Source organism: Sinohyriopsis cumingii, chromosome 6 (genome assembly GCF_028554795.1).
Source record: "Sinohyriopsis cumingii isolate HCF-2022 chromosome 6, ASM2855479v2, whole genome shotgun sequence".
Classification (NCBI taxonomy): domain Eukaryota; kingdom Metazoa; phylum Mollusca; class Bivalvia; order Unionida; family Unionidae; genus Sinohyriopsis; species Sinohyriopsis cumingii.
Genome location: NC_142966.1, coordinates 125,623,344 through 125,767,522, shown reverse-complemented (window position 1 = coordinate 125,767,522; position 144,179 = coordinate 125,623,344). Strand labels below are relative to the sequence as shown.

At 35.2% G+C, this 144,179-nt stretch overlaps 2 protein-coding genes and 1 long non-coding RNA gene across 11 annotated transcripts; 1 reads left to right on the top strand and 2 right to left on the bottom strand.

Annotated features, from left to right (window-relative positions):
- Window positions 1–10,787: 10,787 nt before the first annotated feature.
- On the bottom strand, window positions 10,788–13,710 carry LOC149797901 (uncharacterized). Its single transcript, XM_089960494.1, has one exon. The coding sequence runs from the start codon at window positions 13,233–13,235 to the stop codon at window positions 12,144–12,146; it is 1,092 nt and encodes a 363-aa protein (XP_089816620.1). The 5' UTR covers window positions 13,236–13,710; the 3' UTR covers window positions 10,788–12,143.
- A 27,092-nt stretch (window positions 13,711–40,802) lies between these two features.
- Window positions 40,803–137,658, bottom strand: LOC149797899 (transforming growth factor beta activator LRRC33-like). 9 transcript variants are annotated; one of them, XM_089962938.1, is made up of 3 exons: window positions 128,721–129,228; window positions 102,453–102,584; window positions 40,803–44,141 (listed from the first exon to the last, which is right to left on the bottom strand). In XM_089962938.1, the coding sequence occupies exon 3, from the start codon at window positions 44,133–44,135 to the stop codon at window positions 42,507–42,509; it is 1,629 nt and encodes a 542-aa protein (XP_089819064.1). In that variant the 5' UTR covers window positions 44,136–44,141; window positions 102,453–102,584; window positions 128,721–129,228; the 3' UTR covers window positions 40,803–42,506. The 9 variants fall into 9 exon arrangements, with proteins under 9 accessions (XP_089819064.1, XP_089819066.1, XP_089819065.1 ...); XM_089962940.1 differs by lacking the exon at window positions 102,453–102,584 and adding an exon at window positions 75,910–76,025; XM_089962939.1 differs by lacking the exon at window positions 102,453–102,584 and adding an exon at window positions 59,690–59,830.
- LOC149797900 (uncharacterized) lies at window positions 104,157–111,969 on the top strand. The gene is made up of 2 exons (XR_016421911.1): window positions 104,157–104,511; window positions 107,750–111,969. It is a non-coding gene; the product is annotated as an uncharacterized LOC149797900 (long non-coding RNA).
- Window positions 137,659–144,179: the final 6,521 nt, after the last annotated feature.

Here is a 144,179-nt window from a genome sequence, read left to right as displayed (position 1 = left end):
TTAATCAGTGAAAATTTGGTTTGTTAGTAATTAGTTAGCTAGTCCTTCAGTTATCTTGTCGCTCGACGGTCGATACTGATTTAGTTGGTAAATTAGTTACACACGAATGGAGAGATGCATGGATGATGAAAATAATTGAAAGTGGATAGTTAGTTATTTGTTGGGGGGGGGATCATGTTCAGGTAAATTAATAGGCATTATTTTAGTGGATGAGCAGGAGATAAGAGAATAAATAGGAAAGTGTGTAGACTTATTCCCTTTGCACTTAACAATCTACCGATAAAATCTCTATTCAGGAAACTCCATGCCTTCAACTGTACAACTTAAGCAAAAATATGCTTGCCAATAGTCCTTAATTCAGAAAACGTTATACATGCATAAACACACACACACACACACACACATATATATATATATATATATATATATATATATATATATATATATATATATATATATATATATATATATATATATATATATATATATATATATATATATATATATATATATATATATATATATATATAATAATAATAATAATAATAATAATAATAATAATAATGATATTAATAATGAGGACTTTGTAAAGCGCCTAATCTTTAGAAGCTCTAAGCGCTTTACAACATTAGACAATATCTATAAAATAAAAACATATAATGATATGATTACAAAAACAAACACCATGAAATTACAAAACATAAAAAAACATGCTGAGAATATTTAAGGTAGGAAACATAATTAGGTCTTTAAGTTTGTTCTTGCAGTCGAAATAAGTGAGATTTGAGAGCCCTCTTGAATGGGATCACTGTGTCTTTATGTCTAAGTTCAGTGGGCAATTCATTCCACGTTGCTGGGCCCTGGTATGCAAACGAACGCTGTCCATTTGACTTTGTTTTCATAGTGGGAATAATGAGTATACGATTGTCAGAAGAGGAGCGTAAGTATCTTGCTGGTGTGTACACATGGGTGAGGTCGGATAGGTATGTTGGACTAGAGTCCGAACGTGAAACGTAGCACATAGAACACATTTTTATTGTTTGATTCTGGATAGAATGGATAGCCATTGTAGGATACAGAGCAGCGGGGAGGTGTGCTCTGATCGTGGTACTCCAAGTATGATACGAGCAGCTGTGTTTTGAACTTTTTGAAGTTTCTGGAGCAGATATTGAGATGAACCAGACATAATTGAATTACAATAGTCCAGTATTGAAAGTACTAATGAACACACAAGTGTTTTAGTGGCATCAACTGAAAGATATTTGCGAACTGAGCTGATGCGTTTCAGCTCAAGATATGCAGCCTTGCATATGTTCATGACATGTTGGTGCAATGTGAGAGTACTGTCCAGAGTAACACCTAGGTTTCGTACTGATTGTGTGAATTTAATGTTGGTGTTGCTGGTATTTATTGTTTGAGGTAAAGGATGTGAATGAGAAATTCTTTGTGTTGTGATCAGAATGGCCTCAGTTTTATCATCATTCATCTGCAGCTTGCTACATGTCATCCATGATTTCACATCAGAAATGCACCTCTCTACACCTTGGACAGTAGCATCAACTTCAGTTGGGTGGCTAGATTTGTATATTTGGGTGTCATCAGCGTACAATTGGTGAGACACTGGATGACAATCTATGACACTTGAGAGCGACTGAGTGTATAGAATGAAGAGAACGGGTCCAAGAACAGACCCCTGTGGAGCACCACAACATAGATCAACTGGGCTGGAGTGTATTCCATTTGCAGATGCAATTTGTGTCCTGTTGACCAAGTAGGTCAAGGCTGTATCATGAATGCCAAATACATACTGGAGACGGTGAAGTAATATAGCATGGTCTGTTGTGTCAAATGCTGCAGACAAATCAAGGAGGGTGAGGACTGTAATCTTTCCACTATCCAACGCAGAGAGAATGTCATTAACTACTTTTAGAAGAGTAGTTTCAGTACTGTGCAAGGGCGATATGCAGATTGTACATTGCTAAAAAGACTGTTTGAATTCAGATGAGATACAAGCTGGGATAGAACAACCTTTTCTAAGATTTTTTATATGAATTGGAGATTAGAAACTGGGAGGTAGTTCTTTCAATCGTTTTGGTCTAGTGTTGGTTTCTTCAGTAGAGGCTTTACAGTGGCAGTTTTGAAAATTGATGGGAATTCCCCAGATGAGAGAGAGGTATTAATAACATCAGTTAGTGAAGGCAATACTGGATCTAAGTACTCAGTCAGCAGTGATGTTGGAATTGGATCAAGTTCACATGTGTGTACACACACACACACACACACACACACACACACACTGAGTCCCTTCCAATGTTTATCAAGTTCTCCAGTGTTTTACTTGTCAATCATTCCAGCGTTTGAACCGTTTTGAGTGCGATATATCAGATTTAAAACGAGCTACGCAATGATGTAAATAGATCAAACTTCATCTTTTTCTTTTCACGTTACTATTGAATTAGCTGCAGAAAGTAACCCGAGTCCAAATAGAATTTTATTGATCAAGGGAAATAACCCCCAAAAATGAGAAAGTTTAAAGTGTCTTAAAGTTATTTCCCTTCATAATAATGATGATGATGATTATTATTATTATTATTATTATTATTAAGGAACATTATGTTTAAACATTTCTTCTTTTCAGAGAACGATATAGCTAAAGTAATATAGCAATGTGATGATGATGATGATGATGATGATGATGATGCTGATGATGATGCTTATTGTTATTATTATTATTATTATTATTATTATTATTACTTCTAGGAAGGTACCTGTATTATTTCTTTTTTCTTTTGCCTTTCTTCTCTTTGTTTTATGTTTATGATAAATTTAATTCCACTGGAGAAAATATTTTACAATAAATCAAAAATAAATAGAAATCCTCATTCATCTGCAGTTTGTTACATGTCATCCATGAATCTTTACAATCTTTAGAAAATGACATTAAGACCTAAAAGCACATTATTTATCCTCAATGTGTAAAATAGTGACGTGACAGCAGTGTAAAATAGTGACAACAGTGTAAAATAGTGACGTGACAGCAGTGTAAAATAGTGACAACAGTGTAAAATAGTGACGTGACAGCAGTGTAAAATAGTAACGTGACAGCAGTGTAAAATAGTGACACCACTGTAAAATAGTGACAACAGTGTAAAATAGTGACAGCAGCATCTTTAAAAAACATTTTTCTTTCTCCTGATATCTGTGATCTTGATATTTTTAACCTTTGAACAATGTTTCATGCAGATCCTAATGGAAATAATTTCAAGGACTTGCCAGCTCAAGAAATGGGACTTATTTTATTTTCTGATCCTATACAAAGTGATAATAAAATATATGCAGTCTATGAACTGAAATCACAATCTATCTATCTATCTATTTATCTATCTATCTATCTCTCTATCTATCTATCTATCTGTCTGTCTGTCCGTCCATCCATCCATATATATATATATATATATATATATATATATATATATATATATATATATATATATATATATATATATATATATATATATATATACGTTGAGTTTGATAATGAAAACTACTGTTTTATAAAAATTTTATCACTGAGTTTCCTATGTTGTTCATTACGTTACCGTTGGGAAATATAATTGTTTATTCCCATAGTTTCGTTAGTTGTATGTGTGGATAAGATTTATTATATAAATGGGTTTGTATTATTGTTGTAGTTGTTTGTTTGTTTTAAAGAGTTTCCTTGAGAGTAATTGGATATACGATTCTCTTAACTGTTAGCTCTTGCAATATAGCAGGTTTGTGCGGAATTAGGATTGGTACTTCTGCATATGGTTATCAGAACGTTTCCTTTAAAAAATACTTTTTATATGATATTCTCAATTACTGTTTCCTCAGAAAATCTGGTATGTGCCTATTTCAGAATTTAATTTGATGACATTATGTTACTGCTTTAATATGGGTATTTGAATATCCCTTAAGGAAACAATTTGGTATGTAGTTCTCTATTACTATTTCCGCAGAATATATTTTAGACCTTTTAAATATATCACTGGAGTTTCTCTGCACGTTTTAATTATTACCTGTTGGTATATGAGACTTATCTTCCATAAAGAACTCTACGTGCCAGTTGTTACTATAAATACCAGCTGCTATTTGAAATACTAGTAGTAATTCGAAATCCTAGTACCGGTAGTTAGTCTAAATTCCAGTATTTACGAAAATACTAGTTGTTACCATCCATAACTACCAATTGTTAATCTAAATACCAGAAGCGTACTCGTTTACAATTTGGAAAGAAAAAACAAACGAGTTTTTCGTATTCAGTTTTTCTTTTTTTCCTTGTCATTTCTTTTGTTTAAATTACGCTGCGCGCACGGTTCAAATAATATGAGGGCGCCTGCATGTATTCATAGAAAGTAGATAGAGACCGACATCACGGTGGTTAAAATCATACACCGTATTTAAAGCTGTACTCGGCAATGAAACCCAGCTTACGTTGAGATTTATATATTATACAAAGGATAATTTCGTGTACACCATTCACTGACACAGCCTGCCAAACTATTTTCAGAGTTGACCGGTAACTATTGTATGACTCACGGTACTAATTCAGCTCCAATGGTAAACATATGGAAACACAATCATATTAAAAATTCAATAACTTAAAATTTGCGTTTGCTGATGATGAGACCTATATTTCTCCATGCATAACTAACCTTGGTGCAAGCTTCTGTGGGGAGAACACCATATGAGCCGCGGCATTTTGTTTAGCTACATGTGCATGAAAAACATGTTATTGATTCTGTAGCAAATGAATTAGGTGCCACTTTCATTATTGAGTACTGCTCATACGTGAAGTATGTAAAAATACTAAAATTGCAAAACTGGAATTTTGTCAATATTTAAAAAAAATACAGATAGGATAAGCTCTCAAAAGATATTTTTACTAAAATTTTACTTTTCATTATTGACCAATTATGGACCACCAAACCCGTATATACTCTGTTATTTGTTCACCCATTTGAATCCTGTAAAGGAGTTTGTTTCAGTAGTTTTTGTCCGAAGTCTAGACGATTATATAGGTATATGTCGGATTCTAGTTTTTTCGTCTTGTTTTCGTTGTTGTGCGTACATTGTGTGTGTGTGTGTGTGTGTGTGTGTGTGTGTGTGTGTGTGTGTGTGTGTGTGTGTGTGTGTGTGATGTTCTTGGTAATGCGTGCATTGCGTGATTAAAAAAATAATAATTTGGGAACTTGTTGCTTTATATTTTTAATTGTTCATCTTCACATAGGAGATAACAAAACTGTATCAATTTCGAAACTTTTTTGCATTCTTCACAATTTCATTAAATGTTTTGAATCAAATCATATTTTGTTTCTTTTTTAAGCTCCAGTGAATGTCGTTGAGGGAAATGAACCTGACAGTTAAGTCGATGTTAGTTGTGCTAAATTTGAAAAGAAAACATTTGTCATCAAATCTGTCTCACCACATGTTAAATAGATTTTTGAAAATGTTACATGCATTTAACGTTGAACTGTGTAAATTAAACAGAATAATCCTTCAGTTGAAATCGAAATGAATAATTAATAGAATGAAATAAACGACGAACTTTAGTGACGAGTATATTTGGTACGCATGGTTTTGAAGTTGTGACAGTTAATTTCATTGTGTGTCTATATCTGTGCACAATCATGAAAGAGAGAGACAGAGACATAATCCATATCATACATGAATACTGTGTAAATTCATCTGTATTCTATTCCTAATTAAGACAAGATTTCATTTCAGTATAATTGACTGCCTTGTATGCCATGGCTGATTAATGACAGAGCTGAGTAGATCATATGTAACAAAGAAATATTAAACAAACAAATAAAAAAAATCTATACTTTCTCCAGTTAAACGACTAGTACCGCCTTACATTTTTGCATATGACGACAAGTTTGCCGCATTATATAAGTATCACCGGAATTAATGATTGTCCAATGTTATACTTGTATCGCTGATAGAATAACTTGTCTAATGTTATACTTGTATCGCTGATATAATAACTTGTCCAATGTTATACTTGTATCGCTGATATAATAACTTGTCCAATGTTATACTTGTATCGCTGATAGATCCAATGTTATACTTGAATCGCTGATATAATAACTTGTCCAATGTTATACTTGTACCGCTGATAGAATAACTTGTTATGGCTCTAGATCTTATATAACAGAAAGAAAGTGAAATATAAAAAAATGAAGTAAAATTAACAGCAACTTATTTATCTAGAATACAAAGTGAAACTTCAAGACATGCTTAGATTATTATGAATTAAAACCCGGAAAATCATAAATGTCCAATCAAAAGTCGAAAACTTATATTTTTTCCCGATTAGAGTAAATAGTCTTGAATGTCACAATATAACACAATAATGCAATGCAGACTATCTTTGAATGCGTTTTCAATAATCCAAAGTAGTGTGTATAAATCCATTGATTGAGCCATTCAGATGAATATTTTAAATAAACAATTCCTCTCGTTTTATATCGGACAGACCGATCTAAAATAGGAATGATTTGTTGTTTAACCAATCCCTATTTAAACACGTTTTTACCTGACCTACAACGTAATAGATTGTGAAGATTTCCAACGGAAAAACATAGTCTAGCTGTAAATAAGACTGACCTTGAACTCTTGCTATGTAACAATTATGTTTACAACTTACAATCATGGACGCAAGTTAACAACACAATATGAATATATGCTGTCACAAAGTTGTGTTATAAAATAATGCATTGAAACAAGCAACCAAAAAATACTGTCACTGTCTGCGCAACTTTCTGAAGTTTGTAATATTTGCTACTGTTTCACAATATTATTCCATCATGAAATATGATCCTGATATACAGAAATGAACGTGAGAACCACACTATTTCCGGTTCAGCTTTCCAAAGCAGGACGACCAGTGTCTGCGCGCGCTCGTGCGTGCGTGCGTGTGTGTATGCGTGTGTTTGTGTGTGTGCTCGCGCGCGTGTTTTGGATTTTAAGGTCTTTATAACGATTGTAGTCATACTCTACGGTGTCTACAGGGTGGCAGTGCTAAAAAGATACCTAGCACTGGGGCATCACTCCACAGAAATGCATTATCATGTCCCAACCAGCCATAATATCATGACACCAGTCCTAGCACAAACATTTTAATACTGAGCGCCAAGGGCGAGGCTGCTAGTACCATTTTATAAGTCTTTGGTATGACTCAGCCGTGGTTCGAACCCTCGACCTCTCTCATCCAACGTTCCAACCACTTAGGCCAGCGGAGAGGTCATGGATGTCAGAAAGAATAAAAAGTGTAAGGGAAAAACCTATTGGTTAAGGAAGCTACATTTTACGCATGTATAATTTGATGACTGCATGGCTACTGTTTATTTTCACCAAGTTCCATAAGGAAACTAATTCATGCATTGCTCTTTGCTTTTGAAATATTGTTTAGTTTAAAATGCAGATATTGGTATTAGAACTAGTTCAAGTGATTTAGTAATGTTAAGCAATTGCTCTGTAGGTTTATTTCTTTTATCACATATAGTTATTACATAGTTGATAATTTAAGGTAATGACTATAATTTTTGGATTGTGGAGGTGGGATTGTTTTGTTTTCCTAGGAAATATAGCGACGGTCTGAAGCAATACGAGCAACTTGATTTTTATTGGAGTCTTGGACTAAAGCCATCAGTCCGATATTGGAGTATTGACTGATTCAGTGGATGGTAAAGTTAAAGTCATGTATTAACCTCTATGTAATATACACAACGTCCCAGATCGAAATTTTTCTTCGGTAAACTGTCAAAGATAAAATTTCTCTTCTCCATTATTTTATATTCCAAACAAGACAATGGCGAGGTCGGATGTCAACAAAAACGAGTCTGTCCTGTGCATTAAAATGTTTACACAGAATTTATTTGTTTATTTTCATGCTACAAGATACGAAACCTGAGCTACGATATTTGGAAATCCGACACTTACCCCATTATTGTAAATGACTTTTAACTTCGCCATAGTGCTGTGGTTGAATAGAACATATACTAAGAACCAAGAATTTGAGATACTAAGGTGTTAATATAGATAATAAGGACCAAAAACCCTGAGATACTACGGTATTAATATAAATACTAAGGACCAAAACGTTGAGATGCTACGTTATTAGTATGGATAATATGGGCCAAAACATCAATATTCTATGGTATTAATATAGATACTAAGGACCAAAACTCGAGATACAACGGTATCATTAGAGATAATAAGAGCCAAAAACTTGGTATTAGTATGGATACTAAGGACCAAAACATCAAGATTCTATGGTATTAATATAGATACTAAGGACCAAAACTCGAGATACAACGGTATCATTAGAGATAATAAGGACCAAAACCTTGGTATTAGTATGGATACTAAGGACCAAAACATCAAGATGGTACGGTATTAATATAGATCCTAAGGACCAAAACTCGAGATACAATGGTATCATTAGAAATAACAAGGACCAAAAACTTGAGACACTAAGGTTATATTAGAGATGATAAGGACCATAAACATTAGATACTACTGTATTATTAGAGATAATAGATACTACGGTATTATTAGAGATACTAAAGACCAGAACCTTGAGATACAACGGTATTAGTCTAGATAGTAAGGACCATAACATCGAGATACTACTGTGTTAATATAGGTACTATGGACCAAATCCTCGAAATAATATGGTATTCTCAGAGATAATAAGGAAACAACAACATGAGATACTACGGATTAATATAGATACAAAGGACAAAAACCTTGAGATACTACAGTATTAGTATTGATAGTAAGGACCACAACCTCGAAATACTGCGGTATTAGTATAGGTAGTAAGGACCACAACCTCGAGATACTGCGGTATTAGTATAGATAGTAAGGACCACAACCTCGAGATACTGCGGTATTAGTATAAATAGTAAGGACCACAACCTCGAGATACTGCGGTATTAGTATAGATAGTAAGGACCACAACCTCGAGATACTGCGGTATTATTAGAGATAGTAAGGACCACAACCTCGAGATACTGCGGTATTATTAGAGATACTAAGGACCAAAAACTAGAGATACTACGGTATTGCTAGAGATACTTTGAACCTGACACATGAGATGATATGGTCCTAAAACTATAGATATTATGGTCCTATACGATATACTAATGAGTTGAAACACTTCTAATTCATATGACCACATAAAATGATATATAGCTCCTAAGACGGTCAAGTCAAGGAACTGAAACACGTCTGATTCATCTGAAGGCATATATATATATATATATATATATATAGAGAGAGAGAGAGAGAGAGAGAGAGAGAGAGAGAGAGAGAGAGAGAGAGAGAGAGAGAGGGAGAGAGAGAGAGAGAGGGACAGACAGACAGACAGACAGATAGATAGATAGATAGACAGATAGATAGATAGATAGATAGATAGATAGATAGATAGGAATAAATATTACTCCTATAGGGGATTTGACGGTTATTATCTCCCCATGAAAACACCAGAGGGCATCACGGTGCAATTCACTTCCGGATTGTTCAATCAATTAAGATGGTAGATGTAGATCAAGAAAATGTGACAGACCGCTCACATTATGCAAACAGGATCGATATCTCACTATCTTAAAAAGAAAATCTATCAATATTTGATCAAATGTTTTTACATCTTTTATTTTTTTTTCACTAACTTGCGCTGCTCCCAGTTTCAAATAAATATTCTCTGCCCATTTCAGAACTTCGTTATCTTTTCATTACTACCTTATTCTCTAGTTTGTATTATTTGATTGTGCGAAAGTGTATTGCTGCGTAAAAAGTTCTTGCAATTTATCTCGCTTGAAGAATAATGAAAATATGTTTATTTTATACAGCTTCAATCATAGCAGCTAATGGAGGTTGAACGACAAACGAGAAAAAAATTATAACTTCTTAAGGTTCTTTTATTATTAATTAAGACTGTTGCTTTTCTAATAATGTTCATTATATTTTTCATGAAATAACTTGAGTTTTTTCAAAATGCACAAGTGTAAACCACTCTTGAACAGACAGGCGCACATACGAGTCTCCTTGATGATTATTTTAATTTTATTTCCTTGAACGTTGGAAATTTTAGAGTATAAAATTTGGAGAAATATCGATGTTAGACACACTGTGCATGTATATGACATGTGTGGCTCTCACCTATCTGCCTGTATGTTTGTCTGTCTGTCTCATTTCATCTGGTGCATGGGTATGTATATCCTCGAATGAATGTGTGTTCCCCATACGTATATTACATAAACATACTTCTGGTAAAAACGAGTATACAATGATGCTAAGATAGAAAGAGTGACTGATAGATAAAGACAACAAATATGAATATTTGTAAGCATCAATTTATTATTGACTTTTAGAGCATGTTCTTACAAGCAGTCTCTTTTTTAAAAATCATACTGTTTGCAATTTCACATCCGGTCACGTTAATCAATATTGATTTAAAAGGCAAACCAAAGTAATAGGACGGAATCTGTGAAATAATTGGATCCTTAAAACTTACATATTTGATACAAGGAAAGTTAAACAGAACTAAACTAATTTCAAGAAGGCTGTTCTATATGAATTTGCTGGTGGCAATCAGAAATGTTGTCTAAAGACCCCAGCAAATTTGAGAGATATTACGTGTCAGCATAAGCAAAGAAAAATCATGCTGAAAGTTATTGCATGTACCGTCCGATACGTGATGTTTCAAAAGACAAAAAGAAAATGAAACAAACAACACGTCATTGGCATGTTATTTAATCTGAATATTGTACGACATTTACACACAAATGTGAATAAATACCCCGTCTGCATTAATTACACTCCTTTATCGTTATGATAGCTAATGTAATTTTTGCTTTGTTAAGTTCCTCTGAATATATTAAAATACTGTGTTCCATTTTTAAAAAAATAATTTCTGGTTTAAAATATTCAGCATATCAAATCAGCTGACGTATCGAATTCGTGTTATAATTTTCTTATCGAACTTGTGTTATAACTTTCTTAACTCGTGCTATAATCGAACTATTAGCCTTGCGAAAGTAACTGAGAAAGAAGGATATATCAACATATGAAGAATTCAAATTGTTGAGATTGTTTTCGTTAAAGTTATATAGCCAAAAATGTGCAATAAATGTTTAAAATCGGAGGGAAAAGTGAAATGTTCCAACAAATGTATCTGAAATTATGGATAATGAATCTATATTATCAGGTATGGACAGTGTATTTAATTTAATTATTTGATATCATTTAAGTATGGAAAGTAAATATTATTTAATTATCTGATATAATGTAAGTATGGACTCTGAATCTAATTATCTGATTTAATATCTATAATTATTATCCTAGTATGAACAAAATATATTTGACATATATAATCGATTCATTGGTTTAACCATAATGATCTGTATGTAGTACAGCTAAGATTCCTTCTTTTCTTGACTTTATGTTTCGCTAACCAAGTGTAGAACGGTGAACCATCCGGAACTGGAAATTTTTTGTGGAGCGAAGGGAGGTAATTTTAGGCGCTACGATTAGAAACCCTCTATAGAGACTGACTTTAAGACTTGGCCTACTTCCGGTACACATGAATACAGAGAGTAAAAGTCGCTTACAAATTGTCAGATTAGTAAGGTGCCTAGAGGGATTATTCATTCTGTATGTAATTAATTAATATACGTTCCAGATTTTTCAATGACGCAATGTAGCTTAATGTAGTAATGTTTACATTTTTAAAGAGTTATTGTCAATTAAAGTTACGCTAAAAGTCCAATGCTATTTCTTGGGATAATTTACAACTATTTGATGGCAAGTGCATGTCATCACACACAATTAATTTTTAAAGTTATGTCCATCCTTGCAATGCATTCTTAAAAGAAACCACTCATCAAACATCCCCTTGACAAGTTAAATTGCTAATACATAAAAACTGTACCTGATATTTATACTTGTGCAAAATGTCACGTGTTATCAATTTAATTTAACAGGCGAAGACTTTGCCTCCGATTTGTCAGCACTGTGATATCACGTGGTTACATACACTAATGAGGTCATCGTATATGATTCTCATGATATCATATAAATGTATGTCAAACTCGTTAGTTATATAACACCAGCTTTGGAACAGTTAGACTCTTTACATTGATGTTTCCAATAGCGCGTCTGTGCTCTTCTTCTGGCGTTCCCGGAAGCGATACAAGTGGTTCTTGTCTCCTCTTTTCAAGGGAACTCTGAATTCGAATCGTGTAGTAATCTTTTACTAGTTTTTCTCCAGTGTCCAGTTGCTCAAGCTCTTCACAAAACGTTTTCACTTGATCGGCAAAATTTAAACTCCTAACCTTTGTTTCGTATAGACGCAATGCTATTATATCTATTGGCTTGGTGTCCTCGAAGAATGAAGAAGGTCGCCTTTGCATCTTCCGGGAAACTGACGTTCTATGTTGCTTCTCAGTAGAATCTTCTTTTGTAGAATGTTTTTCACCAGCTGTGTGTGTCTTCTTTGACGTGTCCGAAATATCTTTACCTAACTTTGCAATGTTTGCATCAGCCGATTTGCCTCGTTCTTGTAAATGAACCAGTTTTTTAGCCGAAGACCGTTTACTGATTCCAGCAGTTGTGACTGGACGAATTTCTTCTAAATGGGAAACAAATGGTGAACCTGCCTCTTGATAAACATCATCCAATTTTCCATAATCTATCGAATAACTTCGTCCTCTTGGTACTAAAACAGTATCTACTTTAGAAAGATCACCACCAATGGGTTCCACGTCACTATTTAAGATAGAAGCCCGCATCTTCGCACTATTTGGCATCTGTTCCATTGTTTTTCGTTCACCATGTGTGGCTGTGCATGGACGACGTTCCAATTTCTCCAAAAATCCGTAGTCTTCCTCAGAATCTAGACAACTAGAATTAAGACCTCCTATGTATTTTTGTCTTAATGCCCTTTCCTCCTCCTTGTTGCCCAGTAGTTTCGCATAAGACAATTTTGAACGGAAAAGTTTGTTTTGGAATCTTCTGAAGATAACCTTCTGTTCAACTTTAATCCTGTGGATGACACCTTTTTCAGATCGACTCAGGACCTGAAGTTTCTTCCTAAGTAGCATATCTTCCTTTAAATTAGCCGAGTACACAACCGGTGACCTCTCTGCTACACCTCCCAATTTTCCTACAGCAATCGTAGCTTCCATTTGTTTCCAGAGGTAAAGGTAGTTGCCCTGATTTGGACAGCTTGAGAAAACGTCTTAAGATCTACTTTTGTTAATAATCGACCACTGGTTGAATCGCAGACTTTTTGCCTCATGCTCTGAAGACCAGTTTCTAGGTATGGCTATCGTAATGATGGCCAGAGGTTGATCTTTAGCATATACTGCTCCGTTAAGGTTATTCATATCAATGTGTGAGCAAAGGTAATGGTGCCAAATCGAACCTATTTTTTTAAATCCAAGAACTTTCATTGTCTATTTAAAACAAGTATGCGCTACTAAGGCCGGCAACTGAATATTGCAATAGAAATATTCAGAGAATTCTTGCACTAGAATCAGGGCATATCAATAACTAGTTTCGAAATAGATTCCAGATTTCTCATACATTTCATCTGATTTCGCAAGAAAATGTAACTCATTCGTGAACCTCCGAATATATAATAGTTCAAGTACTAGGAGATAGTATTCAAGAACAAAATAATCGAGTCATGCGCGTTTACCTGATAAATACTGACTGGGCTATTGTAATTCAATTTGTAACTTTTTTATCACATGTTGCATATACATTTATACTGAACAGTCCATGTACAAACATTTTTATCATCATCAACATAATGGGGTGATTGACCTCCTGGAAGGTTTATCAACTATTCACGAAAAACAGGTTGGACAGAATCCGTTGATAAGTATTTGATAAATGATTGGTACCGATCCCGCAGCAAACTCTGCCCAATGTTGTTAGGAAGGTCGTTTCCATGCTGGAAAGATTGATTCACTGGGTTTGAAATCAAATCAAATAATCCAACAGGTATTTACACTCAGAAAAAAAAAGAGCGCACCTAACCAAAAGGAAATGGAAGTGGTTGTGATAAACCGGTTTTAGTAAATGTAAAATGTGTATTACAAAATATCGATACTTACAATAAACCGGTTTTTAGTAAATATAAAATGTGTATTACAAAAAATCGATACTTACAGAAGTTAGTTGTCTAATGCTCTTTTAAGGGATAGTGTCTTGATTTCATTTCCACAATAGTCGACTTGACCAACGCACACGATGTCGCAATTTATGTCAACTCGTTACCTGTGGACACAGTAATAGCTAGTTTTGGAGATGTTGCTTACTCCAGTTTAAACGAGAGCGGCACGGTCTTTGTTGGTTCAGTGAAACTCGAAGTTTTGGTAGATTTGAATACGTTTGTAGATAATTTAGATTTAATTTGATTTCATATTAAAAGTACTGGTCTTGTCGTTTTATTAAAATATCCTGACAAACGTTTTCGTTTATGTAACGAATCAGTCAGTAAGAGTTGTTTCCCTGTAGTGAAAACCTGTTCCTAGAGTAGGTTCTGCATGCTTGATAGCTTTATATACTATGAACTACTATTTCTCCATAATCTGATTTTATTTTGATTATTTGTTTTGTAGCTTACCATCGTTGCTCTGTGATTTTTGTTTTCAAAAATTAAAGAAGAATCTATTTTGCAATAGCGAATCGGTAGACCATTGTATTGGCGATTAGCTGAATATTGTTTAGTAACGATACATTGCGACTATGCCCGGCCTATCGACAAGAATTCTTAAAATTAACCGGTCATATCTTTTTAACGGCTCAGTAGATTTGTATAAACGTCTTGGTATATATTTCGATTTACGTATGATATTCGTTCGAGTCACATCTGCAAATTTGAATCTCTGTTCTTTTTAGATTAGTGGGCAGCCGGAAATAACTAAATATCGCACAACGTGAGAGTACTTGAAGCAAACTTCACAGAGCTGTTTGTCAGTAGAACGGGCTTTCAGTTTTACAAACATAGGTATGGACGAAGAAAGAAGACCACTTATTTACTTATACAGAGCCTCTCTTTAAAAATGTACCGATGTCTGTTTATTTTCTTTCACAGATCGTATAATGAATTATAAAAAGTTGCCTCCCTTGGCCAGAATGACAGCCGGCAAGTAAATAAGTAAGGCCAGATAGCGTCACTTGAAGCTGATGTGTTGTTTTGTATTTATCAGAGACAAGGTCAAACTCTTTTAAGTCATGTATCAACTCACAGGCCTTCAATATTTATTGTTAATTCACATCTTAATCGTCACTCTGTTATATCAATAATGAAGTCTAGGACTCCGGTACTACTTCAGTTCCCATAGTAAACCTACGCAAACACCATGATATTAAAAATTCAATAACTTAACATTTTTGAGTGCTCATGATCAAACCTATATTTATCAGTATAGATGAAACCTGGATGTCAGCTTCTGTGTAGAGGAAAGGATATGAGCCGCGACATTTTCTGGACCTGCATATGTGTGAAACATGTGCTTTCAATTCAGCACCAAAGAGCCAGGTGCTAGTTTTAGTAATGAGTGTTCCAAACTCAAGATTGTTAAAGGACTGAAATTCCATCAATAAAACAATGTCTCTATTTTTTTCACTTACAACTAGGATAAGCTCTCTTTTTCCTAAAACATAACTTATATTATTAACCAATCCTGGTCAGCCTAACAGATATATACTCTATTTTAGGTTCATCCATTTTCAGGCTGGTTCCCATTTTTCCATACCATTATTACCGTGTGTCCTGTAGACGTCACGAGCTTTGCCAGTAAGTACACTTTAGAATAATAAATTCCAATGCTCTCTTTTCCATTTCAAGTCTTCAGCAATCTTCTCAAAGCGAAGAAAGTATTTATCTACTTCTTTTCTTGATATCAAAACCTGAATTATTTTTGGGGGTGGGGGGCAGCGGTATGTTTTTCTTATATATAATTATTTTGCTTTTCAGTTCTAAATTTTTTACTATATATTGCATTTCCCTTTCTTCAAGCTGCCTTTTTATTTGTAAACCCTCTCTTCTTTTTTCTGCATCTTCATTTATATTTCCCCCCTCTGTCTGTCTGTCTGTCTGTATGTATGTATGTATGTATGTATGTATGTATGTATGTATGTATGCATGCATGCATGTATGTATGTATCTCTCTCTCTCTCTCTCTCTCTCTCTCTCTCTCTCTCTCTCTCTCTCTCTCTCTGTATTTCCTTAATTCCACCATGTTTCTGAAGCTGATGCTTTCCTAATTTCAGTTCCAGCTGGTTTTTAACTGTAATTATTTTAATTTCCTATAAATACTAGAGACAGACTTCTGAATCAATCCCAAAAAATTATCAACCAAAATTTCCTTTCTCACCAGCTCCTGAATCAAGATATTCTTATTTCTTGCTTTGAGAAATACGCTTTCGCTTCAAAAAGATCATAATCTTTGCCTGCTCGGGCAATTCATCCTTTTACATAGACTTCCTGGTGGTGCTTGAGACAAAGTTCAATACATTAGATGACATTCTGAACGCTTGCTGGTTTCACTAAAGATTTATAAAAGGTGCGAAATTTTATTCTTTACAAGGGACAAAGAAGTTATCGAAATAAAGTGTATTTAAATTTTAAAGACAATTTTAAATTTCTCCGAAATATTTTAAGGAAATTCAGATCCCAGACGAGTCCCCATTTCCTCTTATGACTCTAGGGCTTAAATTATGGAACAGAAATAAAGAGAAACGACAGATTCACAGTCTGAATTCCAATAGTCGTGAATGTCCTGATATATCAATAGTCTTAACTGCACTGGTGTATCAATGGTCTTGTATTTCCTAATGTACCATGATGTTGCAAACAAGAAAGTATTTGAATGAGTTTAATATAATCTCACATTAGTGTATTAGTCTAAAGTCAAGGAGCTCTTAGTAATTCCAGTGAATAATTTAAATAAAAACTTCCTCTCAATTTATATCTGAACACAAATGCAAATGATTCCAAATACTTATCTTAAAACAGTAATGCATTATTTTTTTATCAAGTGCCATATTTATATTTATTCTCACTTGACCTAGACATGAGTAATTCTGTGGAAAATTCCAGAATTATTGTAAATAAATTTCTTTCTAGAACATTCTAAACCCCAAAAGCTATATCAATATTTGTTAGCAAACGACAATTATTTTAAGTACATGTATGTATGTATGTATGCATGCATGTGTATGTATGTATGTATGTATGTATGTATGTATGTATGTATGTATGTATGTATATGTATGTATGTATGTATGTATGTATGTATGTATGTATGTATGTATGTATGTGTGTGTGTGTATGTATATATGTATGCATGTATGTGTATGTGTGTGTGTGCGTGAGTGCGTGCGTATGTATGTATATATATATATATATATATATATATATATATATATATATATATATATATATATATATATATATATATATATATATATATATATATATATATATATATATATATATATATATAATTCCTTCAATTATAACAATTTAAAAGGTAGACTTTAAGGATACTATACAAGGCAATGAAGTCTAGTTGAAGACATCGTTGAACTTACAAAGGATTCATCTCCCAGCTTTTTAAATACACGTGGCTGCCAAGTTTAATGTCTGACAAGATTCTATTAGTCGCATTTGTATGTCCTACACGTTACTAATGGTATGGAAAAATGGGAACCAGCCTGGAAATGGACGAACCTAAAATAGAGTATATATGGGTTAGGCTGACCAGGATTGGTTAATAATGTAAGTTATGTTGTAGGGAAAAGAATCTTTTGAGAGCTTATCCTAGATGTAAGTGGAAAAAAATAGAGACATTGTTTTATTGATGGAATTTGAGTCCTTTAACAGTCTTCAGTTTGGAACACTCATTACTAAAATTAGCTCCTGACTCTTTGGTGCGGAATTGAAAGCACGTGTTTCAAACACATGCTGGTCCAGAAATGTCGCGGCTCCTATCCTTTCCTTTAGAAAGAAGCTGGCATCCAGGTTTCATCTATACTGATAATTATAGGTTTAATCATGAGCACTCAAAAGTTTCTAAGTTACTGAAATTTTAATATCATGGTGTTTGCATAGGTTTACTACGGGAAATGAATTAGTACCGTGATTCCTATTCACCCCTCAGAATTTTGTTACGAGAGGTATTTCTCTAAGGCAAGAGTTGCATCGACAATCCTGAATCAAGTCAAAAACTTTCTACTGTCGTTGAAGTTCATGATTCTACTAGAGATATAAATTTATATTTTTCGTACAAGTAAACATTTATATGCAAAATTATTTCAGTACGTGATATTCGACGAAGGCAATGTAGCTAGATTTATCTAAATATACCTGCTCTCTCTCTATTACATAGCAAAACAGAACACAGGAGGTATCATAATAAGTTAGAATAACAAAACGAAACAAATTTTCATTTGATTACAAAAATGAGAAAGATATTTTCTTCCTTGTACTACGTTGATAACATCAGGCATTTACGAGAATATATGTCGTTTTAATGCAAGGGAGGCGACTCTTATGGGCTTATGTTTTTAGCCGTTAGAGAAGCTTGGATGTGGATTTTATTTTATACAAAATTCAATCATATCGCTACGATGTCTGCATTATCAGTTTATAGTGATGTGTAGCACTGGGGCATCACGCCGCAGATATGTCCCATCCATTCACATTATCCTGACACCAGGCCGACCAGTCCAAACACTAACATCTGAATGCCTAGCGCCTAGCGAGGCAGCTGTTAGTACCATTTTTATGTCTTCGGTATGACTCGGCCACCAGTAAGAAGAAAGCGTATTTCACAAAGCAAGAAATAAGAATATCTTGATTCAGGAGCTGGTGAGAAAGGAAATTTTGGTTGATAATTTTTTGGGATTGATTCAGAAGTCTGTCTCTAGTATTTATAGGAAATTAAAATAATTACAGTTAAAAATCAGATGGAACTGGAATTAGGAAAGCATCAGCTTCAGAAAAATGGTGGAATTAAGGAAATACAGAGACAGACAGACAGACAGACAGAGACATACATACATACAGACAGACAGACAGAGGGGGAACCCGCGACCTACCGCATCAGAGGCGGACGCTCTAACCACCCATCCACCGGAGCGGTCATGTTGCTAAGTATATCGTCCCAATTCATGTTACTCTGTACATAGTCCCAATTCATCTTACTCTGTACATAGTCCCAATTCATCTCACTCTGTACATTGTCCCAATTCATCTTACTCTGTACATAGTCCCAGTTCATCTTACTCTGTACATAGTCCCAATTCATCTTACTCTGTACAAAGTCCCAATTCATCTTACTCTGTACATAGTCCCAGTTCATCTTACTCTGTACATAGTCCCAATTCATCTTACTCTGTACATAGTCCCAATACATGTTACTCTGTACATAGACGCAATTCATCTTACTTTTTACTAGGGCTGTACCGGCTAGTGCAGAGGTGGGCAAACTTTCCAGTGCAAGTGCCGCATACACAAATTTACACCTTGTCGCGGGCCGCATAGATCATTAAGTAAAATAATTAATATTTGAAATAGCAAAAACTTAAGGTTTTTCTAAATAACATCATTGTGAAGTTCTATGTGACTCACTGTTATCCCAAATTTATTTGAATTACTGTGGAATTCCCACCCTGGCTCGTTTTTGTAGGAAGTGAAATTAGTGATAGAGAGAGGTAAAGCTCCCAGCCCCCCAGTCAGCAATACCGAGAATTAAATTATTAAGAACACAAAGGTGAAATCCAAAAGAATAACAATTTAATACAAATTAAACGATATTAAGTTCTCAACCAATCTGCTTCCTCTCGACCATGTGACAACCTATTTCATCACGTGATTTTAGTGTGAGATGGCTTTCCCCTGTATTTGGTTTCTACTCATCTGTGTTTACTACGCCAATTGCTTTCCTCCTTCCGGCGTTCTCCGATTCTTCCTGTCCTCTTCCCCTTTTGTCTTCTTTTCTCCTCCTCCTTTTCTTTCTCTCTTTCTCCTTCAACGAGGCTTGTTCCCCGCCTACTTCTATTCTCTATTTCTCCTTCAACGAAGCTTGTTCTCCGCCTACTTCTATCCTGTCTCTCTGAGACTCGGGACTTGACTATTCTGTCCCCAAAAGCTTCCTACGAAAAACACAAGGACGTTAGCATTTGTGTTAGCCATCTCGCTCACACTAAATCAACAAGCAATCAATCATCAGATCAAGGTTATCTACATCTTTGGTCACGCATTCGTGCACATCGAAAAACACACGTTCTTATAAAAATAACGTTGCAATAAGAGCGGTATCCTACTTATCATACAGAAATCACTAAATTGCGTCACATCAATATATATATATTTTCTTAATCTCATTATTCTCAACAATATCACAATAATCCGACGCATTTCTGTACATTACACTCCCACAAGTGTACACAAATATTCAAATATTCATATTATTTAAATTTACACACTGCAACCATTTCCAAAGTTACAATTTAATTCAACAATTGCAAAATCTAGAATATCACATTAATGAATACATTAGTTTACTACGAAGTAAATAAACGGCTAATTACAATATTAATTCTGACGAGCGAGCAATCTACATAATCATAGCTCATTTCTTAAGTACGCATGTAAATTAAACAATCAAGGGTAGTTCTATGTACTAACGATTCTAGTAAGTAAATATACATACTGCACTTAATTACAATTACAATGCCGTAACATTCTGCAACAATCGAGCAAATAACTCACTGATCTTTACGAAGCTTTCTGTCCTTAGAATGTACTAAGAGTTTTCCCGCCAAATCACGAGTGGCTCCCTCGGAGTGAGTATATTCTGCTTTACCAGTGCGACGGCTTACAAATCACTAATTCGTTATCAGTCCGACTGACTGTTAAGTTCTGGTTCGAATTGATGGCCCCACCCTTCCTCAGTTCTGATTGGATATCAATTCTACCCCCAGTCGGTGCAACTTAACAGACGAGCCTCAGGCCATCTGTCAAAGCGGGGAGATTTACAATGGCGTTGAGGGTCCTTTGTTCTTAGAACAAAGCTTCTAACATCTATATGCTAGTGTTAACACCTAACGGGGGGTTCTTGTACAAACAAAATCGCCGTAACAGTGCAGGGTCGACATACTCACTGCGCTAACCCATTCCTTTGTTCCTGACTTACGTAATCGCGGGCAGGCAAACGTGATAATCATACTTAATTTTCACTTGTTAATATGTTGTTAATATTTGAAAACTTAAACTTAAACTTCAAAAGAAGCACATTTATTTGATAAACAGAGTAACATAAACAGAGTCAGTGCGAATGATGACTTGTTCCTAGGCCGCATGAAAACCCTTGGCGGGCCGCATGCGGCCCGCGGGCTGTAGTTTGCCCACCCCTGGGCTAGTGATTTTAACTATTTGGCCAAGTACGAATAGAAACCCGTAACTATTCGGCCGAATACGAACAGGAATAGTGACAGAATACTCCAAAATAAATTATTTTTTCAGCAGGTCTAATGACATTTTAATTAATTATAAAGTAACTAACAACGAACCCGTGAAGGTTCAAAGTAACTAAGGCATTACCAAAATATCAAAGTGCTAGAGTTAAACGTCTTGATAATGCTTTATACGTCAAGTAACGTATAGCAAGAATAACAGTTTCAAAAGCAGTCCAACAGTCTACATAAAGAATATATTATTTTTTATTAAAACAATACTAGTCTCTCGACAATGTTTGCCAGTAGACAACATCTGTTGTCTGACAAGGTGTTGCCGGCAGCACTGAATAGACGTTCACTTGGGACGCTTGTTTGAGGTGCTTCTAATAACGTTGGACGCAAGAACGGAGTAAAGGAAACCTGTCAGCATTATCTGTCACCATGACACTGGATCAATATCCCTCGGGATACAAGGTTCATTCAGAAATTTGTTCAATTGGTTGTCGATACGAATTGACGTACTCAACTGTGATTACACTGAGTCTGCTGTTCACGAAGGTTTACCTCATTGTACTATTCGTATTCGGCTGCATCGTACTATTCGGCCGAATAAGAATACCTCATTTAATAAACTATTCGGGGCCGAAGCGAATACGACCAGTGCCGGATTATCTTAGTAGCAAAAGTAACATATGCTACGGAACCTGCACTTTCAAAGGACCCGCGCTAAATGCTTCCAAACTATCAATTACCTACATGCACATGAAATTTCAGACATATTTGTCGTATTATTTGGCTGTATAGCAAATTAAAAAATACAATTGTTTTACTATGCAAGTTAAAAATGTATGTGTTTGAATATTTATGTATGGTTTAATTTAGAGCCCCTTTATAACATATACTAAAGGCCCAACACTAGCTTAATCCGACACTGAATACGACACGTATATTCGGTACAGGCCTACTCCGTACATAGTCCCAATTCACGTTATTCTGTATATCGTCCAACATTCATGTAACTCTGTACATCGTCCCGATTCGTGTCAATTTACCAGTCTCTTTGATTTTCCTCATATAATGTCACTTTATTATATTGGCATCGTGGGTTGTCTTCTGCACATAAGGAGATTCATTGGCAAGTCGAGGTCAGAATCTATTTTAGTTTGTAAGGTCATGTTTTCAAGACACGAATCTGCTTTAACATACAACATATAAATGTGTCCCATCAATCCCAATTACCGATTACGTCATTGTTCCCATCAATCCCAGTGTCCCATTACCTTATTTTCCCCATCAAAGCCAACCAAGGAAACAACAATCTTTTTATTCAATAAAATAATTATTTTGATTATTTTAACGACAACGGATTAGATGTTTTCTTAAAGTCAAATTGTTGTTGCCAATGATGACGATGATGATGAAGAGGAGGAGGAGGATGTAGTTGAGCATAACGTGCTTAATACGTCACATAATTTCGATAGATTCTGCTAATGTCATATTAACAGTACTTTTAGCAGTGAAACATTAAGTAATTATGATACACAATGTGTAGATATCGTCATCATTTGTCTTACTTCACTAACTTGTACTTATTCTGTTAGGATACGTTCTAAATCAAACGCGACCCTGGACAACGTTCTTGTTTGACCTGTTACATGAAAGTGGCAACATTTATATATCGCCATTTATCATTTACGAAATCCAAGAATGAATATTACATGCAAGTATTTTTTTAAGATGAATAGAAAGAAAATATATTAAAAGTTATAGCTTAAGATTTTCGAACATATTGTTTTGTTGTTTAAGTTTCCAATAGCCGCAGTTCTAAAATTACCTTAAATATCTGAGTTTATTTGAATATCAGTTTTAACTTCATTCTTTAAATTCGCTATAGATGCGTTAAAAGTACTACTAGAAAACATATTTCAGATCATTTTCGTAATGGTGTCATATCCTGGGACTGTTAAACTATCTAAATCCTGTAATTGTGTCTCTTCAAAGCAGAAACTATGATGAGTATTAACAAATTGTACAATTGATGGGTGAAATATAACTTTTGCCGTAAACCACGAGTATTGGTATTGGCAACAGTTCGATTTACTGAATTATGGATACTGGTAGTTTCAATGTATAAAACTAGTACGTGTGAGCCCCCTATTATGTTATGTCGGCCACGATGCTTCGAACGAAACTGGGCTGTAATGTTAATTCCCATGACACGGAAGCCAAATGTAGTACCATCACGAGTTCTCTCACGAGAATTCAAACCGTCATTGGGCTGGTGTGCACATTTCCATGTGAGAGATTAAACAAATGTAGTAACATCACGAGTTCTCTCTAACTGATGTGGAATGCTGCTTCTGGTGCGCAACAATTATCGTACCAAACGTTGTCATCGCTATTTGGTGGTGTCTTTGTCCAACACATTGTCAGTTTGGGTCGGGCTCCAAAATGGACGGCGGCACTGTATGTTCATTTCTGATCGCCTACTCTTTCTCCAATTGCAGCTGCATTTATTTTTTTCTTTATCTTTCTGAAGTTCCAGCTTCCTTAACTCTAATTCTATCCTATATTTTAATTTTAATTCCTTTACTTTTATGTCAGAGTCTGATACAGACTAACTGATCGAAACCAAAACATTTTTATCCAAAACATTCTTTTCTACCAAGTACTGGACAACACTATTTCTTTTTTCTTGCTTCGTTAAGGAAGTCTTTACCTAAGAAAGATCATATTTTCTGGCAAGCTGAATTAATTCATCTTTTGTTAAAAGGTCTAATTGGTCCTGGGTATATTTGAAAGAACGATTTCCACTTTTGATGACATTTTAGAAAAAGCTTGTCGATTTAACTAAAGATTTCAAAAACTAGGGGAATTCAAATTTCAAAAAAAAATTCTGAATTATTTTAGCCAAAATTCATAAATCCGAGGACAAGCGCCCAATTCTTATGTTATGTGTTTAGGCTATAATAAACATTAACAAAAGAAAGACTGAAAACAACAAGCTTTGAAAGATTTAACAAATAATTTATTTCCCTGGAAAAACTCTGTAAAAATTTTAAAAAATAAGAACTTACGGTTTTAAGAATCAAATCCAAAAAATCCAAGAATAATCTACGAATTAAATTTTAGAAGTCCTAGTAATGAAATGTTCCAATGAATTCAAGTTCGAGTCCCGATGAAAAATCCAAAATGGAAGGCGATGACGTATACTGTAGTCAGTATAGAGCTGATGTGTACAGTCCATTGTAAACTACATAAAACAATATTCTAGTGTCTGAATTCTGAGTAAAATTTAAATAAATGTCTTTGTCAAAGAATTCTGTATGAGCATTCAGATATTTCCAGGAAAAAGAAATAATCATTTAGAATCTAAATACTTTGAATAAAAATTAAAATATAACTCCAAACTGCCACAATATACACTTTCCAGTGTAAAGAAAAATGACCAACTCAGAAATATCTCTCTAACCATCACTATTAAAACTAACTACAACGCAATTTCGGAAAACCAAGAATTGCGAAATAGAGGCTGTTTACATATATAACAAAATCACGTACCTTGATAAAAACCAATCATTTTACTCCAAGAGTAAAATAAGAATAAAACGTTTATTTGCCTCAGTGATTTCTGAATCAAGGTCGGAAGCTAAGTCAAAATGGAAACAGTGTTTCTATTATTCGGTATTTATGAAAAGATTCAGGTCAAACGGATTTTTCTGGAAAATATCAATTTTCTAGTAAATTGACATGTAATGAAATTAACAATAAAAAAATTAAAACGTACAAACAGACAATTTAATTATATCAAATATAGGTAACAGCATACATACATACATATATACATACATACATACATACATACATACATGCATACATACATACATACATACATACATACATACATACATGCATGCATGCATGCATGCATACATACATACATACATACATACATACATACATACATACTCACACACACACATATATATACATACATACCCACACATACATACATACATACATACATACATACATACATACATACATACATACATACATACATAAATGGGGCCCCGAGTGGCAAAGTGGTCTAAAGCGCTGTCTGTTATGGATCACTGCCATATCACCTCTGTCTGCGTGGGTTCGAGTCTCTGATTCAGTCCATTTTGTGGGTATGTGTGCACGCACGCACGCACGCACTCACGCACGCACGCACACACATACATAACATACATACATACATACATACATACAGAGAGAGAGAGAGAGAGAGAGAATTATACATATACACCAGACAAAACGGAAAGTACTATCCCTGGATTCTGTAAAAGAGTGCTTGATATTAATTAGGAGGCAGAATTAATATTTAATACAAATACTACAATCCTACAGGTTAGAGAATTCTATATAGATATATTACGTCCACAAGTAATCAACCACGCTTGTTTAAATCTGGATTTGCAGACCACTAAAATGGTAATAAAGCCTTCCGTTTATCTAATAAAATTGTGCTTTAACTCTTAGCAAAGTCAACTTTATTTATTGTCTTTCTTTTCCTTTTGATCTTTAAAATTACACAGATAAATCAATGCTCGCAACGTGTCCATAGCTAAAATCGTCTGCTAGTGATTTTACGTGAAAGAGGATTTTAGAACACATCAAGCGACATCGCATATATTAATTAGAAAGAGATAACAATAACTTCTTCTGTAAATTGATCCTCAGGCTTCGGCAGTTGAAACATACACAATGCAGTCAATTATTATAGGTCATTCTCAAGATTTTTCCCTCAAGCACTACTCTGAAATTGTCATGAAAGTGGCAGATACGAGCTGCGTCTCGAGATTTAAAGTAAACAAATCGTATTGAAAGCGAGATATAAAATGACTACATACACTTGGAAGACGGCTTCGGCAAATAACTAAAAGAGGCTATATATTAAATATATACGTTGGATTAGAATGATATCTGTCTGGAAGTAAAGATTCAGGCCAGATATGTATGCGACGGTTTGCCTCCTAAACTGTAGCTATGCCTTATCTTATAGAGAAAATGCCGTAAAACAGAAAGAAACGCAGGCAGCGTGTGTACTTCTCTGCAGATTGCTTTTTTTACGAGCCTTTATCTGCATTGCAAATGGACAGTAACACCTAAAGATGAAAAGTAATTCTAAAGACAAAATTTTGGACTAAGTAGCTAAGCGACAGGACTAACTATTTTTTTATACTACTTTATTCAGTTTCTTGCTGTTACTTTTTCTTACTTTGCAAAAGCGCATGATACGGTAAAACTATGCAGCCTTGATCTGTGCTGCAAACCTTGTTTTTAATGTGCTCATTAAGTCGTCCTTTCAAAGATGAAACATAACATAGCCTTCATAACCCAGGGCAAAAAATGTGTCAACGTCATCATGTCACAGTCGGATGTCTGAAGATAGGCAGTACTGTCAGTGCCTTGATTTTTCTTGCTATAGCCGTCGATTGTAAATTAAAGGATTTGTCCAGCTGTTCTTAATTTAAGACACTTCACCTTAAGCTCTTTCATGATTTCAATCATAGCTACCTTTACAACAACCACGAGCTTTTCAGGCTGAGGCCTTTCCAGGTCTCACTTTACAGATCTCACTCCGTTTCCTATCGTCCTCGTTTACTTGTGAACAGGACTGAAAGTTGTGTGCGTCATACCGGTCGCGCTTCCAGTCTTTTTGCAAGAAGGAAAGGCCTAGCAATGCGTTTTGCTGGAAAATTACTTCGACCTTAACAGTTGCTTGATGTCTAGTGATAAAGTACTATCCTCTCCAATATAAATAAAGTTGAATACAACACAATAGCGATAAAGTAATATCCTTTCAGTTCAACTAAAATTGAATACAACACAATTACATAACAAAGCCGACTCTCCTGGATCAAGTCTAGTTGTATGTTCTTTGCGATGAGATTTGCCCGTACAAAGTCTACTTGCAGCCAGTTTTAACCAGTTTGCAAGAAGAAAGTTTCCACTAATAAACTCTCTCTCTCTCTCTCTCTCTCTCTCTCTCTCTCACACACACACACAGAGAGAGAGAGAGAGAGAGAGAGAGAGAGAGAGAGCATTTATGATCGCATTTATGAGTGTGTTATCAAGCGATGAAACTGACACAAAGTTTATAAGTTATCTGCATTAAATAACACTATTAAAATTTATTTGAATGTTTAAAAACGTATATGATATATAAGATTATCTGCTTTAGGATATAATATCCAGAACGATATTTGAAATTAAGTAACAAAGCAATAAACTATAGACTAATTCAATGTTGACGTACAAGTAAGAGTGTCGTAAATTTTAATATAGTTGCTATATTGTTTCCTTTTGTTGTTGTTGTTTTGTTGTGGTATAAATTCTATATGGCCTTCTCAAAAAGAATAAGTCCATTTTATAAGAGAATTATCTTAATATTATACTGGTGACAGGCATTAAATTAAGTTTTAGGAGGAAAAAAATGTTTTCGTTAGATCACTGTAATGCGTATGTTACTGCATTTGTATGGGACAGTATGAACGAGTTTTTCTGTGTAATTAACCTTGAGAGTGCTTATCCCAGAAAACGAGTTCATATTTTCCCATACAAATGCAGTAACCTTTGTATTATATACTCGTTTTGTTTCCTAACCTAAGGCTTAATAACAAAAGAATACACTAAGGGAAACAAAGTAATGCTGTATTCCAAAATAAAACACAACTATTAATGTGCACATAGCACCGCACAGGGACCTTTAAACTTTATCTCGCGCTCGGCATTAGATTATTAAAAAAAATTCGTTTTGATCTACTTAAAATTGAAATTTAGAGTCATATTGTGAATGAATGCGCATTCAAACAATTTTTACAGTTGGTCTGGAATGGATGAATTTTGTTTTGCTGTCGATCGAACTCATTTCTGATTTTCTGCTTGTGATGGACTGAATTTGTTATCTGAGTCTATTCCGTGCGCTGTTCATCTGATCATAGCAGTAGTTGGACCCGCCTTGTTCTGTCATTGCTTGTTTGGGATCATAATGTGAGAAAAGTATTAACTCTTTTAATTGAAATTTTTAAAACGAAGCTATGGAATATCACATTTATTTCGTTTTGAGTAAAGCAAAAAGAATATGATTTCTGTTGGAAGTGAAGTCGAAATTACAGTACAATTTTAAACGTTTTGGAACCCTTGACGTGGGTTATGTAATTCACATTTGTAGAAATAATAAAGTATATTTTGAGGAAATTCAGGATGCATAAATTTAGTAAGGAGAATAAGATTATAGTTGTAAATGTAGTCAAAATTGCAGTACAATTTCGGTGTGTATCAGGTTTTCCATGACATGGGTAATGTGTTTTTGGATTTGCAGAACTAATAAAGTATATTTTGAGGAAATTCAGGATGCATAAATATAAGTATATTTATTACCATTCCTATATATGTTTATGCACTGTCACTTGCATGCTTACTGTTGGAGTGACCCCAGCTAGTTATATGAACTGTATGACTTCTATCGCAAGCCTTTTATGGGCCTAAATTCAGAACATTGTACCAACATGTATGGATACAGTCTATTAAAAGTAATCAAAAACACAATTAAAATTATATCAGCTAAACTTACCTCTCAATCAGTCGAACACACTGTCATTCTAAACGTCAAATATAATAAATCGTCACACAACTTCAGTTCTTTTATGGGCCCCGAGTAGCCGAGTGGTCTAAAGCGCTATCCGTTACGAATCACTGTCATCTCACCTCTGTCTGCGTGGGTTCGAGTCTAGGATTCGGCCAATGTGGGTATGTGAGAAAGCCTGCCAGTAGCTTCTCGTGGGTCGGTGGTTCTTTCCGAGGTTTTCCCAGGTTCTTCCTCCACCATTAATACTGGCCGCCATGCATAGCCTATCGTGTGTGCTGAAAAATGGCGTTAAACAAAACAATAACAATAACAGTTCCTTTTAAAAAATCATACTCACCTGTGTGGTATGACGTCATAAGGGTATTTTCGATGAAAAGCAATTACATTTATCGGAACAATTCTCGGGGAGAAATTGGAGGAAAGAAAAGAAACTTTAATCCCACATAGCTTTAGATTCATAAGGAAACGTCATCTTAAAAAGAAGGAAAAAAAACTGGGCAATATTTAGAGTCCTTTGACTACAGATAGTCTGAATCGTGTGGCTACAGATAATCCGAGTCCTGTGGCTCTAGGTAGTATGAGTCCTCTGGCTACAAATAATTTGATTCATGTGGCAACAGACCAGACCCAGTTTTGTAGATAATCAAAAGATGACCGAAATAATTTCTATTAAAAGCATATCAACTTTGAGAATGAAAATAATATATATATATATATATATATATATATATATATATATATATATATATATATATATATATATATATATATATATATATATATATATATATATATGACACGTATACAAAACAAGAAAAATATATAACACACATATCCAAAAGAAACAGTTAATTTTCATTGTATCTTGATCACGTTCTATCATACTTATTTCTGCTGATGCAAAACGCACGTGTACACAGTATCTTATTGCAATCTGGCATTATCTTCGATAATCACAGTTATAACATGCCATGAAATTAGGTGTTGAAATTAGGACGAAACTACCGTCATTACCAGATGAAGTTTTTCAATGCTTATCAGCCACATTGGGAAACGTACGTAAAAAGATCTGTTGAAAATTGCCCGACATTGTGATAAATGGACAACAAATTACCGACAGCATCTGATGGTTTTTAAGGTCCTTATCACTGACCTTGACTTGTTGCCCAAAGTAAGTCTACGTGACCTCTTACCATTTTCATATGAAAGGTATGAAGCAGCATTATTAATGTCGACGTCGAATCATTGCTAGTGAGAACCAGTCTGAAATTATTTAAAGAGACTAAAGGTTATGAATAAAACAAATATAAATACAAGCTTTTGTTTATTTGTTTCTTAACAGTATGTTAGAATATTTAAATAACAAAGAACAAAAAAAGGAATAAAATGTCCACTTGTAAGTCTCAATTTAAATTCGGATGCCTTCGTGTTACCCCTGAGGTGAATATCACTTACGCTAAGTACAAATACATTTTGTGACGACATGGCATTATATTACCTGTGCGAAATATCAGGAACACAATATTGGTTAGTGAGACAGCATTCAAAGGCATTATATTTCCTTGATCTCGCTTTTCCATGTATATCGTTCTGTAGGTAGGTAGGTAGATAGAGATAGATAGATAGAGAAATAGATAGATGTGTGTGTGTTTAGAAGACAAATATGAAAACATATGCAAAGCATCATCGGCAGCGAGTGGCAGACACGTGTCTTTGGGCATAATTTACTCTGTCTTTAATTTTCAAAAGGAGCGCAAGTTTGCTCATGCTTATCAGCATATCTGTACGACTGACAGTTGCCTTTCTCATTTTCGTTAATTTAGAGACTTATCAGCATATCTGTACAACTGACAGTTGCCTTTCCCATTTTCTTTCATTTAGAGGCTAATATGTGAGTTATTGTTAGATAATTTTGAAAGCTTTTATGTCTTTAGTAGTATGTTGACTGTCCTTATCGGACTCTGAGATTGTGGAAAATAGTTTTCCCAGTAAACTTCTATGCTAAGGAGTATTAAACAAAAGTTATGATATTATGGGCAAAATAAATTTGCATTATCGCATCCAGTGTTTTGATAAAACGTGCTCATGACAAGATACAAGTAATTTAATCATACGCCCGAGTCAGCGTAATGATGCAAAATAATTAGAGATAATTTCGCAGTATGTTCTGTCATGGTCAGCGTAACATGTAACCAATAATTATGACGTATGGGCTAAACACACAATATATTGCTGACAGCAAGGGATGCGATATGCGTTGTTTGGGGCATGGATTGAATTTTGATCCGATTGATAACGGTCGGACAGATATGTTTACGTAAAATCAATAGCGTAAAATGACAGAGTTGAGACAAAACAGATACATGTATATTGTAATAAATTTGGAGTATGCGCATCTGGTTATAGCGCCCCATTTTAAGGAATTCTTAGATTTTTGTGATTACTTGTCTGATTATTGGAATTCGGAGCAATGTTAATATTCCTTAGCCCGAAGTAATTAGCCAATTGCTAATAGCAAACGTCACGGAGTGAAGTGTTAGTGAGTTTCCATGATGCCATGGTTCACTTTTAGTGAATTCAGGTCAGGTCAAAAACCGCAAAAGAGTGTCCTTGGAGTATCATAGTCCCTATTAAAATATATTGGTGTACAATGGTAGTGTGACTGCAGTAACAGTATTTACGGTAGGAAACCGATAAATTACACAATGGAAAAGGGACTCGGCAGATACCGTTTATGTAACCATGGTGGAAAATGTGATGCAGCTGTACTGGCGAAATGTGATATGAATCCATGAAATGATTGGCTGAAAGTGGCGTAGTTAAAATAGTTCCCTGTATTAGGAGATAGTTGTATAGTTTCTACGGCATGAACTGCTGACGATACGGAGAGTTGATGAAGAGAAACCATGCAAATGTGCGGCTGATGTATATTTGGCAAGTTGTGAGATTTGTGGTCTTGCACTGATTAGAGTAAAAATTATGTATAGAATGGACACGTCGGGCTTTCTAATATACAACTGAAGTTTATAGAAGTCTTTGGAAATTTGGGGTAGACTTGTGACTTCTAGCGGAATCGTGCCAGGATTTGACACCGCTCGGTCAAATAAAGACCCCTGGTTTGTAACAATATATTGTTGAATTTTGAAAGCTTAATGTATCTTTAATTTATTGATTCCTCCCTGTTAAGGTGTATAAGTATAAAATCATGCGATTGAAAGAGCAGATTTATCGCAGTATGGTCCAATATCATCAAAGTTTTGCGTGTACGCATGCGCATCTTTTGTATGATCTTCATCTTTATCTTCTTAATGTTTAAAGTACGTTCCGCCACACTCCACCCCACTCTGCAATTTTACATTATTTTAATGTATCACAGCCAACATGAAAATAATTGGGTTTATCGGAAAATATAATTGAGGAGCATAAAACCTCTTTCGAGGAACAATTAATTACGAAGTCCACAAACAGGAATTCAGAATCAGCATACAAAAATGAACATACAAGGAAATAACTGGTTAACACACTTAACCGATAATGAGTTATACAATGGATTCCAAAAGAACTCAAGAAACTATTAAATTTTTGTAAATGCAAGATCAGCTAATATTTCAAAGTCCTTGTCATCTGTAATAGGAATGACATCATTGATCAATAAATTTCTTCCAATTGATAACTTAAAATGTATTATATAAATACCTTAAAGCAGTCTACTTTAAAAACAAGCTGAAATGAATACATTGATGAGTTTTTGTCTTCTATGTTTGCAATACCAATTTCAGTAGGAAGTGCCAACTGGATGACTCTGAAGCACATCACTCCTATTCAGGAAGACGAAAACCAGGACTAATGACATCACGACAGTAACGCTAGTTGCTTCAAAACTTCATGCAATCTTGATTCTAGACACTTAGAACGTTACTAACTATACATATAGTTAACTCTTAATGCATTTGATTACTTGATTAAAACCTTGCCTAAAACAGTACTCTTCAAAACGACTTGAGAAATTTATATACAACTTTAACAAAACTTTTGTTAAACTCTAATTTTATTGCAACAAAAATGGAAGGTACAGAAAGTAAATCGTAGAAATGCCTAAGCTTCTCAAATCACCAGACAAGGTAAATTTACAAAAGAAAAAGAGAATCTACAATTTTGTAACTTAACACAGCTTGGAAAACATTCCTATTAGTTTTAAAAAGTCAACGTAAAAAGTTTTAGACTATTGTGAGTATAGAGGGACTGAAGTCAAAGCCTGCACTTATGGTTTTATAGCATTAAACAATATTTCCATTTATTTCATTGAAAACAAGCGTAGTGATAGGTCTATGAGTATGAGTATATTTGCATTTTTTTAAAACCCCACCTAAAACGAACTAACACAGCTTACTTACGTGGCAAAGTACCAAACCTTAAGTATTTAATACATAAAATAAATCGATTTCCAGAAATGTTGCAGTTGAATTAGCTACTTGATGTCTGGCAAGAACAAAAATAATGTGATACATGTTGAGGCAAACGTCTACTACGATTAACACCATCATGCAGCCTTAAATTAATACATTTTAATTACAGTAAGTTACAATATGCTTTTGAGGAGGATGTTTAATTTTAAAATATATTAACCAGCTAGTATGGATATAGAAGACGTAATCAAACTGGTTATTCTTGTTTCTTTTCCACAGTTGACAATTAAGTATCTAATATCTCAAGGGAGACTACCAGACAAATTAAACTAAATAGATTAATACTTTTTTAATGTTTGCGATATTTCCGAATGACCAATGAATTAATTTTAGACTCATAAAAGTTAATGAAATTAAGAATGATAAATTTGTTGAAGTGATAGAACAGTACAGCGATGTTATAAAAAAAAGTATAAAATAACATATCTATTATTTTTGTTAACTGGGTTGATGTTAGTATGACAAGCGTATCTGGTGGAACAGGCGTTGCTGCTTGTTTTGAATGTAGGCCTAAATGGGCTTTTACCGTAACTCGAGCTACTACGGGGTTTCATGCAACGTAACTCGAGTTTTTTGAAAAGCTTTAAATATCTCCTAGTATTCTAGCCTTTAACACGAGATTTTAACCGCTGCCATAAGTATATTTAACAGTACTGAATGAAGACTTGGGGAATAAAGCAAAAAGAGATAACAAAAAAATTCACAAATATTTAATACGATTGTTACCTATATTTGATTTAATTTAATTGTTTGTAATATTTTTTTAAATTAATTTTATTTCAATATGTTATAATAATGTAATTTTCTTTACTAAGAATTTGATATTTTCCAGAAAGTAGTTGACCTTCGAGTTGATCGTAAACACCGAACTTTGTATCTTATGTTGACCTAGTTCCCAACCTTAATTCAAAATCACTGAAACATGTAAATAACTTTTTATTTTTATCTTAGTCTTAGAGGAAAATGATTGGTTTTTATCAAGGTCATACTGGGACTACGTGCTTTTAGACGTAAATACTTCTCGAAAAATCTGGAGAGTTGACCCTCATTCGGGAATCTGTTTTGCGTTTCAAGTTACTGTATAACCCTTGTTTATAGAGATATTTCTCAGATGGGGCTTTTTCTTTACACTGGAAAGTGTTTGTGTTTTTGGCCAGTTTGGAAATTGCATTTTAATTTTTATTCGAATTATTTGAATTCCAAAAGATTAATTCTTTTTCCTGGAAATATTTGAGTGCTCATACAGAATTATTGGACAAAGACATTTATTTAACTTTTATTCTGAAATTCAAACACCGGAATATTATTGACTGTGGAATAAAAAATGATACAACACCATACTGACTGCATTACACTTCATCGCTTTCCATTTTGGATTCTTCGTCGAGACTCGAACTTGAATTCATTAGAACATTTCATTACTAAGATTTCTAAAATTTAATTCGTTGATTATTCTTGGATTATTTTTGGAGTTGATCCTTAAAACCGTAAGTTCTTATTTTTTTTAAAGCCTTACGGTGTTTTTCCACGGAAATAATTTGTTAAATGTTTCAAAATTTGTTGTTTTCATTCTTTCTATTGTTAATGTTCATTCGTGCCTAAACACAGTAATATAAAAATGATAGTTACAGAATACAATAACTGGTTGACAGAATGTAGCTGCAAAGAGTAGTGCAATCATGGTTCAAAGGATCCCAGTTACTTAAAATGATGTCTGCTAGTATCTAAGAGTCCAGAAATTTAACTTACGCGGCAGGCGATGCATTGTAACAAAACAGCGCAAGAACAATTAAAAAAGTTAATATATTTTCAAATTCCCATTAATAACAGAGTTGGTAGATTATATACTTCTTTACAGAGAACATATTTTGTTGTTGGTTATTACAATGTTGTGAATGAATAAAAAAATATATAATGTTTTATAAACCAGATGAATGAAACCAAGACGACATACAAATACCTGTTGATTTCTATAATGTTGAACTGTGCATGACACAAGTCAAAGAAGTCATTACTGTTAATAGCGAAAATGAAGAAAACATAAATATTGAATGTCAGAAATTTAGCTCCATAGTTTTAATAAATATAGGTAATAAGTGTGCATAACAAACAAAAACTATAAATTGCTTGGATTTAATAGTGTGACCTTTATACGGACATTGACCGAATTAGATAGGTTTGTTGAATTTTTAAGTCTAAAATGAATATATTAACTGTAATGGTTACTACTCTATTAGACTCCTTAAGAATTGAAATTGTATTCAGATCCCCATGAAGGAATGATGTGTTGTATAAAAATGGTGCTAGTTTTGGTGACTTCAAATAAAATAAATATATTAAGACAAATGTTATAAAACAGTTGATTTATTGTTGAAAATATGTGGTTTCATCACGTACTTGATTTAAATCTTTTGGTAAATTTATGTACCATCATGTTTCTCTGAATTAAATGTTCACAGGATTGATAGGACCACAATACAATTTGCCTTGACATAATTACGAAACCTACACACTTATACAATTTTAAACTGGAAGAGAAAACTCCTGACATAAATAATCGCGATTTCTTCATCGGATTTCATGCAATGTTCAGAAGTATCTTTATCTCTATATGTAAGTCATGCAGTAAATCTTTACAATGTCAAAGAAGCACGTAGATGTTTTGAATATTAGTGAAAATTATGTTAGTGGATCTCCATAAAATAATCCCCATGTATTTCTACATATTTTCTCAGTCACATTATCCAATATTTTAAACGTCATTTGGTTTTGACATTTCTTTGGTACGTCCTTCATACACGGAGTAAAGCTGCATCTTCAATCAAATGGTGGTTTTTAATTGTTTGCCCCTCATCAAATTATTGATAAGACAATTTAACCAAAACTCACATGCATTTTAGTCTCAGATGTAGACTCGTACTTTATTCAGATCTTAAAAGTTCGCGATATTAGTATGCTGCACAACAAAGATATTTATTAGTCAACAGTACTTGGTGCTTCCCCTCAAACTATAAGAACTGTTCTGACGACCATCGAACCATGTTTCCCTCATAAAAAATTGTCCTCATAATGTTTTTACGACCACCGACACAGATGTTACGCGTATAAAGATTTCGGGAGGATTTGAGCCAGTTTTACTCTCATTAAAAGTGAAGACAAATAAGCCAGGTTTACTCATAAAATTGAGGACCGGTATGCCAGATTTACTTTCACTAAAATTGAAGACAAATAACCCAGGTTTACTCATAAAATTGAGGAGGAATAAGCCAGTTTTACTCTCATTAAAAGTGAAGACAAATATGCCAGGTTTACTCTCATAAAACTGAGGACCAATAAGCCAGTTTTACTCTCATTAAAACTGAGGACCAAAAACCGGGTTTACTCTGATAAAAACTGAGGACCAATGAGCCATATTACTCTCATTAAAACTGAGGACCAATATGCCGGGTTTACTCTCATAAAAACTGATCAAGAAGTTACACTCATACAAAATTGGGGCTTAATAAATCAGGATTCTCTAAGAAAAACTTTGACATCCACAAAGTCAGAAGATACGCTCATAAAATTTGAATATCTGTGATCTGCACTCTTCGGGTTTTTATGAAAAGTACTTTCAAATATTGCTTTATATGCTAGAGCATTTATATATATATATATATATATATATATATATATATATATATATATATATATATATATACTTCAAGATGAAAAAATGGACTATATGGGTCCAAAATTGATCATGTGACCCAAACGTTATATTGGCATGTATTACTAGTTGCATGGAACCTTAGGAAAATTGATCAAATAAGGAAAGTAAAAGTCATCCATATGTTATGCATATAAAGACAAATTTTCTTGACTTAAATATTATATAGTTACGTAGTAAAACATAGTCACAATACAAAACAGTTCCACATACATTGTAAGATAATTATTCTCGATATAATTAATAAATGAAACCAGATATTCGGCTATCTGGTATGGAAAAAGTTTGCTGAATTTTTTTCTTGCGCTTTTTTGTGGTTTTGTTTTTAAAATTCCTTTCCATACAATAAGCTCAATTGATAACCTTGTATCATTCTTCAAAATCAATACCTTACGTCATAACTTGTATGTTTTGCGCAGAAACAGAAGTAGTAGAGATTAATGTATTGTTTGGCACAGTAAGCAATTCAGCCACGAAGTTAGATAATTGTATTTTTTGTACCACAGAACGCAATTCAGACACGAAGTTAGGTAACAATATGTTTTGGGCACAGAAAGCAATTCGACCACGAAGTTAGCGGTATTTGTTGGCACAAAACAGAAAAGTATGCATAGTACAAAGTTAGCTTCCCAAAAAGGAAAAATGTGGCAAACATCTTGACAGAGTACGACAAAAAAAAACTGTTGCCTGATCCCATTTGGAGGCTGATGAGTGAGGGTGTAGTGAACTTTCTTTCATGTGAAATTTCATTATTGCTAATTATGCCACTGCTACTACTAACACTATTAATAGTTCTACTACAACGTTTTTATCATCATCATCATCATCATCATCATCATTATCATCATCTTCTTCTTCTTCTTAACCGATCCGGTGGGCCTAAGTGGTTGGAGCGTTCGCTCGGAGGCGGGTGGCGGGATCAAACTCCGGCCGAGTCATATCAAAGAGATAGATAGATAGATAGATAGATAGACCATCCGAGCAAGAGGAATAGCAATAACAAAGTTTTCATGGCGGACATACTGGGTGTCAGATCTGTACAGTTTTTATTTAGGACGAACTAAAAGTAATAGTAATCCTTTTAGTCGCCACGTCGCCATGTCGACACGGCCGCCCGTGGTTGAAGAGTAGTATATGGATATTTGAGGGACACCACTTTCATATGCAACCAATATGAGATAATAAATGTTTTAGTGAAAATCTCATGTCGATATGGCCATCCATTCAAGGGTTGCAGCAATACAATAATTTCAAGATGGCCGCCATGGTAGTCACAAAGAATGCTTGGTTGGCATCATTTTCGTTTAGGTCTTTTGGTCTTAGGTATTCTTCATTTAGGTCTTTTATGTCTACATTTAGGTCTTAGGTATTCTTCCTTCAGGTCTTTTAGGTCTACATTAAGGTCTATGTTGGCATCGTTTTCATTTAGGTCTTTCAATAGAATCCTATGTCAATGTGACTATCTAATCAAGATGGCTGTCATGGCAGCCGTATTGGATGTCTGAAGGTCACCATTTTCATTTAGAACCCAATAGACCTTGGGATGAATGTATCTGAAATAATTCATGGCAAGTTATACTAGTTTAGGAAGACTATTGATAACAAACTTGTGTGGTGTGACGTCAGGCACCAGACGGATGGATGTATCGCGTACGACGTGCGAAAGACCATTGCAAAAGTTATTACCAGCAGAGTTTACATTAACCCTTATGGAAAATTTTCAATATATGGATGCCAATCATTTGGAAAGAAGATTTGCTATGATTTTATCGAAGATCGTTTGTCCACCGATATACACTACATTGTTCTTCATCGTTCGAATGGAGGACAAAAAAACGGTGCATAATTTACTTGAAAATTTATAAACAAAATCCCAAGAAAACACAGTCCACTGTTTTATAGAACGTTTTCCTGTCATTTTTGAAGGGCGGGTACAAAGAGATTAAGGAGATCTGGTATGTCAAAATGTAAATTATTATCTCACAATTACTTCTTTGCAGGTACCAAATTTGTTTCATAAGAGCGCTTTAAATGCAGCCTGAATTAACAGTCACTAAAAATATCACATGTAGGGTGTGTGTGTGTGTGTGTGTGTATACATATATATATATATATATATATATATATATATATATATATATATATATATATATATATATATATATATATATATATATATATATATATATATATATATATATATATATATATATATATATATATATATATACACCCAATGCATGCCAATTAACATTTTGTTGATTAGAAAACAGAGGAAAAGGGTTATCAAATGGTCTAAAGCTCTCACGGTTACGGATTACTGCCGTCTGCGTGGGTTCGTGTCTTGGGCTCGGGTTCGGCCAATGTGGGTACGTGAGAAACCATCCCTTGGTTCGGTGGTTCTTATCTGTTTTTTCCAGTTATACTGGCCGCCAATTTAGTATACAAGTTCATATGTTGTGTCTTGTATACAATACTGCCTTACCTTTTAAAGCCTTCTTTGTGCAACTAATCCAAACAACAGAATGTGGGTACGTGAGAAACCATCCCTTGGTTCGGTGGTTCTTATCTGTTTTTTCCAGTTATACTGGCCGCCAATTTAGTATACAAGTTCATATGTTGTGTCTTGTATACAATACTGCCTTACCTTTTAAAGCCTTCTTTGTGCAACTAATCCAAACAACAGAATTGTACACAGACTACTCCAAGCAACATAATTGTTGAGAAACTACCCAAAAAAAATATCGCATAAGTGATTTGTGTGTGTGTGTGTGTGTGTGTGTGTGTGTGTGTGTGTGTGTGTGTGTGTGATTAGGAGTTTTAACATAGCTTTAAAAACGTTTCAGTCATATGGCTACGATGTCTGCAATGTAGCCGTTTATAGTGATGTCTAGCACTGGGGCATCATGCCACAGACATGTAGCATCATGTCCCATCCAGTTACATTATCATGACAACAGGCCGATCAGTCCTAACACTAATCTTTTAATACTGAGCGCCAAGCGAGGCAGATGCAATACCATATTATAAGGCTTTGGTATGATTCGGTAAGGGTTCGAACCCGAGACTCTCTAACCACTTAGGCTATCGGTGCGGTCAGCCGTAAGAGGTGACTCGTGCCATTAAGCACCAAATGTCAACAATACTTTTCTCTTCTTTTTAGTCTGAAAAAAACTACATTGCAAGGAACGTCACACAATTTTTAATTTAAAAAATGAAACATCATTTATAACGAACCTGTTGTAAGGAAATAGGTCATATTTACGAGGTACATCGCAAGGTCTAATCCATATTGGTCTTTTATATAGTTTGCCTCTCTTTGCCTGAAACAAAATTCGGAACGAAGGACATGATTGGCGGGTGGTCGTCGGGGGTTCCTTGGGTTGATGTACATAGCTAAACAAACGAAACTCTTTTAGCCAAAACACGTACTCTCATTAAAAATAATCATTTAATAAATCCATTTGAGTGTATTATTACTATATTTATTCACGAAAGATTGCTTGGCATCACGACATACTTTTACAACATTGGAACAAATAAAGCTACATACCAATTGCTAGTTAATAACTAGCGTAGCAATAAATGATGTTATTACACAAACATGTCATTACCGATATGAGGCTAACAAATATAGGACAATTAATTATGCTAAGAAAAGCATCATATTTATATATATTTACTTTGTGCAAATGGCATATGAATACAGATAAATAATTTTTTAAATGGAGCCTATCGAGTTCATTAGACTTTTTCTATATGCATATATTCTCTTGTGTGTGTGTGTGTGTGTGTGTACAATTCTTGACAGCACTCCATTTTTGTAATTATAAACAACGGACTTTCAGGCATATCAGTAACATCTCTGAATTGTGCATATCAGTAATATCTCTAAAATAAATCTTTCGCCACAGATGAACTGTGGCCGCCGATTCTTCGAAGCCATGCATACTTATTCTGGGAAGATGCTTAAGCGAAGATACATAGTGTGAAAAAGCTCTCTCACTCCAACCCACCCTACCCTAAAAGGAAACAAAATGAAACTTAAAAGAAAGAAAAATAAACATTTAAATAACTACGATAACTACGTCACTTCTTAACTACATCACTTCTTTGTTAGATTGGATCTTCTACAGGAATAAAAAAAGTTATTTTGCGGCGATACAGTTTCAAAATCATCCTGAGCATTATATCAGAAAATGTCCAAATTAGCATATGTAACATAATTCTTATAACCAAATGGAGGAAATTTTGTTCTTTATTGTTGTCTGTTTTTGTTTAAAATGCAAATTTGCATTTTCTCATCAACATAATGTTATGATGGGTTAAAGAATCAGTACCAATGGGAAGCCTACGTGTCGAACTGATGCAAGTTAACGATGGAGGGAAAAAGTATTTCTTCAAGAAGTTTGTGAGAGATTCATGGAAACAATGTCTACGCCGTGCTTGATCGATGGTACTATTAACATCATGATTTGTGCTTTCTTTTTAATGTTGTTACATCTGAGAATTCCGCAGGGTGATCCGGACACTGTCCGAAACTATATTTGGACCGTTTTATGTCCGTCCTGGACTCTGTTAAGCAATCACCTGTAATATAGTGTGTGTGTGTGTGTGTGTGTGTGAAGCGTACCAGCACTAGCAATTATTTCTAAAGATGCATTGAAAATAGCCGAAATACAACAAAGGACTTGTGATTCTAATTTTGATGTATAAAGATCGAACGATTAATGAAACACATTTTGCTAAAAAAGATAAACTTACGATGAGCATTTATAAAGCACATTTTAAATCTGAACATTTCATTTCATGCCTTTCACTGAGTGAACGATGTTCCTTATAGAACCATGTAACGTCATAAATCGTAACATTTCATCTCGTGTCTTTCACTGAGTGAACGATGTTCCTTATAGAACCATGTAACGTCATAAATCGGAACATTTCATCTCGTGTCTTTCACTGAGTGAACGATGTTCCTTATAGACCCATGTATCGTCATATTTCAGGAACCAGCTTTCAGGTTCGCTTTTTTATTATTAACAGCATACAGCGCTTCTAACGTTGTTTGCACATTTTTCAATTACTAATTCGTATTTTTGTGAGTTTTTTTGTTTAAATGACTGTATCCAAATAACACGTGGCTATACGTCGCATTGTCTATATTGTATCATACATGTGGCTGTAAGTAGGTGATTAAAGTCACAAGGGCTACAAGAACTTTCATCAAAGTAACTCGACTGGTACTTGAGTCTTGATATACTTCAGGCCAACAGAATGCATATTTTTGCGTCCTATTACATGACTCTACCAGTCTTTCCATTAATCGAGGACTATCGAACCTATATATTTTACTCTCGTCTTCTGGAAAAGAGCATTCTCCTTTGATAGGGAAGGCTACAATACCACTATTAAGTATTTCTTCTATGGAACAGTCACATATCACAGGGTTATTTGACACATCAACGTCTTCGAACGTGCATTCTTCAAGTTTCAGAATAAAAGATATATCAGTGAGAAGATTGTTGTACAAATCGAGAATTATCCCATTTGGAAGAGAATTAAATGCACTCGGATCAACTTTTGAAATCTTATTCCACATTAGGAAGATTTTAGATAGCTTTAGATTTCCAAAGAATAACCTGTCTATTTCAGTAATATGATTATCCGCAGCATCGAGGTGGGATAGACGCTTAAGTTTTCGTAAAGCACGTAAAGGAAGAGTCTTAAGTTTGTTTTCACGGATGAATAACGTTGTTAAGGAATCTTCAACCCCCGTGAACATATCCTCGTGGTATGTTAATGGGTTTTTGTCTAATTCGAGGATTTCTAGCTTGTACTCTCCTAAAAAGGTGCCGTTCTCTATTGTTTGAATGTTATTTGCAGCAAAACCCAACATTTTCAGTTTCCTAAGGTTGACAATTGCATCCACGGGAACTGACGTCAAAGCATTGTGATAAAAATTAAGCCGTTGTAAGGAGTCTTCGAGACCCGCGAAGGCACCTTCTTCAATAGTTACTATTTCATTAGCACCAAAATAAAGGCTCTCCAAATTCGTCAAGCCGTCAAATGAACCATTTTTTAGTATCATTATTTCATTGGAATACATGTTTAACACTTTTAGATTTTTCACATTTTTCAATTCGCTTGGTATCTCAGCCAGATAGTTAATAGATATATCTAACTCCTCCAAGTTCGGAAGTCCACGAAAAGCACCTTCTTTAAGTTTTGTCAATTTCAGCACTCTTAAAACCAACGTCTTCAAGGAATTTAGTGACAGTCCATCAAATATCCCCTCAGTCAATTCGCCATACTCGTTCTTCAGATGGTTGTGACCTAAGTCCAAGGCTGTAAGTTGATCCAAATTGCTAAGAAATACAAGCCCGTCATCAATGTTTAATTCAACGCCTTGTAATTCTAGCTTCTTTAAGGACTCTTTCAATGGTGCGAATAAATTTTGCCTGATAGTGTTGAGCGGATTTCGCGATAATACGAGTTCCTTCACAGTGAGATTTCTGAAAGCTTTTGGTGGAATATCTGTCAGGTTATTGTTGTTTAAAATCAGCATATCAATTTCGTGTCCTTCCAGACTTGAAAAGTTTGGAATCGATACCAGACCTGCAGAAGAACAATTCACAACAGCTAGGTCTTTCCATGCTCCTTCGTGCCATACCAATTTCATCCCACACGTACACACTGATCTCAGATCCGGGCAAGTGAGGTCAGTTGTCACGCTTGCTATTAAAAGCATCAAGCAAGAGATGAACCAGCACGCCATCCTGTTAGAGACCCAAGTCATTGTAATCTGAAATTAAAAACAACATGAACTTTTCAAAATGTACATGGACTACACAAGTTCATTCGATACATTGGCTAACATACGTTCAGGAAACTGTACAATATTAAGGTTTTAATGCTATCACAGCAATCCATTTGGATTTGAAATAATCTTTTATCTAAAAGCAATATTAGACTTATCTGACTTTAATTATATTTCTTTCCTCAGGTTTTAAAAGTGTTGTTGCAGAGTACCTTTTGGAGGGACGATCGTTGTTCATTATAGGCTCTAGCCTTTTGGGTTTGAAAACTGAATCGCAAAAGTACTACACAGTATATCACCAATGTGCTACTTTTTACATACATTACTAGATGATTACTGACTGACGTAAATAGAAAAAAAAACATTCGCTTAAAGACGACAAAGAACAAACAAACGTTAAAGAGACTAATGAAACAAAGATGGGTACCAGAAAGTAACGTTCCAAATAGATACATGCATGACTCATCATCATTACACACCTAGTCAAAGATTTATAAATACCATAAAACAAGTCCATAAAAATCATTGTCGAAAACAACAGTAAATGTCTTTTATGAATAGGTGGTCTGGCACATAATTATTTTACCTTATGTCGTAATAGGGCCTAATACACGTTTTCTTCTATACATAAACAAGGGTGCATGTGACCTCTTTCATAGGGCCCAATGCATCATCAGAAAAATTATTGCATACTTCTGATACCTGCATATTTATTTGTTTGTACTTACTTAGTCCGTTTCATGAAATCACACACATTACTATTATATTTGCCCGGGAGGGGGGTACATTAAAGTATTTGGGGACCACTTTATGTCTTCTAAATAAAAGAGATTACTTTCATGTTGGACTGTCTTCCTCAACTTCATCGTGATTTACCTAACTAGCAGACTGGTGTACTTGGTATGCAGGATACAAATAGAATGGTGTGCCCGACAATACTGGATTGTCTTTTCCAACTTCATCATGATTTACCTAACTAGCAGACTGGTGTACTTGGCATGCAGGATTCAAAAAGAATGGTGTGCCCGACAATACTGGACTGTCGTTTCCATCTCCACGAAAGACAAAAGTTATATTGTAATCGGGGAATGGTCAACCAAGTCTCGTGGAAAGTAAAATCAACGATCCTAGCACAATACTGTATGAAATGGTGCATGTACATTTTAACTTTCGTTCTCTTTGTAGATTATAATGTTTGTACTGGTGGATATCGTGAACGAGAGCAAAGTATAACGTAGCTAGCGTCAGATTCAACACTACAAATACTATAATATATATATATATATATATATATATATATATATATATATATATATATATATATATATATATATATATATATATATATATATATATATATATATATATATACCTGCTAAAAAAGTTTTTTATATAGATTTTATTTATTTCAGAATGAAAAAATGAAACTTGTTAAATGAAATGACTTTTTAATGAAGAATATCGTACACATATTTGAGATTGTTCCCTTTCGGCTTCCTGTGTATACATAGCGAGGACTATTGCCTTTTCGCTTCCTGTGCATGCAAAGTGGGGAGACGGGGGAATTAGCGGAAGCATAGAAAGCAGTAGTTTAAAGCGAAATACGTGTTCTAATGTGAAACTAGTAATCATCTGCATCAGTACAAAGATCTTATCTGTTCCGTGGACATATTTTATTTCAGCCAGATATGGATTTTATGGATTCGGCGCAAGCACATCAGACATCTTTTTTAGGGTCCGGTCCAACAATCTTTGTGCATATTTTCCTTATCAATGTTAGCAAGTAAAATAAAGGGTTATAAACGGTGTTGTATCTTTTGATTCAAAGTTTTGTTACGTCCCTTTCAATGTAAATTTAAGGAGTACTGCTCTGTACAATTTTCATTAATTTTACTTCAAATTTGTTTGTTCTTTGATTCAAAAAGTTGAACAATCATGAGTCAAAGATTGCGTTCAATGTAAAAAGGCCGAAAATCGCTTTTAACAAGGTCAAGCTCAGATGTACGAAAGCACTTCCCCATCTGAAAATAGAGTTCGACAGAACAGTAATGTGGTCACGTGGTACTTTAAAATGTAGCCACACGCTCAAATAGCAGGGAGACCTCGACAGAATATATATTTTGATGTCTTCATTTTTATTCAGTGGTACGAAAAGACTGTTTATTGCTGTCGCTGGTGGGATGGAATAGTTTTAATGCATAGTGATGCATGTTTTATAGGAGTAAAGCTGGTTTGAAACACTATTTTGGACGAATAGATAAATCAAGTTATTTATTGCATAATATGATCATGGGGGTCATCTCCAGGTGTTACTGAGAGAAAGTTTACTCTTTCTCTCTCTCAAACTGTAGCTAGGATATTTTTAAAAGGAAGTAAAAATCCTGGTTCAAAAAGTAAATACCAGTCTGACCCCACGAAGAATAAATGGTCTGCAACGTAGGTATCCAACGAATATAAATTGATTTGGTAACGTATGGCATGTTTATCGCTTGTAGCTCGGTATCTCAGACGCTCTTACGTGTATGGTCATTACAGTCATGCAATTTCATATGTGCATTCACAATTATCACTTATGTTAACAACCATGAAAGGTCAATGCAGATTGTAATGAACTTCTTTTTCTTGCTAGTCTGTGTATGCCAACTGTTTGGATCATGCACTGTACATGCGAAGCAAGCGAGAGATAACAGACAAGAACGTCCTGTTGGCTCATTTTTAGTACATACCTACATATTTAAATCAATTTATAAGCGTGAAAGAAGAGAAAAATCTTTTAATTTTGGACTGATTTTATAAGTGGGAAGTACTTGTAAAACTTAGTTCAGTCAAAACTTGAATCGGGTAGTCTTTATAGATTATAGTGCATCGAACTTTTGAATATTTATGGGCGAACTTGCGAACCTCGTGTACTCCGGCCGAGATCATATACCCTTCCCGCAAAAGAAAAACATTGCTATTTAAAAATTAAAAAGGAAACGTCTTGAAGGAAATGATGTTTAAATGATAAATATCGTACGAAAATAATATTTTACTGAAACGAATATGAATGCATGAAACGACGTCTTTAGCCGTTGCATACTGTTACGTCACATGGGTGAGAATTTACGAGATCTCGGCAATGAATACATGCTTAAGAGTAAGCACAGTAGAACATATCTTATACGAGTTTATTCAAAATTAAATTCGTTCTTAATCTGTACTAAAATGAATCATAAAATCGATTACTGAATGATGGAAAGTTATGTCATTAAAGATATAACAATAATAAAATGACCAATAAGGAATAAAGTGTAGGTCAGTTCTCAGCGTACACTGATTGCAGATCTTCACAAATCCATTATGAATTCCGGGCCAATGTATACAGGGTAGATGCTAATATTTAACACAGATACAGTGTGTTTCATCCAAGATACTTAGTTTTACTTATTTCTGAATTATATTGAAATTGCAGTTTCAATTACACATGGATCTCCGATTTGGATGTGGGACACGCTCTGGGTTGTCTCACCTGAGTTGACTTTGTCACCACGTTGTGTTAGCTGATTTTAATGGAGAAGGCGGCGCTTTTATTTATTGCAGTTGTTCAGACATTTGTCTTGCTGGAGGAACACAGTATATGACATGTTTCTCGGTTCATTCTCGTCCAAATATGTTCACAGTGGCTGACCAGTTACCTGCAGAATTGTATGGGTCGGCAAACCAGCTGCATCCTCGTCGTCAGGTCAAAGAGATTTTGACGCGCGATCTTTGCTTCGTAGACTCTTTATCTAATCCATTTTTTAAGTAAAATGTGTCGGCTCATTCGTGACACTTTTCCTCTCTAAGTGATGTTTGACAGCCTGCATATTTGAAAAAACTTTCTGAACAGAGTCTTATAGAATGAAACGTTGTTGGTCATACTCAGAAATGTCAGTTTTTTAATACAAACATTTTCTCAAGCAGTTCATTTGATTGCTCTGGAATCATGTTTTCTATTCATTTTGGCTCTCCTTTAATTTCGTAAGCAGCATTTATTAATTTTTCATATCTCTTGCCGTCATGAGCGTCTTGCAGGAAATTTTCCAAGGAAGGGGAGAGGGGTGCCAGCTAAAAACCTTGCCCACACCCTTCCACCGCGGATGCCCATGTTATCTACCTTTGCCACTTGTCTTTCAAAGAATTTGATGATGTCACTTTCTCCCTCCAGAACATCCCTGCTTTTAAAAATTGTTGGTAGAGCTGACCCAATTCATAAGTCGCATAATCACTTGGCCATTCATGCAAATTAGAAAAATAATATTGGATGTAGTTGTCGGAATAAACATAAATTTGATGGGTTTCGTGTTTCGGCTTCAGCGGAGTGCAACGTGAGAGAAAAGGCCGACAATGTTCTGACTGTGACATCGTCACCTTCCGCCGCCATATTATATCGTATGAATAAAAATGCTTCTAAATGGCAGCAAATTATATCATACGGTTTTTCTACTTGACGGAAAATGCTGAGGATGTTCCGATTGTTACATATGATAGGATTTAATGATTTGCCTCTGGCTGAGTGCACCACATCTTGCGATAGAAAAGACCGACAATGTTCCAATGGTTACCTTGTGTCCTTTGGCATTCATATTGTGCCGTATGAATAAATACAGTTCCCAGTATAATTCGCAATGGCGGCGAATTACATCAGAGGTTTCTTTCTTGACTTGACAGTTAAGGCCAAGGCTCAGATTGCCGACTCGCGTTCCCCAGATGCGAGTGACTGGTGGCACAACATCATTGATTCAATGTCTAAAAGGTCTGATTATATACATAAATATAAATAAATAAATAAATAAATATGTATGTATGTATGTATGTATGTATGTATGTATGTATCTATGTATGTATGTATCTGATGTTAAGTTTGATAGCCAGTCTATCAAATGATCGACATTGTCATCTGCATTTAACGCGGCTGCTATGTTTAATGCGTCTTCAAAAGTAGTTCCTTAACTACGTGAAATGCGTAAGATTACGTAATAATGCACTTATTGGGTACTGTGTCTGCTTGACTGTTTGCCACCACCCTATAAGTGGTTGACGACGTCATTGGGAATGTTGGTGTGGCATGGGTAGAGACTTTAAAACAAATAAACTTTTTTTATCTACTGCATACTTCTTGCTAATTCTAAATCTGCACGTGAATGACATTCCACTTTAATGTAACATTTGACAGTTCCCAGTTTCATAATATCAAGCACAAACATTGCACACATTGCAATCTCAACTACTTTTACAAAGAGCATAGTCTGTTCGTAAATTTGTGAATGTAAAGATAGGTATACATGTGGTTTCGGCATAAACGATGTACGACCAGTTAGTTAAACAAATACATGCTTAATTGCGCTATAATCGTGATAAGTCTGATATTTCACCCATTCATAACCTTATAAAGAATCTATTTGCGACAGGAATTATGGTCGACATGGTGATACCAGAAAACTTTACGTACCGACTGTATTGACTGATTATCTGCTATACTCCTTTATTTAACGAGGAGATTATTATAATCTGTACTCATTGTTTTTGCTGTGGTTTCTTTGAATCAATATTTTATTTTGTCTTAGATATTATATATTTTGCATCGGATGATATTAAGCATATGTAGTGCGCAGTAAGTTATTTTGTATTTTATATTATATACGTAGTGATATTTAATTTGTATTTTTATTCAGTGTGTAGTAATATTTATTTTGTATTTTCTATTATATACGTAGTGATATTTAATTTGTATTTTTATTCAGTGTGTAGTAATATTTATTTTGTATTTTATATTATATAAGTAGTGATATTTAATTTGTATTTTTATTCAATGTGTAGTAATATTTATTTTGTATTTTATATTATATACGTAGTGATATTTAATTTGTATTTTTATTCAGTGTGTAGTAATATTTATTTTGTATTTTCTATTATATGCGTAGTGATATTTAATTTGTATTTTTATTCAATGTGTAGTAATATTTATTTTGTATTTTCCATTCTATGTTTAGGAAACTTTTTTGTGTATTTTCTATTCGGTGTGTCAATATTTTTATTGTATTTTCTATTATATGTGAAGTAATATTTGTTTTGTATTTTCTATTATATGTGAAGTAATATTTGTTTTGTATTTTCTATTATATGTTTAGTATTATTTTTTTGGTACTGTGTGTGAAGTTATTTATTTTTGTATTTTCTATTCAATGTATAATAATATTTATTTTGTATTATACGTATAGTAATATTTATTTTCTTTTTTGTGATAAATGTAGTAATGTTATTTCTGTATTTTCTGTTCTATCAAATGGAAAGGCCAAAAGTAATTTTGTGTACGTTCTTCTTCTTGACCAGTCTACCAAAAGGCCTTCCTGACTTTTAAAATGCATTTACCGTTTTACCTATTCCTTATTTATCCTTCTCTGTCGTGAATGTTTGACGTTTATACAAAAAAAAAAGCAAATTCATAAACAGGTCCCAGAAAATGGGTGAAATTAGAAGATATACTACATTAAGGATTGTCATCCGTTTGCCTAATGCAGAAAATATGAACGTTTTGACAGACAAAATATATTATTGCTTCTTCAAGGGCTTCTGAAGAATGTTGTTATTTTCACGACGGTTCTTTTAGCAATCTGGTATAGGGTTGTTACCAAGAAAACCACCAACATGTTGGTTGAGCACGCGTCACTTGTACGTGCGGGCACTCGATATTTAACACAGAATTGCAGAGATTGTCTCCACAAATTTGAAGTCATGACCTTTAATTTCCAGAATTAAACAACACGCTGATTCTTAAAAAGACAAATAAGTATTAAAACAATGATAACTTTCAAATGATACCAAGAGCATCGTATGAAAAAATAAATATATTGAACAAAGACAACGGTTTGGGAATTTACCTATAAGTTCTAGTTACGGCGATAATTGTGTGTCCATTATTTTGAGCTTTATGTTCACCTGGGAGAGAGAGAGAGAGAGAGAGAGAGGGACAGACAGAAACAGAGACAGACAGACAGAGAGACAGACAGACAGACAGAGACAGAGAGAGAACTTATATAGAGAAAAAATATTATGCGTTTAGCTAAGAAAGCCCTCGCGCACAATAGATATATGTCTTTAAATATCCACAGTTTATATATTGTATAAGAGACAATATGCATACATACATACATACATACATACATACATACGTACGTACGTACGTAAATACAGACATACATACAGACATACATACATACATACATAGTACGTACAGATTTCCTTACCATTTATGTTAATATCCTGACCAGCACACCGTATGATAGAATGCTCTATCTGGAAGGCACTTAATATGAGAAAATCTTTTTTTTCACACATATCTTCAAACTCTACCTTCAATGCCTGTTTCTTGAACAATTGAAGTAAAAAAACATATTTCTAAATCGTGTTAAAACTCACCTACAGGCGGATACATAAACTCCTTGGTATCGCAAACAAACTGAAAGCTGATAGAACTCCGATTCTTGTGTACAGTATACATCCCTCACTTGAAGAATATAACTTATTCCCCATCCATTCGGAAGTCTTGCTACATATATCGCTCTTATTAACTCGCTTCAAACGCCTTCATTCATGCGGATTAGAGAGGAGAAAAAAGCGACTATCGTCGTACAGGATAGTAGAGCCATAGGTACTTAGCGAGAGAAGGTATAATAAAATCGTATTTTATGCCCTCCCAAATGCAGGCTTTATTATAATAGCCCGAGTTTTTGTGATCGCCCATGCAAAAACTATTTTGGTCAGGGGAGTTTCATAAAACACTAATACTGTTTGGTATGTGCATGCCAAATGAAGAGTAAACAAAGATAATAATCATCGCCACCCAGACGAAAAGGCCTGAGGTGTAAACCACCACATATATCCTTTAACAGGTCGGTGTATATGGGTGCATTTCTTCATGGATGGATAGATGGACGGACGAATGAAAGGATTCATATTTAAATCATTATATAGTGTTACGACTCTATGGTCTTAAACTCAGTAAAAGTAAAGAGCGAAAACCAACAAGTTTTGTAATTTATTTCCCTAGAATTCAAAGTGATTTTTTTTTTATATAAAAAATACAGTATTGTGAATTAAATCCCAAATAGACGTAAAGGTTATATCACAAGTCCAAATGTAGGAAGTTCCAATTTAATTCCAGTGATATTTAAAATAAAGTCCGATACTGAATGTGTTGAATGTGTTGCCTGTAGTCTCGAATATGCTAATGTGCCAATGGCCTGGATTGTGCAATGTGCTAATAGTCTTTTGATGTATCACAATAATAAAATCCAAGGTATTCTTGTCTGAATTCCTTATAATTCCAAATTAATGCTCCAATCCAAGAATATTAATGAGCACTTTTGTAATTCCAGTGAATAATAAGTTGAATAAATAAATCCACTCAAATGAAAATCTGAAAACATCAATGATACTGATTCTAATTCAGACGTTACAGAAAAAATGATTAAATTTTAGATAAACAATATCACATATCCCTCTACTTGACTAACGTCGCAATTACCATTTTCTAGAAATACTCTGTCAACTAATAGGAAACTTACATTCTGGACGTTTCTAAGGTTAGAATCATGACTATATCTTCAATTCAAATCGAAGTAAACATATTTTCTACAAATGATGAACTGAATATTTAATCCACCGTCATAGAGAAATATTTAGCTCTGTATTCTGTTGTCTACAAAATAAACGTTACTGGTCAGGTACACCATTAAAGTGGTTTAGGGCAAAGACAACTTATAATCATTGAGAAAAACCAAGAAAGAACACAAGTTAAATATACATAACAGTAGATATACATAGCTTGACTGTTACCGATGGATGTCGGTTGTTTATTTATTTACGTTCTATTTTCTTCTGTTAGAAAAAATACACCACCTATACAGTAAAGTCCATCAGATCTATCTGTGAATAGCGATAAAAGTAAACAAGTTAGTACTTAAGATGGTAGTTTCAATAGGTGCAACAGAGGGCAGTGCGTGTCCCTTTTTTGTACTTGATGAAATTTAGGCACGATGCTATAGTACAGAACCAAAATTCCGTATAACCTGTGCATCATGTTTATGGCCCATCCGCGACATAAACATGAAAATTGTGCATTCATGCGATCTCAGCTTTTGTTAAGGTCGAGTTAGTTGTCAACCAGACAATGACTTTATCAGATTTTTCGCACCACTTCAGCTATTTTTGCGAGGAAAAAATAATCGTTAGATGTATTTCGGAGCTGCAGTTTAAACAAACGTTATATATTTTGTTGGTCGGAAGTTTCTGACCAAAAAAGAAACTTTATATATTCGGACCGTTTCGGCTGTTTCTACGAATGGATTATCAAAAGGATTGACCGAGAAGTTTTGAATGAAAAACTAGTTCGACGTATTCGCAACTTCCCAATCTTTGTTTCGCAATACATTTGATGTATCTCCCGTTGGACTGACAGCGAAGTTGTGAATATTTATCTGCTTTTTGATAAACCTCGTTTTGACCTTGCAACACGCGTGTATAGATCTTTACAAGTGTCATTCAACCATGCTCTCTCGTGACTTAGAAATGTAGGAAACCTTGAGTCTCGTCGCTAATTATTGATACCGATAGATGTCGCTCGTTTATGTTTCCTTTCTTACTTTTTCTTTCTGTGCGAAAAAATCACAAACTATACCGTAAAGTCCTTCGGCAATATTTGTGCATAAGGAACAAATAAAAATGATTTATAATGTACTCTACAGACGGTACAATGCATCGGTTCTATAAAGTGTAATGCATGCCTCTTCTACGTAAATTGCGAGTAAGTGTTACTGTCTGACGATATGCAAGATGTTTATATATAAAAAATATCTTTATCACCTACATACATTTTGTAGTCAGTCCAAAGTATAAACAAAAACAAGAAAATTGTGCAATCATATGATCAAAGCTTTCATTACGAAAGCTGCCTAACCTTCCAAGCAATCATCGCATTTACCAGATTTTTTATAAGCCTCGTTTTAAGCATTATAATCAGTTATAATGAGGCATATCGATCATCAGCCATAGTCTAGTCACGGAATTTAAATCGTGTGGTCGATCTTTTGTGATCAAACCGGTATCTATTTATCCGCTTTAATCTGGCGTCGTCTTGGCAATTTTTTTTTTTTTTTTATCTCGCTGAGACAAAAAGTAACAGAATGTTTTGAAATACATGTTAATTCATGAAGCACGTGTGCTGCCTCCAGTTTTCAATTAACATTATCGGAAACAGGTGCTACTCACAGACATTTTACTGTGTATACTTCCTGGTGTAAAACAGGAATATTGGAATTAATTTCATTCTAGGTGCATTTGAATATCATCGTGTAACGTTCGGTACAAAAATGCAACGTATTACTTCCATATTTTCTCGTTGTTCTATAATATCTGGATTTAGTTTTATTTTAATTTTAACATTCATAGAGCCTCAAGAAACATTTTTCTCCCATCCGCCATATTGGAAACCAGAGGAACCACGCGGGTATCGATTTTAAGACCATTTAGTCTTAATGACGTCACTCAAGTTGATCTAGAGTGAGTTCGATCACACTCTAGTAAAACCTCGGATGTGATGGAACTGGCTGATTAACCTTTACCAGACCGGCAAGTAGAGACAATCTCACGGTGCAACGTGAGAAGTTTGGAAGAACGAGACTACGTATTCTAACGATCCGTAGCATTGTCCTGCAGAAGCGAAAATTTGTACTACTCTCTTGCATAGAGCATGTATTGTCAGGTGAAAACAAGAACAAAACAAAACTGTAGCATTTGATGATCTCAATCTTAAGGGAAGAGGATTGGCTAGGCTGTCAACCAATCAGATAATTGAGCCTCGTTTGGAATATTGCAGTACATACTTCTTGGATACTCTCGGCCAGTACACATGTCTCTAAATTACACCAGACGCTGGCTGAACGAGAGCACTGTTGCTCTATGCCGACTACTTTATGGCTCAGAGACGCAGAGTGAAATGATTGCAGCGGAGAACGAATGCAATAAAGTCATTCTATGGTTTCAATATGTTGGATAATATCCACACTGCAACGCATAACTCGTAGACAATCTACCGTTGACCCGAAATTATATCTACAGTTTATATGCATCAGCCCAAACCGTGACTGCTACATCTTTGATAGCTGAATAATACTGATTCCCAACGCATCACGAGACAGTGCGATAAAGAGTACTGTCAGCAACTGTGTGAAGGAATCCAGCGCAGAGCTGAATCTGGAAACATCAGGGTATATACAGTGTCATCAAGATGGCTTTAAGCCCTACAATGAAAGGGGTCGCCCGCCGCCCCCCCCCCCCCGACATCTCTGACGGGAGAGATCACAGACCGTGAGAAACAGATGGTCAGATGGGTGGATCATAACTCAGAGCTATACTATCGAGAAACTTTAGTCACTGATGCGGCCTTTAGCAGCATAAAGAATCTGCCCACCATGGAGGAGCTGGACAAAGTGCCCACCTTAGAGGAGCTCACCAAAGCAATCGACTCCCTCCCAAACGACAAAGCACCAGGTCTCGACAGCATCTCGCCTGAAGCTATCAAAACATGGGAAACCAACATTGTTTCAGCCGCTACATGAGCTACTCTGCTTCTGCTGGGAGGGAGGAGCGGTCCCCCGAGACATTTGCGATGCCATCATTGTGAACCTTTACAAAAACAAGGGCGACAGCAGCGACTGTAACAATTACGCTCCTGAGTATCCTTAGAAAAGTGTATGTCCGCATCCTTCTCAACAGGCTGCAGCTGCTTGCGTACCGTGTGTACTCGGAATCCCAGTGCAGTTTCAGAGCAGGCAGGTCGACAGCAGACATGATCTTCTTCCTCCGACGACTCCAAGAGAAGAGCAGAGAGCAAGATCTTCCACTCTACATGATATTCATTGACCTCACCAAAGACTTCGACCTGGTCAGCAGGATGGGCCTATTTGAACTCCTCAGTAAGATCGGCTGCTCCCCAAACCTCCGCAGCATAATAATCTCTTTCCATGCCGACATGAAGGGAACAGTCCTGTATGATGGATCCTCCTCAGACTCCTTCCCCACCAACAGCAGCGTGAAGCAGGTCTGCATGCTGGCGGAGGCCCTTTTCGGGATCTTCTTCTCCCTGCTCCAGTCCTACGCCTTCGACTCGTTCACTGATGGCGTATATCTGCACAACAGGCCCGACTGAAGGCTGTTCAACCTGGCACGACTACGCTCGAAGTCAAAAGTAAGGTCGGTGCTCATCAGGGAGATTCTCTTTGGGGATGACGCGGCTCTTGTGACCCACACAAAGGATGCCCTCCAGAGACTGGGAGACCGTTTAGCTGATGCCTGCAAGCAGTTCGGGCTCACCATCAGCCTGGAGAAGAAATAATTCAGCTGGCAAGATACCGCCATTGCCCCTTCCATCAGAATTGACGGTGTCACCCTGGTACAGTCAACAACTTTACTTACATGGGGTCAACCATCAGCAACACTCTCTTGCTGGAAAGGCAAACACCATCATGGTACGACCAACGAAGAGGGTATGGGAAAGCACCGTTCTGACAGAGAACACCAAGATCCAAATCTACCAAGCCTGCGTTCTCAGCACCCTCCTATATGGAAATGATATCTGGTGCACCTACATGAGGCAAGAGTCGGCCGCTCCTCACTCCGTTTCAAGAATGTGTGCAAGAGTGACACGAATGCATGCGACATTTCACCTGACGGCTGGGAAGTGCAGGCCAAGGACCATGGCACCTGGAGACTGACGGTCCACAATGGCATAGCAGTCGCTGCTGTGAGGGGAGGCCAGCTGACGGCAGGAAACATGAGAGAAAGAAGAGCGCGGCAGCATCCCCGAAACTCAGACTTCCCAGTACGTCTGTACCAACTGCAATAGGGACTGTCACTCGCGCAAATGCCTGCACATCCACAGCAGACGATGCCAAAACCCCAAAGTTAGACGACACTCTAAGGGCGCTATATGCATGGTCTCTTGAGACTGAGCCTCCAGTGATGATTGATTCCGTGAACGATAGAGGAAACGAAGTTACGTTTAAGTAATTGTTTGATAGCTGCATAATTTTGATACCGAACATGATAGATGCAACTAAATTCTATGTAATTGATAGAATAATAATACCTTTATTTGCATGTCCATACCACCTCGAAAATCATTCTTCATAGTAACAAGCGTTTCACACGTCTAATTTAAATACCGTACAACGGAAGAAAATGTACTTCAACTAAACGTATACACCGAAATATTCTGGTTAGAAGAAAGGTCATTTAAAATTGATTTGGAATTGAAATAGTCTGGTGCTTTTTCTGTTAACACTACTCTAGAACTTCATTTCCATGTACTACAAATATTCAATATATAGAAAACATTAAATATATCAGAGAACAAAGTTACATAATGTATCGTATGACGTTGTTGTCGCATGGCGGATTAATTTTGAAATGATTGGCACTGTCATATGACGCTTTTTCATCCATCGAAAAGCTAAAATATTACACCATAACGCAAATTAGATCGGCTTTTCACGTTTTCCACAGCATCTACTTAATGAAGACAAAAAAATGATTCTAGTCGTGAAGATGAATAATTGACGCAAATGGTGCTTTTGATAGATAACACGTCTCACATGATGTAGCTTTTAAAATGGAACCTTTTCCTGATTACTTATATAGATAATACGTGTCTCACATGATGTAGCTTTAAAATGGGATCTTTTCCTGATTACGTACATAGATAGCACATGTCTTACATGCTGTAACTTTAAAATGGGATCTTTCCCTGATTACGTACATAGATAACACATGTCTTACATGCTGTAACTTTAAAATGGGATCTTTTCCTGATTAAGTATATAGATAACACATGTCTTACATGCTGTAACTTTAAAATGGGATCTTTTCCTGATTACGTACATAGATAACACATGTCTTACATGATGCAGCTTTAAAATGGGACCATTTCCTGATTACGTACATAGATAACACATGACTTACATGATGTAGCTTTAAAATGGGACCATTTCCTGATTACGCACATAGATAACACATGTCTTACATGATGTAGCTTTAAAATGGGATCTTTCCCTGATTACGTACATAGATAACACATGTCTTACATGATGCAGCTTTAAAATGGGACCATTTCCTGATTACGTACATAGATAACACATGTCTTACATGATGTAGCTTTAAAATGGGACCATTTCCTGATTACGTACATAGATAACACATGTCTTACATGATGTAGCTTTAAAATGGGACCATTTCCTGATTACGCACATAGATAACACATGTCTTACATGATGTAGCTTTAAAATGGGACCTTTTCCTGATTACTTATATATATAACACATGTCTTACATAGTTTTAAAATGGGACCATTTCCTGATTACTTATATCACTACAGTCCTCAAGGTATGAGGTGGCATACTCCTTAGTGATTACCAAGTGTTTTCGGATTTACATCTCTCCTGAAAGTAAAATTTAAAAAAAAAATAAAAATTAATACTTCCAGTCGACCACACGCAGGAAGTAATTATCACACTGTATATCTAAAATACCCACACGTTTGATATTGGCGTCTTAATTAACGTGATTTTACTTAAATGTATTTGTGGTTTAGTCGCCGTTGTTTCCTATTTTTTGAAATGGTGACACAGTCCTTTTGCAAAGTGTGAACCCTATCGTTAACATAAATCTCAATGTAGTCAAGTGATGTCCTTGCTTTCCAAGTACATCTGTAAAATAGCAATAAGGTAACTAGTGCGTCAGTATGAGCATGCGATAAGAAATTAAATAAAATGGTCTGAATGATGGCATTATCTAGGTGAAGTCTTCATTCAAATAAAATATGATTAATGCTAACGATTAAGTAATATTTATTATTATTGATGAGACGAAAACGTGGATAAAATCAGTTTTAGCTTATCATTTTTTTTAATCACCCAATTATGTAAGTCACTGGAAATCTCTTAAGCTGACAACTGCATTATATTACTATCTTTTCAGATAAAACCGTTGTTATTCACGATGATTAAGGCATGGCTCTTGCTTTTCTAAACGCAAAAACACATCAGAGAAGAAGAAGAATCTACATACATTCAAATCTGCTTCTACTAGAAAAACACACGTTACTATGTCCTGGCTTTTTTGACTGCTTACATTACAGCAAGTACTGTGACGCAATTCACATCTTCTTTCATGCATCACCTTCTGGTTGTATACATTTTAAAATCTAAGGAAAACCAACACAACACATGACCCCCCACCCCAAGATTGGAATTGTAATCTGTGTTAAAACATACTCCAACACAGACGAACAAAGGTTAGTGCAGTTTAGATAACGAAAATGAAATCATAAAGACATGAAGTTTTCAGACCTTGCATATCTGCGTTGAGTTTCTGCTAATGGATTGACAAAACACCTAGTAATGGGTTGACAAAATAACTATTAATGGGTTTACAAAATACCTGATATGCAAGATACTTACAAAAACGTCAGCTGAAACGGAAAATATGTCGATTCGATTCGACACGGTTGATTAGTACATACATCAAGACGATCGGATGAAAGTGCCTAGAAGATGTCGGATAGATTCATTGTGAATTATGACCGGCGAAATATATAGCACCTGTAAATTAATGACAGATATTCACTCTAATATTCCAGCCATATTCCATCATAGTAATGTACTTATATATATATATATATATATATATATATATATATATATATATATATATATATATATATATATATATATATATATATATATATATATATTGACAAAATTTATTTATTTGACAAAATATATATATAATTATATATATATATATATATTGACAAAATTTATTTATTTGACAAAATATATATATAATTATATATATATATATATATATATATATATATATATATATATATATATATATATATATATATATATATATATATTGACAAAATTTATTTATTTGACAAAATATATATATAATTATATATATATATATATATATATATATATATATATATATATATATATATATATATATATATATATATATATATATATATATATATATATATATATATATATATATATATATATATATATATATATATATATATATATATAATTTAAAATTAATTATTGACAAAAGACTAATTTGACGCTAATGTTGTATCAAATCATTTATCAAAGGCATTGACACGCTAAGTACTGATGTGTCATTTGTGATAGATAACAACAAATAACTTGGGGGAAAATTTGAATATTTTCTCTCTTTTTATTATTTCATGCATGGCTTATCGCCACTATTAACTGCATCATTGTTAAACCTTGTCTAGCTTATTGTGGAATAATTAAAGATACCGACACGTCGTTGATGTTGTAAATAATATTGATTAGTTTGATCTATGTGCGAAATATATATGATTGGAATAAGAAGACCGATATTCAGTTATAAAAAAAGTGTGTGATTCATTAACCATCTCCCCTCTCTAAAAAGATGTAGAGATCAAACTTTTTTACACGGTAATACACTGAACCCTTTTCCTTCCTTTTATCTATCTATCTATCTATCTATCTATCTATCTATCTATCTGTCCGTCCGTCCTCCATCCATCCATCCAATCTATCTATCTATCCATCCATCCATCTATTTATCTATCTATCAATCCATCCATACATCTATATATCTACCCACTCACCCACCCATCCATTATATATATATATATATATATATATATATATATATATATATATATATATATATATATATATATATATATATATATATATATATATATATATATATATATATATATATCCATAAACCCACCCACCCACCCATCTATCTCTCTATCCATCTGTTTGTCTCTGTCTATCTATGTATCTATCCATCCACACATCATCTACATATCTATCTATTTATCTACCTGTCTTCTACATATCTATCGAACTGTCCATCTATCCATTCTTCTATCCATCCATCAATCCATCCATCCATCTATCAATACATCTATTTATCTACTCAGGTACCCAACCACCAATGCATTATCGATCCATCCATCCATCGTTCGATCCATTCATCCATCTCTCTCTCTGTATATATATATATATATATATATATATATATATATATATATATATATATATATATATATATATATATATATATATATATATATATATATATATATATATATATCCACCTATTATCTATCTATCCATCCACCCACCCACCCATCCATTATCTATCTATTCACCCACCCATTTATATATCGATCTAACTATCCATCCATCCATCAATTCATCCATCCTTCCGTCCGTCCGTTTATCCGTCTATCTATATATATATGCATATGTGTCTGTCTGTCCGTCAGTCAGTCAGTCAGTCCGTCCGTCTGTCCATCCATCGATCCATCCATCCATCTATCTTTCGTTCTTTAACATGTATTGATACTTTCATGGAAATTCTGAGCTGCTAAATAGAGCGATTGTTTAGGAGATACGATACTAAAATATTACACAATCATTTAAATTATTTGTCCAAGTTCCAAATCGTACTACATAATTCGCTGCGATCTTTCGGTGCACGGATGTGCAGGAATAAAATATGCACTTATTCTCCGCTCTATCTGCTTGCTTTGGCAAAGAAAAATTATTGAATATAGGAAATGCAGCGATCCTGCCATTCAGATTCAAAAGATTTATTTTTTTTATGACGGAACTACTTTAGAAAATCATTCGTCATAGTATAAACAGAAGCTTGAATATCTATTTTCTTGTGCCAGATTACATTCCGTCCTATCAAAAGTGCAACATGGAAATTTTCTGAATTAATTGCCTCGCTCTCTGGAGAACATACGTTCGTAAAGAATTATCACACAATTCATTCTCGATATCCACATGCCAAATACAGTTGTCTGATTTAAAACTCACTAATGTTATGTTTGTTATATATTTAAACTTAAAATAAAGAAAATTACTGGAAATTATTGGTAACATATTTTAATATATTGTGTTTTATATTTCTTCTTTTATTTCTTCTTTTTAACATTTGATCATATCCTTATATTTTCACACCTTTATTGGGCTAAGCGGTTTAAATCCAGAAGACACCATGTCTTCATAAACATTTCTCAAGTAATAAATGCATGTTTCATAAATACGTTTCAAAGGAATCAATATTTGACCCCAAAAGATCATTAATCCAAAATATGTTTTAAAAAATAAAACATTTGTAGATGAATTAATGAATTTATTTCTGTGTACTTTCCGAGGTAATATAATCTGTCAAGAGCAGAACATAACTGCCAAATGACAACTAAATCATTTCCATTTTGGAAATCCGTGACATGCATAATCAGACGTAATTGTATCTCTATCTATGTATCGAGTGGTTTAAATTTAGTTTTCTTTATGACTCATCGAATATACGTACTGCCACATCACAGAGAGAGAGAGAGAGAGAGAGAGGTGTCCTGCTAACGAGTCTCACGACTGCTCCGTATAATTCACGTTTTTATCTGTCCCTATACTTCATACAATTTGTTAAATTTGTACATGTCAGTGTTTAAACGTAAGCAAGCAGAATAAGCATCGAAACTGCTATATTATTTACTTACCAGCTATATATTATTTACTTACCAGCTATATATTATTTACTTACCAGCTATATATTATTTGCTTACCACCAGCTATATATTATTTACTTACCAGTTATATATTATTTACTTACCAGCTATATATTATTTACTTACCAGCTATATAGTATTTTTCTTACCATCTATATATTATTTGCTTACCAGCAAACATGTATGTCTTAAATGTAGAATTCAAGCTTTATGTTGTTATCTACGAACCTAAAAATGTATTTCCCACCACCACAAAAGATAACCTTTTGTCCTCTTGTCATCTAGGAAAAACGGCACACGTCTAATATTACACGAAAAAGTATAAGATGTCTTTCTACAGAAGTACAACTTCCTTTCCATGTTTTCTAGTCGTATTTGTGCCATATTGAAAACGATACACAAGTCATCATGGTTATTGACTGCACATGTCGACCTCAGGTCTCAGAGCTTTTCAACGCATATATTGTTACGAAGCCATGCACTGACACGAACTATGGCATCCATCAAAGATAATAATAACGTTTTGGTCATCATTTATATATGGTGAGATCATATGGATTGAAGATTTACAGTCATCAATACCTTACTGTTGACTAGGTTATTTTATCTTCTGGCAAGCAAACAATTATATATATATATATATATATATATATATATATATATATATATATATATATATATATATATATATATATACACGCGTCTTTGAAAATAATTTGTATTTGATACTGCGTCTCTGATAGCTCTTTTCTACTTGGGCGATATCAGTCCTTAACAAAGGCTAATGATTCCGTTTGGTCTGACGGCTTACAGTTGGGACTATAACAGCGTAAACCTATTATCTCCATTATCAAGTCTGCTCTAATACGCTCTGACCCCACCCCCATTTCTACACACCAGACTTGAGTGTCCTACTTTATCTATCCAGTCGAAGTACTATCAGTCGAGAAATCGGCACTTCGCATTGTTGTAATTTTTATCGTTTATTTATACTATTCCTGTAGAACTTCCAGTTCCTAATGCTAATTGTGGGCAGGTACATATACAAAAAATCCTTCAATTTTATCATATATAACCTTTGCTTGAAAAAAATTCAAATTTCGCAAGAATACATAGCAATGGGATATTTTAAACACATGGATATCCACTAAAGTCTACTACATGTATTGTTTTGCAACATACTTTTGGCATCAATGACAGGTAAACTTCTTATCTTTAGAGACAGATGTAATTATCGAGAGAGCATATATGATGTCATATCTTTTCATCCTTTGGAGTCTTCACGTAAGCGAAAGTGTGTGTGTGTGTGTGTGTGTGTGTGTGTGTGTGTGTGTGCGTGCGTTTGTGTGTTGTTTATAGTTGTAAAGATGCAAAACAATTTAGAGGTAATTTCGCAATACATTCTGTCTGGGTCAGCGTGATATTACGTTACACATATGGGTTTGACTCGCCATAAGTTGGTGACTGCGAGGGATGGAATCTGTTCTGTTTGGGGCGTGGATTGAATTCTAATTAGTATGGTTCGCTTGGCTAACGGTAAGAGCCAGATAAAAGTGCAATGTTACCAAAAGTTCAATAGCGGTAAAAATGACAAGAGTTGAAACGAACTATGTACCAAAGCCATATTTATTTAAAATATCTAATGACATTTGAAACTATTTACCAACTACATATGTTTGATGGATTAGAATTTATCTACTATTCATATTTAATTTAATATGGATTTTACTTTAGTATAAACTATTTACCATATACATATATTTGATCTGATGTGGTTTTAATTCAGTGTAATGTTACGAGTCTATGCTCTTAAAATAAGCAACAGAAAATAATGAAGGACAACAAGCTTTGTAAAATGTAAAAAAATATTTCCTTTGAATACAAAGTAAGAAAAGAAAAAAAAAAGAACTTACGGTATTGCGAATTAAATCCGAAAATAATCCAAGAATTACAGACAGAAGTCCTAATAATTTAAAGTCCTGAATAAAACTCAGCACAAGCCCCGAAAAAAAATCGAAAAACTAAAAGTGATGCCAGGTCGGTTATAGCTTATAGAATTTAAGATGTGTCAGCAGTCTTTTGTGGAATCACAGAAATATAATTCCAGGTTTGAATTCCGTATAGATTCCAGTGAATGTTTTTATCCTAGAATTTTATCAGAGCACTTTGTATTTCCAGAGAAAATAATCACTTGAATTCAATAGTTTGATCAAAAAACATTCCAGCCGAAAACTACTGGTAACAACATATAATATACAACTTGAAAGTGTTACGTTCTTTGGTTCATACAAACATAACAAGAAAAAGCAAAAACAACAAGCATTGTAAAATTGAACAAATAATTTATCTTCCTAGAAAAACAAGTTAAAAATGAGTAAAGAAACTTACGGTTTTACGAATCAAATCCAAAACTAGTCAAAGAATAATCCAAGAATTAAAAAATGGAAGTCCTAGTATTTAAATTCCTAATGAAACTGAGTTCGAAACCCGATGAAATTTAAATGGAAGTCGATGATGTATGCTGTGGTCGGCGTCGTACTGATATATCAACAGTTCTGTGTTGAATCACAGAAAATGATATTACAGTGTTGGAATTCAGTGTAAATTTCGGAAACTGTCCTTTTCTAGGAACTAATTTAGATCACAAGTATTTCCAGTGAAAGCAATCTTGAAATCCAAATAATGTGAAGGAAAAAAAATTAAACTCAAACTGATCACAACAAAACGTCTTTAAGTGTCAATGGTTTAAAGCCCGATTGTCCAAATGCTCTATAGAAAGCAGTTATACACTATTTTAAGACGCAAAACAGATTGAGGGTCACATGACCACCCTTCTAGAATAACATAGAAGCTATTTACATGCCTAACATTGGGTATTCCCAGTATGGCCTTGACTAAAACCAATGATTTTTACTCTGGGAAAGAATTTTTAAAATAATTAAATTGTGTTTACTTCAACTCTTACGGATTCTGAATCAATGTTAGGAACTATGTCACCATTAGATACAAAGTTTCTTCATTAGGTGTTCACGAAAAACAGTCAGGTCAAACTGAATTTCTGGAAAATGTCGACTCCAGTAAATAAAGTTACATTACAATAGCAAGTAATGGAATTAAAAAAAAATTAAAAGTACCAAACAATTAAATGAAATCAAATATACATAACAAAAGTGGTAGATGTTAAAGCCCTCGCAGTATATATATATATATATATATATATATATATATATATATATATATATATATATATATATATATATATATATATATATATATATATATATATATATTTCTCTACTTGCCCTCATGTCACAATTAGCATTTAAAAAAAACAAAATCATTACCTAATGGAAAATAACCTTCTAGAACAGTAGTTCCCAAACGTGGTTATTTTCAGCGCCTCTAACTTACCCCGTGAAAAGCACCACCACCCTCGGCAATCCGACCGCACACTTTGGGAACAATTGTTCTAGATTAGTCCTGGTGTTTTACAAAACAATAACCTGGATTATGTATAATTCACTTAAGAAATTCCGACTATTTGACTCAAATAAATATATTTACTTCTTATATTAATAATGATCCTGATATTACGCCCATACACAGAGAGAATAATTTCGTTATATATTAGTTATTTACGCTAAATGAAATATAAAAAAGACAACCAGGTCACGTAGAAATGAACTGAGTTTTGGATAAGGTCAAGTCCGGCATACAACGTTACATTACAAATGCATGCAATGAAAATATTTTTTTTAAACTAACAAACAAACAAATAAATTAAATATACATAACAATAAATAACTTAAAACCTACACATATTCGATTTGATATGGATTTTAGTTTAGTATAAACTATTTGCCAACTACACATAGTCGATTGAAACTGGAATATAATCTGGTATAAACTATTTACGAACTACACATATTGCAAGTCATATGGATTTCAATTTATTATTTATGGGTTACTGCATTTGTATTGGAAAATATGAACGAGTGTTTCGGATGTTAATACTGCACAACCTTGGGAGTGAAGTATATCCATCTGACAAAACGAGTTCATATTTTCCCATACAAATGCAGTAACCTTTTTATTATATGCTCATTTTCTTATTTTATCTAATGCTTAATTATATTAACGAAATACACTACAAGAAACAAGGTAACTGAATGTTTGCCGTATTTATTACTGCGCACATTACTCCGCCCAGATAAATATGAACTTAGTCGCGCGCTCGACATAACTTTGGAAAGAAAATGGCGTGTCTAGTTAAAATTGAAATTTGGAGTCATATTGTGAATGAAAGCGCATTGCAACAACTTTTCCATTTGATCTGGAATGAATAGATCTTGGGGGTTTTTTTATTCTTCGAAATTTCGTGATTATGAATCGGATTTGTATGTGACAATTCCACATGAAATACACCGGATTGAAGAAGCGAGGGAGAAGCGTGTTGACATCTGCAGATGTGCAAATATGAAGTCTTTCAATTGCAATTATCAAAAAGACGCTATGGAATTTAATGATTATTTCATTTTGAGTGCAGTAAGGAGGGTGTAATTGTACTTATATTCGAAATTACAGTACAATTTCGAAATGTGTAATTAATATTGAGAACCTATGAAATCGCTTATGTAATTCGGATTTGTAGAACTAAGGAAGTACATTTTGAATAAATTCAGGATGTAAAACTGTAAGTATGTTTTTTTGCCATTCTTATTACCAGCTAAAGAAGACAGTTTATCCCTTGCCAATTGTATGTTATTTGTATGGACCTTTTCTTGCGTCAACTGTACAGCTAAGCTAAATTCGAAACATTGTATCAAAACAGTTAACGTGGAATGTGCCAAAGCAGCTGGAATGTGGTAGTCCGCGAAACATCTGCTTTACTTCATTCAGAAACAAATTTATTCAACCAAAACGTAAAGCGCCTACTACGCGAATGTACATGATTTGTTTACCAATCAAAAGTGCTGGCGTCTGCGTCTATTGTTTGTTTACAACAGAAAGTAGTTCCTTTTTGCACGTGAATGCAATTTGAAGGTGTGCAATATCGTAAAATATCGAACGATTCTTACAATGTAAAGTTAACGAAGAATAAAATGAGCATATAACAATAATATTAAAAAAACTATTTACGAACTACTCATAATGAAAGTCATATGGATTTTAGTTTAGTGTAAACTATTTTGGAACTACACATATTACATTCACTATGGACTATAATTTGGAATAAACTATCTTCAATGTGTCAAAGCCATTTTTGTCCCAAACGTCTAGTAGTCCCTTAAAAGGGAAATGTTTTCCACTGCGTGTGCGTCTCAGTAACATAATTTGGTGTTGTAAATTACGTTCGTGTGTGCGTGAATTATTTTAAATGCACCGATCTGAACTTTTATTAATCCTTAACTCTCTCTCTCTCTCGCTTTATTATGAAATTTTATATATATATATATATATATATATATATATATATATATATATATATATATATATATATATATATATATATATATATATATATATATATATATATATATATAATAATAAAAATCATATGGCGAATAACAGTATTTTCAAGTGCACTGGATCCAGCAAGGGATCACGTATGTCAGGGATTGATTAAGATAAATACAATAAACTGACAACGAACAGGGCAAAACTAGTATCCAAGTAGCCTGAGCTCTTTCGACTCATTGAAAGCGCTACGGCTAGTTAGATACTAGTTTTGTACTGTTCGTTGTCAGTGTATTGCACACACACACAACACACACACACACACACACACACATATATATATATATATATATATATATATATATATATATATATATATATATATAGTTAGAGAGAGACAGAGAGAGTAAAAAATAGAGGAGGAGGGGATATTAAAATGTTTAAAAACAAATTTTAGGTACATTCATCGGTTCTATATTAAGTCGAGCAATGAAATGAACTCGTTTGATGTTGATACAAATATGTTTCAGCCTCACTGCATTATCGTTATTTACCATCTCTCGTTTAGGATCAAAACAAGTAAACATTTTTTTTCTTGTTTAAATAGGGCCTGCTTATTTTTACGGGATTTGAATGATCTTGACAAACATGGAAGTAAAACGTAGCAATTTTAATCGGATAAGTACAGCCCTAAAAAGACATCTCATTAACATTAATTGGTGTTTCGCTGTTCTTTAGAGTTCAGAGTCGAATATAGCAGAATAGTTAATTGGAAAATTGATCCAGGCTATATTGTAGGTATGCATGATTAATTCCCTTAGTGCCAGGGGGAATTTCATACAATTTATGTTTTGGGTTACTGACACAATTTACTGGATTCATATACGTTTCAGGTACTGAAAATAACCCAAACAATATTGATCCAAACATTCTCGACGCTTTAATTAATTCCCATTCCCGTATACAGTAAAATACATCCCCTGTGGAATTATTTAGTAATGCAATCTTACATACCTACATTTATCGTATAAGCAGACATCGTATTATCCCTCTGTCTAAACTACAGACAGAAAAAAGCAACAAGCGTACATTGTCATTGTTTTAATTATTATTGTTGTTTTAACGTCATATTTCAGACAGACTATACATGACGGCCAGTTTATCTGGTGGAGGAAGAACCAGGGTAAACACCGGGGAAAACCGCCGGCCCACGGTAAGTTAGAGATCAGACATGTGAGATTAACAATTGCTTGTAAGGTCAAGTTTAGGGTAAGACATTTTGTTATCGTGGGTCTTAAACACTGCTGGATATTTTCTGAACAAACCAAAGGACAATGAAGTAAGGTAGGTAAAGTTGCGAATGTCCTCGACGAGTGAAAAGCCGAACTGTTTAATTGATTACTCTGACATCTCTTTTGTGTTCTATACACTATTTTACCAGACCACACAAATGACACATATAGCAAGTTCTTTCTTTATTGTTATCGTATAGGCAAAATATTGTATGAAAGAAATAGAAGTTTGGCACACACATATCATATAATAAACGCAATAATATAACGGCGGATAGGGGCAAAACGTGGTGAAACAACAAGATAGATAACTAAATGACTGCGGAGGTAGGTAGGTAAAAAATGTTACTGGCTCAAAGGTACTAAATGTATCCTTTTGTCATGTTTATTTTAGGCATTGCAGCTTATGCCATTTTCCTGATATACTTCATAAGCGAATGGAAAATTTCACCTCCATCTACTAGTCGCTTTTGGGTATGTGAGAAAGCTTACCAGTAGCTTTTCGTGGGTCGGTGGTTCTTCCCGGGTTCTTCCTCCACCATTAATACTGGCCGCCGTGCATAGGCTATCATGTGTTGAAAAATGGCGTTAAACCCCACAACAACAAATAGTCGCTTTATCCCTTACACCATTAACAAGCGAGCATGACAAATTTCGACTTCCGGTAATGCCTCGACGTTTAGCTATGGTTGACTGTTCTTTTGCGATTAGCTGATTTAGCATACATGTCGGCCGCGCTGGAAGTATGCTGTAAGTATTCTTTGTGAAGACAACGGCCCAATTAAGCAAAGGCCTTCAAGCAGTTATGATCTAATTCCTTCAAATGAGCAGTACTCTCTTTCTCTCTCTCTCTCTCTCTCTCTCTCTCTCTCTACACAGAGTAATTCTTCTTGAATAACAGCATTGCAGTTATGGCCCCTGTGTATAATGGACCTACGCATATATAATCTTCAATGATAGCCCCAAATATATACATACGCGTTTTAGACATAGGAAAATATTCAATATCATAGCGCCCTTTTGATACAGTGTATGCATTTTCTACATTTAGAAAGCAAAACGTTCATCAGAAAACAAACACTGATAGAAACACGTTTCCCATTTTCTCTCGAATCATTCAGACTGTCATTATCGACCACCCAAAAAAGAAGGATTAATTTTGTCAAATATTGCCATAATCCTGAGTGGTTATAATCTTGTATTCCAAATTATATTAATGTGCAGTTTTCGTAGCATATTAATTTAGTGTTTTCTCAGTAAATGTAACTGATCAGAATATGGTCGTCAATGGTCGTATTCAGTCTCAGTGAAGCACATTTCGTTATTTATTAAGAAACAAATGCTTCCTATAGATAACTGTAGGTAATATCAGGACTCAGAGTACTAATTCAGTTCCTATAGTAAACCTATGCAAACACCATGATATGAAAAATTCAATAACTTTAAATTTCTGAGTGTTTATGATCAAACCTATATTTATCAGTATAGATGAAACCTGGATATGAGCTTCTGTGTGGAGGAAAGGATATGAGCTGTGGCATTTTCTGGACCTGCATGTGTCTGTAAAAAGTCGTTTCAATTCCGCATCAAAGAGTCAGGTGCTAATTTTAGTAATGAGTGTTCCAAACTCAAGACTGTTAAAGGACTGAAATTCCATCAATAAAACAATGTCTATTTTTTCACTTGCAACTTGGATAAGCTCTCAAAACATTCTTTTTCCAAAAACATAACTTGCATTATTAACCAATCCTGGCCAGCCTAACCCATATATACTCTATTTTATGTTCACCCATTTCCAGGTTGGTTCCCATGTTTCTATATAATTAGTACTATGTGTCCATCAGCGCCAAGGTGGCAGGGGACGGTTTCGTAAATTGACACCTGGCAAATTTCTTAACTTAAGGCTATGGTGTGGCTTTTCGAGCTCTTACTGTGGAATAATTAAATATATGGATCTGTGTGTGAATTTGGTCTTTCCGGCTTGTGTTGTTCTTGAAAGTGATGTGAGGCATATTCACCTCATGTAGTCACTGCACAGTATGTTGCCAGTGAAATACCAATAGTCGGCTAGGAAGCAGAGCTGGCCACTTATAGCAGCAGACAAGCTGGGTCATGGCAAGTAGAATATCACAAAAACTGCTTGAATAACACCTATTTTGAACTTCATCAATGTATTAAGTACAGAATGGTTTGCAAAACTATCACTCAGGAAATAGGCTTGTTTTGCATGGTTAGAATCACGTGCTCTCAAAAACGGACCTCGGATATGAGAAATGCATGTATAGATTTATGGTCGGGTGCATGAACTTTGTATTCTATGAATTTCCACTGACTTATCAGGTCAAGGGAATAATATTCGTGTATTACACTTTATTATAACTATTTACAAGTATTGACCTTTTTGACCTCACTTATGAATTTAAATTGTTAACGAATTTTTTATTATGCATGTGTATGTAACATTCAATTTGTGCATAGACCACTCCGGTGGCCTAGTGGTTAAAGCGTACGCCTTGGAAGCGGGAGGTCGTGGGTTCGAACCCCGGCCGAGTCATACCAAAGACTTACAAAAATGGTACTAACAGCTGTCTCGGTAGGCTCTAAGCATTAAGATGCTAGTGTTAGGACTGGTCGGCCTGGTGTCAGGATGATGTGACTGGGTGGGACATCATACTACATGTTTGCGGCATGATGCCCCAGTGCTAGACATCACTATAAACTGCCACACTGCAGACATCGTAGCGATATGACTGAAAAATTGTTAAAGCTACGTTAAAAATCCTAATCACACACACACACACACACACACACATAAAACGTTTCCCTTGCAGCCTTAAGAGGAAATTATTCAAGTACCTTGTCACGTTGTGTGAGAACATTTTATAACGATTGTTGCTTATGTTTATAAATATCTGATAGAATTCGTAATTCAAAATACTTTGGGTAATGTCAATACGTTTTATATAATATTACGACTTTAGTCCGATTCTGAAACAAAGAAAATACCTGTCCGTGAATTAGCCATTGCGTAACTTTAAATTCGCCGTTACTTTTTTTGAAGAAATTTGTCACGGGGCGAGAAACTCTGTTGATTGCAACAAGCAGTGATATCACCGGTCGGCTTAGGCTTGGCGGCCGGAAACTCGACATTGTAACACCTCAGTTATACAAACCCAGACCGTTTTCAAAGAGACTACCGGTATCCCATCAGAACAAAGATAGTAGAAATTTGGTTTCTCATTATTCTGTTTAGTCCATTGTGAAAGAATTAATGCACGTCTGGACATTGGCGAGAGCAGATCGTAGAAAGTTGGAGACACTGGACTGCGCTCCGAGTGTCGATGTTGTGCGGTCGTTAAAAGAGCGGGAAGTTAGTCAAGGAACTTCGGACGAGATTAGAACAAAGGCTTCTGAGGCAAAATATCTTCGCCCGAATCTGTCTCACTTCCTAACTAGGTGTCTACGATTTAAACGGTATTATGTGCATTTAATTTAGTAGAAATTCAGTCTTCCATGTATAACTGAATAACTACATGTCATAATGTAGTATATAAGGAATTAGTAATATTCAAGATTAATATATGTAATTATTAGTATAAAATCAAAGTGGATGGTGTAATCTGCTACGATGTTGCATCATTGTGCGGAGCTGAATTTAATAGTGAGTAGATAGACCATGTACTTGTTTGTATTTTAATATATAGTCGTGGGTTGTGCAGATTTAGGCCTAATTGGACTTGTGCATTTTTAATTTGGCATTTCTATTTGTATGTGTCTTTTATAATTTATAAGGTAGGGAATGCGTAGGAATATTGTTGATGTTGATAGTTACTATTTAGAGAATTAGGGGTATATATGTATGTATCAGAAGTCGTGATATTATTGTTGTTGTTATAACCTTTGTTATAGAACAAGCGTGTGTGCAATATTTAGATGTGAGTGTATGAGCTGACCTAATGATTTAATTGCCATTATGATAATAAAAGATCTGTGAGAATGTGTTAATTCTCCTGTGTTCGAACAAGGAGGCACACTTGTACGTCTCTTCCGGGTGGGAACGAACGTCACCCGAAGATTAGAGAGGAGAAGACGTGGAGAGCACGTAGAGATTGGCTGTTGTGCGAGGAAGGAGGGCCGGAGAGGGAAAGGATGTTACCAGAAGTACCAACAAGGAGAGCCGAGAAAGGAATACAAGGCGGAAGTTACAGATTAGTGACATAAAAGAGACACGAGAAGAAAACACTCTCACCTTTAATTTCGCGGGATGAAATAACTGGCAATTTGGATAGGTGGTGTACTGATTGGAAGCAGTTGCATTACAAAATTGTCATGTAATTGTGGAATACTGTGATATAGTTTATTAAATTGTTATATCTTTCACCTTATTGATTTTATAGTTTAGCACCTAGACCGTCGGCTTTACTGACTGGGGGCCTGGAGCTATTTAACCTTTAAATTGGCCGTCCTTCTCCGGGGTTAGTAATAATTATGTAGGGGGCACGTAACAGTCCAAATAATTATAAAAAAAACGTGCATGTCAGGCATTTATTGCACACAAATTCTGAAGTAAAAGAGTAATACTTCTGTCACTTCCGAAATAATGACCATTTCATTTTTTAATATGAGGGAATTTTATGATAGAGAAAACATTTTTCTTCTTATATTTTGTCTAATATTTATGGTTTCGGATTTATGAAAGACGGAATTGTTTCCCAGTACTATAATATTTTTATGTAATTCAGAAAAGCTATAACTCTAGGATGTCGGGGGAAATTTTTCAACGTCATTCATGATATGTTTTCCTTCGGAAAAATAATTTATTAGTGGTTTGAGAGTGAAGCAAAACATCAGTTAAGTAACCGTCGCTTGACCATACCGTTTTAGAATATGTAAACTTTATACTATTCCCTTCGAGCCAAATTTATTTTTTGTTCAGTGGGGTGGGGTGACGGCACGTTCAACACATTACAGGCTATCTCGTCCGGAGGAAATGGGAGCTAAATGCTTTTTCCAAGGACACACGGAGGCTGCCGACCTGGACAGGCCTTGGCAGGTATCGAACCCGTGACCCTTGGATTGGGAATCCGAGGCTCGGCCAATGAAGCTACCACTGCTCTCGAACTAAAGGCATATAATAAAACCAAAATCAAATCTCAAGTACCACATCACAACGCGGAAAAGTATTTTACCAAACTTTGTGTGATTCTGACAGACGTTGAGGAGAAAATGGCATGATAGCTGAACGTATGACTAACTAATAGGAAGTTGACTTTCGTTTGGTGACTTTTGACCACAAACACATTAAATAACATAGAACAAAGACAAGATACGTTACCCAGTAGCATCTGCTGCTCCCAACAATATATACATGGATTGATGTGTTGGACCGTGTTTGAACAATCAGACGTGGCCAAAATCTGTAATTTTTTGTCGATGGCGTTTCATCTTCTTGTTTCTTTTTTGTTTTTTAACCAATATTTCCCACAACAAATTAGGCAGTGCATAGGTGAGGGCATGATAAATAATACGCTTTTTCAAAACGTTGCTTGTGTGTGTGTGTGTGTGTGTGTGTGTGTGTGTGTGTGATTTGGAATTTTAACGTAGCTTTAATAATTTTTCAGTCATATCGCTACGATGTCTGCAGTGTGGCAGTTTATAGCGATGTTTAGCACCCGGGCATCATGCCGCAGACATATAGCATGATGTCCCACCCAGTCCCACCGAGTCATATTATCGTGACACCAAGCCGACCAGTCCTAACACTGACCTCTTAATGCTGAGCGCCAAGCGAGGCAGCTGTTAGTACCCTTTTTACAAGTCTTTGATATGACTCGGCCGGGGATCGAACCCACAACCTCCCGCAGCCGAGGCGGACGCTCTAACCTCTAGACTGGATTAATGACTCAACATTCGTCATGAAAAATAACAATCCACGCATGATCTTGAAGTGAAGAAACGCTTTCAATCAACAATATCCTTCCGCTTGTCAATGCTCCAAGCATAACGGTGATTCCTATTTGCGGTGTAAAAGACATACGGACAAACAAACGTCTATTCCATATTTAAATGATGACCACATTTTTAACAAAAACTTACCTGGGAGAGAGAGAAAGAGAGAGAGAGGAGAAGACATTCAAATGTGCAGTTTCGATGGTGTACTTCAAATCTTTCCCATAATATGCTTTCAATGGAGCTCATTATGGCACACTAGACTTAATGAGCTGTTGCAACAATTTGCTTTAGCAATTCATCAATGTGTCGGTGCAATCTCATACCTGAAGGAACAGCAGTTAACACATTTAATATGCATTACAAATGTCTTGCTCACCCATTTTCTTTTTTTCTTTCTTTTTTTTTTGAAGATCAGTCATGCTGTGTGCCAAACAAATTGCTGTTGCAATGCTTTTTCATCTGTGATGTAACAAATAGGTGAATTTGGTCCTCCTAACAAATATGAAAGCATAAATGCAGCAAATATCTGGAATCTCGCTGTTGAAACTATTACATTTCCTCCTTTGTATGTCATATTATGTATTAAAAACAATTTATATATCCAAATAGAATAGAATTGCATAGTGTCGTATAGTTTAGTGTGGAATGACATTTAATGGAATGTTGTTACATTGTATCGGAATAAATAACCAAAGATCGCACACTACTGGAATGACACCCACCTCATAATAGCTAAAACCTGTCCTATGGATGTTTCTCGAATTACAACTTCTTATCTCAGCAACTATGGAATTTTTATGAAAGTTTTATGAGGATTAAAGTACCAGTTATAACACGTATCTAGTGTAGTTGTTAAAGGCAAATTAACCTTTAAAACGTCTTGAATTGACTTTTTTATTTATTGACAAAGCATCGTTGAAGGAGGCATTAATATATGACAAATCTTGAAATCGCTTACTCTTAAATTACAATTTGAAATGCGACTTTTGAAATTTAGATAAATATAGTTAGCTGGGTACATTTTCGTTATGCTACGACCGGTACACCAGTACGGGAAACTCGGTTGATTTCGGATATCATAAGAATATATTTTATTTAAAAAATATTGTATAATCCCGTTTACAGTGCTATTACTCATGGTATTTGTCGAAGAATAGAAAATAAGTCTTACGATAACGCCATATGCTTCAGACAACGTTTTTATAATAATATCTTGGTGTATTGTTTCCAAACGGAATGAAGGAAATTATTTGTGTTTCTTAATTTTAAAACGAGTGCTTCTCCGCAGAAGGAAATGTACATTCTACGATATATTATTATACTATCCACAGATAAAAATGTTCAGAAAAGAGAATAAATGAAGTGTATTACCGTATATACCCACTTATACGTCGAGTCCAGCTGCAAACTGCATAGACCCAGATATGTTGGCGCATAAATCGGCGGCACATCTAGTTTTGTAAGGAGTAGTCATTAGAACAAAGAACATAGACTTTGATCTGACGACGCATAAACATGTTATTAAGATCTTAGTCGATGTAGTTTGCAGTTGGACTCGATTTATGAGCGAGTATGTGCGTTTTTTTTATTAACTACATAATGTCATTTTAACTTTGTTTCAAGTATGCGTATGGCACGACTTCCCACATAGTTATGCCATCTTTAAGATCTCTCGGAATCTCTTTACATAATTTCCCAAGAACGCTGTATACACTTAACTTAAAGCGCTTGTGGAACATTTCGTCATTATGTCTGAAGATCGTCAGTCCCCGTCTCAGAGTGGTGCTTATGTTGCCAAATTAGCGTCCGCATAATGACAAACTCAAGTCAAGATGATTTTCACCAAAGTGGAGTATGTAGACACGTGCATCTGTGCTTGTTGAGTAGCACCGGATGATACTTTGAGACAAGTGGTATACAAATAACTGTCGATACCATTTATTGCAAATGCGGCATAATCTCAGAAGGCGGCGCCTTCATTAAAGATTAATGGAAACCAAAATTGCACCGGATTTTTCTTCTAAGTATGGAATGAAAAATTATAATTGAATCAGTTTTCATTTTCATTCATCGTACATTCAACCATCCATCCATCCATCCATCTATCCATCCATCCATGCATACATACATACATACATACATACATACATACATACATACATACATAAACATCCACCCACCCATCCATCCATCTATCACCTACCTATCTATATACCTACCTACCTACCTACCTACCTACCTACATACATACATAAACATCCATCCACCCATCCACCCACCCACCCACCCATCCATCCATCCATCTATCACCTACATATCTATATACTTACCTACATACATACATACATACATACATACATACATACATAGGGGTGGTATGCAGTATATGTTTTTATATGTGGCGCCATAATGAAAATAACATTTGTACTTCGCAATGAGAAACGGATACTTTCATTTACAGAGTTAAAGTGTTAAATCCGTCCAAGAAAGAATTGATCACTTGCTATAAGACAACTGCGGAAATGAAATCCATCGAACCAATATAACATGGGTTTTAATCACGGGGAATCCTTGCCCCCACCCGGTCTTTTGAGTTTGAATTAGGAGAATGTAGTTTTCTAGATTGAAGAGAGTAGGTGAAATTAGTGATATAGTAAATAATTAAATAAACATTTGCAACGGATGGTACTTTTGTTTAAATAGTTGATATCTGGCAGTGCTGTCGAGCACCCAATTCCTGCTTTATAAAATGTCCCTGATATAATTTATTTTCACATTTTTGGCAATTTTTGTACCGGTGACCACTTTAGCTTGACACGAATATTTCGGAAATGGGTATATTTGAGGATGAAGAGCAGCAGAGGGGGCGAACAACTTCTAAAAGGTTCACTCTCCGTTTCGCAAAACACGCCTTCCTTGAAAATCGCAAAAAATCGAGATTTTTCCCAGTAGCCTACATGAGACAACCCTGTTCGCCGAAGTCAATAGACTCCAATTTGACTTACTCGGCATATCGCAATTAGCGAAAAAATCTAAGGAAATACGCGATTGTGTCGTTGCCAATTTGGAGCCAGCACCCTCTCTGCTGCTATTAATTAAAAATTATTATATAATATGGTACATCCGGAATCTTACACAGCTAGATTATTTGAGAGCGACTAGAAGCAATCAAGAAATTTGTTCGTGTCAGAGACGAATTTAGAAAAAAACTTACAAGCGCGACAAGAAGCACAGGTTGAGTACGCAGCGGAAACGGAACAGTTATTGAAACCCGTCACTGCGGTTACTGGAAAAGTCTTAACTGCTATTAAGGGGCCTGAGAAAGAGAAGAAGGAAGGGGAGGAGGAAGAGAATCTTCTTCAAGTATTAAAACAGACTGCTGAACAAATATCTGCAGCTCAGCCTCAACTTGAAGAAACGCCTGAAAGTGCTGTTGGTGAAGAACCAAAAAAGGGAAAAAAGGGAACTGGTTTTATGGAGAAATTTACTGAAAAAGGTATAGAAACAATAAAAAAATTTCAACCACTAAAACATAATGAAATAATCGAGTTTGGCGCGTTTGCTGCTGGAAGTTATGATTCAAGAACAAATTTTTAAACCCCGAATATGTTAAAGGTGTAAGTCGTGATGAATGGATTGATTGGGTGTTTAAAATAAATCGAAATATTGGTCGAATAAACAAACGAGAAATATCTTATAAGACATATTTATCAGGAATAAACAAATATGATAAAATGATGCAAGAACAACAAGAACAAAAGCAAAAACAACGACAAATGATGCGAGAACAACAAGAACAAAAGCAAAAACAACGACAAATACAAAAAGAACAACAACAAACAAAAAAGAACAAAAACGAAAAGATAAGGAACAGAAACAAAAAACCTCCCAGCGAAACTTCCTCCTCCATTGCAACAAACGGAAAAAGAAATGTATTAAGCAGATGAAGGAGAAGAAGTACCTTACGATACGCTTGATCCTCCAGAAGAAGAGTTTTATGATGCGGCTGGTGCTACTGGTAGTGGTTTGGGAAGTAATTGTGTTTGTCCTGATAATATTCTCAATGATGTACAACGGTTAGAGGTTCTCATAGGAGGGAAACGTGCCGGAAATAACTCACCAGGAATAATCAATGAAGCAGCTGATATCTGTCGACGATTATTTCAAGGCGGTATCATGGATATTGGTTTACCGAGAACTCATTGATGAACTCGTTGATGATTACCACAGTGACTAGTTGTTAAACAATAGCAAATAGAATAAAATGATCATGTACAATAGACACTATAGACCCGTACAGGTCAGAGCAGTAAACTCACGATTACCAATCTATAGAGCAACTTACGGAGATGGGCTTGGTGATGTTGTTCAGGGGTTATTCGCGGGGTTAGCACAAAAAGTGGGACCTCTTGCAAAACAGTTATCGATGAAAGCTATTAATATTGTTGGTGAGAAAGCTCCTGGTGCAGTCGTTGATGTTGCTGGTAAGGCGTTCTCGGCAATCAAAGAAAGACTAGCACGATTAATAAGACGAAAATCACCGCCAGTAAAATTATCTAGCAGTGCCGATATGCCCGCAAATGTCAGTAAAGTAGTAAATCAAGATGCAAATCAGAAACTAGCAGCCTTGATAAATTAAGGGGTTAATGAAGCAGAAAGAAATATTACTGCAAATTTGATAGCAGGAAGTCGACTTCGTGTCAGACGACGATAATTTAGATCACCATTTGGAAAATAGGCAATTATAATAAAATGTTCAAACACATATCCGACACAGCATTTGACATAGATGAACCGGTTCCCAAAGATAAATCAGTACGTGATTATCAGTTTTATTCCTATGACGCGCGACAACCAAATGAACGGGGGCGTATCGAACTTCGAGTTCATGATACAAGTAGATATTTCTTGCCCGCTGAGGCTTTTATTGAAGTAGAAGGTGAACTTGTAAAGGCGGATAATACTGCATACGATGGCAATTCACGAGTTGGTTTCGTCAATAATGGGATTATGGCCTTGTTTGATAGCGCCACATATATGATTGATGGAAAAATATCGAATCGATTCAGAAGGATGTCGATGTTGCTACAACGATAATTGGTCTAGCAAGATATTCTGATGATTACTCAAGATCAGCTGGTCCATCAATGATGTTTGCTAAAGATATTACCAATCACGCTGATCATATTCAATAGACTAAAATACGGACCCCACAAAATACTGCATCTGATCCACAACCAAATGATTTTGAACACGCAGCCAGACTAGGTGCTGCTTTTGATATTAAGTGTTAATGCGACGTACAACTTGGGATTTGCAACACGCTGAGCAATGTTAAAGTCAACAGATAAAAACTGTTTTTCATGTGCGATTCCGCTGTCTCACATTTTTGGATTTTGCAGGGATATTAGAAAAGTTATCTTTGGAGCTAGATACACAGTTGTGCTCGTAAGAAAAGGCGATGGCAATGATGCGATTTGGCGAGGTGCTGGTGTTGCTGATGCCGGTAAAGTAAACATAACAAAACTCTCACTGTGGATGCAGGTATTAACTCCATCATTCACAAAAGAACAAAAACTAATGTCTTTTATGAATCAAGGCGGTAAATAATTGCTAATATGGCTTACAGTAACCACAGACGCTGTTCAAAGTTCCATCAAAGGTACATTTACTTGGCATATAGCATCACAGCAGGGTGTTTCTGCGCCAAGACATATTTTTGTTGCGCTGAAAAATACAAATCAGACGGGTAGTCAGGAACGTTAACATATGATATTCGACCAATTCGACGTTACCGAGGTTTCGTTGAGAATAAACGGACAACAAGAACCGTCCGAAGATATATCATTAAAATTTGAACATAATCATGTGGCACGTGCATATCATCCTTTGCGGACATTCCTAAGGCGTAATCTAAATATAGATACTGGTTTGCAAATATCACAGTTAGATTTTACAAATCTGTATCCAATTTATTACTTTCCGCTGGAACATCTTGATTTATCCAAACAATCTGTCGTTGATATACACTTCCGAGCTCGTGTTGATGATCCGCCAACTGGTGGTCCCGACGACGGATACAGAGCAATCGCGGTCATACTCAGTGACAAAGCAATGTTACTTGAAGGTGGTAGTGGTCGAATGAGAGTCGTTGATGCGCCAGTAGAAAACGTGTAGACAATTAGACCAATCGCGTTAATTATAAAAATGCCATACAATCACATTAATGTCACTCTAAAACCCGGTCAGGCGAAAAAATTACAAAAAGCGAGCGCAAGCGGGGCAACGATAACACTAAAGCATAATAAAATTGTTAATGGTGGTCCAAACAAGTTATCGTTGACTAAAACTCAACTAAAACATTTAAATAAGGCGCAGCAAGCAAACACCGGAGTTCACCTTGATTTCGCTCCAAGAGCTATCAGCGACATGATTAAAACCAGTGGTATATTTCCACTTCTCGCAGCAATACCGGCGCTGATAGCTGCTGTTTCTCCAGCTGTCGCAAAAGCAGCTGTGTTAGGTGCTGTTGGAACCGCTGCTGAAATGGCATTAAAGAAAGCAAGTGGAAACGGATACAAAAAAGGGAGCGGGTCTAAGACTTCCAGGAACTCCGCCCTCATGGTACGGAAAGGGTCTAAGACTACCGGGAACTCCACCCTCATGGTACCCCAAACGCCGTTGACGCCGATGTCAAATTTTGATTTACTCGATGCCGCTAAACAACTTAAAATAAAAATTTCAGAGTTGTTTTTATCAGAGATCAGTTACCGCGTGAACCAAATAATCCAGAAACTGGAATCATTAATCTCGATAACAGTGAATGACCTGGAACTCACTGGGTTTCTTACGCGATACATCCACGTGGAATTGTTTATTTCGATTCGTATGCGTTAGCACCGCCAGTTGAATTTCTAAAATACGTACACAAAGTGCAAAGCACTTTCGCTTCCATTCCAGTCTGGTATTCAACGCTACCAACACAAATACAAACTGATCCACCAATATGTGGCCGTGAAGTAAATAAAGTACTTGACGCGTTATCGAAATCAACCAAACCACCTCACAAAGTCGTGCAGGAGTATACCACGGATAAATTTAACATTTTAAACAATCCCTAAAGAATAATGGTTGATATTTACGGAAGAAGTCTCATCGAAACAAAGACACAAAAAACAAGATGTTGATTTATCAAAATATGCGACCAAAGATGAAATCGATAATCTTTTAACGTTGTCCGGGATAGACCCAGATTAGGTTGTTATTTTTCAGGACAAACATGGCAAGCTAAAAGCCAGCAATATCAAATGGAATGACATTATTCGCAGGGTTCTTGGAGCTACCTCGGATAACATCCCTGTTTACTGACGGTGATAGAATCAGAGACTCAAGTATATCAATTGCCAGCATCACAGATAAAATCACAGCACGTATGACTAACCGCTTAAAAATACCGGCGACACAATGACAGGTGAACTCAACATGAACAAAAATAAAATAGTGATGTTAGTGGATCCAACATCCGACGAAGATGCCGCAACGAAAAAATACCTGTACGTTAACTACAACACCGTAGACACTAAATTATCCACGTTGCAGGCCGAGTATTATGTTCACGTAAACGCGTTTACAAATCTCCGTAGAAACTTTAGAAACATTAATGAATCCGCAGAGGAATTCTTTGGTACTCCGCCCACCGCTGATATGAAACTTTCTGATATCAAAACTAACATTGACACAACCAAAAAACACTCGAAGATGTAAGTGGAATTCCTAACATCGTTGACAAAATTAGTCTGATTAAAATCCCACCCGGAGTAACTCCCGGGCATATTACCAATATCGTATACACGGTATCATCTGGATTCGCAACATGGTCAAAACAAAATAATACTATCAAATATACCACAACAGTCACTGGAGTGTATAGATTGTCTATGTTCAGTGCTGCACAATTTGAGATTTTCACAACATATCTTTGGAGGCATTCAACTGATATATTTTCCGGGTTTGTGACTATCATATTAAATAGCGGAACCGAAGAAACATTTATACTGGAAGCAGCCGATAAGAAATTAACCGCAACATCTTACTGGTGGTGTTTGGAATTCCTAGCTGAAACACCTCAATTGGTCACTGCGTAAAATAATAAATGGCCCTGACGAAGTAAACGACGAAAACGGAGTCAACAACAACATCGGATGCTCAACAATATCGATACGATCGAGTATGTGAATGGCAGTCAGAGTTATTGACGAGTATACGCTGAAAGTAAAAAAAGATACAAGCAGCGTGTAATCGTGCTGGATGAGCTAGTTTATTCAGTATCCGCGTTAGTTGCATTCTCCGGAGTAGTATTATCAGCACTGACCCCGGTAACAACTGCAGTAGCAGTAACAATATGCGTTTCATCATCAGCGGCAATCGCAGGTGTTTTTAATATAATCGCGAAAAAGATATCAACGTGCACGAGCACAAAATACCATGACGCGGTTACAGGATTAAACACAGCAGCAGCAGCATACTCAAAATTATCGTCTCTGATATCATCAAGCCTGAACGATGAAAAAATATCAGATTCCGAATTCGCGTTAATGGTTAAGATGAAGCCCACCATTTGAAAACAACGAAAATGAATAATGACATAATTACTTCAGCAGATAGCCGCAAATACAACTCCGGCTAGGACCACGATGATAACAATAAGCTCAACCAAGCCTGAATTCAGTATTAATTTTCCAACTGCGATTCCGGTAAGCTAGATCGCGTTAGGACAGTTGCGAGTATATCACAACTGGTCCAATATCAGATCAAAATCATTTAGTGGATTACCAGCAAATAATTTGTTTGTATTTGCAAATAAAAATAAACAGGATGGTACACCCGACTGCAACGTTGTTGGAATACCAACCGAATTCTATCAAATTGAAGAAATCAATGAGGAATTGCAGCGTAGAATAAAAAATGTCACAGGAAAAGAATCCAAAATAGCAATAACCGCTCACAAACCAACGCTGTCTTCCGCGATCGAGATAAACTCTCCTGACTACGCCGTGGATATATATCAGAGTTCGATCAGAACAGTGTTAGGTTGGCCTGAAATTCCACCGCCGACACCACCGATACCACCTGAACCCAAAAAGTCTGACTATGTCACAAACAAACAATCATACCACGAAATTACACCATCATACAAACAACATCTGCTTGATATAAAAAATGCAACTTTTGGTAGTAATTTTATCTTTTCTAGTAAAGATTTTATGTGGTGGGATTTTATTTATGAACTAATTACGGAGGAGGGAGGAGTAGTAAAAATAAAAGCTACTACTATTCATCTAAGAGAAGTTATTGAATATTTTGAAATCATCAATCAGGAACATAAAACACAACTACAGCGACTACAGCAAAGTTTCCAAGAACATCTTTTTGATGTGGCAAGTTCACGCAGAGAAATCATTAAACACATAGAAATATTAAATCAGCTTGTATCCGACATGGAATATATTAACCAGCGAGTAATCCAGGCAACAATTGATACTAAACGGATAGACCGCAAACAACAATTTTTAACTACATACTCGATAAAGGAAGCTGAATTGCCGAATTTTTAATTTCCCGGATATAACGCAGCTGAGTTAAGAAAATCCACCAACAAAATCATTGATGAGTTCTTCCCTGATATACTTGCACGGTACAAGGAAACACTACCACCGGCAACTATTCTCTGGCACAATAATGATCCACAGGGGCAAGGACGACATGTATCCCCGGAAATCGTAAATATAACACCGGTGGTCGCGGTCAGTCTTGTGTGTGATGTAATTGATAACAGCTACAGCACGGACACAACAATATCAAATCAAGCCCTTCAAGGATTTATTCCTTATTCATTCACACCAAAAGAACCTCCTGGATATCTGATTGTACAAGAGCCGATCAATCCGGTCTATCTACGATGTCATAATTCACTGTTATCAAGAATAAATTTCAAACTTACAGACCAATCAGGCCACTTGCTGGATTTTGAGAAATGAGACAATTAATATTAATTTATATGTAAGATCTTAAGATCTCTTCGTACAAATATACGATTTTCAGGTATTTCCATCTTAAGATTTCCAATCGTAAAAAGGTAATTCTCCAGTCAACAGGCGGAGTGACAAATGGTCGTTCAGATTTCACAAGAAATTATTTTTTTAACTGCGAATCTGTCGAATTTCTCAATTCGGGTAGTCAAAATCGTGTAAATCGACTGATTTGTTAATTCTCAAGGGTATTTAGGTAGTCAAAATCGTGTAAATCGACTGATTTGCTAATTCCGAAAGTATTTAGGTAGTCTAAATCGTGTAAATCGACTGATTTGTTAATTCTGATAGGGTGTTTACTAGTAAAAATCGTGCAAATCTAACATTTCAGTGGGAAAAAAAAATATAATATTTTACTGAAATCTGTCAGTGGTGAAGGAAAAATATTTCTCCGTCTTTGTGGACTGACATACAACTTTCATTTTCATTTCCACGTACTTGTTGGAAAGCGATTATCGATTACCTTCATCAGAAATATCTTTTCAGAATAAAGTTTATTGTGCAAGCAGATTCTGATACGTGGATTATCCCTGACAAACGTGATCCTGTCCTTGCTAATGGAAAAACTGCTGTGTTAAGTAAAGATTCCAAACCAGGAATGTTAGCTGGGATTGACAGACGCTCGATCGTATCCTGTGACCACGGTTATTTATGGAATTTATCAGCTAAATGATAGACCTAACATTAATGATCTTGCCCCCGATGAGATTTTCAAAGTCGAATATGTAGCCGAACGAGAAACAGGACATTTAAAAAATGCAATGCGTGAAAATGGTTAAACTGATCTGCGACGTAAAAAAATAGCGAAGTGGGCTGAATCGGTCAAGGATACCGGAGCGTCAATAAACGATGTCGCTGAGTTATCAAGTAAATTAAAATTTTCAATAACTGTAAAAACGTTAACCGAAGAGGTCTTATATTAATCAGCGAATAAAGGAAAGGGAACACCAATTGAAATTATTGATCATAACGCTCACGCTTGGACTAACGCAGTAACAATATTTCCAGGAGATCGTGTCGTGAGATTTTACTCCCAGAAAATATGTTTGATTTTATCAAACAGATACGTAAAAACGATCCCGTGTCAGTGTGGTTGTTTAAGAGTTCCGAAGATGGAGAATATGATCAATTTCTAAGACCCGACGTCGATTTATATCGTAAAGAATCTCTCCAACTCGCAATGAGAAATCTCGCGGAAAGATATTCAGAAAATACTGAGCAATTATTAAAATTTTGTTTTACAGTTCCGTCATTTGCTGCTCACGCGCGTGAGAGAGAAATCCATGGAGACCAACATGCGCTGAGTTCCTCGAAGATGTTCAGTTAAGTTGTATTGAATATGGACTTGGCGGTTTGTGGAATACCAAGTATGATCGAAACGAGATAATATCCGTGGATATGGTCGCGTGTTATCCGGGAAGTTTTCTCGGGATGGGTGAGTGTGCTGGATATTTTGCGCGGTTTGGACATCCTACAAACGAGATGACACGAGTGGCGATTAATGGATCGTTACCTGATTTTGATCTGACATGATTTGCTCGTGTAGTGTCGTTTGAATTCGCTAAAATTCTTTATCCGTGTTATGTTTGGTTTGGTAGACACTTCTCGGAAAAACGCTGGGCGCCAATAGTGTTATTATGATATATGCTTGACAGTAGCGTATTAATATCTTTGACGGTCAGCGAGGCAATTATATTGTATCGGACGCAGATCTGGGTTTGGTTACCAACACCGGAGCGTATCAGTGTAGATGACGTCATCGAAGAATATAAGAGGGAATGTCCAAATACTCCTGTTGATGTCATCGTCGATGATGCTCCTAATATTCTCACAAACAGCAAAAGAATTGCAAAGGACCTCGGTAGAAGAATAGTCGGTAATTTTACTCAAGGTGGAGCATATGATCATAAACGGCATTGTGCAAGATTGATTATGGATAATGTTGAATTAGATTTTATAATCGCTGATGCCGTTGCGAGAAATGTACATTGTAGTCGAGAAAATGCTTACTTGTCTGACGGGGAAAAGTTAGGCACAGTTGTTAGTTACGCTGATGGAGAATCTCCTCAGTATACACGTCTAAGATATTCAATGCTTGCTTACGTTTATATAAATTTGCTATCGATGATAAATAGATTTCCTCGCACCGCAATTAGAGTTGCAACGGATTCATTTTATATCGATAAAAAATATTCAGAATTACTGGCTCGTTTTACAAATACTAATGCATCATGGGGCTCGTGGAGAATAAAACACGAAATGTTACATTGTTATTGTGAATCCGCTGATGTTGCAGTTAAAGATAGTTATTGCAAATCAGAATTATCAGAATTATCGTCGGAGCCAACCGTGTATCATCCAGTATCCAGACACAAAACGGTTTTTTTGAACGGGTCGGGAGGTTCTCGTAAGACAACTCGGGTAATCGAATTATTTTGACAGAATTCAGATATGATTGTGCTAACACCAACACACAGACTCGCCAGGGAGATGAAACAACGAGGAGTTAATTCTTGTACTTATCACGGATTTTTTAAATACAGAGGTGGCACATGGACTCCTGATCGAATGGGAGAGAAATATATTCCAAGGATCATCATTTGGGATGAAGTGTGCACAGTGTAGTTGGAAGTATTAAAAACATTTCTCGATTGCGTGTTATTGAAAAATACAGCTGTGATAATGTGCGGCGATCACTGTCAACCACCTCCGTTTGTTGGGCCATCTCCACACGATTGGTTGAAGAATTTTGTTGATTATTACTAGGAGATAACTGATGATCACAGATCTCTTGATGCAGAATTAAAGGAATTCAAAAAATTAATCAGGTAACAACCGAATAAAATTTTGTGTGAAATAATGCGCGAGGTGATTTCAGAAACTTCCCTGAACGACTTTTGGGAAACGTGGAAACCAAACGATTTGATAGTGGGAAGTAGAAAGATAGTCAGAGATATACTTCAACAGCAGTTATTTCAGTTACACAAGAAAAAAATTTCCAACGTTGCCAACACCGTTGTGTTATAGCCCAGCTGATACGCGACGACATAATATCGACGTTGACATACCAGGACCCTTGACAGAGTCAAGGAAACAGAATCTTATGTTGAATTATATTGTCGCAGTTGATGTCAATGTTGTTGAAGATGCGATACGCTCTGACGAATCTCCGTGGACGCTAGGATACGCGATGACGATTCACTCATCTCAAGGATTAACTGTTACTGATACAGTTGTTTGGATCGTTGATGATCGTATCGAATGGTCAAACTTAGTTTATCTCGCAGTATCTAGAGTCAGAAGAATATCTCAGCTACGAAGGATTGTCTTAGACGAGTCAGTGACCAATGATGATATTGACAAAGATATAATAAGAAAAAAATTACCTGGTTATAAACAAAGTGACAAAAAAAAATAAACGCGATTTTGATCTCGACGTTGAATTTATCATAGCGCTAAAGGAGCAGAATAATCTTTGTGCAAGTTGTAATTGTATAATGCTGTGGCAGTACTCGAGTAATAATCCAAGACAATTTACCGTGGACAGAAAAGATAACAGAAGCGGTCATACACGAGAAAATGTGATGCTGACCTGTCTTGAATGTAATCGACGTCATGGTGCTAGTTAAGTGATCGCGGTGGTAATTGTGTCTTCGGGAATTACTTGTAATTGCTCCACGTTGAGGAGCAGTTGAACCTAGTCTGTAGATTGCAGGTCTACCCGTGGATCTTGTTATGTTAGATATCTTGTGTGTCGTCATGCTCCAAATAGGATCAGTCGCTCTTTTTTACCACCTTCAAGTTCACCGGGTTCATTTAAATATCTCACAGTGTCATTGCCCACCACTGGCTGTGTTGAAAAATCACGTCGTTGTATTGTTATACGCGCGCGCTTGATTGAATTAATAGGTTTCAACGCAGTTGTTCGAGTAATCTCATTATTTAGCGCGGCTATCACACTTGGTAATCTTGCAACCCATTCGCGCTCTCTCTTGTCCTGAATAAATTCCTTCGCGTATTGATATCCAAATAACCGCTCAGCAAGTGTTCGAATCAATCGTTCAACAATTGCCTGATCGCGGTGAATTGCAGTATGTCCTCGTCTGATGGTGACGTTATGTTGCTTCCTTAGCGATGATACTGCACCTTGAAATTCTTTGCCAGAATCAACTTGTAACAGCTGTGGCCATCGTAGACCGCCACGTTGATAAATTCGTTCAAACGCAGAAGCTAACGCAGTTGCTGTCTTTGTTGACAACGGTTCTGCTTCTTTGTATCTACTTCCAATATATACTACAGTTAGCGCGTACTTGTATGTTATTTGACGTCTTTGGATTTTAACGGTATCATGTGGTAGAAATAATATATCAGCTTGATGAACTTCATTAGGAACTCCAACATCAAAATATGCAAAGTGAATTTGTTTAGGTGGCGGAAGTTAATTTGCCACATTGCTTGTTTGGATAACCACGCTTCAGCGGTGGAACGTGTAACTTTTGCTGCTTCGGCGAGTTTACTAATCGCTGATCTACCTTTCCAGTATCCTCTTGGGGAATAATAAATCGATTCCATTATAATTAATTACCAGCACATAGCGCTAATTTACCATTCATTGCGGATCTTACTAACCAATTAGCCAATGATTCCTTGAAAGATTTATTCGTGATGGAATTTAGCGCGTGAATTAATTTTACATCTGCGATATGCCTATGCTGCATATCTTTACTTTTATAAGCTACACCATGAGCATGGCACGCTTTATCAATAGCGTTTATTGGACATTCACCTGGTTTTGTTTGGTCTTGGTTGTCAAGTCTGATATAAAGTCGGGTCCCAGGGCCACAGTAATTATATCCTGTGAGATGTTTTACTCCTGGGTATTTAGCCCACGGAGCTACCGGTAATTTTCCTAATTTCGCTGCAATATCACCTGGGTTTTTTTAAACCCGACTGTGCGGGAATAAATTGAATTTTTTTGTACCACATCGTTCACACTTACCTGTAACCGCTGATCTGTTATTTTTTGTTGTAATAATTGTTAGATCACCTGTTGGGGTACGTGTCCTGCATTTCACACAATATAAATCCATATTCGTTTTATATACCATGAATGTAATTGATTTTTGTGCGACAAGAAAACAAGAACCGGTCAAGCATCATGCTGCACTACCAAATTCTGTCCGTATGATTATCATAGGTCCATCTGGAAGCGGTAAGACGCAACTGTTACTTAATTTGATAATGAGATGGTTAAAATGGGATAAGTTGTATTTGGTAGCACCATCAGTTGATGATCAACGATGCTAAGATGTACTTAAAGATTTTAATGAAAACGCAAAATCGTTAAATGAGCGCGGTGATGATGTTATCGAGTTTATCACTGATATCGATGAAGCGCCGAGTGTTGATGATATTGATGGATCTATTAACAATTTAGTCGTGTACGATGATGTAATGCTGGATAGGCAAACAAACCCTGCTAGATTATTTTCCAGAGGCAGGCATAAAAACACGGATGTGATTTATGTATCCCAGCGGTATACACAAAAACCAAACGTGACCAGGGATAATTGTAATATTCTTCTGTGTTTAACGGAGTTGATACACATACACTGAGAAATATTCATCAGACCTTATGTAGCGGCGATATCGACATAATTAAATTTAGAAATTTATTCAGTCAGGCTCAGTTATCTCCGCATGGATTTATAACAATAAACTTACATGATCCCAGAACAAGATATCGAGTCGGTTTTGATACAATTTTTGGATAATAGCAGCAGGGAGGGCACTGCCTCCAAATTGGCACTGACACAATCGCGTATTTCCTTAGATTTTTTTCGCTAATCGCGATATGCCGAGTAAGTCAAATTGGAGTCTATTGAGTTCGGTGAACAGGGTTGACTCATGTCAGGTACTGAGAAAAATCTCGATTTTTTGCGATTTTCCAGGAAGGCGTATTTTGCGAAACGGAGTGAACCATTTAGAGGTTGTTCGCCCTCTCTGCTGCTTGAAGTCATATTTCAACGTCATTCAGTAACACGTTGAATAATTGAAGAAAACAATATGCACTGGGATTACATACATAGCAAGTTTAAAAAAATGTATTCCGTGTTATATAAAGACTATGATACACACTCGAGTTGGCTCTACCTATATGTAAATACACTAGATGGCCAGTTTGAAAACAGAAGTACCTATTTATTAAAGAGACCGTTCCGGTGGCTGTTGGTTAGAGCGTCTACCTCGTTTACGGGAGGTTCAGATTAAATCCCGGCCGACTCATACCAAAGACTTATAAAAATGGTATTAACAGCTGCCTAGCTAGGCGTGCAGCATTAAGAGGTTAGTATTAGGTCTGGTCGGCTCTGGTGTCAGAATAATGTAACTGGGTGGGGCATGATGCCCTAGTGTAAGAGATCACTATAAACTGCCACACTGCAGACATCGTAGTGATATGGCCGAAAATCTGCTAAAAGCTACGTTAAAAATCGATATTACACACACATTTATTAAAGGTTTTCTATCAAGGTTTTAAAATTGTCATGTATTAGTCTCACCTACATATGTATTTACAAACCTCTCCCGTACCTACCTGCATCAAAATCCAATGCAAAATATGGAAAAGCGGCTTTTATACATTTCATGGTGAGATATTGAAAAATATGAGTGTAAGAAAAATTATATCGCCACAGTGGCGATATCACATTTGGAATTATTTGTTTTCTCAGTTGGGAAATATCTCTGCCTGTAATGTGTGTTATTCAAACCTGTAGTTCCCTATTAAGGCCTCTTTCATTTTTCTCCTTCCTCTTCTTCTTCTGCTTTTCTCTTTGTTCTCATTAGAACAATGGATATACGTCTGTTCCTTCTTTGTTAAAATATGTGAACTGTGGAATTTATAACATTAATTGGATCGTCCAACAGTCTAGACATCAATCACTGTTTATTTGGATCGATGATACTGCTGTGTAGATGCAGTATGGTTATGAAAAATGTATATGGTAATTACGCATAGTACACCGTGTTGTTACGGAAACTATGCAATCGGAATATCCTTGGCATTTTCCTGAGTCGAGAAAGAAACTTCCTATGTATTCGGTCGCCACAGAGGAGTATATTCTGAGCTACTTTCATTCACATGGGACAAAATGTGGAGGCGGAAGGAGACAAAGTCAAATCAGTACATTCTCGACCTTTGCTGTTGTAACATATTTGGTGCAATCCGCAGAGAGTCGAATCACCAAACTCATCAAATTGCTGTGTATTTCGACAGCTTCTTCCGAGTTTACCTCAATACCTGACGGAAATGGCCGAGCGATGTAACTTTCGGGAATATATTCATACAAAACGGGCCTGTTATTCCCATCAGATTTTCAGGAAAATAAACTGAGTTTAGATGATCAGGCTTCTATTTATTTGATATTATAGTTCTGAATATCTGAAATGCTACAGCCAGAATAAAGCTGCAGAAACATGGAAAGAAGTCATTTGTTTGGTCTGTAAACTAACCGTTCTCAAACGACATAGGCCCCGATTACATAAGCTATATCAGTCCATATATGAAAAGAACGTGTTGAAACCCGAGACATCACGCTCATTAAGTACGTGCCTATGTGGCACTTAAGTTAGCAGATGCAAAGATCAAATCGATATTCATAACACAGACATGCTTTATGTCAGAATAACATCGACATATTAGATTTGAAATAAAATGAACAAAATGCATTGAGTTAATTTGTTTGATTATTATGTAAGTTTGTGCAATGAAAATGCTTCAAAATGTGTATTCATTTGGATTAATATTTAAATTTGCATACCAATTACCCATCCTTAACGGCAGATCGTACAATTTTTTTTAATCCAACCTGACGACAACTTCCGTGATGACTGTAGTAACGTCACATATATAGGCAGTTAGAACTTACGACCATTCCGTGGTACGTCAATTTTAGACAAGCAACAGTTCACAAATAGAACGATGATACCTATTTATTTGCCGTTAGTACCTGAACATTTCCCGATAGTTCACAAAAGATGGTGAGACTACAGGAGAATGTACGTTACCCATACTGCATTTTTTAATAAAGTGGCAAGCATGATTTACTAAAACGGTAAACTCTACTAATACTATTGCTTGTTGTTGTTGTTATTCTAGGGTTTGACGCCATTTTTCAGCACACGATAGGCTATACAAGGCGGCCAGTATAACTGGTGGAGGAAGAACCCTGGAAAACCCAGGGAAGAACCACCGACCCACAAGAAGTTACTGACAGGCTTTCCACGTACCCACGCTAGCCGATCCTTGGACTCGAACCCACGCAGACAGAGGTGAGATGGCAGTGATCCGGACTCGGCCACTCGGGGCCCCCAATAATATTGCATCGATATCAAAATATCGTAGCAACAGTATCCAGATACCGTAACATCGATATTCTAATATTGCAATAACGGTATCCAACTATCCTAGCAACAGTGTCCAGACTGAGTTACAAAGGTATCCAGTTACCGTTACGGCTCTACATTTGGATGATTTATTTTCTGCTGCATCGATAACATTTATTAATGTTGATGCAACGGTATTTTTAAACACTTGTGTTCTTGCAACACTATTCGTATACCCTTGCAACACGACTTATTGCTGTTGCAATGACTGTAATATTTTCACGGTTACAACACTTTTTTTGCTGTATTAACATTATTCATATATCGAGGCAAGGCTGCGATAAAAAAATTTGCTACAAAGTCCTTTTAACAAAAATATTTATTTCAAAATTGTAACTAGAACGAGCTAAGTCTTCCAGTTGTTTTGTAATTTTTATTTGCAATTGTAATATACTTTTGATTGTGATGAAGCATTGCCTTCTGTTGACCAGACTATTCATATTTTGAGAACTGTATCGACATTAACCTTTAGTCTCATATTTTCGATTTGACGGACAAAGAAACATAGATATAACTCCACTTATCGAGTCCTTAAGACAAGTAAATTCTTTATCATGCCATGGCGTCCTGTGGTTACATATTTGATCGCTTATCACCAGAGTTCTGCTAGTTTTACTCCAGACATGACATGATATCGAAAACACGATTTTAAGCTATAGTAGTTCATGGGCATCGTGTACTGTTAACTGCATATATATATATATATATATATATATATATATATATATATATATATATATATATATATATATATATATATATATATATATATATATATATATATATATGTTGTATTGACTCTTTAAAAACTCAAATTGTGTCCAAAATGAAAAGAAAAAGAAGAAAAAAATCCGAACCCAAAACACATCTTCCGGCAATTAAACGGAGGAGTTAACGAAACAGAAATGACACTCTAAAACCGACTGGCATGTGGAAAAAAAATGATGTTTTGAAATTTAACGCTACGATGCAGCCGCACTTAATCGAGCTCCTGCTGATGCGGAAACAGACCCGACATACCTGTCACTAGGGGTCTGACTTTACTCTGTTAGGGGTCAGTCTCGAAATATCCTTCCCACTAAAAGTCTGTAATTCATCCATTCATCAAAGAGTTTAACCTTCTCATTTCAGGTATAACACATGGGTAATGTTTTCCCACGCTGTACCGGCGTTAGCTGAAGAGATTATGAACAGTTTGTACATTTCTGTACTGTCGAATCAGCTCTCTTGTTAAAAAGAAATTTTCAACGAAGTATTACAAAAACAGATTTAACGACTTAATAACGTTTACTTACTTAATTATAGTCAATGTGTTTTTATTTTGTAATTTAATCTTTTGTTGTCGTTGTTGTAATCTTGTCGTTGTATATGCCTTTATGTGTTATCTAATATTGCAAAGCGCTTAGAGCTTCTAAACATTAGGACCTGTACTAGGTGCACATTATTAATACTACTAAAGGAAAAGTATTTTCTCCACAAAATGCAAAACGACATAAAAAGTCATCACATACCTTTAAACTAGGAATAAATACTGATATAAATACAGACGTGGTAAAAAGTTGATACCAGCATCTGATAAACATTCTGTAGCGATTCATCAATATGTAGATAACGATTCATCAATATGTAGAGAACGATTCATCAACATGTAGATAACGATTCATCAAGATATAGATAACAATTCATCAATATGTAGATAACGATTCATCAATATGTAGATAACGATTCATCAATATATAGATAACGATTCATCAATATGTAGATAACGATTCATCAATATGTAGATAACAATTCATCAACATGTAGATAACGATTCATCAACATGTAGATAACGATTCATCAATATATAGATAACGATTCATCAATATGTAGATAACGATTCATCAATATATAGATAACAATTCATCAATATGTAGATAACGATTCATCACCATGTAGATAACGATTCATCAATATATAGATAACGAAATTAAAGTCAAAACGTGAACAGGAAGGAACTATGTAGAAAAGAAAAAAATGGCGACAATCTTGTAGTCACGATATGGCATGATTTAGAAATTATAGATCACAAAACCAATGAACAATCGTTTATAATCATAGCGATGGTTGCAGGAGCTGATACAATGTATGTTTTTAAAATAGATAATTAATTTGCAATTGCTTTTATTATCTGAACACAACTGAACTTAAAGAAGAAACAACATTTTTTTCTCTCAGTATTTTATATAAAAACATAAGGCAGAATAAGATGACATGTTGTGTGTAATTATCTCATAAAATTTGTAAACAAGTTCTCATCTTGAACATTCTAAGGCTAGAATTTGAACTCAAATCCAAGTAAATAACCTATTTATAACTTTCAAACAAGACAAAAAGCAGGTACACTTTCTAGAACCTACCAAAGTTACAGGCCATGTCAACATGTTTACATTATCTTAAAATACAATCTCACTCACGGAAAAAAGCTATGCATAATGATATTTACAAATAACTTTAATAATCTACAATTATGGAGAAATGTTAAACAAACAATATAGATATACATAGCACTTACACCAAATGACAATCCATCATTAACTTTTGAATTTATGTCTTTAATATAGTATTTTCTATATTTATTAAATGCCCATGCTTTTTTATTTCCAGTATTTTGTAATTTAAGCTTATTAGTTGCATCGGTTTCACTGTTAATGTGTTTCTTCGTGTCCGTTTTTTTTTTTTTTTTTGCTATATATTTCAAGTATTGACTTTATATGTCCTAATTTTGAATTGACTTCTTTCACTGAGTTCAAAGATTTTATTTTCATTGTGAATGGAAGTTATCCGCTTCGATTTCCCCCGCAGAAGTCATCTTTGAAAGTTTCAGCTTTTAATTCTTACTATTCGATTGGTTTACGTTTTTCAATTTGTTTCATCTCTATTTCATCTGGGATTAGAAAATCACTGATAGTAACTTTGCAATAGCGGCTGTTCGCATTGTATATCTGTGAAAGTACGAAATAAGTCATCTTCGTATACATTGTTACCAAATGTTTGTCTATCAGTTATTTGCCATTTTGGAGGTATCCATTGATTTCCTTCTCCTGCAAAACTCAAAGATTTAAAGAAACAAATGAAGCTTTTTATGGCAGCTATAGACATCTGCATTTTTGTATTGCCAACTTTTCGGTAATACATTGCACATCAATTTGTTTTTCAATGAGGATGAATTTAGTTATTCTGTGTTAGTATAGGATTAAATCGTGTTTAACAAATTCACTGTATTCAGCCAAAAGAGATACATGCACTGGAGTTGAAATGCCTTCTTTCGATAGGTTGGGATACTTTATAATTGTTTGGTATCTACTATCCATCGACTGAATTCATTATCATCTATTGTGTAATCTTCAGAAACATAAATATGTTCCAAGCACACACACACACACACACACACACACACATATATATATATATATATATATATATATATATATATATATATATATATATATATATATATATATATATATATATATATATATATATATATATATATATATATATATATATATATACATATATATATATATATACACACACACACACACCATCCAGCGATCATTATAACTTATAAATACATTTACAGTATGCACTAGAAGAAGCTATTTCAGATTTCAATAGTTTCACAAACAAGCACGAGATCTGAAGAATTGATTAAATTGATTGCTCCTGTTTCGTTAAACTAATTTGCACTTGACTATACATTACCACCCAGACTCATGACATACAAAATAATTAGGTGAATAAATAGTGTAAGCAATGAACAGTGTAAAAAATGATAACTAGTAGATCTAACAAGGATAAATGCATTTCGATTTTAAAAAGCAAACCATAATAAAACGTGAATGTTTATGAAATCAGAAGAACCAAAACCTGAACTCATATCCGAACAAGCCGCTCATAAGCCCGATAAATCTGTTACGAATCCTAAATCTAAACTGAATTTTTTTCCTACCATGCTAATGCTGGTATAACCAATCCCAAAGAGGTACTGAACAGATTAGATGTCAGCATCAAGGATGAAAACTCAAAGCAAATAGATTTTTCCCGTAACATATGTTTTTCACATTATAAAATAGCTTGTGCAACGCCCACAAATTAAATTTGCCAGTTTCACTTTAAGTAAATAGCGAAGGGAGAAATAAGTTTAAGATGATCTAGTGATTTTAATTTACAATCCTAAGAAAAAAAAGAGAAGCAAGATGTGGTGCAAGACCAAACAATAAACAGTGGCTTAAACGTTAATAACCACTGTTTTAAAAATTGTCAGGTGATCCGCTAAAGCTACTCGATTCATCTACTAAACAGCTTGCACATAAACATGTAAATACTCAAATGCGTACGATTTGGGAGGATAAAACTTTGAAATACACAAAATACTATGAGAATAAGAAGACAACAACTTGTATTGTTTGATCGGAGTTGTTCTTCAACAGCTACTTTAAAAGTTACAGAAACTGACGGACGTAAAAAGAGGGAAAATATAGATGAGTAAGACCAGACAGTTTAAACTTTGTGAAGTTTTATTCGATCCTTGCAAACTGAAAGAAAGTTAACATGAATACTCACAACCAATTGAAGGAACAGTAAACGCAGAGATAGATGCGTAAGACAGCGTCATCGCGGAAATAAAAGAATCATGGAAAGAATAAAATAGGTTAATAGCACAGTTAGAACAGTAAATGAAAGATCTAAACAATGATAAACAACAAAACGATCATGTGATGAAAAACGTAAAAAGTGATTTAAAGCTTAATAATTAATTTTGAAATCTAGGTACATGTTGACACTAATATTTTGGCACAATTACAAACGAAGACTGAAATAACCAAAGAGATAGCTAAGATCAATTCAAATTAAATGTGAATGAAATTATAACCAGAACTATGAAAGCGACTTACAATTGATATATCACCGATTTAAATGTAAATAATATAAATTAAAAGATCAGACTTAATCTAAAAAGCGAGCTTTCACGTTGAATAAAAAAAGATGCCATAGAATATGTTCATGAAGAACTGATAGTGTCAGTGTGGGGAAGCAAGTAGTGATTAATAGATGGAACGCGTACACAAACAAAAAAACGATTTAAATAATACTGAACAAAGGTTTACAATGGATAAAGTTATATGGAAGACTCCACTGCATGCAAAGGCTCTTGCATTATTCGGAAGAAGTTATACAATTAAACCTGAAAAGGAAGAAAACAGAGGGACAACCAATATTGATTTGAACACTGAAATGGGGGTAAATAATATTTTGCATTTTGGAAAAAGTAGAGCACTGAAAGAGAAAATCATCTTTTCTATAAAAAAGTGGAATTAGATGACAAAACTAAATGAATTCCAGGAACTGGTTCTGTTTGATCTTGATCAAAGTTTTCAAATAAAAATACTATTTGATTGTCCTTTTACTGTGACAAGAAAGTGTATAATTAGAGTGATATTGTTAGACATTTTCAAGTATAAAACCTCACCTCAAACACTATAACTATGCGTCATCAGTTTGTTTTATATAGAGGTTAATGAATTAAGGAAAACAGATTATTCCGAATGGAACATCATTCAGGGCTTATATCAAGCAATAGTTTGCATATAGCTTCAATGCATCTAGTCTCCGTAAATGAATATGATCAAAACATTGATTTTTACACTACATTATTGGTGAAGAGTCAACGTTTTTGATATTCACTAGGTCGGATTGATGGGTACAAAAAAATGCCAGTACATATGAAAGAATCACATACTGTTTCGATAAGGATATTATTTTCTACTTAAGTTTTACAATGGATGAAAGCGCTTCTTTATCGTTTTATACGACGCTGAGATGTATCAAACAATAAAGCAGTATTAAAAGCTTTAACATGAAAGAGCTTAGGTGACAAAAGGATATTTGCTGTCTAATAACTTAGGTGTACTAGTTGTTTTGGCGTAGTCCACCCACAAGCTCGTGACCACGTGGCTAAGCAACTTGTCCACCCGATATATCAAACTGTACACGTACGATAATCTATCTTGTTATAACATATCACTAGATTCATGTTCATGTAGCCATATATTATTTATACTTTTGTGGTGGAAATGTGAGAAAAAGTATTTAAAACGTAAATTATGCTGATGGAAAAGAAGGTCCGGTGGAAGGAAGATGTAACAAACATATATATTCGAAGCTTTTAGATAAAGTTTGGTAACAATAACAGTCGCTATACCTGTCGAAGTAAATGTTTGAAATTACACACACACACACACACACACACACACACAATAAAAAAAGAAGAAAATAAAAACCTGACCGTATGAAATCTATAGCATACCGACCGACACGTTAACGAGATGCACTGTTCTCGCAGTGCAAGTCTGGCAAGATTCAGTTTAGGAAAAAATGGGATTTTGTTTCTCATTCCAGCCCCATATTGCTTATCCAGTGCAATCAATAACCATACAAATTGAGCTAATGTAGACGAAATTGATACCGATCTCGAACGTACTGATTACACCTATAATACAAGTTTAATTGGTAATTTAGGCTATTTAGCGTGTATACCTGGATGTTATCTGCCAATTTCCATGGTCTCTTGGGGTCGGATTATAGTTGCGTTTGATAAGCGCTATGTTAAACAGGCTGCAGGCCAAAATACATGTAATATTTTGCAAATGTAACTTGTAACATGCCGTTTTCCTGAAAAGGTCAAACATTGGCTGTCAACCTAATAATATTTCAAGCGTGATTTTATTGACCTATTGTAATGTCAAACAGAAAACGTGTATTGTCAGTGCCATATTAACACGAAGCTTGAAATGTTGGTACATATCACTGAATATTGAAGTTCCGAGCGGATTTTTAATATGATACATTGCATTACATATATAGCAGGCAAAACACAATTTAAATATTTCTTAATTTGATCGTGACCATAATCTAATCTATGATGAGGACACGAACCGTTTCAGACGCAAAATCAGCTCGACGATTTGGAAGAAAAAGAACTACTTACAGGGGCTTTTGTTGAAATAGGAATTTCGAGTGACATCGTATTGCAATGATTTATCACATTCGATTTTTGTTCGCACTTTTGGAGACGGTGGGAAAGTTTCAGTTCGGATAACTCTCTGATAACATCGTACAATCCCTAAGGCATATATCTGCACGATTAATATAAGCATTTCTAAGAGGAAAACATTGTAATTTTTCGTCTTCTTTTTGTTGACTAAGTAACCAGTTTGTTTAAATCGACGAGACATAACTGTATTTCTTTTTAACTTCAACAAGTGATCCATGGTAACCAAACGACTACAGAAACTAAGTACCTTTCTCTTGATCATAAGTCGAGTCCAACTGCAAACGGCGCAGTAGTTTGATCTGCCCTCACATAATGCTCAGGCAGATGAAGGTCTATACTGTTGGTTCTACTGATTACTCTTCGCAAACTGCATAGTTCCAGATCTGCAGGCGCATTATGCTACGACAGATCTGTGTCTGTGCAGCTTGCATTTGGACTAGACTTACAATAATAATCAGATATAGCAGCATTTCTTGTTGTTATTGTTGTTGTTGTTATGAATGCGAAACATCTTTTGACATCGATATCTCAGTTTGAAAACTATCAAGACGTTGATTTAAATTGGTACTGACATTTTTTAAACATTAAAAAAAATGTATTCATAAATAAATTATCTGCATTTCCTCGAGCATTAGCCGATGGACCGACTTGCAGTTTATAAGAACGTGTTGAACATTTTAAGAATTCATTCATATCAAAAGCACTATTTTCTTTATACAGAAATACATGTTTCTTTCACAAGAGATGAATGATTAATTATCAAACTTAGAATTCAAGCATCCGTCCCTGATTAGGTCATTAGGGACATTCTTCTTCCCGTCTAGACATGTTACTGAGATGTTGTTATCTCTCTGCCTTTTTTTATAACATGAAACGTCAACAAATGGTTTATTTGAATTCCTGTTGAATTTAAATCACTATTACCAGATGATTATTCGGGCTGATTCGGGAAAGATACAGTTTTAAAAACAAAATTATGGTCAGATTTTGAATTTAAAATAAAATATGTGCAGCATTATGCGCCTTACTTTAATTTCGAAAAAAAAATATAATCAGCTATTAACGCGTGTCGGTGCATCTTACTGGTTGAAATGAGTGTGTGTGTGTGTGTGTGTGTGTGTGATTTGGATTCTTAACGTAGCTTTAACAAATTTCCAGTCATATCGCTACGATGTCTGTAGTGTGCCAGTTATGTCTAGCACCGGGGCATCACGCCAAAGCCTTGTAGCAAAATGTCCGACCCAGTCACATTATCCTGACACTAGACCGACCAGTCATAATACTAACCTCTTAATATAGAGCGCCTGGCTAGTTAGTACCATTTTTATACGTCTTTGATATGAGTTGGCCGGGCTTCGAATACGCGACCTCCCTCATCAGAAACAGACGTTCTAACCACCTAGGCCCCCGGAGCGGTGACTGGTTGAGTAAGCAAAAACAAAACTAAGTATGTAAGAAGACAACAAAGAGAGAAAAAGGAAGTAGAGAAAAGTAATGTTTACATGTAATATAGTTACAACCTTTATTTCCTGAATGGGAAGAGCAGAGTAGCAATATACTGACTTGGTAAGCAATATAATGAATGGACATTACGTGGTTATTTATATGACGTCATTTTATAAGTATCGATATATGTAAATAACAAGATACACATAACAAAATTAAAACTCAAACTAGGTCAGAAAAATAATATATAATACCAGATACATTAAAAATAGCATGGCATTTAAAGTTTTGGTATATCCAATTATGATTTGCCCATAGCGCAGTAATACGAATATATAAACATTCTTTCAACTGCAGGCCAATAGATCAATGATGAATTTCTACTCATTCGTTAATCACAATGACATATGAAAATAACGATAAAAAGTATTAATCGTTACTATTTTCTAAATGAAATTAAAATGGTACACAATTTCATCGAAATCCTTTCTTTCTTTCTATTGCCCTCTCCCCTCTCATGCGTAAGGGACAAAAGAAGCAAAACTCTGGAGTGAGAGAGAAAAACATATTGCGTTGGATGAAAACATTAAAAGTGAACTTGTACCAAGTAACCTATAGTAATCTGGTTCGTCGTAGCGGTATGTTCACGCTTTCCTTGGATCTATCTACAGTCTTCATAATATCAATGATACATAGTTGCAGTAGTCAGTCGACACTAGGACTATATGTTCAATTTGTCGGTTACGAGGCACACATACTGTAGCGTATTTAATGCTTTGTTGTTGTTGTTTCTTGAACCTGTTATAATGTTCTAAAAATCGACTATTAATTATTGAATATAAAAATGCACAGAGAGAAAATTTTAATGTTTTGAGAAATGTTAATTAAAGCAGAATAATGACTTAGATGAACTGTCAGGATATTAAAATATTTTAATTACCTCTTGTTGGTTTATCATTTCGCTTAGTTTCTATTCTACGCTTATTTCCATACGTCAGTACGTCAATGCCTGACAATTCGGTGTACAAGAAGCTAACAGTGTTTGTAGTGCACTACTTTCTTCATACAAACCATATTTCATGTTTAAATCATGAGTGTATCTTATATTGATTTAATAAATGTGAATAAAAATAGAAACTCAAAAGGAAAACAATGAACTTATCAATTTGCATATGTGATTGTGAACAAGAAAAATCGCAGAACTACATTTCGTAGCAGACACACAATACGGGGATGTGAGGAGTTCATTCACTCAGTCAATACACAATTGCCCGTATTATATTGTAACTCTATTCAAGGTGCAAATGTGTGTATTTGTATGTGACATAAATAAAATATATGTATAGTATGTACGTTGTATCAATGATATACCACGAGATGTATAAATTTTTCATTTAAAGGAAGCTTTGCATGCCTCGTTTCCTTTTAATGAAAAATTGATACATCTCGTAGTATATCATTTATCATTGATACAGCGTACACACACACACACACACACACACACACACACACATATATAAATATATATATACTCTCCCCAAGACATGAAAATAATTGTATAATTAATGAATTAATGTTAGTACGTTACGAATTGGGTGGCGGGATAAAAAGAATCCAGAATTAAGCAAGACGTCTTGAAAAAAGATTACACTCCAGATGCACTCTAGGGCCTAAAGATGGTAATATCACTTGACGATATGCAGCGACAAGTAGTGCATCATCGGCATATCGTCTGCTTTCTTTTGGTGGGGTCTGAAAGGAAGAAGACTTCCAAACTCTACTATTACAGTAAACGCTGTGTTTTCTCCACTTGATTTTAATGAAAGATGTTGGCACCAACTGTTATTGATTCGTTTCTAAGAGGAAAGAAAGGTGAATCAGTAGAACAATAGTTAAGAAGGTAATGTTAGTTGTATCATTAATATTTGTGCATGTCTTCGATATTTGTGGAACGAAAATCAAAAGACTGCATTTTATGTAAATTTTAGGAACTAAATGCGTTTTTGAATATAAACAGTTGATATGTGGCTCATTTAATCCCATGTTAAACTATATACTTAGTAAAATATATAGATTTTTAAATTTATAATCCATCATTTAAGAAATTGCATTATCTAAGGCAGATAAGAGTATGCTTGTACTCGGTCCAGTTGATTAATGCATGATAAAGGATTAGTGTTAAATGTCGCATTTTCAACAAGGCAAAAACAGAATCATCGATTGATGAATAGTAACCAAAGTTTTGGTTTCACTGATGTGAAGACACAAGATGTTTCACGAAGGTTAACGTATTTGTATGCATCCAGTTAGAAATACGCTTACACAGATGCATACTGGACTCTGCCTGTTGTCTGGATATAGACTATTATTTCTATACAACATCGATGCATAACGGACTCTGCCGGACTCTGCCCTATTGTCTGGATTTAGACTGTTTTTTTTGTTTACAGCATCCATGCATAATGGACCCTGCTCTGTTGTTTGGATACATACTATATTTTATATACAACGTAGATGCATAGGATCGGTATCCGTGATCAGCGGTTAAGAAACGATGTCGAATCGCTACACATAAAAGTGTTAAGCGGTATACGATTCATGTTTAGTAGTTTTTCAGAGACCTGTTGTTTTTTCTACACCTTAAAACCCAGTTCTAGTAGCCGACATCTAAGCTATGGGTAGCACATTGTGTAACTTGTTAGAAGAACCTCTTGCACGATCGACAAACAAACCATAATTTTAGCATACGGGCGACAACGGGCTAGACCTCTGTTTTAGGCAGGTGAAAACATTCGGTTTACTCTAGTCTTGCCCTTTATCTTGTATTAAATATATCAGACTGTTATCATGTAACATTCCTGGAAAAAATTTGGGAATCAATTTCGACATGTTATCAAGAACACATACTTAGCTCTAAAAGGAGCACACAAAAATGGCAAGCTAAAAGGATTATGTACACTATCAAAGTCAAATACATAAAGTGATAAAAACCTAGGTAATCATTTACTCACTTAAGTCAGCGGTTTTGATAGGTTGAATGCCAGTGACGACGTCATATAAAGTTTGAATATGTGACATTTGATAAGAGATGTAAAATAATAATAATAATAATAATAATAATGAGGACTTTGTATAGCGCCTAATCGTTAGAAGTTCTAAGCGCTTTACAACATGAGACAACACCTATAAGATAAAAAATATATAATGATATGATTACAAAAACAAACACCATGAAATTAGAAAATATTTTTAAAAAAACATGCTGAGAATATTTAAGGTAGGAAACATTATTAGGTCTTTAAGTTTGTTCTTGCAGTCGAAATAAGTGAGTTTTGAGAGCCCTCTTGAATGTGATCACTGTGTCTTTGTGTCTAAGTTCAGTGGACAATTCATTCCACGTTGCTGGGCCCTGGTATGCAAAAGAACGCTGTCCATATGACTTTTGTTTTCATAGTGGGAATAATGAGTATACGATTGCCAGAAGAGGAGCGTAAGTATCTTGCTGGTGTGTACACATGGGTGAGGTTGGATAGGTATGTTGGACTAGAGTCCGACAGTGAAACGTAGCACAGAGAACAAATTTTGTGTTTGATTCTGGATCGAATGGATAGCCAGTGAAGGGTACATAGCAGCGGGGAGGTGTGCTCTGATCGTTATACTCTAAGTATGATCCGAGCAGCTGTGTTTTGACATCAACTGAAAGATATTTGCGAATTTTTTGTAACAGAAATGAACAAAGTTTTGAAATGAGAAATAGTGTAAAGACGTCAGTGAAGCTAATTCTGTATACACTATTATCCCTCCGTGCACGCGTGAGAAACTGGATTAGGTATTTCTAGATGATTACCTACACGAGTACAAATCTGTATTAAACATCCTTATAAATACACCTGGTAACACCTGGTGGTAACGTAAACTTGTGGTCATAACGATGGGTACTTATAACCTCTAACTCCTGGAAGTTGGTCGATGAACACATAGTTTATATACATATGTCAAAAAACAATGGTAAGATTTTCCTCTGATACTTTTATTTTGGTAATCTTGCACCTTGAGAGTGCAGCTGATGCATCACAGACTGGCACGTCATGTAATAATTGTGTGGCACGTCATGTAATAATTGTGTTATCAGTTAGACAATAATCAGATCCCATTTGTAAAAGGGACAAAACTCGGAGTAGAAAACGTACATCCATGATTGAATGTATAACCAAGCTGTACCAAACCTTACAGTGCTTATTTATTTGAAAATTCTCTCGATAATTGAATATTTGCTTCATTCTTTTGAAAGCACGACATGCCAATTGCTATTTCAGTTTTTAAGACATTTAGCGCAGATAACTCAAAGAGATGTATACATCGGTTGAAATGCTCACAAATGCTGGCAAATACGAGCTTCAGTCTCTTTGGGGCTTTCGATATATATTAATGCAACTGTTTATCATTGGTTTTGCAAACCAGAAATTCCTAGATTGCACTTGAGATAAAAAAGAAAAAAAAACAACAACATTGAAATAGTTTGCAATGACTTTTGACGAAGGTGATGATTATCACAATGTTCATGATTTAAATCATTATCGTCTTCGTAATCTATGTTTTGTTACTGCGGATGGTGTCACTGATGATGTTATTTATTACTGCGGATGGTGTCACTGATGATGTTATTTATTACTGCGGATGGTGTCACTGATGATGTTATTTATTACTGCGAATGGTGTCACTGATGATGTTATTTGTTGCTGTGGATGGTGTCACTGATGTTATTTGTTACTGCAGATGCTGTCACTGATGATGTTATTTGTTACTGCGGATGCTGTCACTGATGACGTTATTTGTTACTGCCGATGCTATCACTGATGTTATTTGCTACTGCTGATGGTGTCTATGATGATGTTATTTATTACTGCGAATGGTGTCACTGATGATGTTATTTGTTACTGTGGATGGTGTCACTGATGTTATTTGTTACTGCGGATGCTGTCACTGATGATGTTATTTGTTACTGCCGATGCTGTCACTGATGATATTTGTTACTGCCGATGCTGTCACTGATGTTATTTGCTACTGCTGATGGTGTCTATGATGATGTTATTTGTTGCTGCGGATGCTGTTACTGATGATGTTATTTTTTACTGCAGATGCTGTCACTGTTGATGTTATTTGTTACTGCGGATGCTGTCACTGATGATGTTATTTGTTACTGATGATGGTGTCTTTGATGATGTTATTTGTTGTTGCAGATGCTGTCACTGATGATGTTATTTGCTACTGCTGATGGAGTCACTGATGATGTTATTTATTACTGCAGATGCTGTCACTGATGATGTTCTTTGTTACTGCAGATGCTGTCACTGATGATGGTATTTGTTACTGCCGATGCTGTTACTGATGACGTTATTTGTTACTGCAGATGCTGTCAATGATGATGTTATTTGTTACTGCCGATGCTGTTACTGATGATGTTATTTGTTACTGCAGATGCTGTCACTGATGATGTTATTTGTTACTGCAGATGCTGTCACTGATGATGTTATTTGTTACTGCGGATGCTGTCACTGATATTATTTGCTACTGCTGATGGAGTCACTGATGATGTTATTTGTTACTGCGAATGTTGTTACTGATGATGTTATTTGTTACTGCAGATGTTGTCACTGATGATGTTATTTGTTACTGCGGATGCTGTCTCTGATGATGTTATTTGTTGCTGCTGATGGTGACACTGATGATGTTCTTTGTTACTGCAGATGCTGTCACTGATGATGTTATTTGTTACAGCCGATGCTGTTACTGATGATGTTATTTGTTACTGCAGATGCTGTCACTGATGATGTTATTTGTTACTGCAGATGCTGTCACTGATATTATTTGCTACTGCTGATGGAGTCACTGATGATGATATTTGTTACTGCGGATGCTGTTACTGATGATGTTATTTGTTACTGCAGATGTTATCACTGATGATGTTATTTGTTACTGCTGATGCTGTCACTGATGATGTTATTTGTTGCTGCTGATGGGGTCACTGATACTGATGTTGGTGTTTACTTTTAACTCAGAACATTTTCTCTAGACAGGAGGGAGAGAACATGAAGAAGAATGGCCAAATGTGTAATGTCTATTATATAATACGAGCGCGTTGACTAGTGGATTCCGCTGCTGATGGAAGGTTTAAATAGCGACTTATGTATTATAAAGCATTTCAGCAGAATCGTGGCTATTAGTTTCGAGTACGTTTGTGTCCCACATAAGATATACAAAACAGATAAAGAAGAAAGAGGGAAAAATCTCTAAAATGCAATAACATTAATTTAAATAGATGGCACTCTTGCAAAAAAAGATCGTCTCAGCTGGAATATCACATTGAGGTGCATACCCGGGCAAAATGGTTGCCTCCGTTAGTCCCCTTTACAACATGCAGTAGGGAGCACTGGACCTATTTTGAATGCCGAACTAGCAGGGGAGTTAAACGTCAGTACCAAATGAAGGGGAAACAAGAACAAGGGTAATATACAGAAAATTTGTTCTAAACATGAACATGTGCAACATAGTGTGATTTAAAATAGTTCTAGTTACGTGCGAATATCCAGACTGTCAGTGAAAATGTACAAAACGTAATTCATGTCGACATTATCAGTTCAAATTTCAAACCAATCTTCAAATTAGCTATCGTCAGTAGGCCACTTTGGTTATTTAGATCCATCATCTCCTGGGTGGAGTGATGCGAAAATGTGATAATTGTATAAATTCTAAGTTATCGTGTGGCATATCTAGACTTGATTTATATCGTGCCCATGGTTACATAATATTTGGAATATTTTTTCCATTAGCGTTTCCGATTAGGCAGCAAGCGAAACATAAAGATTCTTATAAGCAAATATCTGACTCGAAGTGGGGAGGAAACGGAAACACATTTATCATTTTTGTAATAAAAAAAAATTCTAATTACTGGGTAGAAAGTATGAAAATAAAAATATGAAATATGTAATATGTAACCATTATTTAAAAACGGCCTCTTCAAATAATTTATCATTATTTACTAATACATACTCGAAGCTAGCAAAGTAACTTTTGACATTCCATATTAGGCTCTAGTGAAGTCATTTTTGTCATAACATAGTGGCGCTGGTGAAGTAACTTGTGTCACTGCATAATGAGAACGCTGGTGAAGTAACTTGTGCCGTTGGATACTGGCACTGGTGAAGTAACTTGTGACGTTGGATACTGGCACTGGTGAAGTAACTTGTGACGTTGGATACTGGCACTGGTGAAGTAACTTGGCATTACACACGGAGGGTACTGCGTAGTATTGCCATTCTTGATTACCACAAGAGCCGATGAAACTGCTTATACTCATTGCTGTTGCTATTTGTATAATATATAGGTTTTTCTATTACTATTTCTATAAATACGCTGTTCTTTTGATATGTCTATCAAATATATGTTTTATATTGATATTTCTATCAAAAATAGGTTTTCTTGCAAGGAATATCACGTAATGAAATTACTTTTTAAGTCAAAAGTAAGGTACATTCTGTCATTGCATAATGGGCGCTGGTACGGTAGTTTTTTCTTTAATTGCATTCAGGCCGCTAGCAAAGTTACTTTTTCACTGCATATTTACGTGTTTGCACGCATAGCTAAATTATCCCATCTCTTGCTAAATAAAAACATGATGCTGTTTTGACCCGTCTCATTCATGTGCGTGTATGTGCACAATAAGCATAAAGGTAAATTTTGCTTGAGGTCTGTAACAACCATACTGAATATAGACAGAGATTCCAATGGAATATGTGCATTTGTGAACAACAATTTTAAAAGTTAAATGCATCATTGGCAGAGGGGGTGGTAAACAAAGGGGTTAGATATGCTGACAACGAAGATGCTGATTTATGTAAATATTTGTCTTTGTCGATTACAACAATTTGCGAACTCCTCAGCAAGGTTCCCGGTATACTCGCCAATCGTTTCGGATACAATTAATATATGTACATGTGATTAACCTACTGTTGACTTTCCTCTGATTGCAAACTTATCCTAAGTTATAAATACGATGTTATGTAGATAACCATGACACAATGATATTACCATATTGTTAATACAGTGGGATATTAATCCTCATTGTTCATAAAGTGGACTATTCAACAGTGTTAAGAAATCAGAGTATTAATCCTCAGCGCTAATAAAGAGGAGTTTTAGTCCTCAATGTCAATAAAGAGGACTATTGATCTTCCATGTTGATAAATCAGAGTATTAATCCTAACTGTTAATAAAGAGAAGTATTAATCCTAAATGCTAGTAAAGAGGACTATTAATATTCTGAGTTAATAAATCAGAGTATTAATTCTCAGTGTTGACATAACAGAGTATTAATAATCAGTGTTAATAAATCAGAGTATTAATTCTCAGTGTTGACAAATCAGAGTATTAATCATCAGTGTTAATAAATCAGAGTATTAATTCTCAGTGTTGACAAATCAGAGTATTAATAATCAGTGTTAATAAATCAGAGTATTAATTGTCAGTGTTGACAAATCAGAGTATTAATCATCAGTGTTAATAAATCAGAGTATTAATTCTCAGTGTTGACAAATCAGAGTATTAATCATCAGTGTTAATAAATTAGAGTATTAATACTCAGTATTGACAAATCAGAGTATTAATCGTCAGTGTTAATAAATCAGAGTATTAATTCTCAGTGTTGACAAATCAGAGTATTAATAATCAGTGTTAATAAATCAGAGTATTAATTGTCAGTGTTGACAAATCAGAGTATTAATCGTCAGTGTTAATAAATCAGAGTATTAATTCTCAGTGTTGACAAATCAGAGTATTAATCATCAGTGTTAATAAATTAGAGTATTAATACTCAGTGTTGACAAATCAGAGTATTAATAATCAGTGTTAATAAATCAGAGTATTAATTCTCAGTGTTGACAAATCAGAGTATTAATAATCAGTGTTAACAAATCAGAGTATTAATACTCAGTGTTGACAAATCAGAGTATTAATCATCAGTGTTAGTAAATCAGAGTATTAATACTCAGTGTTAATAAAGATGACTATTGGTTTTCTGAGTTGATAAATCACAGTATTAATTATCAGTGTTGATAAATCAGAATATTAATTCTCAGTGTTGATAAAGTGAAGTTGCAATATTTGATATTAATAAAGTGAAGCATTAATCCTCATTGTTAATAAACAGGAGCATGAATCTTCATTGTGAATAAAGTAGAGCATGAATCTTCAATGTGAATAAAGTAGAGCATGAATCTTCAATGTGAATAAAACAGAGCATTAATTTTCAATGTTAATAAAGTAGAATATTAATTTTCAATGTTAATAAGGTAGAGCATTACTTTTCAATGTTAATAAAGTAGAATATTAATTTTCAATGTCAATAAAGCATAGTATTAATCTTTAGTGTTTCATAATTTTATAGCTTGAATAGTACTGGTCATATGCGCAGAGTTTCTAGCTAGGTTTTATTGTTAGAAAGAGATACTGTTCGCAAATATTTTTAACTAGCATTTATTCTTAGAAAGAGATACGGTTCGCGCGTTTCGAAACTAAACAGAATAATTTGATTATATTATGCCCTCTGCAATTTAAAACACTCATAGGAGGGGGTGGGTGGGGTGCATTTGTCAAAGAAAAAAGATCCGGCCTATCATTTCCTGAAACAAAATTTTGCCCCAACTATGTCTGCCCATATGCCACATAATATCAGAAATAAAGATGACATATCCTTAACAAAGATGGCATATCCTTAATTAAGATAACATATCCTTAATAAAGATGGTATATCCTTAATAAAGATGGTATATCCTTAATAAAAATGACATCTTTAATAAAGATGGTATATCCTTAATAAAAATGACATCTTTAATAAAGATGGCATATACTTAATTAAGATAGCATATCCTTTATAAAGATAGCATATCCTTAATAAAGATAGCATATCCATAATAAAGATGGTATATCCTTAATAAAGATGGCATATCCTTAATAAAAATGACATCTTTAATAAAGATGGTATATCCTTAATAAAAATGACATCTTTAATAAAGATGGCATATACTTAATTAAGATAGCATATCCTTTATAAAGATAGCATATCCTTAATAAAGATAGCATATCCATAATAAAGATGGTATATCCTTAATAAAGATGACATACCCTTAATAAAAAAGCGATATGAGAAAAGAGAAAAAGAAATAACATCACACACAACCCTTCGATTACTTAATGGCCGAAATGGAATATAATTATGCTTTCAAAATTATGGTGTTTGTATTGATTCCAGATATGATGATCTTGAAGAAGAGAGTCAAGTTTCCAATGACTAGCAAGTCTTGCAAAGTCTCCCTCTCCCCAGTACTGGTTTGTTCCAGTTTTATAAAAAGCTATTAATGCAAATTATAGTTCTCTCAGGTAAACTTGAAACAAACAGGCATTCGCTACCTGATGTAAAAAGGTTAAAAGCGTCTTGTGATTAGAACACTATTAGATCACTTTTAAATATTTCATTATCAAAGTCTTACACGTATGTATGTATGCATGTGTGTGTGTGTGTGTGTGTGTGTGTGTGTGTGTGAAACCTATCCCTATTTATCTGAATCGAACGTATATCTCTCTTTATATATAGATGGACCGACTGGGAAAAACAAAATTTCACCTGAATTTTGAAGAAAAAAGATGACAAAATTGTCATGAAAATGCTGTTCCAGAATGCTAACAATATTAAACATCAAAAGAGACCGCTCTACATCCCCGTTACTGCTTTGATATTCTAACTATGTGCAAAGTTGTCCTTCTAGGAAACTCTAGTTATATGCAGAGTTATGCTTCTAGGAAACTCTAGTTATATGCAAAGCTATGCTTCTAGGAAACTCTAGTTATATGCAAAGCTATGCTTCTAGGAAACTCCAGTTATATGCAAAGCTATATTTCTAGGAAACTCTAGTTATATGCAAAGCTATGCTTCTAGGAAACTCTAGTTTTATGCAAAGTAATGCTCCTAGGAAACTCTAATTATATGCAAATTTATGCTTCTAGGAAACTCTAGATATAGGAAAAGTAATAGCTAAGTTACCATTGTAAAATAGTATTTTAAAGATAGATTGTTTGGATCAAAAGATAAATAAATAAATAAAATAACAAGAAGGAGCGACACATGCAGACTTAAATAAATAAATAAATAAATAAATAAATAAAACATTCAAGATGCAGCCATCATGAAAACTTGAGTTACATTGAAATTCAGCATGTTATGCCTGCAATTAATCTTCAAAGAATATGAAAAAATATTTGACAATACTCTGCAAATTCAAACATCGACTCAAAATTTCCAGACTTTTAGATATTGGGATATGGTAGAGATTTCTTTCGTTAATTTATTTGTATAGTTGAAATATTCAGTTTGTGAGGACTGAATTTCCTTGATGTTGCACAAATAACTGCTGCATAATTGACCGCTTGCCGTTAATTTAAGCTCTTTGCAAAAAGTAAACGATGCTTTATCATTGTGACGTGTATTTATGAGAACAGATGTGTTCCACGGCATTAAGTAGGTTAGGCAAGCCCGAAGTATGAAAGAAGTGTTCTTCATTAATGTTACACACATCTCTGACTGATAAACGGAAGAGATGATGGAAGCCACACGGCCATATTAGCAACTCATCCCAAAAGTCGAACCACTCCATTTGAGACTGAACATTTTAACATCAGTCCGATTACAATGACTCTAGGGTTTGTTGTAAATGAATAATAAATCAGTCCGATTACAATGACTCTAGGGTTTGTTGTAAATGAATAATAAATCAGTCCGATTACAATGACTCTAGGGTTTGTTGTAAATGTATAATAAATCAAAATATAGTGTGGATGAAATCTAATACATCTAAAGCGTAGTAAGTTATGAAGAAACAATTATAATTATCTGAACAATTATCGAAAACAATATGGAGTTTACATCATCCTGTCTATCTAGGTGTGATTAAGTCCGTGCGTGTGGGCGTACATGAGTAAGTCGAGCAAGTCTTCCTACGCGGTTTGCGATAGAGACTTTATACTTTGAAATATGATTGAAGGTTGTATGTATATGCTTTTCTTTACTGTAGTTTTGATTCCATTGCCTGAATGTACAGTCAAAAGGGTTCGCAATACCCATGCATATATTGGGGGTGGGTAAAAACTGAGAAAAATGCGGACATAAATGACACTTTCCTCATGAAAAACACACACCCGACTTCCTTATGAATGCTATTTACATTTAACACCTTTATATACCGGAGTTACCACACGATTATATATTTCCTTCATTTACGAAGTTTCTTTTAAAGGTTTGTAAATGCATAATATTTTCTTTACTTTCTGTTTGGAACTGATGTCTTTTCAAGACTTCCGAATTTGTTCATGTCAATCGATTCTATTTCCATGATGTTACATATTTAGCGTAAAGAGAGAAACACATCTTTGCATCTAAGTTTTGATTTTTATATAGTAACATTTAGTGATATGTTTTGAGAGTAGGGCAACATGCGTGGTGTAATTCCATTCCATTCCCTGTGTTACACAACCGTTAGAAAAATGCATAGGCTCTTCACTTTGGAATGTCCTGACACTTAAGACAAAACACAGTCGGCAGACACGTGATCCAAGATGGATGCCCATTTCTGAGTGGGGGTTATCCCTCTGAAGTAACCTCGCCTAGCGCTAATGACATTTCGAGGCTTCCAAACGCAGCGCATCTGGTTTGCTCGTTTCAAGTTATGAGGTTTTTAAAATTCTATCTAACATACAGCTCTTCGCAGCTTTTGCTTCGAAACATGGGAATGGTGATGTTTTAATGGCTTTATGTCTTTGAATGTGTGATATATATAATGTACATATTAAAACAGATTACTACGGTTCATTCTCACTTCGGAGATATAAAAGCAATTAAAAGAGGAAGATTTCACGATATTCAACTATATACTTTGTTCCACTTAAAAACTTTGGTGGCAGGAAGGCATTCCTATTTGTAGATAAGCTTTTGTATTCATATTGTACCTCAATTTTTTAAAATACAAAATTCAATTTTTTAGCTAACGTGTTGTCATTGTTTCAAATTAAATATCGCATGTGATAGTCATGAGAGTGATTCCAAATTATAACTGTTATCAAAGCAATGAAAACATCAACAAAAAGTCAAGCAAAACTCATTGGCTTGAAATTTCAAGAAAGGCGGCGGAATATTGGCTCCCTGTACAAATTAATGCGAAGTGTGTGTGTGCGTGTGTGTATGTGTGTGTGATTTGGATTTTTAACCTAGCTTCAGCAAGTTTTCAGTCATACAGCTACGATGTCTTCAGTGTGGCAGTTTGCAATGTTGTCTAGCACTGGGACATAATGCCGTAGACATGTAGCATGATGTTCCACCCAGTCACATTAACGACACCATGCCGACCAGTCCAAACACTAACCTCTTAATGCTGAGCTTCTAGCGAAGCAGCTATTATAAGTCTTTGGTATCATTTGGCCGGGGTTCAAATCCGCGACCACCCGCATCCGAAGCGGACGTTCGAACCACTAGGCCACCCGACCGGTCAATTAATGTAAAGTACAAACAGAGTAAAGCGAAGTGACAAAACACACTCTTCAGTGTGCTCAAAAATCGAAATTATATTCAACATTTTGTAGCTAAACGATAATGGGTGTGAAATATTAAAAATATATACACGAACGCAATTAGACTATTTCACTGATATACAATCAACGCAGAGTGAAGACGAATTGTGACTCTGTAATCCATTAAAATCTTAGAAACAATACATTGTGCCTGGGAATATTCTTGTATTTCGTTTCAGCTCTGTCTGGAACAAGGATGCATACAAATCTCAGTTTAAGTCCAAACATCCGCAAACACACCGGTCAATCATTTCGCGCTTGTAGTGCTATATCTACGTTCTAGCAAGGATAAAAATGGCAGGAGCAGAAGCTAAATCTAAGGATCTGATAGAGTTCTGATAATACTAAGACCAAATTTTTGCAGTTTTAAAGTTTTGAGCATTACTTTTTGTAATAATTAAATCCTTATGGGGATGACAGTATCACTATTTGAAAGAGAACTTCCTTCAACACAATCATGGCAGTTTTCGTTGATATATAACACTTGTTTATTGTTGTATGGCTATGATTGCATTACTACCCTTTGTACAGAAGTTGATCACATTGTAGATCATGCTACGATGCTACGCATCGTATCGCTTCCTCGCTTTGTCGTTTACTTGAATTAAAGTAATCAGTCAAAATGAACTATAATGGCATGTTCCTTGTGCAGTTTTAGCCAATCAATCACTTGCAAAGTATATCCGATGTGAAAATGACAAACAGATGGTAGTGAGAATGAGGAACGGCATTAGTAGTTGGTTAAGTCGGTTGGGTATGAGACCACCTACAACTGTTATTTACTACGAACTCGTATAGGGGTACCAAAACACTGGTAGAACACTTGCTCTTTTTATTTGCTACGAACTCGTATAGTTTTACGAGAACGCTTGCTATTTTTTTTCCTTCGAACTCAAATAGGGGTACCAGAACATTGCTAGAACACTTGCTATTTTTATTTACTACTGACTCGTATAAGCGTACGAGAACACCTGCTATTTTTATTTACTACAACCTCGAATAAGGGGAACGACAACACTTGCTATTTTAATTCGAACTCGAAATAGGGGTACGATAACATTGATATAACACTTGATACTTTTTATTTATTACCATTTCTAGTAGGGAAACTTTAACAGTGCTAGCAAACTCAAAACGTTTACATTACCATTTCGAGTAGGGATGTTACCCAATATAACTTTTACATTTCTGAATCACCACGATTTCGTGTAGCAATACAAGAACAATCCATATGCATCAACACGTTTCCAAAAATTAAAATTGCCACTCCGCTATTTTAATAACTACTCAATACACCAACGAAAGTGCGAGAACACTCATGTTTTACACAAACAAAATAATTTCCTAGTTTGCGTTACAGTCTTTTGTGTACAACAGTTAAAAAATATAACACCCACAGCAGAAAAATCAATACAAATCTTGAATCTGTTTTCATGTCAAGCTAACTAAGGCATACTTCATGATTTCGTGACTGTCATAACTAATGAACCATAAATGTAAATTCGTACAGCTAAGCGATGATGAAATATAGACCCTTATTAAAGCGATGATGAAATATTGACCCCTATTAATATAATATGAGCGATGATGGAATATAGACCCCTATTAATATAATAATAGCGATAATGGAATATAGACCCCTATTAATATAATAATAGCGATGATGAAATATTGACCCCTATTAATATAATAATAGCGATGATGGAATATTGACCACTATTAATATAATAATAGCGATGATGTAATATATACCACTATTAATATAATAATAGCGATGATGAAATATAGACTCCTATTAATATAATAATAGCGATGATGAAATATTGACCCCTAATAATATAATAATAGCGATGATGAAATATTGACCACTATTAATATAATAATAGCGATGATGGAATATAGACCACTATTAATATAATAATAGCGATCATGGAATATAGACCACTATTATTATAATAATAGCGATGATGAAATATAGACCTCTATTGATATAATAATGGCGATGACGGAATATTGACCCCTATTAATATAATAATAGCGATGACGGAATACTGACCCCTATTAATATAATAATAGCGATGATGGAATATAGACCACTATTATTATAATAATAGCGATGATGGAATATAGACCACTATTAATATAATAATAGCGATTACGGAATATAGACCACTATTATTATAATAATAGCGATGATGAAATATAGACCTCTATTAATATAATAATGGCGATGACGGAATATTGACCCCTATTAATATAATAATAGCGATGATGGAATATTGACCCCTATTAATATAATAATAGCGATGAAGGAATACTGACCCATATTAATATAATAATAGAGATGATTGAATATAGACCACTATTAATATAATAATAGCGATTATGGAATATAGACCACTATTATTATAATAATAGCGATGATGAAATATAGACCTCTATTAATATAATAATAGCGATGATGGAATATTAACCACTATTAATATAATAATAGCGATGACGGAATATTGACCTCTATTAATATAATAATAGCGATGATGAAATATAGATCACTTTTAATATAATAATAGCGATGACGGAATATTGACGCCATTTAATATAATAATAGCGATAATGGAATATAGACCCCTATTAATATAATAATAGCGATGATGGAATATAGACCACTATTAATATAATAATACCGATGATGGAATATATAGAACACTATTAATATAATAATAAAGACCAGGATACATGATATATGAAGCCATGTAAATTTTCGTTTACTTTATCAAATACAATATTCTTTTATTAAATTTATATGATTATACTAACAATAAATTTAGGATGGTCAAATGTAGGAATAATCAACGCAGAGAAGCACTGAAGAATAGAAGCCTATGTTATAAAGCCCTGAATATTTCGAAGTAGTTTCCCTTCCATCTATTTATAGCATCAGTAATAATAAGATGCAAATCTGCACATACAACAACACGATTCTAATATATATGAATAATTTACAAATAAAATATATATAAATATCTTATATATGTAGCCAATGATTGCACACACACACACACACACACAGATATATATATATGTATTCTACCCTCTAATACAGGTGATGTAGCATCTCTGGGCTTCCTAGCGGTAAGAAGGTTAGGTATAATATCCGTTGTCGTCATGGCTTTAACTATCTGGGAGGCTTGAGAACAATTATGACCAGCGGCGAACCGCAGGTAGGGATTCCATGTGTTTCTTTGATTGTTGGGGAAGTCTTAAAAAATCAACAGGGCCAGCCAGTTTTTTACCAGTTACGCCTAAGTTCAAAGATTAAAGATATCTATATCTTAAAGAACCACGATAGTGAAGCATACATTTAAATTTTCTAACATGAATAAATCAAACCAGAGATAACAATATACGCTGATTTGTTTCTAAACAATTTTGCTGATATTGAAATATTGCTGTTCAAATAAATCAAAGATTAAGACTTCGGTGCTTGATTTCCAAACCAAGTGAGAACAAAATAGAAGTCTCCTTCATATGTCTACAAAATAAGAATAATAAGAAGATAAAAAATGAGAAGTAGAAATAAGAAAAATGTAAAATGAATTATCCCTGAAAAAAGTGATTTTTAAGAGAAATAAACTAGTACGGAGTCTATGGTGACAAAAATATAGTTTTAGCTGAATAGGTGAAAAAAATCAAAGCAATATTGTATTCATGTTAAAAGTACAGATAATACATATTTCTGTTATGCCATAGAGAGCAATATACTTTGAGAGATCATGTAGATAGAGCAGCACACTACATTTGTTTTATAGATAAAGACAGTTGTTTAATAAATGTCCGGTGAAAATAAAAACAAATAAAAAAACTGAGAACGAAATCGATATTTGCGTAAATATGTATGAAACAGCTGAAAGAACGCACATGGGATAGGCATTACATTAAACCGGTAACACCGGCTACCATAGAAAAGGTCAGGCACGTTGACCTGTTGATCGTATTCGCTTGAAGTGGTGCTTGAATGCACGAATTCTTCTAATGTCCATGAAGAGTTATGAGAGAAAAATAAAAGAAGGCTACGTTACAGTGTAGATAAATATAATGCCCGCAAAAGGCGCGGATGAAAACTGTTTTTTTAAAAGTCGGCATCGATTGAAAGTTCCGTATATTGTTTGTCTCAATTTTTGATGTATCATCGCAGTGCAGAATTGTAATTTGTGAAATGCATTAGTCAAATATTCCTTCAAAGGATCTTGTTGCTGAAGGCGAGGTCTTCCCAATGCAGAGCATCTATGCCAACGATATATCATGGGCAATACAGACATCGAAACTCAATAATTTGTGTTTTGTTGGTGGCTAGCGTCAATTGATAAATACTACAGACCAATAATTAACAACGGTAATAGACCAATAATTAACAGAGGGGATGAATTCGTTCTGGTGTTTTGCAATTAGTTAGGCGTGATCGCAAAAAAAGCGTACCTCGAATGAGGGCCGAAAAATGAAAACCTATAATGAAAAATACTGTAACGCAATATACACGCTGAATGGAGTTAAAGGTCACTTCAGGCAACTGTGTATTGATCGAGTGAATGAACTCCTCACATCCCTGCCGAGTGTGTCCGCTAACAAAAGTAGTTCTATGCCTTTTGTGCCTATTCACAATCACCTTTGCAAATTTATCAGTTTATTTTTTATATATTTTTTTAAGTTTTCATTTTCATTCACATTGATTAAAATCAATATAAGAAACATTTATGATTTAAACATGAGTGATGCTTTAATGAAGAAAGTAGAGGACTACAAATACATCGTTAGCTTTTTGAAGACAGTGAACGCCCAGTCATTCAATTCAGGTAAAGGCGCATGTAAATTTGTGAAATGACGAACCAACAAGAGGTAGTTAAACTATTTTAATGTTTTTACGGTTGATCTAAGTCATTATTCTGCCTTGCATTACTACCGATCATAAAATTGCTTTACTCTCTCTCTCTCTCTCTCTCTCTCTCTTTGTCTCTGTCTTTCTCTCTCTCTCTGTTTCTCTCTCTCTCTCTCTCTCTCTCTCTCTCTCTCTCTCTTCATTTTCCTTTGGTTGCTTTGACTTTACTTCTACCGTCATTCATAGGTCCAGAGACCACAGATTTCGTCATATGACACAGGCGAAAATACTATACGCACGTCTTTAAATGGATTTTAGACCGCATCCTGTTTTAATGGGGTCCAGAGAGAGAGAGAGAGAGAATTGATGTCAGTATGGAGAAGCAAGTCAATCAAATTAACAAAACCAATAGGTTATAGTTTGACTTTGATAAATTAATCAATACGTTCTTGGATTTGCAAAGATAAACAAAATGGTGTACTAATCAGAGAGTTTTGTGTGTTAAGGTCAAAACTATATCCATTTAAGACGGATAGAGCAGAAGGTATACAAAGACATCAACTATGCGAACCTAAAACTATTTTAACATTTGATTAAAACGATGAAATAAAATAAATCTTTGTATTGTAATCAACATGGATATGTGATATTTGTATTTACGTCTCCGTTTATAGCTGTGCTAGATTTTTAGGATCATTTATTGATTATTAGAAGTCGTTGTTAGGAAGACATTTCTCAGCCCGAGCCAATTTCCAATTCTTAGAATTTCAGTCTTCGAAAGAATGGTGGTAGCTTGGATTAGTTTCGTAAAATGGATTCTCTATAATTTTCTAACATAGGAAATTATCGTGATAGTTTTAGGTATATGTGTTTAGTAATTTGAAATAGAAACATTTCTAGGTCTTGGGTGTTTGGGTTGTGATTTGTATTACATAGCGTGAAGTACTCATATTCGGCTAGGAAATGTTTGCTGGTGAATTACACATATATGAATCAAGAAAATCCATGCATGTGTGAAATTGAAGTTTCGTGATATGTAGTCATTCGATTATTAGGAAAAAAGTATATATGGTATTCGCCCGTTTAACAAATTTACAGTTGAAAACGACTGTTTGCTTGAGGTCCATGGTAATAAAGGAAAGCAATGGACTACAAGCCATGCTGGCACATCCGCTTAATGCGCTGGAAAGACGTTAACAGTATTCGGTCTGTATCAGATTTAGTGCGAATAATCTTTAACTACAATTAGTCACTCAAGAAATTATCATGTTATGAGGTTTGTAACAAATCCTATTGTAATAAACGCGCACATTGCAAGAATGATTACAATAATTATTTATTACAAATTGGGTTGAAAATGAATGCGGTTGCAACCCCTATTGTAATGACGAAATTGTTCGCCGAAAATTCAGTTATATCATCTATCGGCATAATTGTCAGCGTCATCAGCCATTCAAATCCGAAAAACGATTTCTTAATTTTGAAACGTGTTATAATAATTACAGTAGGAGTTGCACACCTTCTGTAATAATAACTTTGTTCGACGAATATTCCACTAGGCTACCTATTGGTATAAGTTATCAAAAATCTAATTGCAACTATTTCTAGTTTTTGTCAATTGCAATAAGTATTACAGTGGGGGTTACGATTTCATGCAAGCACGACATATATTATAACAAGATCTGCTTTATTACATTAGGGGTTCCGACTGCATGCTACACTTTTTTCGACGAATATCTAAGTAAAATTACCTAAAAATTCAGGATCAAGAGGTGTTCGGATCTAATCAGAACAATTTATCATTTCAGAAATTAAATGAATTATTATGATAAGTCTTGCGATGTAATACATAAGAACACATATTATAATAAATTCAACCCATACTGTAATAGCAACTTGTGCTTTTGTTTGACAAATATTCTACAAGATCACCTATCGGTATAATCATCAGGACCAACGGCTATTCAAATCATATTACAAAGATTTCTAATTTGTGCGAATTGCATGAAATTCCATCGTATATTGTAATAAAGTATATTAGGTAGATTTAATTAGGCCACTTATCGCTATAAATTTTAAAATCAACACCTAGTCAGATCTAGCATTATAACGTAAAGACAGGTGTAAATTGATTACAAAGCTTAAGCTATAATACAAATGGTTTGCAATTTCATGCAGTCGCAATGCATTCTGTAATACAGTTACAGTGACCTGAAACAGGAATAAATTATTTGTTTATCAGATCCCTGTTGTTCACATGTTCACCTTCCCTATAACGTAATATAATGCGAAGATTTCCAATGGAAAACCCTAGACTAACTGTAAAAAAGACTTACCTTGAACTCAAATGATAGCAAACATCTTGTTTACAACTCAAAACCATGGACAAAGGTTAGCCATACAATATAAATTATAAAACAAAAATAAATTAGAATAATATCAAAATTAATTGCAATATCACGCAAAGACAACGCGTCCTGTAATAAACTTCTCTCATTAGATTAGGCATGCAACCCAGTGCCATTTGAACCCCTTATGTAATAACAGCTACCTAGAGGATAATTGAATTAGATCACTGATCACTTTAACATCAAAGTTCATGGAAAGACGGAGCAGGCTGGGGTGGTAAGATGAGTGGCGGGAATGTTTAATATGAGTGGAAGAGACAGGACTGCCATTGGAATATTGAAATTACAACACACAAAACGCATACATCGACTGATTTTCATCCTCTAGCCGCCTTATGCGTGAACGAATGCGTGTGACAAGAAAATATTCTACAAAGTTATAGTTCGGGTTTATATATTTTTAAAATGATAAATGAATACAGCACCTGCTAAACACTACGTACACCATCCTTAACTGGAAAATACATGACTTTACTGTATTAAACAGCTTGCTTTCAAGAGTATCGAGGTTTTTCTAGATGTTATTAGCATTGAATGGACTTTATAAATCTTCATATTTTCAAAACATTAAGGAAATCTGTTTGATGTTTGAAATCAACAAATTATCATTGGTTGTTTTCCTTTACTTTATTTTGTACACACGTAACTTTGACCGTAAGTTTATACTATCAGAAGATGTAGATAAATACACTTATAATGTTACCTTCATCTTATATCCATTCATTTTTTGTATATCATCTCTAGGAAATTTGTTGACTTTATCACACTAAAGCGTTGTGCCATTATTTATTTTGCTTAAACTATTTCTTTTATTTTGGTCTGGGAGTGGCTTTGAAAATGTTAGTGTGATTATTGTAATTTCTGGACATTTTTCGCTGAATTTTGAATGGTCTCAGAGATTGCTCGTATCCTACACGAGATGGTGGCAATTTAGAAATTTAAAAGTGTTCACAGGTGTTCTCGTACCATTGCAGTCATAACTGAAACTTTATAAGGTGACATAGCAATGTACCCATACCCTTATACGAAATGGTAATATACAAATGCTAATTGGTCCCGCATTATTATTGTAACCCTATACGAGATCATTTCAAATGTTTAAGTTGCTATGTTCTCATACCCCAACACGAGACGGTACTAAATAAGCATAAAAGATGATCTCGCATGCCCACCACACCTTCACCAGTAACACCTATATCATTTTAAGTGCAAGCTTCAAACCAACAAGGCAAGCCAGAATGTACATTTATATACCTTATTCACTGATGATTTGATTCTGCACTATAAATATCACATTTACAACATACGGAGTTGATTACAAACGTCTGAAACAGTGAAAATTACTTTTGATAAATATATTGATTTGTATTAGAACGAAGTGATTTGTTAATGCTGACTATTTTTTAGTGGACAATTTTCTTAATATCCTCAAATTGTAGAACACACACACGCGCGCGCGTATACAAATGCGGTGTATGTTTTTGTGTTTGATGAAAGAACTTTTTCTAACCACAAATACGAATAAGCAGGTTGTATGGTAGGAAAACCACCTCTCATTCAAAATTACAATGCCAGTTCCCAGAAAAGAAGTTCTATGTCAATGGAAGTTTAATGTCGACCTTTGTATTGGGTATTAAAGTGGTCCAGATTTTGAGTATTAAAGCAGTAAAGCTACTGAGTGTGAAAGAAGTAAAGCTGTTGAGTGTTAAAGTGGTGAAGCTACTGGGTGTTAAAGTGGTAAAGCTGTTGAGTGTTAAAGTGGTGAAGCTACTGGGTATTAAAGTGGTAAAGGTACTGAGTATTAACGTGTTAAGGCTATTGAGTATTAAAGTGTTAATGCAGTTGGGTATTAAAGTTGTAAAGCTGTTGAGTATTAAAATGGTAAAGGTACTGAGTATTAACGTGTTAAGGCTATTGAGTATTAAAGTGTTAATGCTGTTGGGTATTAAAGTTGTAAAGCTGTTGAGTATTAAAATGGTAAAGCTATTGAGTATTAAAGTGGTAAAGCTATTGGGTATTAAAGTTGTAAAGCTGTTGAGTGTTAAAGTGGTGAAGCTACTGGGTATTAAAGTGGTAAAGCTGTTGAGTATTAAAGTGGTAAAGGTCCTGAGTATTAACGTGTTAAGGCTATTGAGTATTAAAGTGTTAATGCTGTTGGGTATTAAAGTTGTAAAGCTGTTGAGTATTAAAATGGTAAAGCTATTGAGTAGTTAAGAACTATATTGCTAAGTATTCTCTGTCAAGTATAGTCTGTCAAGAACTATATTACTCTTAGCATTTTCTGTCAAGAACTATATTATTTTAAGTATTCTCTTCGAACACATTTCAATATATTTACAACTTGCTTCAAAAGAAAGATAACTATTTTATGAACGAAATAAAAAGTCATGCATATGCAGTCTAACTGGTTGAATCCGACATTTGATAACCTTTTATAGCCCTCCATAAGGCGTAAATATGATATTTATAAATAGTACGCTATCAGTCAAAAAGTTATATGCACACAGATTGGAACCTGTCTTGTGGGTTGGTGGATTGCAGGTGATATGTCGTTCCTCATCCTTGCCCTTTGTTTAAATCCTAATTCATTTGAACGATCTTCAAACAGCAACCCAACGATAAAGTCACACGTGATCATAAATATGCAGTGGAAGCATCGCTCTATTTCCGTTGTAACATGTTGTTGTAACTTGGGTTGTAATGAAATCAGACCATGATATAATAAATACGTTTTGAATAATGCGTTTTTTTCATGGGAAGACGTGAATGTGGCAACAGGTCCCGATATATTCTCCGAAAATCGAAAAAATATTTTGACAAATTTAACTGTGTGGTTGTAAAACAATGATCTGCTTTTAAGTCAACTCTCAAAGGATTCGTTATTGCAAAAAGTAAAGGTCAAGGTCAACAGTTAAATCTTTTAGACATTCCGTGCCGCTTTGTCTAGTAGAAACATTACTGTCTATATGAATAGACAGAGAAATCGATAGTGAATCCTCCTGGTAGCTACTGCTCTCATCCTTTCTTTCAGAGCCAGTTCGTACAACATCGTTGTCGGTGCATAATAATTGACCTGTGTGGTAACGACATTGAAAGGAAATTATGATATCTTCTGGAACCCGTGACACCCATGCCGACGTGACATGATTTTGTTTAATTTTCTAATGTTGTATCACGTTTGTGTTTCTTAATTTTAAAACTTGTATGAACATGTATGTTATTTCTGCTTCCATCAACATCAAAGTTTACATGTTAAGTTTGTTGTTTGTCCTTGCACTGTAAAACCTTATGAAAATCTGAAGCCTAATTTGATCCATTTTTAATCGATCTAAAGACTTACGAATTACTGTAAATGCCGGAGTAACGTACCTAGCCTTATTATATAGAACGCAGTCCGCGGTCGAGCTAGCTTTGCTTTTTGCTATCTGCAGTCAGGATGCTTCCTGAAGTTTCTGTTTTATGCTCATTGATAAGCCTACAATTAAGTATCCCGCCAAGTTCTTTAATGTGAAATAAAATACTAAAAGTATCATTAATCCCACTAGTCTTGAAGCCAAGGAAAAACACACTCTGAATGGGTTTTGTCTTAAAAGGTGTTACATGATACTTTTGTTTTAATCCTAAATGTTTGTGGCTTTTATGATGTTTCCAGTCAAAACGGCGTTTCTAGAAAACTCTCAGGACTTTACATTGTTTGGATAGTCAAATATTTTTTTTATCCTTAAACTTTAGCATTCGCCTAATAATTTTATGAATTTTTATGGATAGAAAATTTGGATAGAGAAGCAATCAAATTCTCGCAATTTCGAAATGAACAGGAAATTTCTCTGCTTATCGGAAAGTGTACATACATACATACATACATACATACATACATACATACATACATACATACATACATATTGTGAAATGCTCCACCGCCCTATTTTTGCCATACTTTGTGTCTATAGTACCAAGAAAATATGAATAAATGCCATCTTCTGTAACCTTCGCAACCTTCTCTGGATTCCTATTGTCTCTATCAAACGATCTACAAGTTACATAATGGATATGTCAAAATTTCTGTCTAACGTCATCACTATAGACAGAGTGCTTTGCCGGGCAAAAGTCTTACGTGTTAAGGGACGAATATGTGAATACGATGTCTCTGTATTAACTATGGAAACTGGGTATTATTATTATTGTTATTATTATCATCATTATTGATTTATGTATTTATTTATTTATTTTCTTATGACTACCATCTAATGTAGGTACGCTTATTTGCAAACATACGTGATGGCGATTTTTAAATATGTTTTTTTCTGTACAGATGTCTGCAGAGATTTCACTTCGATATAATTTTGTCGAAAGTGTCTTATCAAGACACAAGTTTAAACATTTGTATGGGGTATCAAAGAACGTGTTACAAACAGTGTTCAATCAGGGGGACCCCGGGTGGCCGAGTGGTCTGAGGCTCTCGCCTTTAGAGTTCACTCACAGTTCGCCTCTGTCAGCGTGAGTTCGTGTTTCAGTTCAACCATCGTGTATATTTGAGAAAGCTAGCCAGTAGCTTCCCGTGGGTCGATGGTTCTTCTCAGGGGTTTCCCGAGTTCTATGCTTGCCACCACGTACAGCCTATCGTGTACTGAAAAAATAGCGTTATACCCCACAAAACCAAAGCAGACCAAAGTTCGATTCGCGTAAAAGAATTTGAGAGTGAGCATCCCCCTCCCCCCGGTCTGCAGTGAATGTTATCGGATTCTGAGGAATTGCATACCTTTAAAGACAATGTGTTTAACCTATCCATACAGTTTTCATTTGGAAATACAAGTAACGCATGATCATACGATTTTACGCTATCATGCATATCTGAAACAAACCTTTCAATTAAACTGCAGGGTTTAAACAAATTGATAAAGACAATTATGTTTAACTTTTACAGCAATAAACAATATGCAATTGTCCCAAGCTTAATCAAATGGCGGCTTGAACATTTGCAGTGCTATTGCGATCTTTCGAGTATATAATCTAACACAAAACAGTAGAAGACGACTATATATATATATATATATATATATATATATATATATATATATATATATATATATATATATATATATATATATATATACAAGTTTGTATCCAGTAGCATTTACACTAATTATTAAAACCTACCTTAATGCCCAAACACCAAAGAAGAGAGTAAAGTTGAAGCCAGTGCTGCAACGAGTGGAGTCAAGTAGTTTGGTCTGGATGTGAGGCTGTGAGCGGTAAGCGGTATAGCTGCAATGTTTTCTATCAAATCCATGTTAACTGTTCAGAAGATCACTTATCCCATCGGGTGGCAACATTAAATGGCTACTTGATGTAAAGTTAACATGAATTGTGAGACTCTGTGAACTCCATAATGTTCAAAGAATACATACACACGCGGACGCGAGTGAGAGCAAAGCCCGACGTAAAAGAGAGCAGTCCGTATCGACCATTACATGGCCTTATATTTCTTAATGGAGTCATCGTAGAATCAATTAGCGTTTTATATATTGCGAACGAAGTGTAATGCCCTTAAGCGCGAAAGAAATTGTATCCATAAGTCTCGTTTGCACAGAGTGCACTGAATGGATTTGCATTATGCACGCAATGGGCTTGAAGAATTTCAGGCCATACAAATTCGATAATCTGTTTCATCTTTCATAATAGCGCAAACTACTGGTTGTATGCATGCCTCTGTTTTATTTATTTAGATCTGCACAGATAAACCCGGCGCTGTACCAATAAACATGAAATATCGTTTTCCAATAATTGCTTTCCATGTAAAATGCTTTAGTACTGCCAAGGTTTGCAGTGCATTATTTGACAATAATTTTATATTTTTCTTCCTTACCCCTTTGACCGCTCCAGTGGCCTAGTGGTTAGAGCGTCCGCCTCGGATGCGGGAGGTCGTGGGTTCGATCTCCAGCCGAGTCATACCAAAGACTTACCAAAATGGTACTAACAGCTGCATCGCTTGGCGCTCAGCATTAAGAGGTTAGTGTTAGGACTGGTCGGCCTGGTGTCAGAATAATATGACTAGGTGAGACATCATGCTACATGTCTGCGGCATAATGCCACAGTGCTAGACATCACTTAAAACTGTCACACTGCAGACATCGTAGCGATATGACTGAAAAATTGTTTAAGCTACGTTAAAAATCCAAATCACACACCCTCTTACCTCTTTATTCCATCGGCCATACCCTTTCATGCACTTCAGGAAGGTAGGACAAATATTGTATTTTTTCTTCCTTACCTGTTTATTCCATCGGCCATACCCTTTCAGGCACTTCAGGACAACAGGAACAATACCACGCTTTTGAGTGGTAAACATTTTTCATTTTGATGGAAGAGAAACTCAAAAATATAAAAGGGTCCAATACAATTAGATAGAAGGAATATAAATATTTTCCTTGAACTGTATATACAGGGAGCACTGACATCATTCACAATAATTTTTCATCAGATTTATTTTTTCTCTTCTTTTTATTTTGTTTTTATTTTTGTGTATTTTGTTCCAGTAATTTTGGCCCTTTGTAGTAATTACTTGCATGAAGACTGGTGCATATTTTGATAGCAAATGTATATGTTACAGAAAGTTATAAACCGATACAGTTTACTGTCAATTGTGACGTAATACGACAGTGTGCTTAACCCATGCACGGGAAAATACAGCTTCTAATTGCAAAGACTTGTTTTCACCTTACACGTTACAATGTATTTATATTTTTCTTCAACACAAGCAAATGTAAGTCATCTTACGGTAAAACGACTACTTTATTACTTTGGGATAATTGATTTCAGTGCCTTTACCAGAGTACAAGATTTGATTGTATCTATTTTTGAAAGCATATCTAAGTGGTTAGAGTGTACTCTTTGAATGCGGGAGGTTGCAGGTTCGAACCCAGGCTGAGTCATACCAAAGACTTATATATAAAAAATAGTACTATATAAATGGTGCTAGAAGTTGCCTAGCTTGGCGCTCAGTAATTAGAGGTTAGTGTTAGGACTGGTCGACCTAGTATCAGGATAATGTGACTGGGTTGGACATGATGCTACACGTCTGCGGCATCATGCCCCGTTGCTAAATATCACTGTCACACTGTAAACAACGTAGCGATATGACTCCAATTTTTAAAGCTACGTTTAAAATCGAAAGACACACACACTGATAGATAGATAGATAGATAGATACGTAGATAGATAGATAGATAGACAGGCAGGCAGGCAGACAGACAGACAGGCAGACAGATAGATGGATGTATGGATATGGATGGAAGGACGGATGGATCATTATGATAGGTGATTTCTAGTAGGACATTATGCAAAGCAATTACGCTTCAGTAACGACGCAATTATAAGACTGAAATACGTGAAACCAGAGTGTTATTATCATGGGCGTGGTTCTTTATATGAAATTTCAACTACCATGCACCATGAATCAGACACAAAAAGAGTTCATAGCAAGGTCTGCGTTATCACTTGATAGTCCCACTAGTAAAAAAATAATCGTGATTTAGATTTTTCAAGAAGAAAATCGTTAAAAAGCCATTATCGCCTTAAAAGGTTCGGACCAGGGCTTCACGTATCCTATCCACTTGTCTGTTTCAATTACGTTTTCCCCCAACCCTCTCTATCTTGATCACCATCTCTATGAAAACATAAACGCACACGCATGTAACTATATTATCAGTAAGGTGCGCTTCTACGAAACAAACTCATAAGTTTAGTTTTTCTCAACACCTCCTAATCATTAGCAATGTAGCGGGGTGTGTAGAATCAATATGGATTGAACATGCATTATTGGGTCCATATTCCTTTATACTGCTGCGGAGAAAAGTAAAACAGAAAAGGACCTTTCTTTAAAAAAAATACCCTCCCTTTAACGTTAAACGATTGAAAATGAACTTATAAGAAGAACAAAAACATAAGATCCCCAAGTAGGCCTGATATCATTCACTTGTTCTACATAACGTAATGGGTGACCATTTTGCTAAGCTGATGAAGTAGCAGTGGTAGTGGTCTTGAAATAGCAAGAACACACGAACACAGCTTATGTATACCCTCTTTCGAACATTATATCGTGTTTATTTGACCTATTTCACTAAAGTCTGATAAACATTCTTTCCAAAGATAAAGTCGTAATTAATATGAACAAGGTAACATGCATAGGATATAATTAATATGTATTGGGTATAATTAATATGCATAGGACATAATATGCATATGACATACTTAATATGCATAGGACATACTTAATATGTATAGAACATAATTAATATGCACAGGGTATAATTAATATGCATAGGACATAATTCATATGCACAGGGTATAATTAATAGGACATACTGAATATACATAGGACATACTTAATATGTATAAGACTAATTTAATATGCATAGGACATACTTAATATGTATATGACATAATTAATATGCACAGGGTATAATTAATATGCATGGGACATACTTAATATGCACAGGGTATAATTTATATTCATAGGACATAATTATTATGCATATGGAATAATTGATATGCATAGGGTATAATTCATACGCATAGGGTATAATTAATATGGATATGGTATAATTGATATGCATAGAGTATAATTTATATGCATAGGGTATAATTCATATGCATGTGGCATAATTGATATGCATAGGGAATAATTAATCTGCATAGCCTCTTCTTCATAAAAAAAGTCATCAAAGACCTTTAATACTGAGTTCACTTTCAGAGCTTTAACTGGTGGCCTAACCTGTCATCTAGCTTTCACAAGAATTTAAATTATATATGCGCAGCTTGTTATTTTTCCTAAGTAATTATTTATTTACACTAGGTAATCAAATCCGGACGCATTTTAGGAGAACATCATATTGGTTTTTTATTTTAAAGCTAAAAATACCAAAAAAATATAAATTTCGAATACTATGTGGGTAATGGCACTGAATATATCGGATAGTAAAAAATAACAAGCAATACGCGTGATAATATATATGATCAATGTTTCGGGTACTTTAACATGCCAATATTTTCAATGTTTCTGGCACTTTAACATGCCAATATTGTCAACTGACATTCCCAATTTCATTCAAATATCAAGCTTGCTTCCAAGTTATCTAGGAATTTAAAATGTGGTTAACATTTTAGATGCAATTCTTTGAAAATTAATGTGTAAACTTAAACATGCCTCTAACAAGAGATATGTTCTAACTGGACCAAAATTTATATTTGACAAAAATTACAATTGCTTGCAGATAGTTATCTAGTGCCTTGCAAAGAAATTCTGATTCCTAACTATAACAAAACCATAAAAGTCTATGATAGAATACAATGGTATATTATTATGCAACATGACTGGATCTGAGCAAACGTTTTCTTTGTTAATTTTCATTTAAGCATCATCGGCGTGTAACATTTCTGGTTTGGTTGGGCTAAGCCTGAAATTAGATGTTTCGTCGAGTGGTTTTAGTTAAGTTCTTTTTGGGTAATGTATCCTTATAAAAATACCTCAATACCGTAATGGTTATTTGGCTTTGCAAAGACATTTTATATCCATATGTTTCATCTACTTAGAGTGCTACTTGTTATATTTATATTCTATATTTTTTCTTAAATGGTAAATTATTTATTTATTCACTAGGGTATATTATTTTGCTAATTTTTCTAAAAATGCCTTCTTAAAATATATTTTTTGATTCTATATTTCTGTGAAATCTGGTGCGTCATTTCGGTTGCAAGATGAAGAACTCTTTGTAACCCCAAATATGTGATTCCCAGTGACCTGGTTTGCAAGCATTGAGAGAGAGAGAGAGAGAGAGAGAGAGAGAGAGAGAGAGAGAGAGAGTAACATACGAACTGCGAACTTTTTCTAAATGCTCTGAATTTTGTTAAAAAGCGTATATTTTCCTCATAATAAATCTCACTGGATATCTTTAAGTTTTAAGCCTAATTACTGATATGGATAGAAATCTGACCAGATATGGCTACCAAAGTGTTGACAGGCTCAGCCAATCAGATGCAAGATCATCGATATGCAATTGATCTTGGTCATCTAAGATCACATAATCTTCTATTCCAGGACTGATCGAAATCGGGTCAGAACTAAGGCTGCAGACTGGCAACAAGTTGAGACAATTAGATGCAAGATGTGCTCATCGGTGTGTGTTGATCTTGCACATTATCGAACATTTCCAAGATCTTGATGATACTATAGATTAGTCGGATCAAACACTGGCTCCTGAGTGATACCATGCTCAGCCAATCAGATTCAATATCTCTTCATTATCATACTGGATCTCGCTCATTATTAAACTCCACTGAGATATTGATCTTGGAGACTGTACAATTCATATATTCCAAATTTGATCAAAATCGGAAAAAGAAAGCATGGCATCCATAAAGATAGCAAGCGCAACCAAGCTGATGCAAGATCTTTTCGGTAATATGCTTGGATCTCGTTAATTATCGAACTTGTCTAAAATTGTAATGATATAGACCCTTTCCCGGGTAGGATCAGAATCAGGTCAGAAATATGGCTACCAGATTTGTAACTAGCTTGGCCAATCAAATACAAAATTACCGCATCAGTTCCCGTCTATTTCGAATATCATTTATATTTTAAATTACTTTTATGATATATGAAAATATTGTAAGTTTAAGCAGATCATAAATATTGACTTCAGAACGGTAATAGCTCAATCATTTAGATGTCAAATCATCTTATTTGTATGTGCCAATCTCGTTCAATATCGGACTCCTTTTTTATCTTGATGTAAATCAATCAGAACGTCGCTCGGTCATTTGTAGGTATACGCATTAATTTTGATGTGTTTGGTGATTAGCCTCCGGCGGAGCGCACCACATATGATGTGAAAGAAAAGTCGACAGTGTTTGGATTGTGATATTGTCTCCTTCCGCTGCCATACTGTTCCATGTGAACAAAGTAGTTCTTAATATAGGTCTCTATAGCGACGAATTACATCATATGTGTCTCTCGTCTTGACGAAAGAGGCAGAGGATATTCCGATTGGATAAAAGCATATATTTCAAGATTTGAAATTGTCTTCGAAATATGTCCAGCAGAGTATTAATAAGACAAAATTACCGTATCAAAATGTGTGGATCTCGCTTGATCGAAATCGCCTCATAAATATGGACTCCAGAGCGGCAACCAATTGTTGACGATCACGCAACACAAAACAGACGAATGATCATGCCATAATCCGACTTGGTTTTTAGTCCATGTGAAATAAAAACAAATACATGACGCAAATCCTAAGATAAAAAAGGTTAAAAAAAATGTGTTGTAAAAACTATATATTGCCTTAGTCGGTCTAACGGAATTACGGTGATGCTCAAAATATCTGATTCGACACCGAATCTGAAAACTAATGAATTGGCAACTGTACTAACGAGAATCATAAAAGCAAGCACCGTTTACCCTCGTTAACCTGTGCATCACGTGCAGCATCTACCACTGAAATCAACACTAATATCTAGATTTCTTTTTTTGCATTGCGTCTTTATTTTAGGTGACATTATTCTCTACTATTAGATTTCCAAATGAGACATTTCACGTGCGATTACATCGTTAAAGAATAGAATCCTTTGTACAACGGTCGTATAAGATATGCTTATCTGGATAGGTAGAACACTTCTGACAGAGATTACGGGATTACGTGTCTGTCGCGGAAAGATTAAAACGTCGCATCGCACCGTTATCGTTCAACGCATGGCCGCCATATCTTGATGCTCTTGAAACTTCTATATGCGTAGTTCGTGACACACCAAAGCCGCTAGATAAAAAAGAACAGTGGCATTTTGTTGTCTTTATTTTCGTTGCTGTAAGTAAATTAATAACTGTCTGCAAGATATGTCAATTAATAAAAACTTCAGGCTCTGAGTCTATGGAAAAGTATTTTTTCTTCATAATATAACGATGTCGTTATGACGTCCGGCATGTCAACAAACCCTATAGAGGCATTGCAGGAGAATGTTGAATAAGGAGGGATGATAACAAAAAGTAACTTTAGGGTGTTCAAAGCGAAGTAAAGTTTATAATGTCTAATTTTATATTTAACATATTTTTTAACAAACGTAACTAAATAAATCAGAGGCGTAGCTGGGGGGTGGGGGTGGGCAGGGGGGTACATATGTCTCCGGGCGCCAAGGTACAGGGGCGCCAAAATGAGGCTTACAACGTTACATTATAATAAGTAAACAAGGGTAATATTCAAAAATGTGAGTAAACGGGGAGGGGGCTGGGGCGCCAATTTTATAGTTCGTCCCCGGGCGCAAAATATCATAGCTACGCCTCTGAAATAAATAAATAAACACAATCATGGCAAAACAAAATTATTTTCTTCTTGAACATAATCCACGCAGAAAATGATATATTTCATAGATCACTATAAACTGACGCACTGCAGACATCGTAGCGATATGACTGAACAATTGTTAAAGCTACGTTAAAAATCGAATTACACACACACTTGACATCTAAGTATTCAGTGTCAAAAATAGTCAAGCTGAAGAGACGGATAGTCAGAAAAATACGCTTAACCATCCAAGCAGACAAGACCGGAAATACATATATACATAAGTACACATGCACGTACACATACGTACATACATGCATCTGCTGAATCGCATTCTACCATACGCTCAACACTTCCGATTCTTAATGTAGCTAGACGATTGGAACGTTAACCTGTTTGTTTTGTCTACTGCAAATTACAAGTGAGACAAAATTGTTCAGACATCGCTGAAAGGAATTTATGTGTCTATCACCTCAGTATCAAGTACTATCGTTTACGCCAAGTTTTCAAATCAGTCCTGAACGAGCAGACGAAATTTCGTAACTCAAGCTTCCCTCTTATATTGTTGAAAGATTTAGCCTTGCGACACAGGCGTTCTCGCCAAGTTTAAAAGTCATTCCTGAGCGAGCAGATGAAATTTTGTAATGCATGTTTTCCATTTATAAAGTGTTGAAAGATTTAAACTTGTGACACGCGTTCGCCAAGGTTTGAAAGTCAGTCTTGAACTAGCAGACGCTGTTTCGTAAAGTATGCTTCCCGCTTAGCCTTAGAAAGTGTTGAAAGATTTAGAATTAGTTCTTTTCCTACATTACATGTTCAACATATATGTGTAAAGTGGGAGGGTAACCATAGTGTAAGACACAAACAAAATTATTATACATGATAACTGTAAGAATAGATGGTATTGATGGTAAGTGTACACAAACAGTGGGCGATGGCAAATTAACATGAGTTCACTTACCGTATAGGTGTTTTCTAGTATATGTATTCCATCAATGAATCCAGCTAAGCTTTAGCATATTTAGACGTGTATCATAGTTACGCCATTTAACAACGTAAATTCATTTAATTCTTCCTAGGAAAGTTGATAGAAGTGGAAGGGCAAACACAATTGGTTTGGCAAGAAACGTTTTTTATACGCACGTGAAGAATTGGTCCGAACACCAACATTGAGACCGTAGATTTGTTATTTCTTTCTCTCCTGACTTGATGTTGAATCATATGTGAATATACTCGGAAAAATGTCCCGACAGACATTTGTTAATTTATTCTCATTGTCCTCTGTAACTCTCACCCGGAAGCATGCGAGTCGACCCTGCCTAACATCTTGGGTTTTAATTAATCACAATGAATGATACACCTTTGGTACGTAAGTGCATCTGCACTTTAATTTAATAAGTGAATCATGACGCTTATCATTAACATCCAAAGACAACCCCTCCCGCCCTGGACACTGGGACTTGATAGCAGTCACCACGATTCAGTGAGCACGAAGTGCCACCTTACGCAGCAACAATAGAAAATACACAACCTTTTGTAACTCCACTATGAAGATGAATCAGATAATACGAAGGTTGGGATAAATTTCGTTCTGTTGTATCATCTGACGGCGAATGACCCGCCCTAGTTCTTCACGGTGCTTAGGCTCTGCTGTTCTCTTATTACAGTGTCTCCTCTGGTCCAGCCTTTTTTACTATTCTTGTTATTCTTCAACTATCGCTTTTCAGTATAGAAAACAGTTCAATAAAGAAATAAACGAACGGTCCGGTCCGCATTAAGCGGGCAGTTTTACAACAGATGTGTATACAACCAATATAGTTCGGTCGATCAGTCTTGTCAAAGCGCAATGGTACTATTGAATCAGGTCGACCCATTTATCGCCTCTGTGGCAGTTTGTTTATTCAGATATCTATTTAGTTGCCTTTGAATGTCATCGAAATATAAACTGTGTTGAAAAGGCTCATAATAACGTCAACCCTCTTCTATCTGTGGTCCACATTTATGTTGCCAACTTGCCAAAGAGTGTAAACCATACCCGTGTTGTTTTGGGGTCGTATTTGGCTATGTGGTACAGCAGCACAGCTTGGGTTTTACAGTGCTTAATGAAATAGACTAAACTTCGAATGATCTTTGCCCTGACCTTACCATGAAAATTTGTAATGGCTATTAAAAAGCGTGATAAAAATCAATCAAAAATAGACACCGTAATGTGTAATCATGCACAAATCTTTAAACTAATTCTTCAAAATTAAGTGTGATACGCCAATAATTCGTGAATTCGTGATCCAGATCGGAAAGTGACAAAGCTACCATTTCATTCCGACCTCTTTGGAAACTTTCTAATATACGTAGGAATTTTTGGGGGGATTTATTGTTCTTGGTATAGAGATAAATCGAAAGCAGGCACTGAACCCTACACCCACTACATCAACATTTTTTTTGCAGACTCCACCGAGCAACTTAAAACTTCCCCCATAAGAATATGTACAGATCATACGTCGCCACTTAACCCCTGAAACTATAATAAATGTACATTCATTTCCCAGCCACATAACTCTACCTCATCACCCAAATATCAACGACATTACACCGTGACAGCAGTGACAAACATCGCCCAAATATCAAAGACATTACACAACAACAGTGACAAACATCACTCAAATATCAACGACATTACACCATAACAATAGTCACAAACATCACCCAAATATCAATGACATTACACAACAACAGTGACAAACATCACTCAAATATCAACGACATTACACCATAACAATAGTCACAAAGATCACTCAAATATCAACGACATTACACAGTGACAACATTGACAAACATTACCCAAATATCAACAGCATTACACGGTGACAACATTGACAGACATCGCCCACATATTAACGACATTACACGGTGACAACGGTGACAAACATCACCCACATATCGACGACATTACACCGTCAACAGTGACAAAAATTATGGTTGCATTCCTTGAAATTGAACCAGTACTCTTGACGTTGGTATCTCAGCCACTGAACCCTTATCCCATCAATAATACTTTTATAGACAATACCCAACCAACTCACATTATTGTACTGACAATACCAGGCCACATCGGGAAACAAAATGTACAGAGCACTTCCGGCAATCGAAATCAAAAGAGTTAATGTTTGCAATTTAGATGACTAAATCTGTCTTTTTGAAGCAGTTTCCAATTTCCTGGAGTATGGAAATTCGATAGGTGGCAACCTGATTATTCTTGGAGATTTCAACTTTCACTTTGACTGTCCCGGAAACCCAAACACATCAAAACTCATAGATTCCATTAGTGTTTTCAACATCAAACAGTCATTTAACCAACCCACCCATAAACATGGTCACCTTTTAGACTGGATTCTTCACTGACCTGATGATAACATTCTACGGTCCTCCCTCGTATCACATGAACTTGCATCAAATCACCTCTGCATTATATGCCATATTGACGTATCAGTCCCTAACCCTCCACCTTTATCTATTACTAAGAGAAACCTCTGTATGATACATGGAACCAAACTAATGCATGACATCCAAGAAAACCTAACAACTTGCTTACCTCCTACAGCAGAACAACTCGATAACTGCCTGCGTTCATTGCTCGACAAACATTCCCCAGCTTTCAAGTGCAGAGTATCAATTCAAAAGTGTTCTCCATGGTATAGCAGTGTTAGGGACCAGCTTCGCACTGCTAAAGGAGACCGCCGTAAAGCTGAAAGGCTTTGGATTTCGACCAGACTCGCTATTCACAAGCAATTATATGAAGCCGCTAAGAAGAATGTCACAAATATAGTCCATGCAGCGAAATCAGCCCACTACGCTGCTAAGATCATAGAAAGTTCCAGCTGCAAAGAGCTCTTCGAGATTACTAACAAGCTAATCTCCAGTCGACCTTCCAGACATGTTTGCAAATGTCTTCCGTGACAAAGTACAAACCATTAGAGATAAGCTTGACACCACAATTTCAATTGGCTCGTCGTCACCATACAGTTGGGATACAGAATGTGAGCGGCAACCATTAGCAGCATTTGAACCTGTCTCTATGGATTTCGTACGTACAATCCTGATGAAGAGTGCACCAAAGTCATGTGAACTTGATCCAATTCCAACATCACTGCTGACTGAGTGCTTAGATCCAGTATTGCCTTCACTAACTGATGTTATTAATACCTCTCTCTCATCAGGGGAATTCCCATCATTTTTCAAAACTGCCATTGTAGAGCCTCTGCTGAAGAAACCAACACTAGACCATAACGATTTAAAGAACTACCGCCCAGTTTCTAATATCCAATTCATATAAAAAATCATAGAAAAGGTTGTTCTATTCCAGCTTGTATCTCATCTGAATTCAAACAGTCTTTTTAGCAATGTACAATCTGCATATCGCCCTTGCCACAGTACTGAAACTACTCTTCTAAAAGTAGTTAATGACATTATCTCTGCGTTGGATAGCGGAACGATTATAGTCCTCACCCTCCTTGATTTGTCTGCAGCATTTGACACAATAGACCATGCTATTTTACTTCACCCTCTCCAGCATGTATTTGGCATTCATGATACAGCCTTACTTGTAGTTCAAGTCCTACTTAGTCAACAGGACATAAATTGTGTATGCAAATTGAATACACTCCAGCCCAGTTGATCTATGTTGTGGTGTTCCACAGGGTCTGTTCTTGGACCTGTTCTCTTCATTCTATACACTCAGCCGCTCACAAGTGTCATAGATCATCATCCAGTGTCTCATCAGTTGTTCGCTGATGACACCCAAATATACAAATCTAGCCACCCAACTGAAGTTGATGCTACCATCCAAGGTGTAGAGAGGTGCATTTCTGATGTGAAATCATGGATGACATTTAACAAGCTGCAGATGAATGATGATAAAACTGAGGCCATTCTGATTACAACACAAAGACTTTCACATCCTTTTCCTCAAACAATAAATAGCAGCAACACCAACATTAAATTCACAAAATCAGTTCGAATCATAGGTGTTACTCTGGACAGTACTCTCACATTGCATCAACACGTCATGAACATATGCAAGGCTGAATATCTTGAGCTGAGACGCATCAGCTCCATTCGCAAATATCTTTCAGTTGATGCCACTAAAAAACACTTGTATGTTCATTAGTACTTTCAAGACTGGACTATTGTAACTCAATTCTGTCTGGTTCATCTCAATATCTACTCCAAAAACTTCAAAAAGTTCAAAACACAGCTGCTCGGATCATACTTAGAGTACCACGATCAGAGCACACACACACACACACACACACACACACACGCTGCTCTGTACCCTACACTGGCTATCCATTCGATCTAGAATCAAACACAAAATGTGTTCTCTGTGCTACGTTTCACTGTCGGACTCTAGTCCAACATACCTATCCGACCTCACCCATGGGTACACACCAGCAATATACTTACGCACCTCTTCTGACAATTGTATGCTCATTATTCCCACTATAAAAACAAAGTCATATGGACAGCGTTCTTTTGCATACCAGGGCCCAGCAACGTGGAATGAATTGCCCACTGAACTTAGACACAAAGACACAGTGATCACATTCAAGAGTGTTCTCAAAACTCACTTATTTCGACTGCAAGAACAAACTTAAAGACCTAATAATGTTTCTTACCTTAAATATTCTCAGCATGTTTTTCTATGTTTTCTAATTTCATGGTGTTTGTGTTTGTAATCATATCATTATATTTGGGTTTTTTTTATCTTATAGGTGTTGTCTCATGTTGTAAAGCGCTTAAAGCTTCTAAAGATTAGGCGCTATACAAAGTCCTCATTATTATTTATTATTTATTATTATTATTATTATTATTATTATTAGAGGTGTTTAAATTTATGACGATTTCATTACACACACGGAGTTTTGATATTTGACAAATCTATTAACACTTTTTAATAACTAAATTACATACTCTATTGGCCTAGTGGCTTAAAGTGTTTGCCTTTACCTATGGCTGCCATCTCATTTCTGTCTTTGTGGGTTCGAGACTAAGACTTGGCCTATGTGAGACAGCTTGCCAGTAGTATCCCTTGTGTCTGTGGTTCTTACCAGGATTTTCCAGGATACTTCCTACACCAGTTATAGCCTATCAAGCGCTGAAAAACTTCGTTAACCCCACCAAAACAAACCAAATAACACAATCTGCAGTAAACAAGACAAGATTATAGTTTATTAGAAAATGAAGAATCATATTATTGAAATTTTATATATAGGCTGATACACAGAGAATTTAAAAACTAAAAATAATAACCAAACATGATATCATTTAAAACTTTAAGACATACCGCTCAGCCAAATCAGTAACTCGAACTGAACAACCTCCTCTTCACGTCCAGTGTCATAGCTCTAGAATGGGAATATGAATGGAGAAAACAATTAACAATGTACAATACAATCAAAATATTTAACAGGGGGTATATCTACATTAGTTAGTGAGATGTTAGCTTCGTCTAGCCACCGACTTAAACTACGTAGTCAAACTAAAGAAATAGGACAGCCATAACGATAACGAAAATACGATTCCACTTTGTTCATATTTCTAGAGAAATGGTGTCAAGAACAAGTCAACACATGGGTTGGAAAAAATCCACGGCTTCGTTTATAACGAAAATACACAAAGTGTTGTCAACACACGATGGAATAGGGCTTCTCTATTCTAAATATCGTGTAAATATTGTTTCCTTCTTTCGGTCCTTCTTTCACACTTTGATTTTGTACCTGTGGTTCATGTCATTTCTGTTCTTGATTGTCTATTTTCATGACAATATTTTCCATAAACGAACTTTTAATTTCCAGGATCAGTTCTACGAAATTGTTAATTTAAAAATCATTTACTACTTCTCCAGACACAATCATGCTCAATGTGTGGTCGAATGCTTGAGCAAACTGAATTTCTAAATGTACTTGTCCGTATTTTATACATATACTCTTTATCTCCGTCGAGGACATCATGCTGACGATACCAGTGGGAATATGAGACAGATTCGTGGTTATTGTAATAATTATCTAGTAAGACCCTCTTATGGAAGAAGTTTAAGCGTAACGAACTCATATCATGTGCGCACATTCGTAAGGTATAGACCTATCATTGTATTCGCACTTAAACGTGTCTAAAAAAATTCACGGTTCAGTCATTTGTATTTTAGCTGTTAAGTAGAGTCGTCGAACTCCGTGGGGTTCCGTAACGCGGATACTGCAATTATTTGTGAAGTTTGGTTCAAAAGACGATACTGGTTTACTCATTGTGAGGGGCCAAAGGTTCTGGTGCAACGAGGCAGAGGAGATTATGATCCGCAAGCTAGGAAGAGCACCTCAATGATTCTATGTCAGAAGCTGTACAATCGGAATTTCGTGCTAATCACTTGGATGCCGCGAAATAAATGTCACACACACACATACACACAGAGACAGACTGACAGAGACGCATAAAGTGTAGTATCGTAGTATCATATGTTTAATGTATAAAATTCATTATATTTAGCTTCTTTGGGGTGGGGCTGTGATGTTTTTAAATTCTGAGAAGAAAGATGCGGTTGATCTGTATTTTGTTCCCATAATTGTACTCTTCACATGGCGGTGCGCATGAAATTGGTGATCTTACCAGCAATATAAATCAATTTGTCATTTAAAGATCTTGTGGAGATAGGCAAGGGGTTTGGTTATGAGGGGAAGTCCCATGGAAACTTTCAGGAGGAGTAGGTTTGGGAAAGGAAACAGAGATTAAAAGAGAGAGACATGGAAAGGGAAGCGATAAAGATAGATAGGAAGGCAGGACAGAAAGAAAGGAATTTGAGAAGAAGAATATATAAGTTAGAAACAGGTGGAGAAGGAAAGAAGATGGTGTGAAAGAAAGCACGTTTAGAAACAAAAGTGTTAGATAGCAGGAATATGGAAGGGGAGTGAAAATAACGTTTAATTTAATACGAACTAAGAAGGAGGCGGAATAAAACACTGACTCATATATGTTTTTGCGACTTCAAATTACTACCGTTTGATGAACACAAAGATAACACGGACAGCTGTATGCATAGATTTGAACGATATACCACTGTCCCAAAGTGGAGAAAGAATAATTGGTCATTCCATCTAAGAATGTTACTAAAGGGTAAAGCACTAGATGCGTGTTCGCGTCTCCCTGCGACGACGAGTTACATGATGACGCTCTAAGCAAGGAACTTCTTAAGAAATTTGAGCTCATTGAACAAGACCGGTCTCATAGAGACACA

What these genes read in the sequence shown, in the direction of transcription:
- LOC149797901 (XM_089960494.1), bottom strand. Translation starts at nt 13,235, where the DNA reads ATGGAAGCTACGATTGCTGTAGGAAAATTGGGAGGTGTAGCAGAGAGG.
- LOC149797899 (XM_089962933.1), bottom strand. Translation starts at nt 51,675, where the DNA reads ATGTATACTGTACACAAGAATCGGAGTTCTATCAGCTTTCAGTTTGTT. An exon ending in AGGAGTTTATGTATCCGCCT is followed by an intron (nt 44,142 to 51,597) that starts GTAGGTGAGTTT and finishes TTTTAATTTCAG; the next exon opens with ATTACAATGACTTGGGTCTC.